The sequence below is a fragment of the Vipera berus genome (assembly GCF_964194415.1).
Source record: "Vipera berus genome assembly, chromosome: Z".
NCBI lineage: Eukaryota > Metazoa > Chordata > Lepidosauria > Squamata > Viperidae > Vipera > Vipera berus.
In genome coordinates, this window is record NC_138205.1 from 8,769,303 (window position 1) to 8,870,454 (window position 101,152).

The 101,152-nt window shown below is 43.2% G+C and overlaps 3 protein-coding genes across 5 annotated transcripts in view; all 3 read left to right on the plus strand.

The window, feature by feature from the left end:
* The window catches only part of LOC308678477 (zinc finger HIT domain-containing protein 1), a 7,206-nt gene extending 7,152 nt beyond the window's left edge, over window positions 1-54 (plus strand). For all 3 annotated transcript variants that reach the window (XR_014028667.1, XM_081345687.1, XM_081345688.1), the window contains exon 5: window positions 1-54. This exon is cut by the window's left edge and continues 122 nt beyond it. The gene's annotated coding sequence lies outside the window, so the exon portion shown is untranslated.
* Window positions 55-21,936: 21,882 nt separating this feature from the next.
* On the plus strand, window positions 21,937-33,080 carry LOC308677774 (alpha-N-acetylneuraminide alpha-2,8-sialyltransferase-like). The gene is made up of 5 exons (XM_081344470.1): window positions 21,937-22,116; window positions 23,183-23,327; window positions 24,504-24,616; window positions 26,310-26,396; window positions 32,386-33,080. The coding sequence occupies exons 1-5, from the start codon at window positions 21,962-21,964 to the stop codon at window positions 32,837-32,839; spliced, it is 954 nt and encodes a 317-aa protein (XP_081200596.1). The 5' UTR covers window positions 21,937-21,961; the 3' UTR covers window positions 32,840-33,080.
* A 10,680-nt stretch (window positions 33,081-43,760) lies between these two features.
* Window positions 43,761-78,137, plus strand: LOC308677574 (mitochondrial fission 1 protein-like). The gene is made up of 5 exons (XM_081344109.1): window positions 43,761-43,857; window positions 56,855-56,987; window positions 60,073-60,149; window positions 70,330-70,435; window positions 72,531-78,137. The coding sequence occupies exons 1-5, from the start codon at window positions 43,813-43,815 to the stop codon at window positions 72,626-72,628; spliced, it is 459 nt and encodes a 152-aa protein (XP_081200235.1). The 5' UTR covers window positions 43,761-43,812; the 3' UTR covers window positions 72,629-78,137.
* The last annotated feature ends 23,015 nt before the right edge of the window (window positions 78,138-101,152 follow it).

A 101,152-nucleotide genomic window follows, 5' to 3' on the forward strand; every position in this document is an offset into this window, starting at 1 on the left:
GTGTAAACAGGACTGTAATTTGCATTTGAGTAATAAAATGTTTTGTGTTTTGTGGTCAGTGGCATGCGTTCTTTTTAATCTTTTTTTTTTACTTGATTTAGAAGGTCATGAATTAAGATTTGGATGGCACGGTTATTTATGGTATGATAAAGTAAATGTTGATTTCAGCAATCATTTTATTAGACGTGCCATACTAAGAGTTTGGGATAAATACAAAGCAAGGTTATTTATGAAGTTGCCTCTTTGGGTATACCCCAAGAAGCTTTTTTTTAGAAAAGAAATGGCAGTGAAACCAGACTGGTGGACTTAAGGTAAAATAATATATTTTAATTTTGGTGACAACCCCCCCTAACTTTCTAAGGAAAGTTAGAATCAGAAGATCAGGTCTGTGATTGGTTTACATACTTACAAATGAAAGAAAAAATTAAACTAGATAAAAAGAGTTATGGGTTTGATTTTGTTAAAAACGAATTGGGAACTTCACTATGTGGTAGTGATGAACATATTGCTAATAACAAAACATTGAAATTGAATTTGGAAAGTAAACAATAATAATAATAAAGTTGGAAGGGACCTTGGAGGTCATCTAGTCCAACCCCCTGCTCAGGCACGAAACCCTATACCATTTCAGACAAATGGCTGGCCAGTCTCTTCTTAAAAACGTCCAGTGTTGGAGCATTCACCACTTCTGGAGGCAAGTTGTTCCACTGGTTAATTGTTCTAACCGTCAGGAAGTTTCTCCTTAGTTCCAGGTTGCTTCTCTCCTTGACCAGTTTCCACCTGTTGCTTCTTGTCCTGCTTTCAGGCGCTTTGGAGAATAGCTTGACTGCCTCTTCTTTGTAGCAGCCCCTGAGATATTGGAACACTGCTATCGTGTCACCCCTCACCACCACGCTATAAAAAAGATGTTAAGACTCTAGAAAGTGCATAGAAGAGCAACAAAGATGATTACGGGCCTGGAGACTAAAACATATGAAGAACGGTTGCAGAACTGGGCATGGCTAGTTTAGTGAAGAGAAGGACCAGGGCAGACATGATAGCAGTGTTCGATATCTGAGGGGCTGTTGCAGGGCGGGGGGGTGGTGGTGGTGTCAATCTATTTTCCAAAACACATGAAGGCCAGAGAAGGAACAATAGATGGAAACTGATCAAGGACAGATTCAACCTGGAAACCAGGAGAAATTTCCTGACAGTGAGAACAATCAAGCAATGGAACAGACTGCCTTCAGATGTTGTTGGTGCTTCATCACTGGAGGCTTTCAAGAAGAGACCGCACTGCCATCTGTCAGAAATGGTGTAGGTACTCCTGCTTGGGCAGGGGGTTGGACTAGACCTACAAAGTCCCTTCCAACTCTGTTATTCTGTTCTATCTGCACCTTGTAAATACCCATCACATATACACTAACAGAACTCTATAGCTCTTCCTAGCTTTTCCACTGTTTCCCTTTATTTCAGGGGTAGGAAACAATGACCCTTTTATGATCTGTAGACTTCAACTCCCAGAATTCCCTGAGTCAGCCATGCTGGATCAGGAATTTTGGGAGCTGAGGTCCACAAATCATCAAGTGGCCTTAGTTCCCCACCACAGCTTTATTTAGTTACAAATTTATTCAGTAAACATGTCTGTTTATCAACTTATCTCTAAAAGGTATGTATTTTTGTTTTGGTTTGGAGTTTGAGGACTTCTTCTAGAAGGTTCTTTACTAAACAGAAGAAACACTGATGACGATATTAGAAGTGTCGGATAGGTTAGACAGCCAGAGCCATACAAACAGTCCTCAACTTAATGACCACAACAGTTGTTAAGTAAGTTTTGTCCCATTTTGCGACCTGCCTTGCCGCAGTTAAGTGAATCATTGCAGTTGTTAAATTAGTAACACGGTGGTTAAGGGAATCTGGTTTCCCCCTTGACCTTGCTTGTGAGAAGATCGCAAAAGGTGTTCATGTGACCCTGGGACACTGCAGCCATCATAAATATGAACCAGTTGCCAAGCATTCGAATTTTGGATCACTTGACCACCGGGTTGCTGCAACAGCTGCAAGTGTTAAAAAATGGTCATAGGTCACTTGTTGTTCTGTACCAGCCTGCTACCGGCCTTGCAGAAAAGGCAACCCCTTTACAGACGGCAAGAGGCTGGAATACGTCTGCCAAATCTATTACAAAAACAAACAAGACACGAACCAAGATACCGGAGCTTTGAAACACTATCTGAGCGGTTGCTTTCAGCAAACCAGCCCTCCCCACACAAGTCCTTTATAAAGAGTTCAGGGCGTGGCTTCTCTCTCCCTCCTTCCGAGAAGCCCCATTGCCTTCCTCTGTTTACTCCTACTTGACTGTCTCCTGCGTCGGGCGTCCTTGAACAGGGCCAGCTGTGGGTCATCTTCATCCACGCTGTCAGGCTCACACAGCTGGGTCTCCACCAGGTGGGAGGGGCCTGGCTGGGGGCTCTGCGGAGCCTCAAAGCCATCATCAGCAAGTTCTTCAACACCCCCCTCCTCCCCCTCATCTGAGTCATCCGACCCAACTGCCGAACCCACAGGCTGACCCTGAATCACAACACTTGTTTTCAGTGGCTTGTAACTTCAAATGGTCACTAAATGAATCATTGTAAGTCGAGGACTACCTGTACACAATAGATAACATAAAACTGAGTTTTTTCCTCAAGGTTTATTACCTTTCACTTTGGAAAATGACTTCATTCTCATTCAGCTGGAAAACACAAATCAAACACATTAGTGTCATATGGTACTGAGCAATATTTATTGGGTAAAGTTAAATGATGGTTTTTTTCCTTCCAAGTTTAAATGATGTGTAATATCAGAAGGGACGCGGTGGCTCAGTGGGTTAGGACGCTGAGCTTGTCGATCAGATGGTCGGCAGTTTGGCGGGTCAAATCCTGAGTGCCGCATAACAGAGTGAGCGCCTGTTACTCGTCCCAGCTTCTGCCAACCTAGCAGTTCAAAAGCATCTAAAAATGCAAGTAGAAAAATAGGGACCACTACGGTGGGAAGGTAACAGCGTTCCGTGCGCCTTTGGCGTCTAGTCATGCCGGCCACATGACCATGGAGACATCCTCGGACAAGCGCTGGCTCTTTGGCTTTGAAAGGGAGATGAGCACCGGCCCCTAGAGTTGGAAACGAATAGCACGCGTGTGCGGGGGAACCTTTACCTTTAATATCAGAAGATGGTTTAGAGGACCTCGCTGAGTTAAGGAACGTAGCCTCAAGATTGCATATTTCCTAAAAACACTTACTTTCTGCAGAAGGAGAAAATAATGTCTCACTTTGGCATTTTTTAGGGTGCATACAGGTGGCTCGTGACTTGTGACCACAATTTCCATTCCTAATCAAGACAGTTTTTAACAGAATTTTGCTCCATTTTTTTTTACTTTTTTGCCACCATTGTTAAGCGAATCAGTGCAGCTGTTAAGTGAATCATATGGTCATTAATTGAATCTGGCTTCCCCCATTGACTTTGCTTGTCAGACGCCAGCTGGATAGCATAGAAATGACCCCGGGACAATGCAACTATCATAAATACATGACGGTTGCCAAATGCCCAAATTTTGAACACGTGACCGTGGGAATGCTGAAACGGTCATAATTGTGAACAGGCACATACTAAGCAACAAAATGCAATGGTAGTGAGGATTATCATCCCAGGAAGAAGCATGGGACAAAGAATAACCTTTAGAATTTAAAATGCATGGAATATTTTAAAACATTGCTTGCAGATTACATGAGAGCAAGAATCTGGTGACACAGTGAAGAGCTATATAAGTCTAATTGCCATTGCGATTGTGATTGTCTACTAAAGACCCATATCCTGAGCACAATGAAGGCCAAAGCCTAATTTACAGCTTTACAAGGGTTTTTCAGTGAATGTCAACAGCCTGAATTGAATATATTTTCTTCCATTTCTCGTTTTCTTTTGATTCCTCAAGAGAGGCAGGACTGGAACAACCACATCTGCATTGATAAAAATCAAGATCCTCAGTTATGTTGAAGGAAAAGTCTTCATCATGGTTCAGTCCAAGCTGGGAATAAACAACATGGCGACTGCTTTAGAAAGAAGGTTGCAGTTTATTGAAGAGGAAAGCCAGACAGAAAGATGGCTCTGGAAGAAAAAAGAGAGAGCACATGTAGGGAGTGGGTTTTTATACCCTCTGGAGCCTTTTGTTTGGAGTTGTTCCTGTGGCATGAACTTTGACATGAGTCTGAGTGTGCCCTTTGGCATCTCTGTGTTAATCGTATTATGTCCTGTCTTAGAGTTTGGGTGGGGTATGTAGATTTTAGGTGTCTTTGTCTTCCTAAGCTTCTAGCTGGGGGCCTCCAATCTTCCTGGATTATTTCTACAGAGCTGGTTTCTGCTGGGGGGGGGGAGAGACTTGGGGCTATAAATAAAACATGGGCATGCTTTTCCGCCTCTTTAATATTTTCCTCTCTGGACGGGGGCTGACTTTCCACAAATCCCCCCTTTGTGCCATAAGTGTGTGAATGACACACTTACTGACATAAGATTAAAATTGATCTGGTTAGGGAGACTTGGTAAACAAGCTTTAAACTGTAAAGCCCCCCCCCCAAAAAGTGGGGGAAGGCACTAATGGAGGCAAGGAGAAAAAAATCCCTGCAATGGCTTCCAAAAGGGGAGCTTCCAACCCATAAAGTTCTAAAAGTCAGGGTAAAAAAATTGTTAAGTGGAAAATAAATTTATAGTTTCCAATATTCTGTGCCAATTATTTTAAAATGTTGGATGTCACTTTGAGCTTCCAGTCAGATTTGCACATGCCTCCCAAAATTCTTCACAGCCATGGTTTGCCTCAGTACATAACCACTGGCTGCTCGTTTTCAAGGGTTGTTTTCCTGCCTTAGCTCTTCGTTCAGTTCTTCGAGGTTAGTGATGTCCAACTAAGGTTAGCCACTATGCAAGCCAGGCTATTACATTTTCTCAAATTGCACATATTGAGCCCTAAGACTCCCAATCTGAGTCCAACAGTGCAAGAATATTCAGGGCTTAAGTTTGGAGATCTCTTTTCTGCTACCTCCTCAGTGAGGGCATATGAATTGCAAGTCACCTGAGGGGGCCTGGTTCCCTCCCCCTTGGAATTTGCAGGAAATTGTACATGCAAAGTTTTAATGACACAGGGCAAGAATCAGGCTAGAGCTTTACTGAAGGTAGGTGAAAGAGATAGACTCAGTGTGATTATGAATGGTGTGTGGGCGTGTATGTGTGTGCAGCTACTTCCACAAAGCAGGCAATACAAGCATCCTGGACAAATCTTCCTCCCACCAGACAGGAATCCAAGGTGTTCAGGACTTGCTGTGCCAACTACTGTATTTCCAAATGCCATCTCTCCATAAATACATTCAACTGGCTTATTACAATACAAATGGGACAAGAAAGAAAACCTTACAGTGAGTTTCCACCCTCCCCCCCGCATAGTCTTCCTAATTTTCTTCTGAGGCTTCACGTGGGGACCAATGGCTCCAGGATTCATTCCTTCCTCTGCAGCTTTCACAGGCATCTGGGGAAATGGTAGGACCTGGGAAGATCTGTTCCACTCTGGTTGCATGGTGGCTTTTTATTTTTTTTATTTTTATTTTATTTTATTTTAATCCCATTTATATCCCTCCCTTCTCCGAAGACTCAGGGTGGCTTACAATCTAAGCACAAATCAATGTGCTTAGCAATAGCCTTCATTCTATGTATATGCCTGCTTATTAGGGCTTTCACACACACACCCAAGCGGCATTATTACAAAGTCAGCTTAATTGCCCCCAACAATCTGGGTCCTCATTTTACCTACCTCGGAAGGATGGAAAGCTGAGTCAACCTTGAGCCTGGTGGGACTCGAACCTGCACTAATTGCAGGCAGCTGGTGTTACTTAAGGAGGCATTAGCCCACTGCTCCACCAAGGCTCTTTTAGTGGATGGCTGGATTCAAAACCCAATTTCATGGCTCAAATGGATGGAGGCAGTGTCTGGGTCGGTGTTCTCTGCTTCCAAAGGTTGTGGGGGAGGAGTCATGTATGCAGGGCTAAAAGGCATGAGAGCAAGATCTCTTCCCCCCTTTCTGGGTGGACTCTCCCAGGAGAGGCAGACAAAGGCATGGAGAACAGAGGATAAGAAAAGGAGAGGTAGAATGGGGGAAGGGGGTAGCTTGCAGGCAGAGTTTGAAAATGCATTAATACTGCAGTGGTTAAAGAAACTGATAGGATGGGGACAACACAGGTACAGAGAGAGAAAGAAGAAAAAAACAAGCACATTTTTCTTTACTCTGTTTGTTGGCCAGAAAGACTGAGGATATTTTCCTTTTGGTGGCTTATTTTAAGCAGAAGTTTAAAATTCTTTTCTCTTTGGATTAGAGACAATTCACAGTCACATTTACCTCGCACACAAAGACTTTGACACACATATACACACAAAGACAAGGAAAAGAGAACAGAAAAGGGACACAGAAGTCTTATGTTTTGCACATCCTAGCCATTCCCACCATAAATCTCAGTTAACTCAAATTAGGGAAGGCAGAAATCTTAAACATACCACATGGTGAGAGAGAGAGAGAGAGAGAGAGAGAGAGAGAGAGAGAGAGAATGAATCACTATTTCTTATATTTTAATTTCCATTTAAGTACCTTTATTTAGCCAGGTTGTTTTCCCAGCAAAGCCCTGAGCAAAGTCCATTTTTTGTTTTTTATAGTTTCTCTACCTATCTCTTTTTCATACCTGCCTGAACGGGTAGCTGATTCCCATCCCAGGTGTTCTGTACCAGCCTACTACCGGCCCTGCAGAAAAGGCAGGGACAACCCCTTTACAAACGGCAAGAGGCTGGAATTAAGCCTGCCAAATTTATTAACATAAAACAGAGCAAAACAAGACACCAACCATGAAACAGGAGCTAGAAAACAGGAACTATACAAGCGGTTGCCTTCAGCAAACCAGCCCTCCCATGCATTCCCCTTTTATACAGTTCAGGGCGTGGCTTCTCTCTGCCTCCTTCCGAGGTGCCCCATTGCCTTCCTCTGTTTACTCCTGATTGACTGCCTCCTGCGTCGGGCGTTCTTGAACAGGGCCAGCTGTGGGTCATCTTCATCCACGCTGTCAGGCTCACACAGCTGGGTCTCCGTCATGACCAGGTGGGAGGGGCCTGGCTGAGGGCTCTCATCAGCAAGCTCTTCAACACCCCCCTCCTCCTTCTCTGAGTCGTCCGACCCAACTGCCGAACCCACAGGCTGACCCTGAATCACAACACCAGGCCTCAAGCAAGCTTTTCACTGGGGAGGCTATCTTGACCCTTGAACTAGAACACCCCATGATTCCCTTATTCATTATGCAGGGGTTCACTTCGGTTCTATCGGGTCTGGTGCACTGAAGCCTCCTAGTGAGACTTCCACCACGGTTTTGGGTCAAAAAGGGACCCATGGAGGACTCTGGATCTCTCATAAGAGTCCTGAACGCTCCTTTAGGTTCTACCACCACGGTTTCAGACCAAAAAGAAGTCTGTCGAGGACTCTTCTGCTCCCCTGCAGAAGGTACGAGATGTTCTCTTACCAGCTTTACCTTCACTTTTCACCACCAATGTTTGTGGGCTTCAAATGTCCAGAAGGACCTCTGCTTGCTTTCCAGAGGTAAGGGAAACTCCTAGCCTGGGGCTTAATTTCCTAACTTGGGGCTGTGCTTACAGGGCCTTACTAGCTGGTTGCCCAAATCCAATTCTCTCATTCACTCATTCCATTCCATTTTCACACAGCCTCTCCCTTTTCCCTAACAAAAGGTCCTGCGCTCTGGCCAAACCCCCATGCTTGCCAGGGTCTGCCACTTGAACAGATCCTTTCTGTGGTTAGGAAAGGCCAAAGGAAGAAAAATCCAACTGTGATTGGGAAAAGGGTCTTCTCACTCTCACACACAGAGACATACACACATTTCTCTCACTTCCCTGGGCTTTAAAGTTAAAATTTAGAGGTACTCACCTTCACCTTCTTTCCAAAGCAATCCTTGAGCTCAAACCCCAAACTCCCTTTACTACCCTTGCTCCATACGGGCAGGACTTGGGAAACCCATCCACAGACACCATGGGTCTGCTGCTGGCAAAATGGGGCTTTACCAGTCTCAGTCCATTGAGAGGTTAGCTTGGAGTCCCATCCTGGGTGCCAAATTGTTGAAGGAAAAGTCTTCATCATGGTTCAGTCCAAGCCGGGAATAAACAACATGGTGACTGCTTTAAAAAGAAGGTTGCAGTTTATTGAAGAGGAGAGCACAGACAGAAAGATGGCTCTGGAAGAAAAGAGAGAGCACATGTAGGGAGTGGGTTTTTATACCCTTTGGAGTCTTTTGTTTGGAGTTGTTCCTGTGGCATGAACTTTGACCCGAGTCTAAGTGTGCTCTTTGGCATCTGTGGGTTAATCCTATTATGTCCTGTCTTAGAGTTTGGGTGGGGTATGTAGATTTTAGGTATCTTTGTCTTCCTAAGCTTCTAGCTGGGGCCTCCAAACTTCCTGGATTATTTACACCTGCATTTCTACAGAGCTGGTTTCTGCTTGGGAAGAGGGAGATTTGGAGCTATAAAGAAAAAATGGGCATGCTTTTCTGCCTCTTCTCTGGAGTGGGGGGAGCGGCTGACTTTCCAGAGTTAAAATGTTACATTTCCCTGAAGCTCTTGGCTTCCAATGGGTGCCCTGTGTATTTTGGCAGGCCTTCACACATTTGCTAAACATTTTCATCTTTAAATCAGCTTTACTCCACCAGTTTGTGTTTGCCTTCCTCCATAACCTCAAAAACATTATTTATTTATTTATTTATTTATTTATTTATTTATTTATTTATTTATTGGATTTATATACCGCCCCTCTCTGAAGGGACTCGGGGCGGTGTACAGGGCAATTAAAACACTATAAATAATACATGTATAAAAATTAAAATAGAATTAAATAAAATAGCCCTAAACAAAACACAGTCTAAAATTTAAAATTTTTAAAATTTAAAATCTAAAATCCCAATCCCTCAGTCCAGGCCAGCAAGTTCGAATAGCCAAGTCTTCAGGTCGTGGAGAAACGAGCAAAGGTCGGGAGCCATCCAGAGCTCAACCGGAAGCTGATTCCAGAGGGCAGGTGTGCCCACAGAGAATGCTCTCCCCCTGGGGGCCGCCAGTCGACATTCCCTGACCGACGGTACTCTGAGGAGGCCCTCTCTGTGGGAGCGCACAGGTCGATGGGAGGTTAACGACGGCAAAAGGTGCTCCCGTAAATAACCCAGACCCATGCCATTTAGGGCTTTATAGGTCATCACCAGCACCTTGAATCTCACCTGGAAGACAACTGGAAGCAAATGCAGCTCACGGAGCAGAGGTGTTACATGGGAGTATCAGGAGGCCCCCATCACAACTCGCGCGGCCACATTCTGCACCAGCTGGAGCCTCCGAGTGGTACTCAAGGGCAGCCCCATGTAGAGAGCGTTGCAGTAGTCTATCCGAGAGGTCACGAGCGCATGAGTGACTGTGCGCAGGGCATCCCAGTCCAAATAGGGCCGCAACTGGTGCACCAGGCGAACCTGGGCAAAAGCCCCCCTGGTCACAGCTCCTATATGATCTTCAAAATTGAGCTGTGAATCAAGGAGGATGCCCAAGTTGCGAGCCCTATCTATGGGGGGTAACACCTCACCCCCTATAGATAAAGATAGGATAGAATGGACAACCCGAGATGCCGGTACGCACAGCCACTCGGTCTTGTCGGGATTTAGACGAAGCCTGTTCCTCCCCATCCAGATCCTCACTGCCTCCAGGCAACGGGACATCACGGAGAGGGCATCACTGAGTTGATCTGGGGTGGAAATAAAAAGCTGGGTATCATCAGCGTACTGATGATACCCCACCCCAAAACCATGAATGATCTCACTCAGCGGCTTCATATAGATGTTGAACAGGAGAGGCGAGAGGACCAACCCCTGAGGGACTCCGCAAACGAGAGGCCTCGAGGCCAACCTGTGTCCCCCTGCCAACACCAACTGCAAACGACCCAGAAGGTAGGAGGAGAACCACTGTAAGACAGTGCCACCCACTCCCAACCCCCTGAGGCACCGCAGTAAGATACCATGGTTGATGGTATCAAAAGCCGCTGAGAGGTCTAATAGGACTAGGACAGAGGAGCAACCCCTGTCCCGAGCCCGCCAGAGATCATTCACCAGTGCGACCAATGCCGTCTCCGTGCTGTACCCGGGCCTAAAGCCCAATTGGTAGGGGTCCAGATAATCCGCTTCCTCCAGGAACACTTAACAGTCATCATCCAGGAAAACCCAAAGGTACTTTTTTATAAAGACAACTGGTCTTTGTTCTTCCTTGAAGAAGTTTTTGGATGAGAAGCAAAACATTTTCAAAGAAAAGCCCAATAAACTCCAGGTGTCCTTTGTAAAAAGTATCTTTGGGACAGTCCTTCAAGTGTGTAAGGATATTGGGGATTTTGCCTCTGCTGGTGGGAAATTTGGAGAGATCAGATCCAAATCAGCAGATTGTGGAAAGTTTCTCCAAACAGTAACACAGTTTGTGTCAAGTGGAGCCAGAGATAAAGTGAAACCATTATGACTCTTCAAACATTGATTCTGTACTATTTCATTTCCAGAATTAAGTCGTGTTGAATGTTCATGTCTTGACTTCTTGATGATCCCTTTCCATGAGCTAATGTAAAATAAAGGACAGGAAATAAATATTTTTCTGTTAAAACTTTCTGATTTGCACAGAGGAACAAGGGATAGGAAGATCAGACCTTCCATTCTTACTGTGAATATCCTGAATCTCTATGGTCTCTATGGTAGTGCCAGATCGCCTTAGAACAGTGCAGTTTGCTAGGTGGATCACCATGGTTCTGGAGGTACAACAGAATCTTGGATTGTTCTCTGGAATGCTTCATTCTTCAATCACTGAGTTTTACATATCCCTACTGAAGACTACTCACAGCTACTTATCTCCCCATCACAAAGAGGCATTGTTTCTCCCTCTATATTCAACTGGAGATGTTTTTATCCTGACCCACAGACACCCATACTTATTTGAATCAGATAATCGTTTCATTAGTTTGGAGGCTCAGTAAGTTGTTGATCCTTGTCTACTATCTTCTCAGGCTCTGTGACTTGAGGTGCATCTGAGCACACATAGCATCATTCATTCCAATGAATGGCCATTGGGACATCCTGTTGAACTAGCCTTTGTTGCTGCAATAGAGAATTGTTATCCCTATTCCAAGGTATATCAACCTGAGTCTTTGCTTATGAGATCCATCAAGAAAAGGTGAGAACAACTTTCTACAAAATTTTGCATGCAAATGTAGGCTTAAGATGGGGATGTGGTATCAAGTGTTGTGCTACTTGTATCCAGACACAGCTTTAATTTGAGATTCAATTGTCATGTCTTGTGGGAACTATCTAATACTATCTGTGTTTATTGTCTAATATCTGGACATATTTAGATTATCTTTCTTGATGGGCAATTGGTAATTTTTGTGAGAAATTTTGGTCCTTGTGGTTATCCTTTGGAGGTACCGTAGTTATTGATAATGCTCTACATTGCTCAGAAATTGGTATGTAGCCTGTTTGAGAGAAACCCACAGAAAATGGATGAATGATGACAAGGCTTTCCACACTGAAGAGCATGGATGTGTAGATAAGGCATAGTGAATATAGTATTACTTTATGTAAAAATATATTACAAGAAAAAAAGTATTACAAGAAAAAAAAGTATTACAAGAAAAAAAAGTATTACAAGAAGCAATGGTTGGAAACGAATCAAAGAGAGAAGCAACCTGGAATTAAGGAGAAAGTTCCTGACAGTGAGGACAATTAAACAGTGTAATAGCTTGCCTCCAGAAATCCTGGGTGCTCCATCACTGGAGGTTTTTAAGAAGAGACTGGACTGTCTGAGATGGTATAGGTTCTCCTGCTTGAGCAGTGGGCTGGACTAGAAGACCTCCAAGGTCCCTTCCAGCTTTATTCTATTCTAAAGCAAGGAAGGAAGGAAGTAGGAGGAAAGGGCTAGGAAAGGAAGTAAATAGGAAAGGAAAGAGGGAGGAGGGAAGGAAATAGGAAAGGGAGGAAGGAGGGAGGGAAGTAAATAGGAAAGGAAAGAAGGAAGGAAGGAAGAGAACGAGGGAGGGAGGGAGAGAAGGAAGGAAGGAAGGAGAGGAAAGAAGGAAGGAAGGAAATGCAAGAGAAGAAAACATAAAAGAAAAAGAATCAATGTTATGAAATACAACTCCTCTCTTCTTCAAGAGATATAAACAACCGCTCCTCACAACCACTGTTCATTTGCTAAGTTATGTAAAACCTTAAATGTCAGATGCCACTTGGAATCAAGCTGGAGGGCAGGCCTGGTTTCCATGACGAACTGAAACTAGCTGGAGAAGTAACAGTTTTTACTACTGACATTTACTATGCAACTTACTTTTCCCTTGCTTAAGTACAGCTTTTCTCCTGCATCGACCTAAATGAGGACATCTTTCTACTGTTTAGCACAGGGGCCAGCCAGCTTTGCAGGCAAAGACTAGGTGAGCAAGATACGGGAGTCTTCATCACTGGTATCAAATATTGTAATAATAATGACAACATTGTGGTTGTGCTGCTGAAGGAAAAAATCTTCATCGCGGTCCAGCCCAAGCTGGGAATAAAACAAAATGGAGACTGCTTTAGGAAGAAGGTTGTACTTTATTGAAGGGGAGAGCCAGACACAAAGATGGCTCTGGAAAAAACTGACCACATGTAGTAGGGAATGGTGGGTTTTTATACCTTCTTGAGCTTTTGTTTGGAGTTGTTCCTGTGGCGTGAACTTTGACCTTTCTGGTATTCTGATGGTGGTGGGTTAATCCTATTATGTCCCAAAGGTCATATCCTGCTTCCCTGTGGCTGTGGCTGATAAGTGTTGGAATTTTTTTGGTGGGAGGGATTCTTGATTCTAGAGATCTTTGTCTTTCTAATCCCAGTTTCCTGGCTCCAATCTTTCTGACAAGATTATCACATCTGCATTTCTGCAGACCTGGTTTCTGTTTGGGGCAGAGAAACTTGTGTGTGGGTGGGTGGGTGGGTGGGTGGGTGTAGGGGGGTGTTTCTGCCTTTAAGATCCTTTGGGGAAATATAATATTCTGGCTTTTCATATTCCCTAAAATATTTCTCTCTTCCGGGGGAGGCTGACAATAATAATAATAATAATAATAATAATAATAATAATAATAATAATAATAATAATAATAATAATATAATAATAATAATAATAATAATAATAATAATAATAATAATAATAATAATAATAATAATAATAATAATAATATAATAATAAGTTGGAAAGGACCTTGGAGGTCATCTAGTCCAACCCCCTGCTCAGGCAGGAAACCCTATACCATTTCAGACAAATGGCTGTCCAGTCTCTTCTTAAAAACGTCCAGTGTTGGAGCATTCACCACTTCTGGAGGCAGGTTGTTCCACTGATTAATTGTTCTAACTGTCAGGAAATTTCTCCTTAGTTCTAGGTTGCTTCTCTCCTTGACGAGTTTCCATCCGTTGCTTCTTGTCCTGCTCTCAGGTGCTCTGGAGAACAGCCTGGCTCCCTCTTCTTTGTGGCAGCCCCTGAGATATTGGAACACTGCTATCATGTCATCCCTAGTCCTTCTCTTCGTTAAACTACACATACCCAATACTTCCCACAGTAATAATGACAATATTGTGGTTGTGTAGTTTTCTGCCCTGCTCTTTAAAATCCCAGGCCTGGAAAAAATCAAAAGCTTCTACTGAAATTTGAAATAGAAGAACAAGCGAAAAAAGTGTATGATTAAATGTGCTAAGATCTTTGGTTGCAACATACAAGATTTATTTATTTATTTATTTATTTTATTTTATTTGTATACCGCCCTTCTCCCGAAGGACTCAGGTCGGTGAACAGGGCAATAAATACCAAAATACAAAAATTAAAAACAGATTAAACCATACTGCCCAAATACAATAAATAAATTACTTAAAAACAATAATTAAAACCCAAACCCATCAGACCAGGCTGGCTTGTTCAAACAAATAGGTTTTTAGATCACGTCGGAAGGAGCGAAGGTCGGGAGCCATCCGGAGCTCAACCGGTAAACGGTTCCAAAGGTCAGGCGCACCCACAGAGAACGCCCTCCCCCTGGGGGCCACCAGTCGGCATTCTCTGACCGGTGGTACCCTGAGGAGGCCCTCTCTGTGGGAACGCACTGGGCGGAGGGAAGTTGATGGCGGCCGTAGGTGCTCCCTAAGGTACTCCGGACCCATGCCATGTAGGGCTTTGTAGGTCATTACCAGCACCTTGAATCTCACCCGGAAGGCAACTGGAAGCCAATGCAGCTCACGTAGCAGAGGTGTAACATGGGAGTATCGGGAGACCCCCAACACAACTCGCGCGGCTGCATTCTGCACCAGTTGGAGCCTCCGAGTGGTCCTCAAGGGCAGCCCCATGTAGAGAGCGTTGCAGTAGTCTAACCAAGAGGTCACGAGCGCATGAGTGACTGTACACAAGGCATCCTGGTCTAGATAGGGCCGCAACTGGCGCACCAGGCGAACCTGGGCGAAGGCCCCCCTAGTCACAGTTACTATATGATCTTCTAAAGAAAGCTTTGAATCTAGGAGGACTCCCAAGTTGCGAGCCCTATCTATGGGGGGTAATAACTCACCCCCCATAGTAAGAGATGGAATGATCTGAGTTTCCCGAGATGCCGGCACGCACAGCCACTCAGTCTTGTCAGGGTTGAGCTGAAGCCTGTTTCTCCCCATCCAGACCCGGACCGCCTCCAGGCAGTAGGACATCACGTCGAGGGCATCACTGGGGTGGTTTGGAGTCGAAATGAAAAGCTGGGTATCATCAGCATACTGATGATAACCAACTCCAAAACCACGAATGATCTCACCCAGAGGCTTCATATAGATGTTGAACAGGAGAGGCGAGAGGACCGACCCCTGAGGAACTCTGCAAACGAGAGGCCTTGAGGTCGAGCTCTGTCCCCCTGCCAACACCGACTGAGAACGTCCCAGGAGGTAGGAGGAGAACCACTGAAGGACCGTGCCTCCCACTCCCAATCCCCTGAGACGCCGCAGCAGGATACCATGGTCGATGGTATCAAAAGCCGCTGAGAGGTCTAATAGGACTAGGACAGAGGAACAACCCCTGTCCCGGGCCCTCCAGAGATCATTCACCAGAGCGACCAATGCCGTCTCCGTGCTGTGCCCGGGCCTGAAACCCGATTGGTACGGGTCCAGATAGTCAGCTTCCTCCAGGACCAAAGGGAGCTGATGCGCCACCACGCTCTCAACAACCTTCGCAAGAAAGCGAAGGTTGGAGACCGGACGAAAGTTGTTTAATACAGCTGGGTCCAAGGCAGGCTTCTTGAGGAGAGGTCTCACCACTGCCTCCTTCAAGGTGGCAGGGAAACTACCCTCACTCAAAGAAACAGATATCACCGCCTGGAGCCAGCCTCGTGTCCCCTCCCGAGCCGCATAAACCAGCCAGGAAGGGCACGGGTCCAATAAACACGTGGTGGAGCTCAGCTTCCCCATAATCCTGTCCACTTCCTCCGGAGTCACAGGATCAAACTCCTCCCAGATAACATCGACAAGACCACCCATGTCCTGATCGTCAGACTCTGCCCAGTCGGAGTCCAAACCGGTCCGAATCCGAGCAATTTTGTCCGACAAATGTTGGTTAAACTCCTCGGCACGACCCTGCAAGGGTTCCTCCCTCACCTCCTGATTAAGGAGGGAGCGGGTCACCCTAAACAGGGTGGCCGGGCGGTTATCTGCAGACGCGATGAGGGTAGAAAAGTAATTAGACCTTGCCATCCTCATCGCCGCGAGATAAGACCTTGTAAAGGATCTTAGTCGCGATCGGTCGGATTCAGACCGGCTGGATCTCCAACAGCTCTCTAGGCCCCGTCTCCGACGCTTCATCTCCCGGAGCTCCACGGAAAACCATGGAGCCCACGGATCTGCACCGGGTCAGGGGCTGCAAGGGTACAACTCGGTCAAGTGCCTCCGTGGCTGCCTTTTCCCAGGCTTCCGCTAAGGCATCTGCCGAGCTGTGAGCAAAGGAGGCAGGTGGGGACCCCAGCGCTGCCTGGAACCTCTCAGGGTCCATTAAACGCCTGGGGCGGAACCATCTCGTTGGTTCAACAGCCCCGAGATGGGGAGTGGCAAAACGGAAGACCAGCCGCAGGAGATGATGATCAGTCCATGACAGGGGCATAACAATTGGAGAACCCCCACCAAGATCATTTAACCACTGTCCAGATAGAAAAACCAAATCGAGCGTGTGGCCCCCCACATGAGTTGGGCCCTGAATTACTTGCGTCAGGTCCATGGCCATCATGGAAGCCATGAACTCCCGAGCTAACTCATATGATCCTCCCAGGGATGGTAGATTGAAGTCACCCAAAACCATAAATTTGGGTAACTCAATCACCAGCCTCGAGAGGATATCGAGAAGCTCAGGCAGGGCTGCTGCTGCGCGACTAGGCGAAAGGTACACCAGCAGCAAGCCCAACTGTGCCCTAGGGCCACATCTCAGGAGGAGGGACTCACACCCGGCTATTTGGACAACGGTGGCCTCCTGCGGACAAAGGGTCTCCCTCATAACTACCGCCACTCCCCCGCCCCTACCCTGAGCCCGAGGCCGGTGAAGCACCCGGAAACCTGGTGGGCAAAGATCAACCAGAGGGACACCACCCTCTGGGGCCAACCAGGTCTCTGTAATGCAAGCCAGGTCCGCATGCTCACCCCCAACCAGATCCCGGATGAGAGGAGCCTTATTGACTATGGACCTGGCATTCAAGTACACCAGCTGGAGCTCAGGTGGCTGCTCATCCTCGCTCCTGGAGCCTCGGGACGAAACCAGAGGGTCAGAGCGCCTCACCGCTTGGAGATAGCGGAGACGCACTCCCAGATGTCGATACGGCCCTCTGTTAATACACCTGCTGCCATTCCCTAACGTCATGGGAATAGGTAATCCCACGACCCACTCCGGAGCCCCGGAGGCAACCAACGCCCATTTTCCTGTGCGATAACTTTGAGCAGCTTACAGTATTATATTATTGTACTTGCAAGGTAAGATTATGAGGTGAATAAAAATAGAAAGGCCCTGAAACACCCAGAAATCAGGAATGGTGGTTGAAGTTGACAAAATTTGCAGAGAGGGCAAAAATTGACTTATTTGATTAAGGAAAAGACAGCGATTGTATATTTATTACTGAGTGGAAACCCTTTATAGACTTTTTGCTAAAAAACAGGGGGGGGGGAATGAACTCATCATTGACGGGTTTGATGTTTAGAAAAAGTAGAATATGGCTTGAATATGGTTAAAAGAACAGATAACTTGGATATAAAGGGGCCTTACAATAAGGGATAAGAGATATAAGTAATATAGTATTTTTTGTAATATATAAAATGTAAAAAATATTGGAATGATGTACAGTATGTGAATGAAAAGTTTGAAATTCAAAAGTAAATTAAGTTGGAGATGAAAGGAATAAAAGTATTATTCAGAAATTTCTAATGCGTCTAAAGGTTGAAGCAGAAGCCAACGGAAGATCAGAAATAATATTTTATCTAAGTATTGACAAGTACAAATACAAAAAGCAAATAAAGATGGTGAAAAAGGAGTTTCCTGGAACATGGGAGGGACAGGGGGTTTAGGCTGGAAAGTTTATCGGATGATTAGGGAAGGGGTGTTGAGTGCGATAGGGGAGGTGGAATCTGCGTGGGGGATATAAAAATGTGTTAATCGGCTCTGTAAGGTGTGGCTGAACTCTTCTGTGTGTTTCAGTCCACCAAGCCTTTGCAAACTCTTCTTTTGAAATAAAAACTTTGTTCCTGGGATTCCTGGTGAGTTGGTTTTGTTTTGGATCTTGAGCCACGTTCCAAACAAAGGGAATTAGGATTAAGGAATGACTGAAATATAGAGGGGAAATTAAGCTTAAATAAGAACTTCGAAAATAGGATATATGGTGATTTAACAAATTAACTTTTACGAGTATAAGTGAAATATAAACTGATCAGAAAAGATGTTATAGGTAGATGTCATAAGATAGATAAGCAGTATAGTATTTTTATAGCACTTGAAATATGAAAACATTGGGATGGCGCATCTAAATGGAAAATCTGTATATTTAGATGATAAATATTGAGAAAGTTATGACTGATAAGAACTGTTTGAATATTAAAGAGAAATTAAGCTTAAATAAGAATTATGAAAATAGGATATATGATGAAGTAATAAGATGATTTTTATGAAAAACACATTGATAAGCAAAAAATGTCATATATGGACATTATTATTTGTACAAAGATGAAAAAACGTTTATATCTAACCTTTTGTGCATTGAAAATATTAACATTATATTTGTTTAAGGTTGAAGAAGGAGAATACTATTGGGAGAAGGGAAGTTCAAAGAAATATATTATTAACTAATATACTAATTATGGAAGTACAAAGATTAATTATTATTGCCTGTTAATTAACTACCATTGGTTTTTTTTTCAAAATTTATGAACCAAGACAACACGCTGTACACTAGTCACTAAGGTTTGTTATTGTAAAAAATCAATAAAACATTTCTAAAAAAAGAAAAAGAAAAAGTAGAATATGGAAAGAAGTAAGCCATGTTGTAAACTTGCAGAGAGAAGATAAAATATACAGTAAATACACTTATAAAGGCTGTAAAGAAGATGAGAAGTTGCTTTTTTCTTCCTTCCTTCCTTCCTTCCTTCCTTCCTTCCTTCCTTCCTTCCTTCCTTCCTTCCTTCCTTCCTTCCTTCTTTCTTTCTTTCTTTCTTTCTTTCTTTCTTTCTTTCTTTCTTTCTTTCTTTCTTTCTTTCTTTCTCTCTCTCTCTCTCTCTCTCTCTCTCTCTCTCTCTCTCTCTCTCTCTCTCTCTCTCTCTCTCTTTTTCTTTCTTTTTTCCTTATTTACTTATCATTTTTGTTTTGCTTTACTTTTTACTAATTTATTTGCAGTCACGCAATTCTTTTTACTTTGCGAAAAATAATTAAAAAATAAAATAGGGGCTGGGAGCAGGAGACAAGGACAGGAAAATGGTCAATAACAACCACCCACCCCCATTGAATTGTTGCTGGGAGGAAGGATGTTTAAGAGACAAGAATAGGGGTCTCATATATCTGAATATTATACATATTATTACATACGTTTTTAATTCATTTTTAGGTCTTACTCTTCAGTACCATTGTAACTTTGAAAAGCCACTAAATGAACGATTGTAAGTCCACCAGTACTCTTTTGTGACAGGAATAAATAGAGATAGCAGAGATGATACTCTCTCAATAGTTCTTGTTTTTGATTAATTAATATTTTCTGTGTAATTTTTGTTTCTTCAAAGAGCCTAATTTTCTGAGAGTGACTGCAGAGAAGGAAAAAGACATTGGAAGACCGAAAACTGGACATCAATTCCTTGTATCATGTTCTCCAGCATAAGTCTGAGAAAGCAGAAATTAGCGGTTGGCATTCTCTTACTCATTAGCGTCACTATTCTGCTATGGGAGAAATTCAAACAGTGAGTACTGTATATGAGTTTGTATTTCTTCAACCAAACTGGATAGGAAGCCACAAATTTTAGACATTTTCAGTATAATACAATACAGGTAGTCCTCGACTTAACAACAGTTCATTTAGTGACTGAAAAAAGTGACATGGCAGTTTTTCACACATACAACCATTGCAGGAACCCCATGGTCACATGATCAAAATTCCGACACTTGGCAACTGACTCATACGTATTTGTGACATGTCCTGGGGTCATGTGATCCCCCCGTTTTTATTGAAAAGTTTTACAAAATTTAATAATAAAAGCCCCCCCTCCCCCTCAACCCTCCCCCCTTCCCTCCCCCCCCAGACTTTCCAAAGCAGAATACAGGATGTTATACATAACAATCTTATGCAAACATATGCTAAATATCTATTAAAACGTTAACAAACCTTCCACTCTTTAACTCCCTTATAAGAAAACTAAAATAGTTATAATAACACATCTATAATTGTTAAGAATTATTCATAAGCTATTTGAAACTTTTTAGTCCCATATTTGTTTTGAATATAATCAATCCATCTTCTCCATTCCAAAATATATTTTTCTTGTGATTGTTCTTTCAAATATGCTGAAATTTTTGCCATTTCAGCCACATCCATTACTCTAAGTATCCATTGTTCTATTGTAGGTAAATCTTCTTTCTTCCAGTATTGCGCCACCAAAAGTCTGGCTGCCGTTATTAAACGTAACATTAATTTGGTTTCTATAGCGGTACAATCCGAAATAATCCCCAATAAAAATAACTGCGGAGTAAATCTTATCTTTTTCTTTAAAACTTTCTGAAGAATCCACCATATTTTTATCCAAGAGGCTTTAACATTTTTACATGTCCACCATATATATGTGATCCCCTTTTGTGACCTTCTGACAAACAAAGTCGAGGCGGAAGCCAGATTCACTTAACAACCGTGTTACTAACTTAACAATTGCAGTGATTCACCTAACAACTGTGGCAAAGTAGGTCGTTAAATGGAGCAAAACCCGCTTAGCAACGGAAATTTTGGGCTCAGTTGTGGTCGTAAGTTGAGTACTGCTTGTATTAATATAAGGGCTAAAAGTTGTGTGATTTCAGGAGTGGCATATATCAGATTCCTCACCCAAGAATAGTTTGAAGGGTTTGCTTGTCCTGTGGGACAAATTCTTCCCCATCTGAGGAACAGTCCTTGGTTAAATCATAAAGGCATCTATTTGCAGAGGCATCCTTATTTAGGGATTAAATCCCCTCTTAAAGCTTCAGGTGGTTTTAAACAATCTGAAAGAAAGTGGTGAGGGGGTGGATTCTTCAGTTCAATTCTGTTCAGCTAACCCTTCTTTCCTCTATCCTTTCTAGAAAACAGGTCCAGTTAGAAAAAAAAATAACATGCCAGAAAGTAAATCAAGTTTTAAAAACAATGGCTTTCTTAGCAAGGTGAGTTTGGTAGGTAAGAGTTTTTCAGCTCAAATGAGTGATTGCCTAAAGTTATTTGTTTGCATGCTTTGTCATTTATTTATTGGACTGATATAGCCACCTATCTCAAACTTGGAATTCTGGGAGTTGAAGTTCACCCAAATTTGAAACAACGCTATTTAAGAGTCTTAATTAAGTTGGAGTAGTCTCCCATTCAAATTAGGTTTCATGCATAGAAATTATTTCAGTTATTTCAAAATTATTTATTGGAGTACAGTTGGTGATATGTCAAAACTTTTAACTTGTTTGCATGAGTTCTCGGCAACCTTATATATTTGTTCGACCCTTACTGAACAAATATATAAATGAAATATAGGTTTAGTTGCTTTATCCGATTCTGGCCCAGTTACAGATAAATACCATCATGTTTCTTCATTATTATTAGGAGTAGTATTACCTAAACCTCTATTTTTTTATTAAACAGATACAATATTAGTTTAATTTCATTTTCCCCCCTATATATTACATAAATTCCATGAGCAGTGGTAGTTTAGGATGCCTTAAAGTCATGGCTGTCTTACCACTTATTCTTCATAGAAATTATTTAAAAAATAAAATAAGGAAAATTTTGGGGAAAAGTTAAGGAATATATACACACTTACACAAACAGAGACATAGATAGATAGATAGATAGATAGATAGATAGATAGATAGATAGATAGATAGATAGATAGATAGATAGATATGTATTAGACAGAGAGATTAGATATAGATAAGATTAGATTAGGTATAGGTCTATAGGTAAAGGTATAGATTAGAGATAGAGATAAGATATAGATAAATACACACCTATATACATATATATTTAATTAATAAATATACCTTCACAAGAGTTACAGTATATCAAGTTTTTATGAATCTGTGTTGGAGCTTAATTTCACTCTGCCTGTTTTGGGAAGGGAGGTACCATTAGAAAGTTCCTGGGTGAAAATGTTTTCTTCTCTCCATTTTGATGATAGTGCTGGAGGTCAGGAGCCATTATTTAAGAATGGAAAATTCTCCATAGACGAGGTGCTAAGGTGGCAGCTGATGCTTATTCAGGAGTGTCCTTGGAAACCCAATGCTACAGCGGTTATGCAGCATAGGTAATAATGCTACTGGTTTACCCAAATCACAGTTTGAAAAGGTATCATGATGCTGGTTGAGGGACCATCCAAGGTTCTGCAAACCTTGTCAGCCTATGGGAACTCTTCATCTCTCCAGCTGCTGGGGCGGGAATATAAAATCATCTTTCTGACTCCAGTCGCTGCAACAACATGCGGCTGATGTTCTAACTCTTGAAATAACAGAGTTGGAAGGGACTGGTCATCTTCTAGTCCAACCCCAGCTCAAACAGGAGACCCTATGCCAGACATGTCAAACACAAGGCCTGGGGGCCGGATTCGGCCCGCGAAGTGGTTTCATGCGGCCCGCAAAGCCATCCTGGAAACAGTGAGGGAACGGCCCCCACTGCCTTGGCCCTGGCCCAGAGACCCTCCTTCTGCCAGAGACCCTCAGATCTGTCCCACTCCTGCCCAGGCCCCCATAGGCACCCTTGATGCGAACGATGTAGAGCTGGCCACGCCCACCCAGTAGGCCATACGCACTCTAGCCGTGCCCACCCAGTAGGCCACGCCCACCCAGGCCACACCCACCCGGCCCCCTGAGGGCAACCGCAGTGCTGATGCGGCCCTCAATGAAATTGAGTTTGACACCCCTGCCCTATGCCATTTCTGACAAGTGATGAAGCACCCACAACTTCTGAAGGCAAGCAGTTCCATTGGTTGATTGTTCTCATTGTCAGAAAATGTCTCCTTATTTCTAGGTTGAATCTCTCCTTAACCAGTTTCCATCCATTGTTCCTTGTCTGGCCTTGGGGTGCTTTGGAAAATAGGTTGACCCCCGTTCTCTGTGACAGCCCCTCAAATATTGGAACATTGCTGTCATGTCACCCCTGGTCCTTCTCTTCACTAGACTAGCCATTGTAACCATTCTTCATATGTTTTATAGCCCTCTCCAAGCGGTTTACAGAGTCACATTATTGCCCCCAAGAATCTGGATCCTCATTTGACCGATCTCGGAAGGATGGAATTTAGGATTGCATTGGCTTTTTTAGCTGCTGCTGCACAAGGATCCCTTTCCACGTTAATGCCCACCGCTGCCTTCTTTTAGAGCAGAGCTAAGACACTGCTGCAATGCCTCTCATCTGCTGGTGGTAACCAAGGAAAACACACCGCTGGGATCCACCATCCATTTCGATGGTGTGAAAGAGAAAAATATAACTGCGGATTCCAAGCTGATAAATGTGCTGTTGGAGGTAAGAGGAGATCCATTCTTTGGGTTTTGGTGGGAGAGGAACCCAGGGGGGCAGGATGTGTTAACAGAATACGGGTAGTCCTTGACTCAACAACAGTTCATTTAGCGACCGTTACAGTGGCACTGAAAAAAGGGATTTATGACTGTTTTTCACACTTACGACCGTTGCGATATCCCCCTGGTTGTGTGATCAAAATTCAGACACTTGGCAGCTGACATGACGGTGGCAGTGTCCTGGGATCATGTGATCCCCTTTTGTGATCTTCTGACAATCAGGAAGCCAGATTTATTTAACAACCGCATTACTAACTTAACAACTGCTGTGACTCACTTAACAACTGCGGCACGAAAGGTCATAAAGTGGGACAAAACTGAACAACTTTCTTGGTTAGCAATGGAAAATTTGGGCTCAATTATGATTGTCCATCAAGGACTACCTGTATATCCAGTGCAGTATTTCATTATTTGCCTAAAATGGGTCAGATCCCAAGTCAAGTCACCTCTGAACAAATGTAATGAAATAAAGTTGATAAGGATGTGCAGAGTACCTCTTGAGCTAACAAGAGCTTGCACAGGAGAAGGGGATACTGAGAGTAGTCAGGTTTACGCAGCAACCACACAGATACACTGAGGTGTGTTAAAAACTTTACTTGTGGAATATTACAATAGCACAGTCCAAGATAAAACAGTCCAGGTCATACACGAGTAAAGAGATGATAGCAAATAACAATAGTCCAAGGAGTATCCAATTCAGAGTCTTCTTACCAGTCTGTAAGTCAAAAACACAGTTCTTCAGGTTTAGCAAACAGTAGTAAACCCACAAACCACAATAATCAGCAAGTAACAGCAAATGTTACAGAGAGAATAACAGAGAGAAAGAAGCTATGTCTCTAGCTCCCTCTTATGGTCGTTGGAAAAACAGCGTTGGCCAATCATCACACATTTAAAGTGATACAATACAGTTTCTATTACAACACCACAATCATAGTTTATATATATATATTGCCAACCCAACCAGTTAGGCCATAGTCATCTACCTAACAAAATGCTTTAAGTGAATCCTTGCTAAAGGTCCCTGAATTACCTTTGAGTCACCCTGAAGGATAAATTGTTTGCATTCAGGAGTTTATATGTCCATTTTTAATTCTTTTTTCCCCTTCTTTCCTGCCCCAACTAGAGATTTCCATTGGCAGGTGTCCACTATAGCAAATGTGCCCTCATTGGAAATGGTGGTATCCTGCAAGGTAGCAAGTGTGGACAAGAAATTGACCAGGCTGATTTTATCATAAGGTAGCTGTTTCTTTCTTTCAGAGCTCAGTTTAAAGGGTTGGGATCATAAAGAACTCTGAAAACCTTTACCTCCTTGGTTTATCAGAGTAACTACTTTCTCGTTTCCCCATCTTTCTTCTTCTTCCTTTCCTCCTGTTTCCCCTTCTCTTTCTCTCTTCCTAGCCCCTCTTCCACTTCCTTCCTCTTCCTCTTCTTTCATTTTTTTTCTTCTTCCCCTTCTCCTTTTCCTTCCCTGCCCCCTCTCTCTTCCTCTTCCCTCTTTTCCTCTTTCCCTTTCTCCTTTTTTCTTCTTTCTCCTCCTCCTCCCCTCCCCCTCTTCTTTCCCCTTCTCCTTCTTTTTCTTCCTCTCCCTCCCTCCCTCCTACCCCTGTCCCTTTCTCTCCTCCTCCCCTTCCTCACATCTTCCTTTCTTTTTCTTCTTCCCCATCCCCTTTTACTTGCCCATCCCCTTTCTTTCCCTCTTTCCCTCTTTTCCTTCTCCTTCCCTTTCTCCTTTTCCTCCTTTCCTTGCCTCCCCTTCTGAAAAGGATGTGCAGAGCTACTCTTAAAAAAACACAAGAGTTTTCACAGAAAAACAAGGTTGTGAGAGTAATGAATTGTGTACAGCAACCACACAGATACACTGAGTTGTGTAAAGAGTTTACTTGTAGGATAAAATAATAGCACAGTCCAAGAAACAGTCCAGGTCATACACAGATACTTAAAGTATAGCCGAGAGTAACAGTCTAAGGATTATCGACTACAGAGTCGTCCTACCAGGCAGTAAGTCAAAACACATTAATCACAGTTCTTCAGGTTCTGCATACAGTAGCAAAGCAAACCACAAACCACGACAAACAGTAATCAATAGCAGAGAGACATGAATTGTAACAGAGAGAGAGAAGCCGTGTCTCTAGCTCCCTCTTATGGCCATTAGGGACATTGCTGACCAATCAGCAGAAAGTATAGCGCAGTGCATTCACTATTAAAGGTATACATTACAGCTTTAACTGCAACCATACAGTCTTGGTTTATATATTGCCAACGTATTCCTAACACCCTCTTCCTTTTCTTTCTCTCCCTCTCCTTCCTCATTTATTCCTTTTTTCTTCCCCATGCCCTTTGATTTGCCCATCCCTTTTCTTTTCCTCTTTCCTTTTTTCCTCTTTTCCTTCCCCTTCCCCTTCTTTCTTTCCCCCTCTACCTTCCTCTCCTCCTACCCCTCCCCTTCTCCTTCTCCTCCTCTTTTCCCTTCTCCTTCCCCTTCTCCTCCTCCTCCTCCTCCCTTTCCCTGTTGGACACAGGGGCTTTAATTTCTAGTATTTTTGCAATTAAAACCATTGCTTATTTGGGAATCCTATAAGCATAACTCCCCTTAAGTATGACAAAAACAGGGCCTTAAGTAGTGAGGCACATCCAAAGAAAATGGCAAGGAAGAAGCCGTTTCTTCAAGAGATGACAGAAAACTCTTTCGCCATCTGGTTCTGGACTGAAGATGTTTGAAACAGGATCAAGAGTTAGCACAAAGAATTTAGGATGGTGAGACTGGCAACAACAATGCCTGTTTGAAGTTCCTACAAAAATTTCCGTCTCTTCCCCCATTAAGAACAGAACAGAACCTACCCATTTCCCTTCCTTTGCAGTTTTAAATAACAGTAATGCATCGGTTTGAGATTATTCTCTGTGTCTGTTTTCTATTCGCTCCCCCGCCCAGGTTTAATCTGCCTCCCTTGAGTAGAACTGATGATGTGGGAACGAAAACACACCTAGTGACCATCAACCCCAGTATTCTTAGTAATAGGTAAGGCGATTGCGTAAGTACAAACAGTAAACCACTACAATCTGTGAACGAAAAATGTCTTTGTGTAACCACTCTGGTTTCTTCTTGGGTTTCTCGGTTTTCTTTTTCAGTGGTATTGTGCTGGACTGGGCTTTTATGATCACATTTTTTCAGAATTTCCAACATTTCTTCAGTTGTTTTTCCCTTTAGGATTTTCATGCATGGAATTTTTCTTACGGTCTCTTTGAGTTTGTTAAAAACAGCTCTTTTAAAGTTTAAGACACTGGCTGGCTGATGTTCTATTGGTTGTCTTTGCATTATATTGAATTCCAATATGGTGTGGCCACTCTCTCCCAAAGTTCTAACAAACTCTATCACTTCTTCTGTATTAGTAAGAATTAGGTCCAGTATAGCTTCCTCTCTAGTTCCCTCCTCTACCTTTTGGATGACAAAGTTGTTGACTAGGTTGGCTAGGAATCTCTTTGATCTCCTACTTGCTGTAGAGTTTATCTCTCAGTTGATATCAGGGTAGTTAAAATCTCACATTACAATTGTGATATATTTCCTATGTACGTTGGTTAGTTGTTTAGCAAAAAATTCATTTATTTCTTTGCTTGGTTGGGTGGCCTGTAGTATTTGTCTACAGCAATGTCATTCGTTTTTCCTTTTATATTGACCCACATGGATTCTAGGAAGTTTTCATCCTGGGTTTTGTGGATGCGGTGGCTCAGTGGGTTAGGCCGCTGAGCTTGTCGATCAGAAGGTTGGCAGTTTGGCGGGTCGAATCCCGAGTGCCGCGTAACAGAGTGAGTACCTGTTACTCGTCCCAGCTTCTGCCAACCTAGCAGTTCGAAAGCATGTAAAAATGTAAGTAGAAAAATAGGGACCACTCCGGTGGGAAGGTAACAGCGTTCCGTACGCCTTTGGCGTTTAGTCATGCCGGCCACATGACCACGGAGATGTCCTCGGACAAGCGTTGGCTCTTCGGCTTTGAAACGGAGATGAGCACCGGCCCCTAGAGTCGGAAACGACTAGCACGCTTGTGTGGGGGAACCTTTACCTTTACCTTATAGAGATGTAGTGATCTTTTATATATAATGCAATTCCACCTCCTTTTTTTGTTAGGTCTGTTTCTTTTGAATAGTTTGTATCCTTCCATCAGTACATCCCAGTCATGAGTTTCATCCCACCATTGTATATCGTATTTACCTTCATATACTAGTACTTCAAGTTCACCTGTTTGTTCCCTAAACTTTGAGCATTCATGTATAGGCATTTGAGTCCTTTATAGGTCTTGGGTACTTTTCCATCACTCTCTACTTCATTGTTTTTCCTTGGTTTCTTCTTTCTCTTTACTCCCTACTTCCTTATATGATTGGTTATCTAATGATTGGAATTAGGTTCTAAATATCTTGAAGACCCTCCCCCCTTCAATTTTAGTTTAAAGCTCTTCGGATAAGATGAACCAGTCATTTTCCGAATATCTTGTTTCCAGTTCTTGTGAGGTTCACTCCATCCCTTGCCAGTAGCCCTTTGTTAAGGAATTGTTGTGCAGAGGTCTCCTTGTGCTACCAAAGAGTTGCACAGACAAGGAAGGGTACTGAGAGCAGTAAGAGTCACACAGTAACCACAAGAGTACACTGAGTTGTGAAAGCAAAAAGTATTTTACTTTGAGGTGGTGTAAGAACAAAAATGCACGGTCAAAAATAAACAGTCCAGGTCATACACAATAGTAACAGTCCAAGAAGTAATCCAAAATACAAAGTCGTCTTACCGGTCCAGAGGTCAATACACAGTTCAGGTTTACAACAGTAGTAAACCAACAGTACAGCAAAACAGAGCAAAAACAGTAATAGTAGAGAGCAGTGAATTCAGAGAGAGAAGCTACGTTCCTAGCTTCCTCTTATGGCCATAAGAACACTTACACACCCATTGGCCAATTAACATCTTAAAGACATAACATCATGGTTAATATATTTTCAACCCAACATTGTAGACTATCACCATATGCCTAACATTCTCCCCTTTGGGTAGAATAATATATAACCCTTTACAATCTTATGCACATTCTTTCACAATTAGCATTGTGTTTCACAGCACTTTGTACCTTCGTAAAATGGTCTGCAATATCATCTGTGAATAATAGAAGCAAAGATAACACTCCATTGTGTTCTCTTCTAAACAAACAAGGATCAGCATTACTGGCTACAAAACCTATTGCACTCAACTTATTGCCTATACATTTATTCCACTCATAGCCTGATTGTTTCAATCCATAGAGGCTTTTCCTTAATTTCCAACAATCATGGTCTCTATCATTGGTCACTCCTGGTGGTATTCTTAAATAAATAGTATGTTGCAATGGAGCATGTAAATTTGCAGTTTCCACATCTACATGGTTAACCATATATTGGTTTTTAGCCGCCCACACTAAAGCTGCTCTTAAAGTAGTTGCCCTCAGACTGGGTGCAAACACCTCGTCATAATCTTCTTGCTCACCAGGTGGCAGTTTAGCTTTCTCATAGACCTTAAGATCCTGTAAAGACTTCAACTCCCTGTTCATTGCAGCTTTCCATGATGCCTGTTCTTTTTCAGGATACATCCTGATCTCATCATAGTTAGAAGGTTCTAAATTAACTTGACATATTACACTGGCTTGATAGCGATCAGGTGGACATCTGATTCACGTTGAACGCCAAGGAATTACAGGGCTTTGAATTTCTGACTCCTCTCCTTCCTCTGATTCATCTTTTATCTCCCCTATCGCATCTTCATCTTTTGCAGATGCAGAAGATGTTTTATCATTACTAACTATGTCATCAGAGAGGTCCTCAAATACAAGACGATCAGTATTAACAGTTTCTTGTTCTAACCTATCCCAACCAACGTGCTCAAGGAATTTGGCACTTGCACTATTATATACATTGGTTGTGCCTTGTTCCCAGAAATGATAGGATCTATGATTAGATTCATAACCTACGAAGTATAATTGCCTAGCCCTATGTTGGCCTTTACTCCTGAGTTGTGCAGGAATGTGGACTCATGCTGGGGTGCCAAACGTGTGCAGGTAATCAAGGTTTGGTTTTCTACCATGCCATATTGTGTATGGTATTTTACCGGTTGAAGTATTAACCACTATATTCAGAATATGGTTTGCACATTTTGCTGCTTCCCCCCACAGTCTATCTGTTAAGCCAGAATCTTTTAAAATAGTTCTGATCATGGCTTGTAACGTTTGCCCACGTCTCTCAACAAATGCATTATGTTGACGCCTATAAGGGGCTGAACGTTTATGCTCAATTCCAGCTGATTCTAGCATATCAACAAAGCGTTTGTTTGTAAATTCAGTGCCATTATCAGTTATTATGCACTGAACCATTCTCTTTGTTTTCCTCTCGACAAACTTCAGCCAGTTTGACTTAAGCAGATAACAAAATCCATAATGAGAGTAATGGTCAAGGATACTTAAAATATAACATGATCCTCCTAAACTAGGCTTCATGGGTCCAATTAAATCTGCAAACTCAACTTCCAAAGGTACAGTTGTTTTGAAACCGTTTAGCCTGTTTGCAGGAGTTGCCTTACTCTTTTCCTGATTACAGGCATTGCAATTCAGGTACTTACTACATGGCTTCAGTTTAATTCCTTGTACTAACTCAACTGTTTTACGTAGTGAGTTAAAGTTTACATGCCCTAACCGCCTATGCAGTAAATGTATACATTCGTCATGTGGCTTCTTTTTCTCACATATTGAGTTAGCTTTAACTGTACTAAGTTGGTTACTTGTGAGAACAAATAAACCATTTTTCAAATTAGCAGTTACACAGGTTCCATTCCTCTCAATAGTGCATTGCTCCCCTCTGAATGTTACCACAAACCCAACTTTAACCAATTCCCTTACAGATAACAGGTTGAATCTTAGTTTAGGTATAAATAACATAGGTAACTGTTCATCAATGCATGGAAAATAGGAATTACCTTCACCAGAGGCCTTCATCCTCCAACCCTTGGCTAGTGAAACATGTTGGTTGCTGTTTTTCATATTAATAAACCTCTCTTTCACTTTAGTAATGCATTGTGAAGCCCCACTATCAACAACCCATAATTCATTATTTCTGGATGTTGGTTCACCAGAAACAGCCAAACCAATGCTCTTCTTAGCCTTCCCACTGCTATTTACATTCTGTTTTTTACCCTTTCTACAGAATTTGGCTATATGCCCTCTAGCCCGACAAGAAAAACATTTCTTGACATTGTAAGCAGTGGTGAATTGCTGCTCCTCTTGTGGTTGTGTCTCTCTTAGCTGGTCTCTGTCACACCTCCTTCTGGACTCTTCAAGCAGTCTCCCAGTAATGTTAGTCAATGTCAGTTCCTCTCTGGTCAGGACTTCCAAAGAAGAAACATACCCATCATAACTCTCATCCAAAGATGACAGAATAATATAGACCTGATGCAACTCTGAAAAAAATCAGCTCCTTTTCATGAAGCTCTTGAAAAGTTGCCTTCATGTAGTTTAAATGGGTCAGCGTATCTCCATTCTTCTGCAGACGAGCCCTAAACAGCTTACGTGTAAGGTGTATATGTGAACCCACACTGTCTCGAACATAAAGTCTTCGTAAAATGTCCCAACACCTAGCAGCAGACTCCTCACCACGAATATGGACAAGCTGCTGGTCATTCAGTGTTAGCCCAATAATGCAAAGAGCTTTCTCATTGCTTCGTTTTAAGTTGTCTATCTTCTTTGCATCCTCTTCGTCATCTGGATCCCAAGCAGTAGTATCAGGTGGGTTATTTACTACAGTCCATAGTCCTTCCTTGCGCAGAAGCAAGCAGCATTTTGTGGACCAGGAAACATAGTTTGTACCATCCAACCGGGTTATCCAGGAGATGCCAGTTGACTGTTCCTGTGCCATTTTACACCAGATAGCTAACACAAACTCAGCTATGTTACTGTGTGTACTTATTCTCAGTACAGGCCTGGGCCCATAACCAGTGTTAAGGAATTGTTGTGCAGAGGTCTCCTTGTGCTACCAAAGAGTTGCACAGACAAGGAAGGGTACTGAGAGCAGTAAGAGTCACACAGTAACCACAAGAGTACACGGAGTTGTGAAAGCAAAAAGTATTTTACTTTGAGGTGGTGTAAGAACAAAAATGCACGGTCAAAAATAAACAGTCCAGGTCATACACAATAGTAACAGTCCAAGGAGTAATCCAAAATACAAAGTCTTCTTACCGGTCCAGAGGTCAATACACAGTTCAGGTTTACAACAGTAGTAAACCAACAGTACAGCAAAACAGAGCAAAAACAGTAATAGTAAATTCAGAGAGAGAGAAGCTACGTTCCTAGCTTCCTCTTATGGCCATGAGAACACTTACACACCCATTGGCCAATTAACATCTTAAAGACATAACATCATGGTTAATATATTTTCAACCCAACATTGTAGGCTATCACCATATGCCTAAAACCCTTCATGTAGTTAATGCAGACTTTGATCGAGGAAACTGAAGTTCTTTTGACAACACCAATTTTTAAGCCAGTGGTTCATTTCTAAAATCCTTTGCTCCCTCATTGGATGTTGGTGTTTTGTTGGAATTCTAGATGAAAACACTACTTGTGCTCCCACTTCTTTAACTTTCTTCCCTACCTGTTTGTAATCTTTTGCTATTGTTTTCATATTTACTCTTGTGCCATTGGTCCCCACGTGTAGGAGAAGAAAAGGGTAATAATCCATGGGGTTGATTATTTGAATCAGGTTCTCAGTGACATCTTTGATTTTTGCTCCGGGGACACAACACACTTGCCTAGTTTGACTAAAATCAGACCTTTGCTAACTTCTTCCCTGTAGAGTCCCTCCCTCCAAGTGATCATTTCGCTCCCAGCTCCCCTTCATAGTGTTTTGCTAAAAAAAAAATCAACATGGACTCCTACATCTGCAAATCTATTTTGGTTCACGTGTTTCGGATTGTTGAGTGTGTGGTTTTCCTCTCTCCTGTTTTTCTTTTGAAGATTCAAAGACTTGCTGGGTCCTACACTGGGTTTTAAAGATGCTCTTCAGGCCTACCCAAATGCCCTTTTCCTCATTCCTGCATTATCGTTTGACGATCATGTTGAACTTGGCTACCGCGCTTTACACATCATAAAGGATATTGGCCATGGTTTCTTCCTCAACCCACATTACCTGCGTGCCCTCGATACGTATTGGAAGCAGAAAGGGATCACAGAATTACGTCTGTCCACTGGCTTCATGTTCACCAGCTTTGCTCTGGAATTCTGTGACCACATCACTCTCTATGGCTTCTGGCCCTTTTTATATGACCTAACTGGGAAGGCAATCAATCATCACTACTTTGACAATGTGTTGCCACATCCTTTCATTCACAGCATGTCCGAAGAGTTCTCCCGTTATATCGATATGTATGCCCAGGGTGTCTTGCGCATACAGCTTGGCAAATGCCAGTGAAATTTGGATAGGCAAGACAGTCCCTAACCCAGGCATAAGCAAGAACCCTCGGTGTGTGGTGCCCATGAATGTGTCAGCGTGGAATCTATGCCGGTGAGGAAAACAACCCTCCAGTAGGATCCTTCCAAAAACAGGACTTTGCACACAGCATTCTCTTTTGGCATAACAACAGCTCTTTGTATCTCTATCCATCTAATGGGCAGAAACAGCAACCTTCACACAACCTGGACATTTAAGGGATAAAATAAGAGAACATGCAATTGCTGTGTTTGTAAAAATAAAAAAGAAGCTGTTTTGTAAGTAACTGGCCAAAGTGGAGTCTTTTTCTGAAGTTCTTAGTTGGGAAACCAAGAGCGTTTACAGAAAAAAATGTCAGTTATAGGAACGTGGGTGGTTGTTGATTGTTAAAACTCGATAATTTGTTGGAGTATCCTTGAGTCCCCAGCGTGGCTGCTCTCAAAGAGTATCCGGAAGCTGGTCCAAAAGGCAGCAGTCCATTTTGAATACCGTACACAGTGGGGAAAAAAGAGTCTTGAGCTTTAACCAGATTGATACTATATGATATAAAGCTATTACAGAGTCTAGTTGTTCTGCTTTGTATACTGCAAACTCTCCTCTCAGAAGGTAACAAAGAAAACCGGTCATGGAGAGGATGTGTAGCATCCCAGACAATACTGCAGGCCAGTTACTAGAGTTCAAGTTTGGGTTAGATAAGTTAGATAAGGATCAATAGCACTCAAAGGGGCTGGAGATAGTTCAGTTGTGTGAGGATTCTAGGTTGATTCCCCTTTTAACTCCAGCTCCAGGTTCTGCCAGTCCTACAGTCAACTGGCTTTCACAAAGTTCTTCCATCCATCCATCCATCCATCCATCCATCCATCCATCCATCCATTTATCATACAACATTTATCCATCTGCCCATCTATCATCCATCCATCCGTACTTTGTGGCACTTCTATTGGATTAATCTTAAGCAGTTTACACAGTAATAACAAAACACACTGCAAGTTATAAAACACCAGTTTGTCATAAATAATTAAACCATGAGTCAGCTGTAAATTCATAAAACAACGATCAATAATGCCTTACGGATCTGTAGAGAATAAGGAAGATGACTTTGACGGGCCAGATCTGATACCACATCTTATGTCCCAAACAAGCAGAAAGCATGTGTAAGACACTTCCCTAATTCGCATGGGTAGAAGAAGGGGGAGCAGCATGGAACAATCAAACTTGCAAGATTCTGCTACATGGATCTCTTGGGGTATATCAGATTAGGTTAGAAGGTTATAGCTTTAGTCTGGCGAGATCTTGTCTATTAGGCGTAAGCAAATAAAGAATTGGACTCAATTGGAATTCACTGTGTCGTCTCTGGTCTATTGCCATAGGAACTCAGCAGGGAGAATTAAGATAGCATCCTTCTGTCCAGGTAACGACTGTGCTTATTATTTACTGGTATCACATTTCATATTTAAATTGTCTCAGGTATTTGGTGTAGACCAGTGTTTCCCAAGTTACAAATATTGGGAATTTCAACTCCCAGAATTCTCAGTAATGGCATGTTAAAGCTAGGGAATTCTGGGTATTGAAGGCCACAAATCAGGTAGTTGGGAAAACTGGCCTGGAACCAAAATGGGTTGTTTGGTTTACATGATTATGGGCAAAGCAATCAGGACATGGCTTCTAAGTTGCAGCTGCCCCATTTTGGTGGTCTCAGATGTTCCCACACAGAACTATATTGCAACACACACACACACACACACACACACACACACATATATATATGGGACGCGGTGGCTCAGTGGGTTAGGCCGCTGAGCTTGTCGATCAGAAGATTGGCAGTTTGGCGGGTCGAATCCCGAGTGCCGCGTAACAGAGTGAGCGCCTGTTACTCGTCCCAGCTTCTGCCAACCTAGCAGTTCGAAAGGACGTAAAAATGCAAGTAGAAAAATAGAGACCACGACGGTGGGAAGGTAACAGCGTTCCGTGCGCCTTTGGCGTCTAGTCATGCCGGCCACATGACCACGGAGACGTCCTCGGACAAGCGCTGGCTCTTCGGCTTTGAAACGGAGATGAGCACCAGCCCCTAGAGTTGGAAACAACTAGCACGCATGTGCGGGGGAACCTTTACCTATATATATATATATATATATATATATATATATATATATATATATATATATATATATATATATATATATATATATATATATATATATATATATATATATATATATATATATATAGGTCTAGAGTCTCGGGTTTCTTCCCGCGTTCCTTTCATCTTCAGAAAGTTGTGGCGACCACGCATTGCTCCTGAAAGGAATACTCCGGCCTGATGATGACGGATGGGATTTCGTCGAAACGTCGCCACAACTTTCTGAAGATGAAAGGAACGCGGGAAGAAACCCGAGACTCTAGACCTACACATACAGACACCCGCGAGAATCTACGAAAACATATATATATATATATATATATATATATATATATATATATATATATATATATATATATATGTGTGTGTGTGTGTGTGTGTGTGTGTGTGTGTGTGTGTGTTAAGTATTGTCAAGTCTTTTGAATACACCTTGCTAATTAAATCTTTCCTGTTTTGGCCTAACCCAAGGCTATCCACAGGATATAGTCACAACTTATGACAGCTCATTATTTGTGTAAATAACTATTACTAGCAATTATTATTATTAGTAGTAATTATTAGCAATTTGAATAATTTACATATATATGTATGTACATATGTATATATGTGAAGGTGGTCCTTGACTTATGACCACAATTGAGCCCAAAATTTCTTTGCTAAGTGAGCTTTGTCCCACTTTATGGCCTTTATTGCCACAGTTGTTAAATGAATCACTGTAGGTGTTAAATTGGTGACACAGTTGTTAAGTGAATCTGGTTTCCTCCATTGACATTGCTTTTCAGAAGGTCGCAAAAGGAGATCACATGAGCCCAGGCCACAACAACTGTGAAAATATGAGCCGGTTGCCAAGCACCCAAATTTTGATCACATGACCAAGGGGATGTTGCAATGGTCATAAGTCACTTTTTTCCAGTGCCCTTGTAACGTCAAACAGTCACTAAATGAACTGTTGGAAGTTGAGGACTACCTGTCTTTGGTTCAAAGCAGAGAAAATGCTCTTAAACCAGATTTCAGCTAGAACATATTTTGTGTCTCTCACCACATGGCTGCCATGATAGGTATTGACATGCCACAAAATGGCTTTTTATCAGGAGACGATTTTTCTTCAATTCTTCTCTGCCATTGCCTTCCAGCATGGGCTCTTCACCATCCCATTTTTTCCCCCCTGAGTAGATCAATACTTCCAAACAAAGTTGACGCTATCCATTATTTTTAACTTTTCGAAAAAGTTTCTCCAATCTCAATGGGCAAAGGGGCACCCTGGGAAATCAAGATGATGCTAGACTACACTCTTCTTTGCAACGAACTAATTTCACCTTTGCCAGCTTTCCCTGAGGTCCTGGGGGCTAATTGGTATTATCAAGCCAATTACACAATTCACACCCATATTTTTGAGCCTGACTGGAGTGCAGAAGTTAAATCTCAAGATGGCAAAGTTACTTTGGAATTACAACACCACCCTAGTGTATTTGCTTTGGCGACTCCATGATGCCTGTTCTGTTAATAATATGCTTCTGCAAAGAAACAGACTCTAGCAAACTCTCCAGGGCTTGGCTAGCTCTAAAGTTTATCCAACTTAGAGCAAAAAGAAACTTGAAGTGGTTTTTTTCACTCACTTTTACAGAGAGGCAGGCCACACTTGCCATTTCTATGTATCTTTCTACTAGTAGTTTCTTCCCATTCTGCCCTCCCCATTAAAAAGGGGAAAAAAATAGCCGTGGCATTTTTATATCCAAATTGGGGCTTTGCAAATAGATACGTAGCAGCAGCTTGCTCTATTTTTCTTTTTTGAAAGGCAAAATAATAAGCACACAAATCCACAATTTCAACCACACAGCACACAATTTCAACCACAATTAACCTCTTCAGGGTTAATTCTATTAAGCCACCCCAGAGTCGCCTTGCAGCAAGTTGGGTGGCAAACAAATTTAATAAATAAGAAAATAAATACATTCACAGGGGTAATTTGAGGGCAAAATTGCTCATTGCCCACTTGAACGCCACAGCAAATAAACACTTCTTTCCAGAGTTGTTATTCAGAAGTGGAGGTTTTAGAAAAATAATTGTTTTGCAATTGTGGAAAAAGTACTAGAAGCCCCCCGAAACCCTGCCTTTTTCTCCTTGCCCCCCACTACAGGAAGACATTGTTTTCCAAACCAAGCCATGTTAGTACTTGCTTCAGATCTATGATTGTCACGTTCTCCTATCTTTGCTCAGTTCAATCACACAAAGAACTGGGGTTCCACACTGATGGGGAGAAAGCTTACATTTTGTAATGGAACTTGAATGTGAGAGTTGTTTTTTTTTTGTACTGAACTGTAAACAATATTTGTCAGACTTAGGTTGTGTGGACTTCAACTCCGAATATATGAGATAGGATCGCCACCTATCTGAAATGGTACAGGGTCTCCTGATTGAGCAGGGGGTTGGACTAGAAGACCTCCAAGGTCTCTTCCAACTCTATTCTGATTGATGTATGCTGGCTGGGGAATTCTGGAGTTGACGTCCACACTTCTTAAAGTTGCTCGGGTGAGAAACGCTGCTCTGTGGTCTCAGTGGGAAATCAAGAACGCTTCCGAATGGTTGCTTAAAGGAATCAAGAGGCTAAAATACAGGACCATATATTGGAGGTAGTTACCCTTTTGACAGCTCTATGTAACGATACATCATTTTAATGTATGCTGATTAATGTACATTTAAAGTGACAATAAAGTTATTATTCTATCCTAATTCCTTGTCTAATCACACTTGGTCAATAATTCTATTCTATTCTATTCTATTCTATTCTATTCTATTCTATTCTATTCTATTCTATTCTATTCTATTCTATTCTATTCTATTCTATTCTAATCTATTCTACTGTAAAGGTAAAGGTAAAGGTAAACGTTCCCCCGCACATGTGTGCTAGTCGTTTCCAACTCTAGGGGCCGGTGCTCATCTCCGTTTCAAAGCCGAAGAGCCAGCGCTTGTCCGAGGAGAGTCTCCGTGGTCATGTGGCCAGCATGACTAGACGCCAAAGGCACACGGAACGTTGTTACCTTCCCACCGTAGCGGTCCCTATTTTTCTACTTGCATTTTTATGTGCTTTCAAACTGCTAGGTTGGCAGAAGCTGGGATGAGTAACGGACGCTCACTCTGCTACGAGGCACTCGGGATTCAACCTGCCAAACTGCCGACCTTCTGATCGACAAGCTCAGCGTCCTATTCTATTCTATTCTATTCTATTCTATTCTATTCTATTCTATTCTATTCTATTCTATTCTATTCTATTCTATTCTATTCTATTCTATTCTATTCTACAGGACCATCTGGTCACTTTTTTCTGTATTGTTCTCCCACCACTCTGTGTGTGTATGTGTGTTTCAATGCTCAATTACTTTAATTCCATCAAATAGCCTTTTTCACCCTTCTTCAAGCTATGAATCCCTTTCGCGTACCCCAGCCAAAGTCTTTGAAGCTTTCCTTTTCAAGCCTATGAGTTCAGATGCCCAAGATATTTCTTTTTTTTGCACCTTAAAAAAGTAAAACAATTCTCTTTTGCCAAAGCATTAAATCCCCTTTCCCCAAATTCCGCTTTTTGTGATCTCACTGGGAGGAGCAAGTAGCCCCACTTTGGACAGCACCTTCCCACAGTACAGGCAGTCCTTGACTTATGACCACGACTGAGCCCTAAACTTCTGCTGCTAAGTGAGACAGTTGTTAAGTGAATTTTGCCCCATTTTATGACATGGGCTTTCTTGCCACAGTTGTTAAGTGAATCACTGCAGTTCTTAAGTTAACCATTCAACATGGTTGTTCAAGTGAATGTGGTTTCCCCATTGACTTTGCTCTTTAGAAGATCACAAAAGTTGATCACATGACCCCAGGACGGTGGAGCCATCGTAAACATGGGTCAGTTGCCAAGCGTCTAGATTTTGATCATGTGACCATGGAGACGCCGCAACGGTCGTAAAAAAATGGTCATCAATCACTTTTTTCAGTGCTGTTGTAACTTTGAACTGATGTAAGTCGAGGACTAATGGGGAGGGGAGGAATGGACTGGTTGGTCGGATCATTTGGGAGGAATTCTGGCCTATGTATATGTCTCTCCCTAATTCTCCTTGCCTTTCACTCTGTTTTTTGCTACTTAAATATTTTCACGTTTACCTCTACTGACAGAGCAAGCCGGTACTATAACGCATGGGTGTCAAACTCGCCGCATCAAGTGACGTGTCGCGACCTATCACAACTTTTTTTGCATTGCTGGAGCTACGGTGGGTGTGTCCTCTGCGTGATGCAACCAGCCCACGGGCCAGCAGTCGACACTCCTGCTACACAGTACAAAATTAAAAAGTAGCACTGATGATGTTGCCTAGTTTGGTAATGAAACGTCTGCAAGAAAAGCACCAAGCTCACAGAGCAGCAAGAACCCCAAGGATTCAACCCTGAGCTACAAATACTCTCTTTTAGTCTTTAATAAACAAATATCAAGATACAAAGATATTTTTGGCTAGCTGTACGTATTGCTGCGTCTGCTTTTTTCCAATTAGGTTTAGTGATCGTTTGAAACTACAGTGCACTGAAAAAAGTGACTTAGGACTATTTTTCACCCTTACGGCTGTTGCAGCATCCCCATGGTCATGTGATCAAAATTCAGAGCCTTGGCAACTGGCATGTATTTAGGACCGTTGCGCTGTCCCAGGACCATGTGATCGTCGTTTGCAACCTTCCCAGCCAGCTTCTGACAAACAAAATCAATGGGGGAAGCCACACTCACTTAACAACCGAAAGATTCACTTAACAACTGCAATGATTCACTTAACAACTGTGGCAAGAAAGGTCGTAAAATGGAGCGAAACCCACTTAACAACTGTCTTGCTTAGCTACAGAAAATTTTGGGGTCAGTTGTGATTGTAAGTCCAGGACTACCTGTATAGGAAGTGACTGGAAGAACAATGGTGTAAATTAGACTGAAAATGACCTCACAACTAGAATTAAAACATTTCCCAGTATTTTGTCTCTCCCTTTTCTTAAGAATGGCTGGGGTGATGGTCACTACATTATTACACTGCTAATCCAAATTAAAATATATCTGAAAGGTGGCTGGCTACCTAGCCTCTGTTTGACCCCAAAACAATGAAGGGGAAATCACAAATTCCCTAGATAATTTGTTTATAGTTAGTTCCACCACCAAATTACTCATTGTTAGGAAGTTTTTCATGATGTTCATCCAGAATCATGCTTCTCTGAAACTGTCCCAGTTAAGTTTCTAAATCTTTTTTTTCAAAAAAAAAGAACAAGATGCAAGGGTCATATTATTCCAAGAGGGAGGGAATCACACGAAGTTAAATCAGACCAAGCAGAATTATTCCTACCTGAGGTTTGGAAACCAAATTCCACTTTTTAGAAGTCAAGACATATGGTTGACTCATATTCCACTTGTGATCCATAATGATCCCAAAATCCTTTTCACACGTTACATTTATTTATTTTATTTATTTTATTTTAATTCCATTTATATCCCGCCCTTCTCCGAAGACTCAGGGCGGCTTACAAGCTTTGATTCCTGTTTCCCATATACAGACAGTCCTCGTCTTATGACTACAACTGAGCCCCAAATTTTTGTTGCTAAGCGAGACGGTAAGTAAATTTTGCCCCATTTATGACCTTTTTTGCCACAATTGTTAAGTGAGTCACTTAAGTTGCTAAGTGAATTGTGTGGTTGTTAAGTGAATCTGGATTCCCACATTGCCTTTGCTTGTTAGAAGTCGGCTGAGAAGGTATAAATGCTGATCACATTATGCTGGGACAGTGCAACTGTCATAAATACATGCCAGTTGTCAAGAATCAAATTTTGATCATGTGACCGTGGAGATGTTGCAACAGTCTTAAGTGTGAAAACTTGTCATAAGTCAATTTTTCCAGTGCTGTCATAACTTAAAATGGTCACTAAACAAATGGTTGCAAATTGAGGACTGCCTGTAATAATAATAATTTAGTTGTAATCCAATAACCAGGTTGACAGATTGAACTATAGTTTTGTTTCACTGTGATTTATTGACTAAATAACAAATGGCTGTATTTGCATGCCATGTTAAGTCATAAACCACACTAAGCCATAAACCTTGCTAGTTATACAGGCTGAGAAATCTACAAGACAACACTATTAGGGATTGTCACAAAATAATGATGTCACAAAATAATGATGAAGTTGGGATATTTTTCAGAATAAAGGCCCAAACTAGAGAAAAAGAATAATAGGGATGCGAAACTAGGGTACCTTTCCTAGTTTACAGGAATCCAGATGCTCACTAGATGGCAACAATTAGTTTATATCTTCTCTTTGACGACATCTAGAGGTGATTTCATAGGCCAGATATGGTTGCCCTAGCCTAGCTAAAGCTAGACTAAGTTGAGAGGTTTTGGTCTTTAGCTTAGCTAGCTATTTACTCACATCTCAAATGCTGTCCTAGAAAGGAAGCGAAGCTGGAGAAGATAAATGCAGAAGACAAGCTAACTTCATTGGTCACAGACTATTTTTTTGAACTCAGTTTATAGAGTTCTATGGGATTTCTGCTGTTCTGTTCAGCTGTAGAAGGAACAGGAAAAAGCAAGTGCCATCCTTAGTAAGTAAAGCAAGATAAACTTCAGGGGCTGAATGGCCACTTTTAAATTTCTGTTGCTAAGCAAGGCAGTTAAATGAGCTTTGCCCCATTTTACGACCTTTCTTGCCACAGTTGTGAAGCAAATAACAGCAGTTGTTAAGTAACACGGTTTTTAAGCGAATCTGGTTTCCCTATTGACTTATTTATTTTATTTTATTTATTTTAATTCCATTTATATCCCGCTCTTCTCCGAAGACTCAGGGCGGCTTACAAGCTTAGCAGTAGCCTTCATTCTATGTATATGCCTGCTTATTAGGGCTTTCACACACACCCCCCAAGCGGCATTATTACAAAGTCAGCTTAATTGCCCCCAACAATCTGGGTCCTCATTTTACCTACCTCGGAAGGATGGAAGGCTGAGTCAACCTTGAGCCTGGTGGGACGCGAACCTGCAATAATTGCAGGCAGCTGGTGTTACTTAAGGAGGCATTAGCCCACTGCTCCACCAAGGCTCTTCTGACTTCTTTTGCGACCTTCTGACTTCTTGTCAGAAGGTCGCAAAAAGTGATCACATGACCCTGGAACACTGTAACCGTCATAAACATGAGTCAATTGCCAAGCATCTGAATTTTGATCACATGACCGTGAGATGCTGCAATGGTCTTATGAAAAATGGCTATCAACAACTTTTTCCTGTCCCATTGTAACTTTGAATGGTCACTATTTATTTATTTATTTGATTTATATACCGCCCTACTCCTAGAGGACTCAGGGCGGTGTACAGGGCAATAAAATAAGAATACATTAGATAAATAATTTTAAAACCCAAATCCATCAGGCCAGGCCGGCTTGTTCGAATAGATAAGTTTTTAGATCACGCCGGAAGGAGCGAAGGTCGGGGGGCCATCCGGAGTTCAGCTGGTAAGCGGTTCCAAAGGATTGGAGCACCCACCGAGAATGCTCTCCCCCTGGGGGTCACCAGCCGACATTCTCTGACCGGTGGCACCCTGAGGAGGCCCTCTCTGTAGGAACGTATAGGACGGAGGGACGATGACGCCGGCAGTAGGTGCTCCCGTAGGTAATCCGGACCCATGCCATGTAGGGCTTTGTATGTCATTACCAGCACCTTGAATTTCACTTGGAAGGTAACTGGAAGCCAGTGCAGCTCACGGAGCAGAGGTGTAATATGGGAGTATCGGGAGACCCCCAAAAGAACTCGTGCAGCTGCACTCTGTACCAGCTGAAGCTTCTGAGTGGTTCTCAAGGGCAGCCCTATGTAAAGAGCAAACTATTGTAAGTCAAGGACCACCTGTATTCTCTATTGCTGCAGGCTATTGCACTAGACCAGGGGTGTCAAACTGTCGGCCTGCAGGCCGGTTGCTTCATGCTGAGGCTGCGCCCACCCCAGCTCCGGCAATGCAACAAAAGTCATGCTACATCGCGACACGTGATGCGTCAAGTTTGACATCCGTACGCTAGACTGACAACTCTACAAATAATCCCCACGTCACACAGTAGGGCAATGTTTCTCAACCTCAGCAACTTTTAAGAAATGTGGAATTCCCTAGCCAGCATGCTTGGTAAACCATGGCTTATGGCTTAGTACAGTGTTTCTCAACCTTGGCCACTTGAAGAGGCGTAGACTACAACTCCCAGAATTCCCCAGCCAGTAATGCTGGGTGGGGAATTCTGGGAATTGAAGTCCAGGCCTTTTTAAGGTTGAGAACCATTAGTTTAGTTTAGTTAGTACATTACACAATCTCAAGCTATTATGGTTTATTCCCTAATTTGTGGCTTTGGGGGAATCCTGTCTCTACCTGTCCCATCCCATAATATGTGCTTCCATCTAGCCAGGCTGCCTTTCGCTCCTCTTTTGCCCACTCCCCAAACTGCGGGCGTAGACCCCCTTATTCCTTTCCTGAAGTTACGAATAGAAACTTTCCGAGCCGCAAGGGCTGATGGGAACTGAAGTCCTAAAGTAGGGAGACTGCCGAGCCATTCGCGGTCCGCTCTTGGCGTTGCCATAGCAGCAGAAAGCCATCTCTCTCCCGACTTCCGGTTTTTCCAACGGAAGGAGCCGCACGGACTTAGGCACGAGTGGCTGAAAATCCTGGAGGCCTGAATAGATGGCGCGAAGCAGTTACCATAGAGATGATGGTTCGAGAGTCTCTACGTAAAAGCAATGTAGGGTTTCCGCTTCCGTCTAGCGGCCGCTTCCGTGTTTGGGCGTGATGGAGTCGGTGCTGAGCGAGGTGGTGGCGTTGGAGGATCTAAAAGTGAGTAACACCTGCCTGTTTTTTGAACCAGCGTGGCTGAGGGAAGCCTCCAAGTTCAGGAGCAGTCTACCTTTAGTTGCTAAGACGGAAAACAAGGGAGTGAAAGGTTGAGTGTCCCCCTCCAGCCACTCCCTTCCGCGGGAAATTCTGGGCTTCGGATTCAGTAGGGCTATTTACATGGGATATCATACATGGACTAGCAATATATGGAGTAACATTTCTCCTACATGAGTAAAACACCATAAAATATAAATGTTAAAAGGATATATTTTCAAAAGTAATAATTGGGCTCGACTAGATGTCCTCATGGGCCTCTTAATTAAGTATGTCTCTGCTTAATCCTTATAAGGCTTTCAGATGTGCTTAATCATTATATTCCTTTCTATAGAACTTTTTTCCCTTCTTCTCCAGGCTTCTTTTCATTTATTTATTTATTTATTTATTTATTATATTTTTATACCGCCCTTCTCCCGAAGGACTCAGGGCGGTGTACAGGGTAATAAATACAGAAACAGGATACAAAAGTTAAAAACGATTAAATAAATGCCCAAGGTTAAAACAATAATTAAAACGTATTAAAACCCCAACCCTAACCCATCAGACCAGGTCAGATTGCTCGAATAAATACGTTTTTAGATCGCGCCGGAAGGAGCGAAGGTCGGGGGCCATCCGGAGCTCAACCGGCAAGTGGTTCCATAGGTCTGGCACGCCCACAGAGAACGCCTTCCCTTTCCCCTGTTCTTCAATTTACAGGTAGTCCTCGGCTTACAACAGTTCATTTAATGACCATTCATATTTACAGTGGCACGACAAAAAGTGACATGACCCAAATTTCACACAATAATAACCATTGCAGCATCCCCGTGGTTACATGATACAAATTCAGATGTTTGGCAACTGACTCATATTTATTATGGTTGCAGTGTCCTGAGGCCATGTGACCGCCCTTTGTGACCTTCTGGCAAGCAAAGTCAATGGACAAGCTAGACTTGCTAAACAACTGTGTTAGTAATTTAATAGCAGTGATTCACTTTACTACCCTGGCAAGAAAAGTCATAAAATGAAGCAAAATTCGCTTAACAACTGTCTCCCTTAGCAACTGAAATTTGGGGCTCAGTTGTGATTGTAAGTCGAGGACTACCTGTATTTTGCACTTTTATCATTTCTGTTTGCTTTGCAAAAAAACGGGATATACGGTATTCTGAGTTGCTGCACCTGTGCGATAAGTGAAGAGAAATCCAATGTGAATTGAGAGGAATAGAATAGAATAAAAACTTCATTGTCGCTTTAATTGTACACTAATCAGCATACATTAAAATGAAATTTCATTGCATTCAGCTCTCAAAAAAATACCATTATACATATAGTCACATACACAAACATATGACACAGAGAAACATCCCAGTCTAGTTTGAATATATACATGGTGAAAAAAAAGAATCTTGTGAATTTACGAGATGGATGGCATAAGGAACAAAGCTGTTACAGAATCTAGTCGTTCTGCTAGAAACCTCCTCCTAGAGGGGACAATAGAAACAGACCATGAAGTGTGTCCGATTTGTTAACAATGCTTTGAACTCTAAGCGCTTAGCGCTTATTTGCACTTTCCTGAATAACAGGAAGCGAGCAGGCCCAAAATCCTTTACAGCTTGCAGGAAGGGCAGGACAGACCTGCAAAGGCTTTCCTAGTGTTAAGCAATTTATTTATTTTACTTATTTATTGCATTTTTATCCCACCTTTATTTCTTTATAAGCAACTCAAGGCGGCAAACGTACAAAATACGAGCAACTTCTTCAGCAGAGGTCAGCCCCTAGCATTCCCTCAATCAGACCTGCTTTTTCCCCCCTGTAGCCTGGAGCTACAAAAGAATTATAAAAAAGAAAAACGCATATTAAATGTGAATGGAGACGGTCAAGGGACTTTTCTGACAACTGATACACATACATTATTGGAACTAAGCACATTGCTCTGATGGTTGAGATTACACCATAATATGTATGCTCTAGGGACGTGGTGGCTCAGTGGGTTAGGACGCTGAGCTTGTCGATCAGAAGGTCGGCAGTTTGGCGGGTCAAATCCCGAGAGACACGTAACAGAGTGAGCGCCTGTTACTCGTCCCAGCTTCTGCCAACCTAGCAGCTCGAAAGCACGTAAAAATGCAAGTAGAAAAATAGGGAGCACTACGGTGGGAAGCTAACAGCGTTCTGTGCGCCTGTGGTGTCTAGTCATGCCGGCCACATGACCACGGAGACGTCCTCGGACAAGCGCTGGCTCTTCGGCTTTGAAACGGAGATGAGCACCGGCCCCTAGAGTTGGAAACGACTAGCACGCATGTGCGGGGGAACCTTTACCTTTACCTAGTGCAGTCAAAAGCTGTGTCATTTAATAGTGCTCAAAAGACAGTGGAAATTCACCGAAATTCCTTCCTGTGAGGTTTGGGGTGTTCCTTATCAACTAAATCAAAGTTATTGATAAGAGAAGTATAGATCAATTGGTTTGGTTTGGGGTTTTTTGCCACTTTATTCTTTAACTGAATAGAAAGAAATTAACCCTGATTACAGGCTAAACTGGGAGTTTCATTTGCTTAGCTAACGTTCTTCAACTGCTTAGTTTTTCAGAGCCTGGTTTTAAATTACTCTATTCATCCATGTTTATAGTCTAATATTAGCTTTATACTTGCTCATAGCTGCTGCTACAGAGTAGGTCAATAGTGCATAGTGGAAAAAGCTTTACCTGCTGAATTTGATCAGAATGACAGTGAGAATTTGGATTTTTTAAAAGAGAATTTTAATTTTTTTAAGCAGAACAGCAAGATACTGACACTCCAAAAGAATCCTGAATGCTAAATGTTAAAAGCCTGAATGTTACAATTTGTTATAAAAAAAAAGTGGGAGGCGAGACAGTTCCATTAGGGGGCAGCCAATTATTTGGATGACCTCTACTGTATTTACAATATAAGCATAACTGTAGCTCAGTATATACAGCAGTATATACAGCAGTATATACAGTATATACAGCAGTATATACAGCTTTAGCTTATTTTTCAGGAGAGTTTCTTCCGGTTAATTACCTCACTACAGTCTAAGAAATGGGACAGATGTTTGCAGTCATTGCATCTGTGAACTCAGGTGTATACGTCTTGGTGCCTTCCAAGTGTTTTGTATTTTATTTACTCATGAGATTTACATCCCAGCTTTCCTCCATGATCTCAAGATGGTTTACATAGTCTTTGTTCCTCTAAATTTTCCCAACAACAGCCCTGCGATCTAGGTTGGGCTGGGAGAAAGTAACAGACTCAGAGTCACCCACTAAGTTGTCATGACAGAGTTTTCCTGAGTTTGAACCTGAGTCGCGAGTGCCAGTCCAAAATCTTACCTACTGCCTCTATAGTTGAGGTCTTACAGCTCCAGCTATTTGGCAAATTGAGAGCCATTTTTGTCTAGTGATTAAGATACCAGGCTAGAAACCAGGAGACTGTGAGTTCTAGTCCCACCTTTGGCGCGAATGCTGGCTGGGCGATTTGGGGCCAATCACCAGGCGACTGTGAGTTCTAGTCCTGCCTTAGGCATGAAATCCAGCTGGGTGATTTTGGGCCAATCACACTCTCTCAGCCCAAAACACCTCACAGAGTAGTTGCTGTGAGAAAAATAGGAGGAACAAGTAGTATTATATATGTTTGCCACCTTGCGTTAAAGTAAAATAGTAAAGGTGGGATAAAAAAAAACCCTTATAAATTATTGTGGCACCTGTCCAGAACACCTGCAGGTTATTTCTCCTAAATTTGTTTTGGTACTGTGTATTACACTTATATTACATATTTATGGTAAATTTGCTCAGTAGTACAATATTAACTAACTCAACAGTAGGCTGCTACTGGGGGATTTAACTTGGTTTTCCGGCAGATCTGGGCCAGGAAGTTGAAAAACAATCTTGAGAAAAAGCCATGGAAAATCAAGAAAACCACAGAGACGCGCACATCAAGTCCATGAACTAGGAAATGAACTCATTTTAAAAGAGAATGCCGTTTTTTATGAGAAGGGCTGGATGTGCCGTTGCTTTTGGATCTCCAAGTACAATATTGTATAGTCCCAGAGATAGCTGCCTGCCAATTTTTTTTTTATATATATAGGACGTCCCACGGGCTTCTTTCTGTCCAAGAGGCAATGTACTGTTAAGGTTTATTTTGGCTTCACTTAGCGTTTTCCGACCTTGAAGTGATGGTGTTGCAATGATAATAGTGTTTAGACAGGTTCCCATTTCCATAAAAACACACACACACACACACACACACAACCAAACAGCATGAAAGGGATGCTTTAGGGCAAAGGACATTTTGAGTGGGTATTTTTAGCAAACACGGGTTTTCAAGCAGGCTGGGGAGACGTCACACCTGATCTTTGGCCATCCCAGCGATCTCTCCACTGGAGATCACCATGTTCTCCTCAACCCGGTCAAAGCTCTGCCTGAGGGCTTTTAAAACTCACTTCTGAGACCTTTTATCGAAAGGAATGTAGCTGACCATTTCTTCCCACGGTTGAGGTCAAAAAGATCTTACGTGCAGAGGGGGTGAAAAATCCCTTCCATTCTTCTTTATGGGGGCAGCTGTCATCTGCTTGGGCTTGCAGTTGTGGCCCTGACCACCTCAGACAAAAGAAACAAAAAAAATCATTGTTTTGTGCCTGACAACACAGTCACGCACACTGTGGTCCCTGTGTTCCTTTGTCTCTGCAGTTCTCCCATAATGCTTCATAAGAGATCCTGTTGGATCTCTTTCCCCCCACCCCTTGTCAGTATTGAGTCTTTGATGGCCAGAATCAGTGCAGTGAAATAGCAGCACCCTCAAGGGAATTGTTGTGTTACCTGATTTTTCAAACCTGGATATGTGCTGTTCTGCATTAATTGAAAATATTTGCAGCTCAGCCTTCATTTTAGAAAGATAATAAATTTCCAGCCCTGTTCTACCGCAAGAAATAGTTTCTTTTATCTTCAAGGTGATCCTCGACATACAATCATTCGTTTAGCGACCATTTGATGTTGCCACAGAGCTGAAAAAAAGTGATCTAGGACCATTTTTCACAGTTAAAACCATTGCAGCATCTCCCATCATCGTGTGATCAAAATCCTGATACTTGGCAACTGGCATGTTTTTAGGACAGTCGCAGTGTTCCTAGGGTCACGTGATCCCCTTTTGCGACCTCCTGACAAGGAAAGTCAATAGGGAAACCAGATGCACTTAACAACTGTGTTACTAACTTTAACAAGCGCACCGGCTCACCTAACGACGGTTGCAAGAAAGGTCGTAAAATGAGGCAAAACTCATTTAACAGCTGTCCTGCTTAGCAACGGAAATTTGGGCCACCTCTGCTTAAGATGGAGTGGAGAAAGAGGGGAAGTTTGCAAAACACGGATTTCTCCCCCCAGTTAGAGAAGTATGTCCATGGAGACTCTCAGTCATCCAGGTCCTGGTTGTCCCAAAGGTGCTTTTTTCAAGAGGCAACTGGACTTTCTTGTTTTTCTTTGAAGACCTTTCGCTTCTCACCCAAGAAGCTTCTTCGACTCTGACCAAATGGTGGGGAATGGAAGGATTTATACTCCTTGCAGACAGCTGGTCATTTGCATTCTTTTAGAGAGTCATTGAGGCCACTTGGAGGTTTATCTGTGTCCTCAGGGTCACCTGAGCGGTGCAAATGGGCGTGAAGCCTCCTTGGCTCTGTGACCTTTTCTGCCCTGTGTCCCTTCACAGGTGCAGGCTGTTGGGGATGAGTCTGTGCGCCTGGCTCCAACACCCATTTGCACTACTCAGGTGACCCTGACGACACAGATAAACCCCCGAGTGCCTCAACGACTCTAAAAGAATGCAAATGACCAGCTGTCTGCAGAGGAATGTAAATCCTTCCATTCCCCATCATCCAGTCAGAGCTGAAGAAGCTTCTTGGATGAGAAGCGAAACATCTCCAAAGAAAAACAGGAAAGTCTAGTTGCCTCTTGAAGAAGCACATTTGGGACCAGTTACAGAAGTTATGCGGTGGCTCAGTGGGTTAGGATGCTGAGCTTGTCTAGCAGAAGTGGACAGTTTGGCGGGTCGAATCCCGAGTGCCGCGTCGTAACAGAGTGAGCGCCTGTTACTCGTCCCAGCTTCTGCCAACCTAGCAGATTGAAAGCACATAAAAATGCAAGTAGAAAAATAGGGACCACTATGGTGGGAAGGTAACAGCGTTCCGTGCGCCTTTGGCGTCTAGTCATGCCGGCCCCATGACCACGGAGACGTCCTCGGACAAACGCTGGCTCTTCGGCTTTGAAACGGAGATGAGCACCGGCCCCTAGAGTCGGAAACGACTAGCACGCATGTGCGGGGGAACCTTTACCTTACAGAAGGTGACCAACGTGATTGGGAGAGGATGTTGCATTTAGCCTTTATTTTTCATGCTGGTACCTTGTGTCCAAAGTTGATGTGTTTTCTTCTCCTCATGAAACTCAAAAGACTTTGGCCACCTAATGAGAAGGAAGGACTCACTGGAGAAGAGCCTAATGCTGGGAAAGATTGAGGGCAATAGAAGAAGGGGACGACAGAGAATGAGGTGGATGGATGGAGTCACTGAAGCAGTAGGTGTGAGCTTAAATGGACTCCGGAAGATGGTAGAGGACAGGAAGGCCTGGAGGAACGTTGTCCATAGGGTCGCGAGGGGTCGGACATGACTTTGCAACTAACAACAACTTCTCATAGTTAATTTGCAGGAGGACCCCATTTTGAACCTTATGTCAAAGGAAAAAAAACAGAGTTTAAAGCCATGCTATCAGCTTTGCAGCTTCAGCCTTCTCTGTGTACAGGTTGTCCTCGACTTACAACAGTTCATTTAGTGACTTTTCAAAGTTACAAGGGCACTGAAAAAAGTGACTTACGACTGTGTTTTTCACTTATGACCCTTGCGTCTCTCCCCATAGTCACATGATCAAAATCCAGACGCTTGGCAACTGACTCATATATACGACGGTTGCAGTGTCTCCGGGGGGGTCACGTGATCGATCCCCTTTTGCGGCCTTCTGAGAAGCAAAGTCAATGGGGAAGCCTGAATCGTTTTAACAACCCTGCTACTAACCGAACCACTGCAGTGATTCACTTAACAACTCGGGCAAGAAAAGTCATAAAGTGGGGCAAAGTTCACTTAAATGCCTCACTTAACAACAGACATTCTGGGCTCACTTGTGATCGTAAGTCGAAGACTACCTGTATTACTTTGGAGCTCTTGGGCTCTGAGCCAGCCTTGAGAATTGCACAGGGTGCTAAATTGCAAATCATTGAGAATTGGACAGCATGGTCAAACATGGAGGTGAGAAATTGTGATTAGCTGGAAGAATCTCCAAAGCTATTTGCTGGCTGTGAAGAATTGCCCTCCCTCACAGAGAGAGGGGACCACTTTCATTCATTCATTCATTCATTCATTCATTCATTCATTCATTCATTCATTCATTCATTGCCTTGGTGGAGCAGTGGGCTAATGCCTCCTTAAGTAACACCAGCTGCCTGCAATTAGTGCAGGTTCGCATCCCACCAGGCTCAAGGTTGACTCAGCCTTCCGTCCTTCCGAGGTAGGTAAAATGAGGACCCAGATTGTTGGGGGCAATTAAGCTGACTTTGTAATAATGCCGCTTGGGGTGTGTGTGTGAAAGCCCTAATAAGCAGGCATATACATAGAATGAAGGCTACTGCTAAGCTTGTAAGCCGCCCTGAGTCTTCGGAGAAGGGCGGGATATAAATGGAATTAAAATAAAATAAAAAAAAATTCATTCCAAAAAAATATTTTCATTCTGAATGGAAAATTGAAAAATGAGGAAATTGCAGCTTTTTTCTTCCCCAGTAGAGGGCGCAAAGACCCTGAGATTATCCTGCATGGGCTCCATGCTTTTAAAGGGGGGTGGGGTGGGGGTTGGGCAGCTGTCATGCTATGTTTTTCACCTGGTCCAGAAAGACAACAAGAAGGTTTTTATTGGTAGAAAAAAAAAGAATCTCTGTTCATATTTTCTATTCCTTTGGGGGCGGAGGGGCGGGTTTGTCCCCTCTGCCCTGCACTTTTTATCTTTCACCAAATCTTTTTGTTACAACTGCACTGGAAAAAAGTAACTTATGACCATTTCTCACACTTATGAACCGTTGCAGTATCCTCGTGGTCACATGAACAAAATTCAGGCACCTGGCAACTGATTCATACTTATGATAATTGCAGTATCTCGGAGTCAGGCGATCGCCGTTTGTGACCTTCCCAGTTGTCTTTTGGCAAGCAAAAAAAAAAAAATCAATGGGAGAAATCAGAATTCCTTAATCACCCCATGTCTATGGAGATACCCAGTCATCCAGACCGTGGTTCTCCCAAAGATATTTTTTTTTCCAAAGGCAGCGGGACTTTCTTTTTCCTAACAAAGGAAAAAAAAACGTTGCCTTTTGAGAAAAGCATCTTAACAACTGCATGATTCACTTAGCAACTACGGCGTTTTGCTTAACGACCCCGTGGCAAGAAAGGTCGTACAATAGGGCGCAACGCAACAGCTGCCTTGCTTAGCAGTGGGAAGGTTGGGCTTAGCTGGGGACATAACTCAAGGACTACCTGTATAGGCAGAAATTCAGTGGGCCACATTTTAGCACAGCTTGGGTCTCTCGCCGGGAAGGCCTGTCCAGTTGAACCCGCTGTTCAAAAGAGAATCCTTTGTTCTGAGTTGTCCCAAACATGCTTTTTTTAGGAGCCAACTGGACTTTCTTTTTTTAATTTTTTATTTATTTATTTACTAAATTATTATTATTTATTAAATTATTAAATTATTATTATTTATTAAATTATTATTTAAAACATTGGACACGGTACAAACGGACTGACATACCTTCTTGTCTACAATATTCATATATGTATATGTACACATAAAATACACTTAAGATACAAATCAATTATATATAATACAGTACTTAGAACAATCAGCCAATCTATAAATTCTAATAGAGACCTTCCTTTTGTTCCCGCCAAAGATAAAATTTATTCCAAATTTTGTAGTAACCTGATTGGTCTTTATTTTTGATTTCCAAAGTTAATTTATCCATTTCTGAGCATTCCCAAATTTCCCTTATTACCTCGTTTTCTACTGGGATTTCACTCCTTTTCCAATTCTGGGCAAATGACATTCTTGCTGCTGTAATAATGTGAATCATCAGATACAACTCGTCTTTAGGGTATTTCTCTTTTGTTATGCCCAATAAGAAAAATTCTGGACTGAACTCAACTTCTTGTCTTAATATTTCTTTTAGCCATGCCCAAATCATTTGCCAAAATCTTTGTGACTTGCTACAGGACCACCACATATGAAAATATGTACCTAATTCTTCGGAGCATTTCCAACATTTGGGAGATACTGCAACTGGACTTTCTTGTTTTTCTTTGAAGACGTTTCGCTTCTCATCCAAGAAGTTTTTTCAGCACTGACTAGATCAGTGATGGCGAACCTTTGAGAGACTGTGCGCCCAAACTGCATCCCAAAACCCACTTATGTATCATCGGGTGCCGGGTGGGCGTGGCCCATTGGGTGGGCGTGGCTGCGGTGGTAATGGCAGAGTGGGTGGGACTAAAAAGTTCAATCAATCAATCCCAACTTTGCGAGATCTTTTTTTTTTTACCACAAGAAGTTGAAATTGATTGATTGGACCTTTTTTTTTCCTTGCACACGGCGGCGGAGGCCTAAAGCGAAAAGGTTTTATAAAACCCAGCTGAAGGCCTAGGACTGGGGCGACGGCGTGCGTGCCCACAGAAAGGGCTCTGCGTGCCGCCTGTGGCACGCGTGCCATAGGTTTGCCACATGGGACTAGATGGTGGGGAGTGGAAGGGTTTGGAAGGATTTAGCACCACTCAGTCAGCTTCTGCCAACCTAGCAGTTCGAAAGCACATAAAAATGCAAGTAGAAAAATAGGGACCACTACGGTGGGAAGGTAACAGCGTTCCGTGCACCTTTGGCGTCTAGTCATGCCGGCCACATGACCACGGAGACATCCTCGGACAAGCGCTGGCTCTTCGGCTTTGAAACGGAGATGAGCACCGGCCCCTGGAGTCGGAAACGACTAACATGCATGTGCGGGGGAACCTTTACCTTTACCTTACCACCACTCAGTCAGAGCTGTAAAAACTACTTAGATGAGAAGCGAAACTGTAAAAACTACTTGGATGAGAAGCAAAACGTCTTCAAAGGAAAATCAAAGAAGTCCAGTTGCCTCCTGAAAAAGCACCTTTGGGACAACGAGGACCTGGATGGCTGAGAATCTCCATAGAGTTGTTCTGAGTGGAGAACCCCACATTGTAAACATACAATAGTGCCAGCTGGCATATCTTGGGGAAACTTGCCGTTGGATGACAGTGCCAAAGAATTTATCTCTGTTCATCTTGCTTGATCTTCATGATAAACGAGGATTAATGCAGGCAGTCTTCACCTTCACCAACAGTTCATTTAGTGAAATGTTTTAAGCTGCAACGGCACTGAAAAAAAACAACTTATGCCTATTTGTCACACTTACGATTGTTTTCAGCATCCCCACGGTCACATGGTTTACCTTCGGACGCTTGACAACCTGACTCACATTTATGACGGTTGAGGTGTCCCGTGGGTCGTGTGATCCCGTTTTGCGACCTTCTGACAAGCAAAGTCAGCCAGATTCACTTCACAACCGTGTTACTAATTTCAGAACTGCAGTCATTCACTTAACAGATGGGGCAAGAAAAGTCGTAAGATGGGGCAAAACTCACTTAACAAATTTCTCACTTAGCAACATAAATTCTGGGCTCAATTGTGGTCGTAGGTTGAGGATTATCTGTGTCTAGGGATGAGTGACGGGCTAGCAGACATTCTTGCAAACGCCATAGTTTACATGAGAAGCGATGCTATCCCCCCAAAATAAGATTTGCTGTACCAGATAGTCCTCGACTTACGATCACAATTGAGCCAAAAACTTCTGTTGCTGAATGAGACATTTGTTAAGTGAGTTTCGCCCCGTTTCACGATCTTGCCTGCCACAGTTGTTAAGTGAATCACTGGAGCTAGTCACACGGTTGTTAAGTGAAGCTGGCTTCCCCATTGACTTTGCTGGTCAGGAGGCCACAAAATGTGATCACGTGACCCTGGAACACTGCAGCCGTCATAAATAGGAGTCACTTAGCAAGGGTCTGAATTTTGATCATGTGACCATGTGGGGATCCTGCAACTGTCTTGTGAGAAGCAGTCATAAATCACTTTTGTCATTCCCGTTGCAGCTTTAAATTGGTCACTAGACCAGGGCTTTTCAACTAGTGGTACGGGTACCACCTGTGGTACATTGGCACCTGGCAGGTGGTATGCAACCAGCCTAGAAAAGTGGTAGCGGGGGAGGGGAATGAGCTGAACCGGTGGCAGCACCGCGCAAGCCTGAGCGAGAGACGGCTGGAGCTGCAGGGCTGTCAGGGCTCAGCGGAAGTGCCAGGATCAGCGCCAGGCTCCAGCTGGAGCTTGGTGCTAATCCTGCCGCTTCTGAGCCCAGGAGAAGCGCCGATCAGCTGGAATGTTGCAGCATCTCCAGGGTCTTGTGATTTACATTCAGATGCTTGGCAACTGATTCCTATTTATGACGGTCACAGTGTCCCAGGGTCATGTGAAGTGACCAAAACCTGCTGCAACCACCCAGCAGATGGGGAGGGTGAATAAAAACCAAACACCCCCCACCCCACCCCACCCCTACTGCCAATCCTCAACAGAAATGCTCAGAACAATGAAAACCTCGGACAGGAGGAAGAGCACCGCCGGGCAGGGCAGGCAGGTGTCTTGCTCGGCTGTAGCTTGGGGGGCACTTTTTTAGTGCCATTGTAACTTCGAACAGTCACTAAGTGAACTGTTGTAAGTGGAGGACTACCTGTACTTCATCACTTTTTTCCTTTGGGGTGGGGTCATCAAGTTTTTGACACCTTGCTAGGCAACTGGTGTTACTCGGATGTGGCCATATCCCAAAAGTGGTACAATAGGTGAAAAAGGTCGAAAAGCCCTGCACTAGATGAATGCTTGTAAATTGAGCCTTACCTCTATACCAGGGGTAGGCAACCTTGGCTCTTTTATGACTCACGGACTTCAATTCCCAGAATTCCTCAGCCAGCATAGCATAGCTGGCTCAGGAATTCTGGGAGTTGAAGCCCATGAGTCATAAAAGAGCCAAGGTTGCCTTCCCCTGCTCTATACCATAGATAAAATAAGACTGATTTTTTTTTCCCCAGTTCGTTTATCACCCACCCTTTTGGTAAATGATTTAATTCTCACCCAGCTGGAAAACGCAAATTAAACAGAGATTAATTGCTAGTCTTATTTCTAGTAGTACAGCCTTTCCTAGCATGGTAGTTTCTTTTGGGCTGGCCAACACTGAAGATTTATTTATTTTTTATTTTATTTTAATTCCATTTATATCCCGCCCTTCTCCGAAGACTCAGGGCGGCTTACAAGCTTAGCAGTAGCCTTCATTCTATGTATATGCCTGCTTATTAGGGCTTTCACACACACCCCAAGCGGCATTATTACAAAGTCAGCTTAATTGCCCCCAACAATCTGGGTCCTCATTTTACCTACCTCGGAAGGATGGAAGGCTGAGTCAACCTTGAGCCTGGTGGGATGCGAACCTGCACTAATTGCAGGCAGCTGGTGTTACTTAAGGAGGCATTAGCCCACTGCTCCACCAAGGCTGATGGGTTCACTTAGCAAGTCACAGCTCGAAGGGATCGTGGTGCAGAAGGCGCTCGTTCAAGGCAAGGAGAGAGATCTTGCTAGAAACTCGCTGTAATGAGGACAGTAGACCAATTGTATAAAGAATGTAAGGAAACCTACGTGTGTGTGTGTGTGTGTGTGTGTGTGTAATAGATGATTTGGGGGGCAACGATGGGCACTGGCAATTGGGAGTTTTGAGGGTGGGCTTCCTTGCCACCCGTCCATCTAGCCTTTCTCTTTTCTGTTCTCCAGAGATTCGAGAAGAAGTTCAATTCTGAGCAAAGCGCAGGCAGCATCTCCAAAGGAACACAGTTCGAGTATGCTTGGTGCCTGGTCCGCAGCAAATACAATGAGGACATCAAAAAGGGCATTGTACTTTTGGAAGGTAAGCCTTAGGCCAGCTGCAACGTGGCACCCTTGATCTCCCGTACGGAACCCTTTTCTTAAGCATAAATCCCCGTATTTCCTTTCATAATGTGAATGTTGTCTTTCACCTGTTAGGCCTTAGAGACACGGCAGAGGATTGAAAGGGAATAGGGCAATTATGGGGGAAAAATGTACAGTACAGACATTCTATAGGGACGCGGTGGCTCAGTGGGTTAGGACGCTGAGCTTGTCGATCAGAAGGTTGGCAGTTTGGCGGGTCGAATCCCGAGTGCCGCGTAACAGAGTGAGCGCCTGTTACTCGTCCCAGCTTCTGCCAACCTAGCAGTTCGAAAGCACCTAAAAATGCAAGTAGAAAAATAGGGACCACTCCGGTGGGAAGGTAACAGCGTTCCGTGCGCCTTTGGCGTATAGTCATGCCGGCCACATGACCACGGAGACGTCCTCGGACAAGCGCTGGCTCTTTGGCTTTGAAACGGAGATGAGCACCGGCCCCTAGAGTCGGAAACGACTAGCACGCATGTGCGAGGGAACCTTTACCTTTACCTTTACAGACATTCTTACTAATCTTTCAAACATGACACACTACATTGCAGTGGTAGGAAGCTTTAAGAGCTTTTTCCACTCTCCAGCCGAACTGACCATGTTAATTTGGGGAGTTATACAAGTGGTCCTTGACTTACAGCAGTTCCTTTAAGCCTTGGCATGTTCCTAGTCCTCAATGATCTCCTCTCTGTCTGGTGGGACTGGCCTCTGAACCTATTTGCTGTATGTATAGTGATTATCCTTATACAAGTAGTCCTTGGCCTACGACAGTTCATTTAGAGACCGTTTGAAGTTACAACGGCACTGGAAAAAGTGACTTATGACCATTTTGCACACTTATGACCACTTATGCAGCATCCCCCTGATCACGTGATTTACATCCGGATGCTTGACAAACCGACTCACATTTATGACAGTTGCCGTGTCCCAGAATCTTGTGATCCTTTTTTGCGAACTTCTGACAAGCAAACTCAGTGGGGAATCCAGATTCACTCAACAACCATGATTTAAGAAGTGCAGTGATTCACTTAGCAAATGGGGTGAAAAAAGTCGTTAAATGGGGCAAAACTCACTTAACCACTGCAGTGATTCATTTAACAACTTGGGCAAGAAGGGTCACAAAAGTGGGGCAAAATTCACTTAAACGCCTCACTTAGCAACATAAATTTTGGGCTCAGTTGTGGTCGTAAGTTGAGGACTACTTGTACACTCCTCCACCAAACTGCCTCTTGCCTCTTTTAGAAACCGGGGCCAAAAATTATTGTAGAAAAAGATTCTACTCTGGTAGAAACATCCAATTTGTGAAGAATATATTCGAAAAATAATAATAATAAAAAATTCGGGGGGAAAAAAGAAACATCCAATTTGTGAAGAATATAGTTTCTTAACCTGATACGTTTCAAGCAAGGTCCTATTTCAGAAGAAATATCAATGTTTGGCTCGGCAGGGGGCATTTTTTTCCCTTTTTCGAGGATGACTGACATTTGGCTTTTAATTTTATGAGCCTTGCCGTAGTTACTTTTGAACAGTGTGGACTTTAAAATAAGTGGTTGACCTTAAAAAGTCTCTACTTGGATATATAGGAAACACAAATAAGACTCGTAAGAGTCAGCGTTCTCTGTTGCTATTAAACCAACCTTTTTTATTTTTGCTAGGGTTTTTTTGGAATTTGGGGAAAGGCATTTTAAAAAGTGAGTTGTGCTTCTTTAAATGTATTCTTCCGCATTTTGAAGGAAAACACCCTTTTTCATTTGTTTTGCCAAAGGATTGTCCTAACTAACCTCAGTAGCTAGAGTCAGGTGGACTAAAGCAGCGGTTCTCCAATCTTTCCGGCTTTGCGGACCGGCGGAGGGGGGGGAGAGAAAGAGGGGATGGATCCGCACGAGCAGCGGACCCGGGCACCCGCCGCTTGCAGAAATGGAGCTTCGCGCACGTGCTTGTTCTGTACCAGCCTGCTACCGGCCCTGCAGAAAAGGCAACCCATTTACAAACGGCAAGAGGCTGGAATTACGTCTGCCAAATTTATTACTACAAAAACAAACAAGACACGAACCAAGATACAGGAGCTTTGAAACACTATCCGAGTGGTTGCTTTCAGCAAACCAGCCCTCCCCACACATTCCCCTTATAAAGAGTTCAGGGCGTGGCTTCTCTCTGCCTCCTTCCGAGAAGCCCCATTGCCTTCCTCTGTTTACTCCTACTTGACTGCCTCCTGCGTCGGGCGTCCTTGAACAGGGCCAGCTGTGGGTCATCTTCATCCACACTGTCAGGCTCACACAGCTGGGTCTCCATGGTGACCAAGTGGGAGGGGCCTGGCTGAGGGCTCTCATCAGCAAGATCTTCAACCCCCTCAGCAAGGTCTTCAACACCCCCCTCCTCCTCTGAGTCGTCCGACCCAACTGCCGAACCCACAGGCTGACCCTGAATCACAACAGTGCTCGCCTGCTGCTCGGTCAAGTGGAACTGCATGTGTGCGTACTTGCCCACCGATTCCGTGGCCCAAATGCGCCACAGCACTTTGTAACTCAGCAAGCCATCCAAGGCTGAAAATCCAAATGCCTAAAAATACAATAGCTCCCTTTAAAAATACCCTTGAACCTGGAGGCTCAATTTGTGGGCCAGTGTGTATATCTCAATTCCTCAAGGATTCAGCTGTGCTGTTGGAAAAACAGGGGAGGCAAACATTCCTCTTTCTTCATATTATGTTTGAATTTCATCGCATACAGATAATTCTTGACTTGCAACGTTTAGTGACCGTTCAAAGTTGCAATAGCACTGAAGAAAAGTCACTTACGAACCTTTTTTTTTTTTAACACGACCTTTGCAGCCTTCCCTTGGTTACATGATCAAAATGTGGATCCTTGGCAATTTGCTGCCACTGCCAAGGTCGTAAGTGTGAAAATTGGTTGTAAGTCACTTTTTTCCCCAGTGACCTTGTAACTTCGGACGGTCACTAAGTGAAGTGTTGTAAGTCGAAAACTACCTGTATTAGAAACCCATGTACGTCCATTTTCTTCCCTTTTATTTATTTATTTTTCCAGAACTGGTGCTGAAGGGAAACAAAGAAGAACAACGGGATTACGTATTCTACCTTGCGGTAGCCAATTACCGGCTTAAGGTAAGCTTGTAGGTAGCCCCTCCTTTTCACTTTTTTTGGATTTGCCAGAGGTCCACTTCCAGATATGGCTGTGCTGAATTTCGAACAGCTGACCATATACTGAAATCACAGCAGTTTGGGATTGGAAGCCAAAAGAAGTTACACTCTGTTAAAAAAGAGGGGATCCAAATGTTGAGCTCTTCAAGGGGACATGAGAAAGATGGAAATGACGGAAGAAATGACGGAAGAAGCTTCTTGGATGAGAAGCGAAACATGTTTAAAGAAAAAAAAAACACCCCTAGTTGCCTTTTTGGGGGAAAAAAAAGCTTTGGGATCGCAATAGCATTTGGACTTATATACCGCTTCATAGTAAGGGACGCGGTGGCTCAGGGGGTTAGGACGCTGAGCTTGTTGATCAGAAGGTCGGCAGTTTGGCGGGTCGAATCCCGAGAGACACGTAACAGAGTGAGCGCCTGTTACTCATCCCAGCTTCTGCCAACCTAGCAGTTCGAAAGCAGGTAAAAATGCAAGTAGAAAAATAGGGACCACTCCGGTGGGAAGGTAACAGCGTTCTGTGCGCCTTTGGCGTCTAGTCATGCCAGCCACATGACCACGGAGACATCCTCAGACAAGCGCTGGCTCTTCGGGTTTGAAACGGAGATGAGTCGGAAACGACTAGCACGCATGTGCGGGGGAACCTTTACCTTTACCTAGTGCAGTCAAAGTTATTGATAAGAGAAGTATAGATCAATTGGTTTGGTTTGGGTTTTTTTGCCACTTTATTCTTTAACTGAATAGAAAGAAATTGAACACTGATTAAAGGCTAAACTGGGAGTTTCATTTGCTTAGCTAACGTTCTTCAACTGCTTAGTTTTTCAGAGCCTAGTTTTAAATTACTCTATTCATCCATGTTTATAGTCTAATATTAGCTTTATACTTGCTCATATCTGCTGCTACAGAGGTCGTCAATAGTGCATAGTGGAAAAAGCTTTACCTGCTGAATTTGATCAGAATGACAGTGAGAATTTGGATTTTTTAAAAAAAGAATTTTAATTTTTTTTAAGCAGAACAGCAAGATACTGACACTCCAAAAGAATCCTGAATGCTAAATGTTAAAAGCCTGAATGTTACAATTTGTTAAAAAAAAAAAAAGTGGGAGGCGAGACAGATCCATTAGGGGGCACCCAATTATTTGGATGACCTCTACTGCAGTGTTTTTCAACCTTTTTTGGGCAAAGGCACACTTGTTTCATGAAAAAAATCACGAGGCACTCCACCGTTTTCCACACCGTTGGACCTCCCCACGGTCGCTACACGAATGGTCGTAAGTCGAGGATGGCCTGTGTTCTCAAGGGGTTGGACTAGATGACCTCCAAGGTCCCTTCCAACTACTTCTTCTTCTTCTTCTTCTTCTTCTTCTTCTTCTTATTCTTATTATTATTATTATTATTATTATTATTATTATTATTATTAGCCTCTTTATTTTATTTTATTTTATTTTGGGGCTTTTGTTTGTTTGTTTTTGCTGTGAAGGAAAAGGAAAGCTTGCATTTCTTTTTAATTTTTCTTTCTGTATTTTCTTTTTTCCCTTCTTTTCTTTCTTCCTTCCTTCCCTCTCTTCCCTCCCTCTCTTTTCTTTCTTTATCTTCCTTCCTTCCTTTCTCTCTCCCACTTTCTTTCCCTCCCTCTCTCAATTTCTTGCTTTCTACTTGTTGTGGAAATTGGAAGCTACTTGCATTTCTTTTTAATTTTTCTTTCTGCATTTTTCTCCTTCATTTATTTTTCTTTCTTTCTTTCTTTCTTTCTTTCTTTCTTTCTTTCTTTCTTTCTTTCTTTCTTTCTTTCTTTCTTTCTTTCTTTCTCTTTCTTTCTTTCTTTCTTTCTTTCTTTCTTTCTTTTCTCTTTCTTTCTTTTTCTCTCTTTCTTTTCTCTTTCTTTCTTTCTATCTTCCTTCCTTTCTTTCCTGCCTTTCTCTCTCCCACTTTCTTTCCCTCCCTCTCTCAATTTCTTGCTTTCTACTTGTTGTGGAAACTGGAAGCTACTTGCATTTCTTTTTAATTTTTCTTCCTGCTTTTTTTCCTTCCTTCCTTCCTCCCTTCCTCTCTCTCTCTCTTTCTTTTCTATTCTCCTTTTTTTTCTTTCTCCCTCCCTTTTCCCCTTTCCCCTTCCCCCTTTCTCCTTTTTTCCCTTCCTTTTTTCTTTCTTTCTCACCTTTACCATCAAAAGCACTTCACTCCAGAGGGGGGGGGAAACCCCAAAGGTTTTTAATTGCTTTGGTCCAAAGGACATTTTATTATGCAACGTATCAAAAGGACAGGTTAAAAAAAAATCAGCCATGTAATTTTTCAGACGCAAGCGAAGCCTCCAAGAGCGAAGCGGTCAGATCCCTCTATTTCGGGCTGGGGCGAGGGGTCGCGGCGAGCAAAGAAAGCGGAGCCAGGCAGCCGACCAGGCGGGAGTCTCGCATCCTCAGCCGCGCGGGGAGTAAGGAGTAAGCGGTGCGTGCTGGGGAAGAAGAGTTTTTTTGAACGTTGCAGGCAACCAACCACGCGACAGCTCAGGCGAGCCGGGCTGGCCGCCCGTCCGTCCTCTTCCGATAAGCGAGCCGGTCGCCTCTCCCCAGCTTCTCTCTCTTCAGGAAGAGACCCTCCGAAGCCAGAGAAGGGGGCGGAGCTACGCTGCCGTGGAGCCCTGGTGCCTAGAGAGGTCGAGCCCACTTCTTTTCCCGGGTTTTTGCTTCCAGCGAAGTAGGGCTGTCAGCTTAGCCAAGGCTCCCCGCCAGAGAGTCTTGCAGCGCCACTCCGCCCGTGGCTGTTCCTCCTCCTCCTCCTCCTCCTCCTCCTCTCACCGCTGTCTCCTAGGTCAGTGTTTTTTCAATTCTTCCCACGGCACACCAGGCAACATCTCGCGGCACACTAGTGTGCCGCGGAACAGTGGTTGAAAAACACTGCTCTACTGTATTTACAATATAAGCATAACTGTAGCTCAGTGTATACAGCAGACAAATGTTCAGCTTTAGCTTATTTTTCAGGAGAGTTTCTTCCGGTTAATTACCTCACTACAGTCTAAGAAATGGGACAGATGTTTGCAGTCATTGCATCTGTGAACTCAGGTGTATACGTCTTGGTGCCTTCCAAGTGTTTTGTATTTTATTTACTCATGAGATTTACATCCCAGCTTTCCTCCATGATCTCAAGATGGTTTACATAGTCTTTGTTCCTCTAAATTTTCCCAACAACAGCCCTGCGATCTAGGTTGGGCTGGGAGAAAATAACAGACTCAGAGTCACCCACTAAGTTGTCATGACAGAGTTTTCCTGAGTTTGAACCTGAGTCGCGAGTGCCAGTCCAAAATCTTACCTACTGCCTCTATAGTTGAGGTCTTACAGCTCCAGCTATTTGGCAAATTGAGAGCCATTTTTGTCTAGTGATTAAGATACCAGGCTAGAAACCAGGAGACTGTGAGTTCTAGTCCCACCTTTGGCGCGAATGCTGGCTGGGTGATTTGGGGCCAATCACCAGGCGACTGTGAGTTCTAGTCCTGCCTTAAGCATGAAATCCAGCTGGGTGATTTTGGGCCAATCACACTCTCTCAGTCCAAAACACCTCACAGAGTAGTTGCTGTGAGAAAAATAGGAGGAACAAGTAGTATTATATATGTTTGCCACCTTGTGTTAAAAGTAAAATAATAAAGGTTTGAAACGGAGATGAGCACCGGCCCCTAGAGTTGGAAACGACTAGCACGCATGTGCGGGGGAACCTTTACCTTTACCGCTTCATAGCGCTTTACAAGCCCCCTCTAAGCGGTTTATAGAGTCGGTTATTGCCTCCCACAATCTGGGTCCTCATTTTACCGACCTCTGAAGGATGGAAGGCTGAGTCAAACCTTGAACCGGTCAGGATTGAACTCCTGGCAGTGGGCAAAGTTAGCCTGCAGTGCTGCATTCCAACCAATTCAGAGGGAGGGAGGGAAGGAAAGGAAAAAGGAAGGAAGGAAGGGCCGTGGCAACAGCACTTAGACTTATATACCACTTCATAGTGCTTTACAACCATCTCTAAGCAGTTTTCAGAGTCAGCCTGTTGCCCCCAACAATCTGGGTCCTCATTTTACTGACCTTGGAAGCCTACAATGCTGCATTCTAACCATTGTGCCACCATGGCTCAATGATGCTTGGCTGACCACATTGTTACCTCTCTTTTCAAATCATCTTCTATGATTTTTGTCTCCCTCAAACTGTCTATACCAGGGGTCTTCAAACTAGGCCCTTTTATGACTTGTGGACTTCACCTCCCAGAATTCCTCAGCCAGCCTGCCTGGCTGAGGAATTCTGGGAGTTGAAGTCCACAAGTCATAAAAGGGCCAAGTTTGAAGACCCTTGGTCTATACTGACTGAAGGGGTGATTAAATTGGGTGGCTGGCATATTATTTACTCTTCTTCACTTCCCATCTCTTTTATCCCAGTTAGGTAGGATAAAAGGTAATCCAGGCCAGGAAACAGATTCTGTAAAATTTATTTTTTATTGAGATAAGCTCATTGTCTCCAGTCAACAAACGGAGATGGGTACCGTGCCTTAGAGTCGGACATGACTGACAAGGAAAGCCAGATGGCTTTTCCACTTCCCTCTTTCTTATACAGGTAGTCCTCAACGTACGACCACAATTGAGCCCCAAATTTACGTTGCTAAGTGAGAAATTTGGTCGCAAAAGGTGATCGCGTGACCCCAGGACGTTACAACCACCATAAGTGTGAGTCAGTTGTCAAAACATCCGAATATGAATCACGTGACCGTGGCGATGCTGAAGTGGTCATTAGGTGTGAAAAAGGCTCAAAACCTGGATCCTTGGGAAGTGGTTCATATTTATAGCGGTTGCCGTGTCCCACTGCTAAGGTTGTAAGTGTGAAAAATGGCCGTGAGTCGCTTTTTTTCCAGTGCCGTCGTTAACTTTGATCAGTCACTAAATGAACTGTGGAGAACTACCCCGTACCGAAGAGAGTTAAAATGGAGCCAGTTTAAGTGTCTTTTCTAACATTTCACATTCAAAAGATTTTTAAGAGAAAGATAAAGTTTTCTCCGCAATTGTTTTTATTGGGTATTGTGGTAGATTGTGATGTTAAAGAAACTAACTTGATGTTGAACATGATAACAGCAGCACGGTTACTGGTGGGACAATATTGGAAGAAGGATAGTTTGCCCACTATAGAAGAATGGGTGTTTAAAGTTTCGAATCTTGCAGAAATGTCTAAGATTTCTGCTTACTTGAAAGATCATTCACAGGAAAGATATATTTCAGTTTGGAGGAGATGGATAGATTATATTCAGAACAAATATGGGACTAAAAAGTTCCATTTAGCTTATGAGTAGATCTTAGTGGGATATTGTTATTGGTACGTTGTATGTAGTTATGTTAAAGGGGAGTTAAAGCACATTATGAATTTGGTTAATTGTATATTATGCATAATTTTTATTTAGAATATGATTATTGTAACTATAATCCTGTATTTAGCTCTGGGAAGTGGGGGGGGGAAGTGGGTGGGTTTGGGGTGGGGGGGATTTGGGGATATATTGTAAAATTTTGTTTTTGTAAAACTCTTTAATTAAAAAAAAAGTGTCTTTTCTAACATTCTCTTCCTGTCCTAGGATTACATTGTGATTACATTCACATGACGCTGAAAAGCCACCAGGTGCTTTCTCCAAGAGTTATTTCTGTCATTGTGAACAACCCCAAACGGACTGGTTGTTCCAGGCCAGGATTGACTGTCTTTGAGCATTTAGGCAAATGCCTTCAGGGAACAGCCAATATAGATTTTGAGTTAAGTAATTGGCCTGGGAACTGTTTGCCCTTAGAAAGGTTTTGAGGAGGCAGAAAAGAAAACATTGCATTAATCTTTCCTCTACACTGAGTTTTCTTTTGTTTTTGTTTTTTCAACCTTACCTCAAAACAGACCTCTTATTAACTAGGGATGTTTTAAAAACTGTTCCACTACCTGCCAGCACTTTTCTTCCTTCCTTCGTGTTTGAAAATAAATTTCACCATCTCCTGGTCTTGCGGAGCTAAACAGCACCTGTTGTTTTGTCTGATCTTCTCCGAAGGTGGAGGGTGGGATTGTGAAAGAGGAACTCAAGAGAGATGGGACTATCTCCCCAACCTTGGCTGTGTGTGGAGTTGACTCTCCCCGTGGCTCCCGTTAACTTGGCCTTTGCTTTATCTCTGACAACTAATCCCGGCTTCATAAACTTCATGGAAAGCAGGGTGTTGTCCATCCTTATCTGTCTTGGCTGATCCTCTTATCTGGGCTTTTTATGGACTACCACAGTGCCATGATCATAACTCTTCGATCCTTGGGCGTTGTTGTTGGAGGCAACGGTGCAGATAAGAAGCAAGTTGGGTCTGAGGGAGGGATCTGTGCAAAGCACAGCTGGGTGAACAGTGCATTCCTCATGGTGTTTACTCAAGAGGAAATCCCACTTGAGCCAGCTATAGGATATCCAGCCTTAAGAGCAGGAATGGAAGGGGATGGTGGATGGAAGGAAGTCCAGGCCCGTTTTCAAGCTTCTGTGTGGCGCAACAGACAAGCTACTGAGATTGGAGGGTGAGGTGAATTGAACTGAACCCCACTCCAGCTCAAAAACATGGTGGGATGGTCTGGAAGTTGTTGTCTGTGGAGAGTCTCAGTCATCCAGGTCACGGTTGTCCCAAAGGTCCTTTTTCACGAGGCAAATGGACTTTCTTGTTTTTCTTTGAACCTGCCCCACTTTACATCGGGCAGGACTGTGTGGAGAGAGTTTCCTCCTTTAACTTTCTGGGAGTCTACCTCTGCGAAGATCTGACCTGGAAAGTTAACGCAACCCAGGTGGCTAGAAAGGCCCAACAGAGGTTTCACTTTCTCAGGGTCTTGCGAAAGAACAGGGTAGAACAATGGCTAATGACCCTCTTTTATCGGTCTACTATAGAGAGCGTCCTCTCATACGGTATTGTGGTTTGGTATGCTGGTCTGACAGCCGCGGATAGGAAAGTATTACAGAGGGTGGTGAGTACAGCACAAGACATTGTGGGCTGTCCCCTGACACCACTGGATGACATCGCCAGGGCTCGTTGCCTTGGAAGAGTGAGGAAGATTCTCAGGGATGACTCACACCCTGGACGGTATCTCTTTACTCTCCTACCATCGGGTAGGAGACATAGGAGTATAGCCAGCCTCACCAACAGGCTGAAAAACAGCTTTTATCCGTGGGTTGTTAGGCTTTTGAACGGGAAATAATTTTTATAAAGTTTATGCAGAATTGACTTGCGAGGCTGGTGTGTGGTGCGATCAGTTCACATGGTGTAATAAGATGGAGGGTTTGTTGTCACTGTGAGTTTGGGGGGGGGTGCGGGAGCACGAAGGAAGGCTCAGCTAATCTCCATGTATACATGGTTGTACTTTGACAATAAAGGTTCATTCGTTCATTTCGCTTCTCATCCAAGAAGCTTCTTCAGCTCTGACTGGATGGTGGTCCTTCCATTCCCCACCATCCAGTCACAGCTGAAGAAGCTTCCTGGGTGAGAAGTGAAATGTCTTCAAAGAAAAAGCACCTTTGGGACGTCTGAAAGATGTTGTCTCACTGTTGAACCCCCCCCCCCTCCAGTGAGTAAGCGATGGTCCTCTCAAAAACATCTGGAATGCCAGACATCAACATATTCATTGACTACAGCAGAAAGGAAGAATGGAAAAGCATGATCTCTTCCTCATATATTGGGGGTTATTGCTCCCAATGTTCCCCAGCTGCTAACATCTGGAGAACCTCAGGTTCCTTGAGGTCTTTCTAGGCCCAAGTTCTGGATAGTCCTCCGTTTTGTTCTAGAAGTGGCAAATTGGATACTCCTCCATTTTGTTCTGGATAGTCCTCCATTTTGTTCTAGCAGTGGCAAATTGGACCAATGTCGTCTTGTTTGTTTCCACTAGAAGTAGTCCTCTACTTACAACCATTCATTTAGCAATGTTTAAAGTCACAGTGGCACTGAAAACAAGTGACTTACCATCGTTTTTCACACTTAACGACCGTTGCAGCATGCCCCTGGTCATGTAACTAAAATTCAGATGCTTGGCAACTGACTTGTACCTATGACGGATGCAATGTCCCGGCATCCTGCTACCCCCTTTTGGGACCTTCTGGCAAGCAAAGTTGATGGGGGAAGCCAGATTCACTGAACAACCGTGTTACCACTAATTTAAGAACTTCACTTAACAACTGTGGCCAGAAAGGCCGTAAAATGGCCTGTTTTGCATAGCGACGGAACCCCTGGGGTCAGTTGTGCTTGCAAGCTGAGGACTACCTGTATTTGATTTTTAGGTAGCCCGTCCCTGAACGTGGAGAATTATGTTGTGTTTAATAACCGCCTTTGGGTTCTCTGTCTGTAACATTGGACAGCTTCCTTGGAATGGGCCTCTAGCCATTATTTTTATTTTATTTTATTTTAATTCCATTTATATCCCGCCCTTCTCCGAAGACTCAGGGCGGCTTACAAGCTTAGCAGTAGCCTTCATTCTATGTATATGCCTGCTTATTAGGGCTTTCACACACACCCCAAGCGGCATTATTACAAAGTCAGCTTAATTTCCCCCAACAATCTGGGTCCTCATTTTACCTACCTCGGAAGGATGGAAGGCTGAGTCAACCTTGAGCCTGGTGGGACTCGAACCTGCACTAATTGCAGGCAGCTGGTGTTACTTAAGGAGGCATTACATAGGTGAAGTTGATTTTTGTCCTTTTAATCTTCATACCTGTCTGCTTATGGGACCACCTCTGCCCTATTGTCTCTACCTGTAATGGTAGGTGAGAATGGCCTTGAGCGACAGGTAGAGAAAGGCTGCCTAGGAAACAGTCAGATAAGAGAGGGCATTGCCCACAGCCGCATAATGGGTGGAGAAAGGCTCAGAAGGGATCCACCCTGGTTTCCCGGGGCTATTAAGGAAACGGCAGGAGAATTACACTTTCCAGACTTGCAAATTGCTATTAACGTTTAATGGCACAGGTGGCCCTCGGGTTACGGCCACGATTGAGCCCCAAACATCTGCTGCTAAGTGAGACATTTGTTAAAGTGAGTTTTGCCCCATTTTTACACATTTCTCCTTATTTCTAGGGTGGTTCCCTCCATTTTACGACCTTCGTTGCCACAGTTTTTAAGTTGGTTCCAGGGTCGTTAACTGAAATCTGGCTTCCCCCATTGACTCTGCATGTCAGAAGTCACAAAAGGTGATCAAATGATTCCCCCCCTCTGTGAGCCTGCAGACGTCATAAATATGAGTTGGTTGCCAAGCATCTGAATTCTGATCACGTGATCGGGAGGATGCCACAACGGTCATAAGTACGGCCAAATGGTCATAAGTTGCTTTTTTTTCAGTGCCGTTGTAACTTTGAACGGTCATTAAATGAACTGTTGTAAGTCGAGGACAACCAAGTATCTAGAATTTTAAGAGAAGAAGAGAAAAAGCTCCTATAAGACCATGGAGAAATCTGAGCATCTGGGTTTAAAGAGAAAAAAAATACAGTTGTTTCACAAAGAAAAAGATAATGGAGTTTATGATTTTTGATCATGTCCCAAATGCAGATACACATACGTGAATCTTGAGAAAATGTACATCAATCCTAACAAAGTGAAATTATTATTATTATTATTATTATTATTATTATTATTATTATTATTATTATTATTATTATTATTATTATTATTATTACTATTATTACTATTACTAATCATTATTAATCATCATCATCATCATCATTATTATTATTATTATTAACACCACCCTCAGCCTGTTTGCTAAACCCCAAGGTATGATTAACCCCGGTTATGATTGCTGTGGGACGTGGTGGCTCAGTGGGTTAGGACGCTGAGCTTGTTGATCAGAAGGTTGGCAGTTTGGCGGGTCGAATCCCGAGTGCCGCGTAACAGAGTGAGCGCCTTCTGCCAACCTAGCAGTTCGAAAGCACGTAGAAAAATAGGGACCGCTGCGGTGGGAAGGTAACAGCGTTCCGTGTGCCTTTGGCATGTAGTCATGCCGGCCACATGACCATGGAGACGTCCTCGGACAAGCGCTGGCTCTTCGGCTTTGAAACGGAGATGAGCACCGGCCCCTAGAGTTGGAAACGACTAGCACACATGTGCGGGGGAACCTTTACCTTTTATGATTGCTGCTCTTTTTTTGTCTCCACGACAGGAATATGAAAAGGCTCTGAAGTACATCCGGGGCCTGTTGAAGACTGAGCCGAGCAACACACAAGCCTTGGAGATGGAAAAACTGATCAAGAAAGCCATGCAGAAAGGTTAGGGGGGCAGAGGTGGGGTAGAGGCAGCCAGGCCTTTCTTTTTTTTTTAGCTCGGTTCAATTGCACTGGATCCCAGCCCAAAGGACAACGGCTAATGTAACCCTACCCAACCTGGGCTTATCCTTGTCAACCTCTTGGGTTACCTTGCTTTGTAAAGAATTGAGCAACACACAGTTTCGGAGTTGGGAGACCAAAGCATGGACTAACCTAGCACTAGTCATGAATTGAAACTGTCCAGGCACACGAAACCTTGGCTTTTAACAAGTGCGACAAACCTGGATGATTAAGGAGTGTTATTTCTATCGAGAGAACTATAAAAATGGGAGGTGGTCCTCTCTCAGCAAACTGGTTTTATTTATATAGTATTAGAATGGAATGGAATGGAGTAGAGTAGAGTGTGGAATGGAATAAAATGGAATAGAATAGAATAGAATAGAATAGAATAGAATAGAATAGAATAGAATAGAATAGAATAGAATAGAATAGACCTTGGAGGTCATCTAGTCCAACCCCCTGCTCAGGCAGGAAACTCTATGTACCATTTCACACAAATCATTCTCCAGTCTCTTCTTAAAAACCTCCAGTGTTGGAGCATTCACAACTTCTGGAGGCAGATTGTTCCACTGGTTAATTGTTCTCACTGTCAGGAATTTTCACCTTAGTTCTAGGTTGCTTCTCTTCTTGATTAGTTTCCATCCTTTGCTTCTTGTCCTGCCTTCAGGCGCTTTGGAGAATAGCTTGACTCCCTCTTCTTTGTGGCAGCCCCTGAGATAGTGGAACCCTGCTATCATGTTACCCCTCGTCATTATACTAGACGTATCCAATTCCAGCAACTGTTCTTTATATGTTTTAGCTTCCAGTCCCACCGATCATTTTTGTTGCTCATTCATACATAAATACGGGTTGTCCCTGATTTACAACTCTTCGTTTAGTGACCGTTCGAAATTACAGCAGCACTGAAATAAGTAGCACACGACTGTTTTCCACCCTTATGACTGTTGCAGGGTCATGTGATCAGAATTCAGACACTTGGCAACCGGCATGCATTTATGATGGTTGCATTGTTCCAGGGTCATGTGATCATCATCTTTTGCGACCCTCTGATAAGCCGAGTGGGAAAGCCAGATTCACTTACAACAGCGCTACTAAATTAACTGCAGTGATTCACTTAACTCAGGGGTCAGCAACCTGAAACAGTGAAAGAGCCACTCGGAACCGGTTCCCTCACAAAAGGAAAAACTGGGAGCCACAAAAAATGTGTGCGCATGCGCGTACATGCGCACATGTGCAGAACAGGGTTTGACTGAAGAGTGGAGCCAAGGCAAGATATGCACCTACCCTGCATATTTGAATTGATTGGTTGAAATTTTTAGTCTCACTTTTTTGGGGGGGGAGTACACATAGCAGAGGACTGGGGGCCGCAGGAGACGGCTGAAAGAGCCGCATGCGGCTCCAGAGCCGCGGGTTGCAGACCTGTGACTTAACTGAAGCAAGAAAGGTCATAAAATGGGAAGAAGCAGCCTAGAGCTATGGAGAAATTTCCTGAAAATGAGAACCACCTGCCTTCGGAAGTTGTGGATGCTCCAACACTGGAGGTTTTAAAGAAGAGATCGGACAACCATTTGTCTGAAATGGTATGGGGTTTCCTGCCTGAGCAGGGGGTTGGACTAGAAGACCTCCAAGGTCCCTTCCAACTCTGTTATTCTCTTTAACAAATGTCTGACACAGCAACAGGAATTTGGGCTTAGTTATGGTCGTAAGTTGACTAGCTGTACACACATGCATGCGTACATACATTCCACAGCAGTTAATGTTTGAAGATTGTGCAGCGGTTGCTGTGATCCCGGAAGGACCCTGCTAGGGTTGATGACCAAGGGATCTTGGTTGACCCCGGGAAGGCAGCCATTGTAGCTATTACTCCTTTGAAGAGGTGGGGGTGGGTAGGTGGTAGGTGAGTTGGTTGCCATGGCAATGAGTTTGTCCAGCCCTCCCCCCCCCTTTCCTTCTTCGGAAGCAGCAGTCCAAAGTCCCTTCAACGTGTGTCGGTTTTTAACTGACCCTCAAAGGTGATGCCCCGTTGTTCTCTCCACAGATGGCTTGGTTGGCATGGCGATCGTTGGTGGCATGGCGTTGGGAGCAGCCAGTCTGGCGGGCCTGATCGGCTTGGCCATTGCGAAATCCAAATCCTAAGACGGATAGAGTAGGCCTCCCTTCTCTTCCTCTGCTGGAGCAGCCTGACCTGGCAGCTGGAAGACTGACCCTTAAAGAGAAGCAGGAGAGGATGATTCAAAAAACTTTTTTTTCCCCTTCAAATGTCACTAACCTGACTGTAATTCCTGGATTTGGGTCCTTTTTTTTCCCTCCTGCTGACCAGCTGCCATGTTTGTGAGGGCAGAAGGGCGATGTCCATGCAGAATTTGCTCAGAGGACGATATAATCCAATTTTCCTCTTGTGTTAATCCAATTTGAGGTCTTTTCTTCTGTCTCTCTCCTCCGCTGGTACAAGAAGATGTACTAAGTCCTTCACTCTCTGCCTTTCGCTTATCCCCAAAAGTTTGGAAGTCTCTTCCGCTGAAGTACAGGGGCAAAACCCGAACCCACTTGGTGTCCCTTCTGGAGAAACCAGGACGTCGTTCTGCTTTTCAGATGAAGCTTTGGCCAACTGTTGGAAACGAAACAGCCTTCTGAAAATAACAAGAAAAGAAAAGCAAGTTTTCCCAGGCAGAATATTTCCTTCACTTGCAAACTGATTTTTCCCCTCTCTGCTTCTGGACTTGTTCTTTACCTGTATCACAGTGTGTGTAGTCCGGATGAATCCGTTGTCAACACTAGATTTTTTTTTTAATTTCTCTTAATGCTTAGCCGGGTAGGCTCCTGTGTTCTTTCAGTTTCTTAAAAAACGAAAACAAAACATTTTTGTGAAGGTAAAGAGGCTGGGTAGCATCCGCAAGAGGCCCGCCTGTTTTGGCCTCTGATGGTGGCCCTCTAAATGTGTAGATTTCGTAGCGCGTGAGCAGCCCCACTCCAAGCCACTCCATCTCTTGCTGAGCTACAATAGCCAAAATTCTTCACTCATAACCATGTCGTCTAGACCTGCTCAGATCTGGGGCTCACAAGTTAGCTAGTTTGAGTAAGTCATCGGTCTATAGCTGAGATGGGGAAGCATGGCCCTTTCGTGGTTTGTGGACGTCAACTCCCAGAATTCCTGAGCCAGCCATGTTGGCTCAGGAATTCTGAGAGTTGAAGTCCACAAGTCATACAAGGGCCGTGGTCCTCCACCCCTGGTTTATATGATTGGCACAGATATTGTTGCACTATCATGGGTATTGGAACGGTTCACATCATTGGAAAACATTGTTCCATTTTTTTCCCCCTTCTGAATGAGGCATTTGTATTGTTCTCTAGCCTGTGGGTGGCATGAAGGAAGAATAAAATTAATTAGAAGAATGATGTCATTGGTTTCCTTAACTCTTGGTTTCTGCCTTTCAGGAAAAATGAAGGAAGGGCAAGCCACAAATCACGTCATTGTGAGAATACTGCAAGTTGCGTACCGCGCTTGCATCAGATGTCAGGGTGCAAATGCATAAACCGTGTTTGCACAGTGACTTCACCCCGAGCCTGGTATCATATTGGCATCCTTTCAGCTTGCCACACAAGCTACCGATGGACTATGATCGCTTGCCAAACTACCTGGCTTTTCTGTGTGTGTTTTTTTTTGTCAAGTATCCTGAGCTTTCTGGAGCTCACAGATAATATTTCTGTAATCCTGAGCATTTGCCAAGGCCTGCCTGGATAATAACCACCTTTTGGCTCACCTTGTACTCTGATGCACTGGCAGCACAAAATGGCTTAATTGCTTCGAAGGAACCTAATGCCAAGTGCAGCGCACAACCTAAAGCTGATCTTTGAGAAGGTCCAGATGGCCTGTTTCGCAAGCTGTTGGCTGGAGGTGGGGGCGGGGGCCAACTCGCGCCTGTGAAATAGACCTGCTCACCTTCTAGAACATTCCAGAAATTTTCCAAGGTAGCTTTTGGACTAAGCATTGGGCGATTCCTGTTCCTTGACCAGAAGTCTATAGAATGACTCTAGCAAGGAAAAGTCATTTTGGTGCTTTCTGGTAGTTTGATCTATTTGGCACTTACTTTTTTTTCTTCTAGATTTTCAACCTTAGTTCCTAAAGTGCCACAGTTTGGCTCTCTGGTGGCTAGCAGCCAAGGTGGCACACTGGCGGAGGAATTCTGGGAGTTCACGTCCACAAGTCATGAAAAGGCCAAGTTGGAAGACCCCTGTTCTAAATCAAAAGGGTCTGAAATAGCTGTAGCTCACATGAAATTCAACATTCTCCCTTTAAAATGATGACTTCCATATGGAACTCAGTCTGGTACAATGGCTAGCGCAGGGGTAGGCAACCTTGGCTCTTTTACGACTCGTGGACTTCAACTCCCAGAATTCCTGAGCCAGCACGGCTCAGCTTGGAAACCTCTCCCTTTCCCCTCAGCATGGCTGGCTCAGGAATTCTGGGAGTTGAAGTCCACGAGTCATAAAAGAGCCAAGGTTGCCTACCCCTGTTTTAGAGAGTCGTTGAGGCCACTTGGAGGTTTATCTGTGTCCTCAGGGGTCATCTGAGTGGTGCAAATGTTTCTTCAGAAGGCTGAAGACTTGACTCTTCCCCCCAGGCACCAGAGCTAGGATGTTAATGGCGCTCTAGAACGGGTGGATGACAGATCTTGGGAACAAGATTTTTATCCGGGCCTCACCTAGTTTTTTTTTCTTTGAAATGATTGTATTTTTAGCCACCACCCCACTCACTCGTCCATGGGCCAGATACTGTAGGAGGTCATAGGAAAAAAAAAAGAAAGGAAAGAAAGAAAAAGAAAGATGGAAGGAGAGGAAGGAAAGAAGGAAAGGAAAGGAAAAGGAGAAAAAGAGGAAGGAGCAAGTTTTGGGAAAATAACTTAATTCTATATGGCAAAACATGCATTGCGTCTTCACTAAGCCTGCAAAATTTGTACTGTTTGCAGAGGACTGTAATCCTATATATTTATTTACCCAGGATAGTTTACCTAAAAGGAGCTTTCCAGTCTAGATGTCTACTTAGAAATAAGCCCCATTATTTAAAGACAGCTTTTGTTGAGCCCAAATGGGTTGGTTTGCTTTGGGTTTTAATGCCCTGTGTCAATCCAACTGTGGCAGTTTAGAAACATTCTTGGTGTGAAAAGTGGCCTTTGTGACTGACTCAAGAAACCACAACGGAGCGCAGCATTGGAATCTAGTCCATGGCTATGCCCAAGTCAAACAAACAAAAAACAGGGTTTGAGATGTTACATAGTTGCTAAGTTGTGGTTTAAGGTATTTTGAGGACTCAGCCGGTCACGGCGCACAGCTTGGTGAGTGAGTCTAGTCACCATGTTTTACGTGGGTTAGTGCAAGTTAATATAAAAGTGTGGCGCTTAGTTTTGGACATGTCAAGGAAATGTTGGAGCTGGGAAAAATGACTTTTTAGTGCCTCTGGAATCCGGGAAGCTATTCACCTCCGTTTTGTTTCCATTTCATGAGATTTTTAACCCTTTTCAGTGGCTGTGGAGTCCTGTACCTTTCTATAAAGCTTGCTATTTTTCTTGAAGTAGGGACGCGGTGGCTCAGTGGGTTAGGACGCTGAGCTTGTCGATCAGAAGGTCGGCAGTTTGGCGGGTTGAATCCCGAGTGCCGCGTAGCAGAGTGAGCGCCTGTTACTCGTCCCAGCTTCTGCCAACCTAGCAGTTCGAAAGCACGTAAAAAATGCAAGTAGAAAAATAGGGACCACTACAGTGGGAAGGTAACAGCATTCCGTGCGCCTTTGGTGTCCAGTCATGCTGGCCACCTGACCATGGAGATGTCCTCGGACAAGCACTGGCTCTTTGGCTTTGAAACGGAGACGAGCACCGGCCCCTAGAGTCGGAAACGACTAGCACACATGTGCGGGGGGAACCTTTACCTTTTACCTATTTTTCTTGATGCCTTATCCACCTTCCCTTGTTCTTTTTTCTTTCTCCACCCACCTTTTTAAAGTTTTCCTTGAAATGTAGGTGGCAGGGGAGAAATTTCTCAGTTCGCCCAGGTTGACTTTCGTTGTTGGATCATTCACATGTTAGGCATCCAGATGTGAGTCACTTCCTTTCAACTTCCCCCCCCCCAATGATTTCTTGTTTCATTCAGTCATAGGTTTGGGCCAATTCTGTATTTTATTTTATTTGTGGGGTGGGGGGGCTGGGTCAAAGCACTATTTACTTTCAAAAGGAAACGGCAGTTGAGTAGGTAAAAAATTTATTATTTATTTTATTTATTATTTAAATTTATATACCGCCCTATTCCCGTAGGACTCAGGGCGGTTTACAGGGAAAATTAAAATACATAATGTACAAATTAAAATCAGTTAAAACTATGATTAAATTACAGTCCCTGAAGTTAAACTAAAACCCAATTAAATTAAATTAGTTAAAACCCCTCAGTCTGTGACATCTTTAGAAATGAAAGTGATAATTTGAAGGAAGTAAAAAAAAAGGATTTATCTACCCCCACCTCCAGTTTACTGGCATTCTGCTTTCTCAGTTGTGTAAGCTACAGAATTTTAATATTTCACATTCAGCTGAGACAAGACTTGGCTAGGCCTCCGTGAAATTCATGGGAGTTAAATTACTCCTGTTGGTGATGTGAACATTCTTCAGGATATATCTCTTATTAGCAATATTTTAGAAGGGTAGGTAGCAGGTATGTGGCTATGATATTCAAGTTATGCATGGTATTCATCCCTCAAATTAAAGAAACTCCAAAGAGGCTGTGTGTTGTCACTATATTTGACTGATATATATTCTTTATTTTGACTGCTTGGGGCTCCCAATTTGAGAAGAGTGGTAATTTCCAGAAATAGTTGTTGTATATATTGTTTGATGCACTGTGATTCAGACATTAATTCCCCTCCCCTGTAATTGATACTCCTCAACTCATCTCTTTAGGTTTTTTAACTGGTGTTTCTTGCTTATTCTAAAGTTTTTTTCTTGTTGCATCTGGAATTGTGACTTCTGATCTTCACTTGCTCTTTCCAGCTAGTTATCCTGTTTGACACTAAACACACATTTCTGTTCACTTGGTTTATTTTTATATTCAGACTGGCTTGGAGATATTGGAATAAAATAACCTTTGCTCATTAATGGCAACTCTAATATGTAAAGTCTTGTCTTTCCATAAATCTGCCTTTCTTTGGGGGGGGGGGTGTCAAAAACCAGCAACTTTTTGGATTCTCCCTTGTTCAGAAAAAAAAAAGAATTGCTACAAAAAGAAAAAAAATCCATCGAAATAGGAAATATCTGAGTCTTTCCTTCTAGAAGTTTTCAAGCTGTACCTTCAGTTTATTATATATATATTTATTTAAAATATGTCATATCTTTGATCAAGTTGTTAAACCAAAGAGAATAACTTTATTTGGGTTTATTAAGGGGTCTTCCTTCTGAGGCTCAGAGAGCCAGGAATTGCTATGAAGAATTATACTCAGTAACACCATCCTAATGTTAAATGCATGGACTCAATTTTACATGATGTTGTAACTAACCATGGTTTGTTCAATAAACAGTTGGCATAAACAGTGTTTTAGTTATAGTGGCTGGGATCAGTTCTAAGCGGAGATGGATGAATCCACCTGTTTGTAAACTCGATTTATCAACCATTTATGGCTTGATGTGTTGTCTGAATTGAGCTACAGAAGCTTATCCTACAAACTGGGGTTCAGCAAACAGGCTGAGGGTGGTGCTAATTTAATAATAAGAATTTTTTTTAACTTCGTATGTTAGATTGAGGTGTATTTTCTCAAGATTCACGTGTGTGAATCTGCATTTGGAACATGATCAAAAACCATAAACTCCATTGTCTTCTGCTTTCTGAAACAACTGTATTTTTTTTCTCTTTAAACCCAGATGCTCAGATTTCTCTCTTGTTCTTAAAATTCTAGTCCTCGACTTAAAGCAGTTCATTTACTGACCGTTCGAATTTACAACATCCCTGGAAAAAGAGACTTAACGATCGTTTTTCACGCTTGGGACCATTGCAGCTTCCCCAGAGTGATGCGATCACAATTTGGATGCTTGGCAACTGACACATATTTATGACAGTCACAGTGTCCCAGAGTCATGTGACCTTTTGACAAGCAAAGTCAATGGGGGAATGCAGATTCACTTGGCAACCGCTGGGCAACAATTGCAGTGATTCTCTTAACAACTCTGGCAAGAAAGGTCGTAAAATGGGGCAAAATTTGCTTAGCCACAGTCTCACTTAGCAACAGAAATTTTGGGCTCCATTGTGGTCGTACGTCAAGGACTAGGTGTAGACACCCAAAATTCAGCATTGCTGCCCAGTCTCTTTATGCCGAGGAGCACTAAGCTAGGGAACTTTTTCCCGACTGGACAGCCACTTGTCTGGATGGTTTAGAGTTTCCTGCTTGAGCAGGGGGGGGGGTGGACTAGAAGACCTCCAAGGTCCCTTCCCACTCTGTTGTTCTGTGAACCTGATGTCAAATGAAGGACCTAAAGGAGAACTACATGTAGTCTTTGACTTTATGACCACAGTTGAGCCCAAAATGTCTGTTGTTAAAGTGAGATGTTTATTAAGTTGAGTTTTACCCCCATTTTATGACCTTACCTGCCACAGTTGTTGTGAATCACTGCAGTTGATAAGTTAGTAACCCGGTTGTTAAGTGAATCTGGCTTCCTCCATTGACTTTGCTTGTTAGAAGGTGGCAAAACGGACCCAGCAATGGTCATAAGTATGAAATACGAAACAGAAAAACGAAACAAAATAAAAACACATGTCCAGCACTAACAACTACCAAAAAAAAAGTGATTCAAATACCAAGTAAATTTAACATGTAACATAGACACTGGAAAAAAAATTGTTGTTGTTGTTAGCTATGAAGTCGTGTCCGACCCATCGCGACCCCATGGACAACGTTCCTCCAGGCCTTCCTGTCCTCTACCATCTTCTGGAGTCCATTTAAGCTCACGCCTACTGCTTCAGTGACTCCATCCAGCAACCTCATTCTCTGTCGTTCCCTTTCTTCTATTGCCCTCAACCTTTCCCAGCATTAGGCTCTTCTCCAGTGAGTCCTTCCTTCTCATTAGGTGGCCAAAGTATTTATTTATTTATTTTTATTTTTATTCCATTTATATCCCGCCCTTCTCCGAAGACTCAGGGCGGCTTACAAGCTTAGCAGTAGCCTTCATTCTATTTGAGTTTCAACTTCAGGATCTGGCCTTCTAAAGAGCAGTCAGGGTTGACCTCCTCTAGGACTGACCGGTTTGATCGCCTTGCAGTCCAAGGGACTCGCAGGAGTCTTCTCCAGCATCACAGTTCAAAGGCCTCCATTCTTTGGCGCTCAGCCTTTCTTATGGTCCAGCTTTCACTGCCATACATTCCAACTGGGAAGACCATAGCCTTGACTATACGCTAAACCCTATGGACAGTACCAAAAGGAAAAAATATATATATAAGCACCTAAATTTTGATCACATGACCCAAGGATGCTGCAACACTCAGAAGTGTGAAAAATGGTCGTAAGTCACTTTTTCAGTGACTTCATTGTAACTGAACAGTCACTAAATGAATGGCTGTAAGTCGACTATCTGGAGAAAGGAAGTTATTTACAGGTTTGGTCTCCCTCTTGAGTCAGATGACTTATCAAAAGCTTATCTAAAGCTCTCCGCTTTCATCCCCAATAAAAATCAAGGAGGACAGGACAAATTGTTCCTGTTTCTCATACGTCTCTTTTAATTGTGTCCTATTTTATTTTACGGGTCAAATTGAAGCTTCTCTAAGGTGGTTGTCCTGAGTCTTCTGCTTTGAATCTCACCACGTTTTGCTCCTTCTGGCTTATGGATGACGAGGCTTTTTGAGAGAATCAGTTTGGCTGTTAAAAAGAATAAGAATGAGAATGAGAATGAGAATGAATAGAATAGAATAGAAGAATAGAATAGAATAGAATAGAATAGAATAGAATAGAATAGAATAGAATAGAATAGAATAGAATAGAATAGAATAGAATAGTTGGAAGGGACCTTGGAGGTCTTCTAGTCCAACCCCCTGCTCAGGCAGGAAACCCTATACCATTTCAGACAAATGGCTGTCCAATCTCTTCTTAAAAACTTCCAGTGTTGGAGCATTCACAACTTCTGGAGGCAGGTTGTTCCACTGGTTAATTGTTCTAACTGGAAATTTCTTCTTGGTTATAGGTTGCTTCTCTCCTTGACTAGTTTCCATCCGTTGCTTCTTGTTGACTGCGAGTTCCTTGGGACCAAATCACCTATATATTCTCTTCACCGGATTTTTAAAAAAAATACCATTCTGATCACAAGATTACAGGAAGGGCCTAACCGAGTGAAAAGAAGGACGGGGGGAGATAGGATAGCAGTGTTCCAATATTTGAGGGGCTGCCACAAGGATGGGGGGGGGGTCAACCTGTTTTCCAAAGCACCCGAAGGCAGGACAAGAAACAATGGAAACTAATCAAGGAGAGAAGCAATCTAGAACTAAGGAGAAACTTCCTAACAGTGAGAGCAATTAACCAGTGTGTTGTGATTCAGGGTCAGCCTGTGGGTTCGGCAGTTGGGTCGGACGAGGAGGAGGAGGAGGAGGAAGGGGGGTGTTGAAGAGCTTGCTGAGGGGGTTGGACAGCTTGATGAGAGCCCTCAGCCAGGCCCCTCTCACCTGGTCACAACGCAGACCCAGCTGTGTGAGCCTGACAGCGTGGATGAAGATGACCCACAGCTGGCCCTGTTCAAGGACGCCCGACGCAGGAGGCAGTCAGTCAGGAGTAAACAGAGGAAGGCAATGGGGCTCCTCAGAAGGAGGCAGAGAGAAGCCACGCCTTGAACTGTATTTAAGGGGGAATGCGTGGGAGGGCTGGTTTGCTGAAGGCAACCGCTTGAAAAGCTCCTGTTTCTTGGTTTGTGTTTTGTTCTATTTGTTTTTGTAGCAATAAATTTGGCAGGCGTAATTCTAGCCTCTTGCCTTCTTGTAAAAGGGGTTGTTCCTGCCTTTTCTGCAGGGCCGGTAGCAGGCTGGTACAGAACACAGTGGGACTCCTGCCCTCCAGAAATTGTGGGTGTCCCATCACTGGAGGTTTTTAAGAAGAGACTGGACAACCATTTGTCTGAAATGGTACATAGAGTTTCCTGCCTGAGCAGGGGGTTGGACTAGATGGACCTCCAAGGTTCCTTTCAACTCTGTTATTGTATGTTCTAAGTATCCCTATTTACTATGCTACAATAACCACCACTGTCTTTGCCATTTGTAAATGTATTAAAAAAGAAGTTTGTCCCCATTCGGCTTTGTAAAATGGATTTGGGAGCCTGGCAAAACGTTGTCATGTAACTGACGGTTTTGCTCACCCAACTGGCCAACCCAGTTATGATTTACAAACTAGTCTGATGTGCTGGTTCAGCTGCTGGGAAACGTGTATACTCCAATGATCATTTTCCTTCTCTGTCTGAGCTGGACCAACACACTAAACCACACAGGGATTTCCTCCTTGGTGGGTTAGCATTTTAATAATAATTTCACCATTGTGGCTTGTACTCTTTGGGTTATAATTTAGCCTTTGTGTGGGAAACCAACCAATTTTAGGTCTCCCCCCCCCACACACACACGCACAACAACTAAGGCAGACTCCTGCCTGCCATGTTACACAATCTGTGACTTTTGTCCTCTTGTTATGGGTTCATGGTGTTCTTTGCCCGAGATGTCGTGCACCTCATATGGCTTTGCTATAAAATAACAGCAGAGTTATTTAAAACTGTGTTTTGCTTTTAAAGAGGCAAAGCAACCTAATGCAGTGTTTTTCAACCTAAGACGTGTAGACTTCAACTCCCAGAGTTTGCCCAGCCAGCAACTCCCAAATTCTGGGAGCTGAAGTCCACACATCTGCAAGTTGCTGAGGTTTAGAAACTCTGGCCTAATGGATTTATTGAAAAATCAGAGGAGCCTAATCCCTACCGAAACAGAACAATTTTCCAAGTTTAATTCAGAATAACAGTCGGAAAAGACCTTGGAGGTCTTCTAGTCCAACCCACTGCTCAGGCAGGAAACCCTGTACCATTTCACACAAATGGTTGTCCAATCTCTTCTTAAAAACCTCCAGTGTTGAAGGATTCACAACTTCTGGAGGCAGGTTGTTCCACTGATTAATTGTTCTCACTGTCAGGAAGTTTCTCCTTAGTTCTAGGTTGCTTCTCTCCTTGATGAGTTTCCATCCGTTGCTTCTTGTCCTGCCTTCAGGTGCTTTGGAGAATAGGCTGACCCACCTTCTCGTTTGGGGCAGCCCCTCAGATATTTGAAGACTGCTATCATGTCACCCTTAGACCCTTCTTTTCACTAGACTAGACTTTATGCAAGCTTCCTAACCACATGTTCTCCAGAGGTGCTGCAGCAGAGCACCAACGCCCAACAGCCTGCAACCATCCAATCAATTTAGCGTTAGCACACTTAAACAAAGCCGCTGGAGAACCCATCACTTGGGAAACATTCCTCGTTTCTGAAGAAAAAAAACCAGTTTAAATATTGCCTGCAAGACCTTGCGATCATGCATGAAAATTGTATTGGGTCTGCATTTCTGTTCTGCTCAGGTGCTTTGGAGAATAGTTTGACTCCTTCTTTGTGGCAGCCCCTGAGATATTGGAACACTGCTGTCAGGTCACTCCTAGTCCTTCTTTTCATTAAATTAGACCTACCCAATTCCAGCAACTGCTCTTTATATGTTTTAGCCTCCAATCCCCTAATCATCTTTGTTTTAGGGGGCTGGAGGTTAAAACATATAAAGAACGCTTGCTGCAATTCAGGCATAGAGACCATTTGGTTGATAGCCATAGTGGCTAGTGATGGTATGATAGATATAAGGTAAGATAGATACATCTCACACACATATATATCTGTGTCTGTCTGTGTGTCTGTGTGTCTGTGTGTTTATCTGTAGAAGTAGTGCTTGATTTAAACCATTTGTTTGAGGTTACGATATTGAAAAAAGTGACTGACAACTGATCTTCATACTTAGGACCATAGCAGCACCCCCATGGTCACATGATCAAAATTTTGGCAGTTGGTGTTCTGTACCAGCCTGCTACCGGCCCTGCAGCAAAAGCAGGGACAACCCCTTTACAAACGGCAAGAGGCTGGAATAAAGCCTGCCAAATTTATTAACATAAAACAGAGCAAGACAAGACACCAACCAAGAAACTGGAGCTATGAAACAGGAACTATCCAAGCGGTTGCCTTCAGCAAACCAGCCCTCCCACACATTCCCCTTAAATACAGTTCAGGGCGTGGCCTCTCTCTGCCTCCTTCCGAGGTGCCCCATTGCCTTCCTCTGTTTACTCCTGATTGACTGCCTCCTGCGTCGGGCATCCTTGAACAGGGCCAGCTGTGGGTCATCTTCATCCACGCTGTCAGGCTCACACAGCTGGGTCTCCGTCGTGACCAGGTGGGAGGGGCCCGGCTGAGGGCTCTGCGGAGCCTCAAGGCCATCATCAGCAAGCTCTTCAACACCCCCCTCCTCCTCCTCTGAGTCGTCCGACCCAACTGCCGAACCCACAGGCTGACCCTGAATCACAACACTTGGCAACCAGCATGTATTTATGATGGTTGTAGCAACTTGGGGTTATTTGTGATCTTCCCAGCTGGCTTTTGGCAAGTATAATGGGGGAAGACTGCATGATTTATTTACCAACCAAAGCATAAAAGGTTATACAATAGGACACAATTCAAGTAATCCTACGGCTTAGGAACATAAATGGACCATGAGTTGAGAACAACCTGTTGCAGTAGTCCTTGGCTTACAAGCACAAATTTGAGCACAAAATCTCTGTTGCTAAAAGACATTTGTTAAGTGAGTTTTACCCCATTTGACGACATTTCTTGACACCATTGTTAAGTGTATCACTACAGTTGTTAAGTTAGCCTCGGCTGTGAAGTGAATCTGGCTTCCCCATTAAACTTTGCTTGTCAGAAGGGAATCGCACGATCCTGGGACAGTGCAACCATCATAAATGTGAGCCAGTTGCCAAGTGTCTGAATTTTGATCACATGGGGATGCTGCAAAGAGTTGTAAGTGAAAAGTGGTCATGTCACATTTTTCAGTGCTGTTGTAACTTAAACAGTTACTAAATGAACTGTTGTCAGTTGAGGACTACCTGCATATGTGTATGTACACACAAACACAGACACAGCCATATAATAGGGATCATGAAAACATCAGCTGAAACACATGGAGTCTATGGAGATTCTCAGTCATCCAGGTCATAGTTGTCCCAAAGAAGCTTCTTTCACGAGGCTACTGGATTTTCTTGTTTTTCTTTGAAGACGTTTTTCGCTTCTCATCCAAGAAGCTTATTTGGCTCTGAAGAAGAGCTGAAGAAGCTTCTTGGATGAAAAGCAAAATGTCTTCAAAGAAAAAAAAACACGTCCAGTCACCTTGTGAAAAAGCACTTTTGGGGAAAGGGTGAAATAGTCACCGGTGAAGTTTGCTTGGACGTTTATCTTATCCAAACAGGTATTTATTTGGCTGCTACTGGGAAAATCAGGAGGAGCTGTCCTCACTTTCTCTGGAAAAATTGCAAGCGAAGAGATAGGGAGTCGAAAAATATGCTGTCTTGCTCTTCAGCAGATCCTGTTTACTGGGAACTCGGGCCTCAGCGCCCTGATCAGCTGAGGATCCGTATCAGATACATTCCCCTGACTGCTGCCTCGGTGGAATTTCCAAGTTCTGTGCTATCTCTAAACTTTTTTTTTTAATTAAGAAATTGCCAAGGTTTCTTTCTTTCTTTCTTTCTTTCTTTCTTTCTTTCTTTCTTTCTTTCTTTCTTTCTTTCTTTCTTTCTTTCTTTCTTTCTTTCTTTCTTTCTTTCTTTCTTTCTTTCTTTCTTTCTTTCTTTCTTTCTTTCTTTCTTTCTTTCTTTCTTTCTTTCTTTCTTTCTTTCTTTCTTTTTTCTGTAAGCCTGCACATTCCTCTGAGGCTTTCCTGGCTATCTCCCCCCACCCCCTCCACACACACTTCTTTAGATTTATACATTATTTGGGCTGCTGTGCATTATTAAATTGGTCCCTGATTTTGTGGCATGGTGGCTGCTTTAGAAAACGTATTACCGGCAGTTCTTCACTTACAATCCTTCATTTAGTGACCGCTGGAAGTTACAAAAGCATTGGAAAAAGTAACTTATGACCGTTTTTCACACTTAACGACCGTTGCAGCATCCCCTGTTGTCACAGGATTGAAATCCAGACGCATGGCAGCCGAGTCGAATTTGTGATGGCTGTAGTGTCCCAGGGTTATGTGATTCCCCTTTTCTGACCATTTGACAAACAAAGTCAATGGGGAAGCCAGATTCACTTCACAACTGTGTCAAGAAAGAAATAAAACAAAGCAAAAGTCACTTAACAATGGTCTTGCTTAGCAAAAAAAAAAGTTGGGCTCAGTTGCATTCGTAAGTCGAGGACTACCTGTAACACTAATTTATTTTTACCCAAGGACTAGCTAGATCATGGGTGTCTAACTCACCACGTCGCGTGACATGTCGCGACATAGCATGACTTTTTTTGCATTGCCGGAGCTGGGGTGGGCACGACATATGATGCAAACCGGCCCACGGGCCGGCAGTTTTGACACCCCTGAGCTAGATGATTAGACTTTGGATAAATTAACAAAGTTCAGATATGAATTATCTAGTCAGCTTAATCTGGTCGTTTAGGATTTGACTGAATTGACTTATTCTAAGTGATTACTGCTTAACTGTGACTGGTGGTCAGCACAACATGGCAAGCCAAAATAAACTATAATGTGGAATGGGGTGTTGGAGGAAGCAAAGCTTAATTTAAAGGAGGATCGAATCAGAGATTCATAGGCTTGGAAAGAGTCCTTGGAGGTCTTCTAGTCCAACCCCATGCCAAGACAGAAGACCTTATACCATTGTGGACAAATGAATGTTCCATCTTTTCTTGAAAACCTCCAGTGCCCACAAGTCTGGAAGGCAAGCTGTTTCATTGATTAATTGTTAATACTTATGTTTATTTATTTATTAATTTATTTTTATTTTTATTCCATTTATATCCCGCCCTTCTCCGAAGACTCAGGGCGGCTTACAAACTTAGCAGTAGCCTTCATTCTATGTATATGCCTGCTTATTAGGGCTTTTTCACACACACCCCAAGCGGCATTGTTAACCTAATACTTTATAAATATGATGTTACAATACCTATAACGGACTAGTCCAACGTATTGTAATGTTTCTGTTTGTCTGCTGCCGTGAATTGGATTCGAATAATACATTACACCAGAATGCAAAGGACTTGGCTTGAGTTCATGTGAACTTAAGCACATTTGTCAGCTCTGAAGTATGATTCCGTGTGGTCTGTACCCTCAGCCACTGCATTTTATTCAACAAACCATAGCCTGAAGTCACTTGTGAACCCATCCAATATGACTAGAATGAATTTTTCCCATCTGTCACTTAGATGGGAGTTTGGTTTTACTCAAGCATTCAAGAAAGAGCACACAGATTGATGGTTCATATATCATCTTGAGTCACAATGGAGTTTGGTTTTAGCTTGAGCTATAGAAACCTGGCCCTCCTAGTTTGCAAACCACAGTTTAAGCTTTATATACAGTATATTCAATAAACTGGAGATCTGCATTACTGGCAACTTTTAAGACTTGTAGACGTCAACTCCCAGAATTCTCCAGCCAGCATGACTGGCTGGAGAATTCTGGGAGTTGAAGTCTACAAGTCTTCTAAGAATAGAGCTGGAAGGGACCATGGAGGTCTTCTAGTCCAGCCCCTTGCTCAAGCAAGAGAACCTATACCATTTCAGACAAGTGACTGTCTGGCCTCTTCTTAAAAACCTCCAGTGATGGAGCGCCCACGATTTCTGGAGGCAAGCTGTTCCATTGGTTAATTGTCCTCACTGTTAGGAAGTTTCTCCTTAATTCCAGGTTGCTTCTTTCTTTGAATAAACCATGGCTGGACATATCATCATCATCATCATCATCATCATCATCATCATCATCATCATCATCATCATCATCATCATACGTTGGAAGGGACCTTGGAGGTCATCTAGTCCAACCCCCTGCTCAGGCAGGAAACCCTATACCATTTCAGACAAATGGCTGGCCAGTCTCTTCTTAAAAACTTCCAGTGTTGGAGCATTCACCACTTCTGGAGGCAGGTTGTTCCACTGGTTAATTGTTCTAAATCTCCTTGACTAGTTTCCATCCATTGCTTCTTGTCCTGCCTTCTGGCGCTTTGGAGAATAGCTTGCCTCCCTCTTCTCTGTGGCAGCCCCTGAGATATTGGAACACTGCTATCATGTCACCCCTCACCCTTCTCTTCATTAAACTACACATACCCAATTCCAGCAACCGTTCCCTCTATGTTTTAGCCTCCAGTCCCCCAATCATCTTTGTTGCTCTTCTCTGCACTCTTTCTAGAGTCTCGACATCTTTTTTACATCGTGGTGACCAAAACTGGATGCAGTATTCCAGGTGTGGCCTTACCAAGGCATTGTAAAGTGGTATTAGTACTTCACGTGATCTTGATTCTATCCCTCTGTTAATTGCAGCCTAGCACTGTGTTGGCTTTTTTGGCAGCTGCAGCACACTGCTGGCTCATATTTAAGTGATTGTCCACTAGGACTCCGAGATCTCTCTCACAGTTACTACTATATCGTGGATGAGCATGTTCATTAAACCCAGTTATAGAAGGTTTTAGATGGTTTTCTAGCCTCCGGCCTGACCAGCTCAACTGCATCCTAGCAACCATGACGTGACTTTGGACTATGCCTTTGGTCTGTCCCTGCAGGCTCCGACTCGGGGCACCTGTTCAGGAATGTGCTGCATCTCTTTGCCCACGGTCTGATTGATGGATGCAACGCCAGCGAAGGCCTTGTCCTGACTGACGTGGGAGTTGAGAGGCGCCAGGAGGTCCCATTTCCAAGCTGTGTGGGAGGAACCGAGGCCAGCCAGGATTTTGACGCTCTTATCAAGTCCTGCTGGTTAAGCGTTTCCAGCTGCCAAAAATCTTCTTTGCCCTGTTCTTTTCCATCCTTGGACTTGCGTTTAAAAGAGCAGAAGCTGAAGAGTTAAAAAGTAGCCCAGTTACGGTTAGACCACCTCAACTCATCTGCCAGTTATAATCTTCATTTTGTTTGCTTTTTTTTTTTAAAAAAAAAAGCCTGCCCAAGGGGTTGTTTTTTTAAAAAAAAATTAGAAGTAAATTAAAAAAAAACAGGACAGTTGGTAGGGACAAAGAACACCAATTCCCAAGTACGGGGTGACTTGTGAACACAATTGAAGTTGAATTTTTGTTGTGAGGTGAGTTTTGGCCCATTTTTAAACTTTTCTTGGCACCTTTGTTAATGAATCACTAGAATTGTTAAGATAGTAACACAGTTGTCAAGATCCAGACACTCGGAAACCGACTCTTATTTATGATGATTGCAATGTTGGATGGTCATGTGATCACCTTTTGCGAACTTCTGATAAGTAAAGTCCTTGGGGAAGCTAGAATTACTTAACAACCTTGTTTCCAACAACAGCTGGAGTAAGTCTCTTAACCACTGTGGCAAGAAAGGTGGTAAAATGAGGCATAGATTCAGAGAACAACGGTCTCGTTTAGCAACAGAAACTTTCAGCTCAGTTGTGGTCGTAAGTCAAGGACCAATAGGCTGACCTGAATTCTGCTCAATATTAATTTCATCGCTTTGTAAAAAGCAGAAAATGACATATTCTGAATAGAATAGAATAGAATAGAATAGAATAGAATAGAATAGAATAGAATAGAATAGAATAGAATAGAATAGAATAGAGTAGAGTAGAGTAGAGTAGAGTAGAGTAGAGTAGAGTAGAGTAGAGTAGAGTAGAGTAGAGTAGAATAGAATAGAATAGAATAGAATAGAATAGAATAACAGAGTTTGAAGGGACTTTGGAGGTCTTCTAGTCCAACCCACTGCTCAGGCAGGAAACCCTATACCATTTCAGACAAATGGTTGTCCAATCTCTTCTTAAAAACCTCCAGTGTTGGAGCATTCGCAATTTCTGGAGGCAGGTTGTTCCACTGGTTAATTGTTCTCACTGTCAGGAAGTTTCTCCTTAGTTCTAGGTTGCTTCTCTCCTTGATTAGTTTCCATCCATTGCTTCTTGTCCTGCCTTCAGGTTCGCACCACTTTGGCAGAACCGTTAGCCAATTTTTTGTTGCCCAGGCCCAGAATGGATTTCCTGAATTGGCATCCTGGCAGGCAGATGATCTGCAGTGCAATTCTATAGACATAGCACCTATAGCCATGGCAGAGCAGTGGTTAGAATGCAGTATTGCAGGCTAATTCTGCCAACTGCCAGCAGTTTGGTTTTTTTCCTTTCTTGACTAATCAACCTGAGAGGGCTTTTTTTCTTTAAACATGGTTGCAAGAACTGTAGGAGATGACCAGGCCTGAGGGAGGGGTCAAAGGTGTCATAAGTTACAAGTCCCTGCGTGCCTACAAGAAATCTAAGTCCAGCCCTTCTTGAATTAATAATAATAAATAAACCTTTATTGTCAAAGTACAACATGTGTACATTGAGATTAGCTGAGCCTCCCCCCCCCCCGTGCTTAAGAATTAAGAATTCCTTTCTTAACACCCGTGGTTTCCCTTGACCGTTAGTAGCTCAGATTTTTGTAGAGCGCTTAAACTTGCAATAAATTTTTATACACATTTGAACTCTCTGAATCTCCTGATTTCTCCGGTGCTGTACGGTATCGATCTTGCAAATGTATAGATAGTTCTTTCTTTCGAGCGTTCAACAAACTGAAGGTTTTATTCACACAACCTGTTTAGCCTGTTTACTGAATTACACTGATCCTGTGAGTTGGAGTCATACATACCTGTGTAAAAACTACCCACGCAAGCTGAACGCATTGCGCAATCACAGCAGTTTGGGCTTTAACTTACCAGGTTAGATTTGTCATGTGAAGTCACACAACATTTTTAAAGAGGTGGCTTCCAAAATGTGTCATTTAACACCTATTTTTCTCCAGTGAGATGAAATGATGAGTTAGAAAGGCCTATTTAGTATTTTATTTGTGAAAGCTACTGAATTCATTGCACAGAATATGGAGAGACTTGTGATATTGGTTGAAATTGTCAAATGTTTTTATACATTGCAGAGAACAATGAGTTTTATGATATGACTGGCTGGCTGTGCCACAACTGGAAGAGAATACTGTACATATTGCACAAAGCCATAAATTGTGATCTTACAAATCACAGTCTCTGCAAACAAAGAAGTCAGATTACAGTTTAATGGATCGTGAGATTCAATTAAAGTTGACCAAGTACTGTAATCTGATTTGAAAATTTATGCGCTTCATTAACTCAAAATTTAGTTTGCTTGGAGTTGGCCTAACATGTTGCATTGGGATGTATAAACCATGATAGGTGGCTTTAGCGTGTTGTGGTTTACTCCATTAATCATTAAGAGCACACCATGGCATAGCCTGAATTGAGAACTTGGTAGAACCTGCAACATTGGTTAGTGTCCTCATGACACACAACCACAGTTGTTAAATCCAACTTTACCAGGAACAGTTCCAAACTTAAACTGCCTGTTTTGGCTCTTGCTAGGACCTCCATAACATATTTGAAATCTTAACTTTGCTCAGAAAAATGCCCTAATGTTAATGCAACTACTTGTTAATGCAACAAGTAGTCCTGAACTTATGACAGCTTGCTTAGCGACCAGTCAGAATTCTGACAGACTTCTTCAGGGGTGTTTACGACCCAGTTCAAAAGTTACGACAGCCACCCCTCCCTGTGTGGCTACTACCATATGTCGGGCGCTCAGCATTCAGCTTGCATTTACAGCTGTTTGCTGCATCCTGTGTTCATGTCATTACATTTTACAACATTTTTCTGAAAACCAACTTTTACTTTACATAGCAAGCAATTGACTCACCACTGGCTGTTTGCTTAATGACCACAAAAATGGTTGTAAAATCAGGTTGTTCAAATGGGTGAGCCATTTTACGACTGTGATGACTTACTGGTTTAATGGGCAGGCTCCACAATGGTCGTGGAGACTGCCTGCATGCCTCTGGACCTGTGGTTGGAGTTTTCCCAGAATGGTTTGTTTGATCTTCTAGGACTGTGGACCTTCTGCTGAATTCACACTGGGTTTAGCCAGAATTCTTCCCAGCTTTTGTGACGATTAAATGGAAACCAGAGCTGATGTCTTATGGAGACTGTTCTGAATTGTGCAACTGCCCAATCTGGTGGTTGGGTTGGAACCTAGGATGAAAAGAGATTCCCAACTTTGCTATTTGGCTGGCAGAGGTCAGCAGATCAATCCTGATGATGGAAGTGGTGTCAGATCCTACAGCCAAGTTCCCCTCACGTTCAGCCTCGTAGAGACATTGGTGAAATTCAGAAGAGAATCACTGATCTGGGGGGGGGGGGAAATGCAGGAATGGGGTGAATTTCAAGGTTGTGCAACCAGCCAGGAAAAAGAGACCTGTCGATGACCTTTTTTCTGAAGAACTGACACAAAAGAAGAAAAGGTCAACTCTCATAAACCAGCAGAACAAAGCAAGGCTTGAAAACAGGAAAGGAGAGGTCCCATGAATCCCTTACACACAAGGGAACAAGGTGGATAACGGGATATGCAAAAGAGACCCCAGAGAATCTGCAGAGAAACAAAAGAAAAAAATTGTTCAGCTGATGGGGGGGGGGAGAAACACCAGACGTCTATTTTGCCGATAGCTCCATGACAAAGAAGGAAACAACCCACCATTAAGGGTAACCTGTCCCTGCGGATAGAGGCTTTTTTGTATGGTGTTTATCCGAGACTAGTAATTAATAAACCGCCAAGTGAAAAATGTCTCCATCAGTTGCCCAGAGGAACAAAAGAGCAAAGAAAACACAATTGTACCAAGCTGGCTGGCGTTCTTTGTTTGGTGGGCCAATCCCACACCTCCGGACCTCTGTTCCTTGATGGGGAGGTTGCCTTGGTGTCACATCTTTGTCATGACACCAGAAGAAGCCAGGTATCCCTTCCCCCCCCCCCACCCGACACACATTTTCTTCAAAGACTGAAGCATCTGATGAAGTGAGTTGTAGTCCTCCCCAAACTTTTGCTTTAAAATAAAACGTGTTGGAAAAGTTGCTCCCATATTCCTGATTTTTCGCCTTTGTGTGTGTGTGTGTGTGTGTGTGTGTGTGTGTGTGTGTGTGTAGGGGGAAGGTAGTGTATCTCAACCTTGACAACTGTCTAACCCATAATCTTATGTAACCAAACCACCAAAACAACTACATTACAACTTGCTTGGTTAGCTGGGTGACTCCTGAAACTGTATTACAAGTAAAGACTTAATTTTAATATTCATACCAGCTTCCTCCAGCCCCAAAATCTGGAACTTTTGTAGTCTAACTTCAAAGGTGCAAAACTCACCATGGCTAGAAATGATCAATGTGGCTCTTTTAAAATCCATCCATCCTTCCTTCCTTCCTTCCTTCCTTCCTTCCTTCCTTCCTTCCTTCCTTCCTTCCTTCCTTCCTTCCTTCCTTCCTTCCTTCCTTCCCCTCCTCTTCTCTTCTCTTCTCTTCCCCTCCCCTCCCCTCCCCTCCTCTCCTCTCCTCTCCTCTTCATGACAAAAAGAGATATGCCTTATTCTAGGCAAAGGCTAGAAGGGACACGGTGGCTCAGTGGGTTAGGACACTGAGCTTGTCGATCAGCAGTTTGGCGGGTCGAATCCCGAGTGCCGCGTAGCAGAGTGAGCGCCTGTTACTTGTCCCAGCTTCTGCCAACCTAGCAGTTCGAAAGCACGTAAAAATGCAAGTAGAAAAATAGGGACCACTCCGGTCGGAAGGTAACAGCGTTCTGTGCGCCTTTGGCGTCTAGTCATGCCGGCCACATGACCACGGAGACGTCCTCGGACAAGCGCTGGCTCTTCGGCTTTGAAACGGAGATGAGCACCGGCCCCTAGAGTTGGAAACGACTAGCACGCATGTGCGGGGAACCTTTACCTTTACCTAGGCAAAGGCTGAAGGTACAGAACAACATTTTCATTGTGATCTGTGGCCAATCTAACTGGATACATAAAATTGATTGTGGATAAGGTACCATTTTTATGCCTTAAAACCTTCAAGTATGTGCTTTCTCTACAAATGCAGCCCCTGATAGGCCAAGCAAAGCCCTCTTTGGCTCTTAATCCCAGAGAAGAAACACATACCTGTTTTAGTGTTAAAGTATCTTTGAGCGAGCTAATTTATAGTTCCTGGCTAGACGTTTATTTGCCCTCTACTCCCCCCAAGAGCAAAGTGAATTTGTCCTGTCAGCTTGTTCCTGGACCGGTAGCCAAAACTACAGTCATAAATTTGAAAAAGATGAAGAAAAAAAATGGCACACCAAGGAAAGTTGGCTATAGGAAGTATTATTATTATTATTATCATCATTATTATTATTATTATTATTATTATTATTATTATTATTATTATTATTATTATTATTATTATTATTTAATTGTAAAGCAAGAAGGATTTTTTCATTCTCGTTTGCCCCTTGTGGATCTGGTATCCAGACCGAAGTCCATCCTCTGCCATAGAAATGCGCTGGGTGATGTTGAGACAGTCACTCACTCTTGGACTGCTTCACAGGGTTGTTGTGGGGAACGTGGAGGCAATTCTACGCCTTCTGTCTTGAGTCCCGGAAGAAGGAAGGCAAGCAGACCTTTCAAAGAAATTGAAGCCATAACAGAATAAAAGGGTTGGGAGGGACCTTGGAGGTCTTCTAGTCTACCCCCCTGCTCAAGCAGAAAAACCCTGTACCATTTCATACAAATAGTTGCCCAATCTTTTCTTCAAAAATTCCCGTGCTGGAGCACCCACAATGTCTAGAGGCAAGTCGTTCCACTGATTAATTGTTCTAACAGTTAGGAAATTTCTCTTGATTCTATCTTTCTGTTAATGCAGCCTAGGACTGCATTCATTGTGTTAATAAGTTAATAATGTGTAAGCCATAACACGTAAGCTTACAATAAAGAGCCGAGTTTAAGAAGGATTTGCTGTCTATTCTTGTTATGGAGCTAGAAGCAGATTAGTCTTTTGCACTGTTTCTCTTTTGAAACCATAAGAAGCTGAATGGGAATTCTGAGGAAGTTGTAATCCTAAAACGTCTGTCAGGACCCACCCCAACCACGTCTTAGGAAGACAAAACTCTTGGAGCCAAATCTAGTCCAAAAGGAATCTTTACTGTGACATGCTTGGTTGTAGGAATACAAGACAGGACTTAATATTGTTCTACAAACCAAAACCTTATAAAGAGTTCCCGGTTCAACCCCACCTTAACCCCAATTGGTCAGCCCCCCCATCATTTATCTCGTATCATCCCTCTCGTGGGAAAAAGGAACTTAGGACCTTTTATGTTTATTGCTCTCTTCCTTGACACAAGCCAGATGCTACCTACCCTAACCCTCCCTTTTGTTCCCCCAGTTCAAAAGGCTTCTCTTTTCCTTTGAAATGCCTAATACAGGCTCAATACACATTCGTTCCCTCCTCCTCGGGAGATGGCAGAATCCAGGAACAATGTTTTAAACATACATTTATGATTATGATATAAATGGATTCTGACAACGTCTGAAAGGTGTCCTCTCGGGATAGAGAGAATGATACGGAGAATAAAGAGTTGCATGGAAGGAACACAGATCTCAGCACTGAATTTAACCAGTGGAATGGCTTGCCTTCAAAAGTTGTGGGTGCTTCATTACTGGAGATTTTAAAGATGAGATTGGATAGCCAGTTGTCCAGAATGGTATAGGGCAGTGATGGCGAATCTTTTAGTGCCCAAACTGCAAACCAAAACCCACTTATGTATTGTTGGTTGCTGGGTGGCGTGGCCTCTTGGGTGGCTGTGGCCCACTGGGTGGGCGTGGCTGCGGTGGTAATGGCCGACTGGGTGGGACTAAAAAGTTCAATCAATCAATTCTAACTTTCTTTTTGTTCCCCGCGAGAAGTTGAAATTGATTGATTGATTGAACCTTTGTTTTTTGCACATGGCGATGGAGGCCTAAAGCGAAAAGGTTTTATAAAACCCAGCTGAAGGCCTAGGACAGGGTGACGGCGCACGTGCCCACAGAGAGGGCTCTGCGTGCCACAGGTTCGCCACCATGGGTATAGGGTCTTCCGCTTGAGCAGGGGGTTGGACTAGAAGACCTTCAAGGTCCCTTCCAACTGTTAGATTTGAAATGAGTCCTGAGTAATGTATGATGGAGCTGAATTCTGAGTAAGCCATCATAGGAGTTGTTGTCGATGGAGATTCTCAGTCATCCAGGTCATGGTTGTCCCAAAGGTGCTTTTTCAAGAGGCAATTAAACTTTCTTTGTTTTTCCTTAAAGATGCTTTGCTTCTCATCCAAGAAGCTTCGTCAATTCTGAAGATTATAGAACTGAAGAAGCCCCTTGGGTGAGAAGCGAAACTTCTTCCAGGAAAGTCAAAGAAAGTCCAGTTGCCTCTCAAAGAAGCACCTTTGGGACATCATAGGAGTGTGCATGGTTGCTGCACGGCTTCTTGCCAACCTAGTGTAAAAGGTGAGTAGCTTTCTCACCAATTTCAGTGGAAGTGTCACACACACCTAGCTGTAATTCCATGCAGTTTTTCAACTGATTACAATGGAGGCCTTTCTTCTGGACTAATCATGAAGTGGATTATGCGTCTGTTATTCCTGTTTACATCACAATTTAATTGCTCAAACGAGGCCAATCCAATTGGCAGATGTATTTGTCTACCCAAACGTTCACCATGTTATCTCCTTCTCCCTCAAGCTTAAGGAGGGCCGAGGATGACAAAAACAAAAAATAATAAAGAAAAACACGCCAACTACAGTAGTCTGCCAAGTTGGAGCTATAAAAAACTGATAAGCGATAAAGTGGCAGATAACAGGGAATGAAATTACTATAGAAGATATAGTTATGGTGACAGCGTCAACCACACAACGAAAACACCGTTCTTTAAAAGCCTTCTTTTATTAGCCTCGCTTGCATAGGATTGGTTTCTATGGAAAGACGTCCTAATTTGATAAGATTGTCCTAACTGCTTCCTTTACGAGCTTGCTTTGTGTATTTCCCTCTGTTAGGAGTCTTGTACAGACAGTCCTCAACTTACGACCAAAATTTGAGCCCAACATTTCTGTTGCTAAGTGAGACATTTGTTGAGTGGGTTTTGCCCTGTTTTACGACCTTTCCTGCCACAGTGGAATCACAACAGTTACAACAGTTTGTTTAGTGGCCATTTGAAGTTAACAACAGCACTTGAAAAAGCGACTTCTGACCATTTTTCACACTTACGACCATTGCACCATCTTCACAATCATGTGATCCAAATTCGGATGCTTGGCAACTGACTCATACTTATGACACCTGTTGTGTCCCAGGGTCATGTGATCACCGTTTGTCACCTTCTGACAAGCAAAGTGCATGGGGAAGCCAGATTCACTTAACCATGTTACTAACTTTAACAACTGCAGTGATTCACTTAACAACTGTGACAAGCAAAGTCGTAAAATGGGGCAAAATTCACTTAATAAACATCTCGCTTAGCAACAGAAAATTTTGGGCTCAGTTGTGGTCATAAGCTGAGGTTTAACTGTAACGGTGATGTTTAGGGGTAATATTTGTTTGTCTCACACACTCGGAGGCCCACAACTGGAGGTTTTGCCTCGTGGGACTAAAATCAAAAGCCCTTTGAACCTCTACAACAGGAGTGTCAAACTCAATTTCATTGAGGGCCGCATCAGCATTGTGGTTGCCCTCAAGGGACCGGGTGGGTATAGCCAGGGTGGGCGTGGCCTACTGGGTGGGCGTGGCTAGAGTGCGTATGGCCTACTGGGTGGGCGTGGCCAGCTCTACATCGTTCGCATCAAGGGTGCCTATGGGGTCCTGGGCAGGAGTGGGACAGATCTGAGGGTCTCTGGCAGAAGGAGGGTCTCTGGGCCAGGGCCAAGGCAGTGCGGGCCGTTCCCTCACTGTTTCCAGGATGGCTTTGCGGGCCACATGAAACCACTTCGCGGGCTGGATCCGGCCCCCGGGCCTTGTGTTTGACATGTCTGTTCTACAATGATGCACATTCACACGTGTGGGTTGAGATGCATGCTCCCAAATGCTCATGTGGGCTTCATGTTCCTTGACCATGGCCTAGCTCTGTTCTTGAGTCTACCTTGTCATTGAGATGAATTGTTACAGGAACCTGTGTTTGGCTGATTCTTGATCAATGCAAGTAATTATTAACTCAAAAAGCCTTGAACGAGGTAGATCCCGATTTTCTCACCTGCTGAGTCCTCCCCGAGTCTCATGATACCTCCTGAAAAAGCAAGATAAAAGTCCATTTCCTCCAATGGATGGATGGACTTTGCTTTATTGTAACAATGGCGCAGCAAAAAGTCAAAATGCCCCAGGAGCTGCTGATAGAGTTCTACAGAGGAATCATTGAGTCTGTCATTTGCACTTCTATAATTGTCTGGTTTGGCACTGCAACCAAACAAGACAGACACAGACTTCAACGGAGAGTTAGGACTGCAGAAAAAAACAATTGCTACCAGCCTGCCTTCCATTGAGGACCTGTGTACTGCACGGGCCAGGAAGATGGCTGAGAAAATATCTACAGATCCCTGACATCCTATAATTAATAATAATAATAATAATAATAATAATAATAATAATAATAATAATAACAACAACAACAACAACAACAACAACAACAGCAACAACAGCAACAGTAGTAGTAATAGTAATAGTAGTAGTAGTAATAATTAGTTGGAAGGGGCATTGGAGGTCTTCTAGTTCAACCCCCTGCTCCGGCAGGAAACCCTATACCAGTGTTGAAGCATTCACAACTTCTGGAGGCAGGTTGTTCCACTGATTAATTGTTCTAACAGTTCTAATTGTCTCTAATTAATTGTTCTAATCATCAGAAAAATTCTCCTTAGTTCTAGGTTGCTTCTCTCCTTGACTAGTTTCCATCCATTGCTTCTTGTTCTGCCCTCAGGTGCTTTGGAGAATAGCTTGACTCCCTCTTCTTTGGGGCAACCCTTGAGATATTGGAACACTGCCATCATGTCACCCCTCGTCCTTCTCTTCCTTAAACTAGACGTATCCAATTCCAGCAACCGTTCTTTATATATTTTAGCCTCCAGTCCCCTAACTGTCTTTGTTGCTCTTCTCTGTACCCTTTCTAGAGTCTCAACATCTTTTTTTACATCCTGGTGACCAAACTTGGATGCAGTATTCCAAGTGTGGCCTTACCAAGGCATTATAAAGTGGTATTGATCTTGATTCTATCCCTCTGTTACATCCTGGACATAAACTATTTCAATTCGTCTCCTCAGGATCCCTTTATAGGGCTTTGAATGCTAAAACAACTAAACAGAGAGACAGTTTTTTTTCCTTGTGCCATTGTTCTTCTGAACATTTAATTTCCACAGTTCTGTCTTATATCTATTACCCATGTAATATGGCTATATTAGTTTTATCCTTCTCGTCTATTCCACTATCTTCTCTATTGGTATCATTATTATGATTATTATTACTTTGTTATGATGATGATGATGATGATGATGATGATGATGATTTTGTTGTTTTGCATGTACACTGAGCACTTCTGCACCTGAGACAAATTCCTTGTGTGTCTAAGCACACTTGGCCAATGAAGTATTTTATTCAAAGTATTTTATTTAGTCTGATTCCAGTCTTCTGGCTCTCTTCACGTTATGAAGATAACACAGTGCCACCATTTACTCCAAATCAGTAAGACATTCTTGAGTCATCTGGGATAACTTGCCACGTTGCCCAAACCTGAAACAAATGGTCATTTGAGGTTTCTGCATTTTGTACTCAAAGTTTGCTGTTGGTGCTGATTTTAAGAAACTTTAGAATGGAAGGTTGGAGAGATGACCCACGAAGCCACAAATTTTGGCTTGCAGGGCTCTCACTGGCAACATATGACAACATATGACAATGAAAGTTTGGCCTAGTGGTTAAGACTCAAGCTAGAAACCAGGAGACTGTGAGTTCTAGTTCTGCTTTAGACATGAAAGTCAGCAGGGTGCTTTCTCGGCCCAACTCTTCTCACAAGGTGGTTGTTGTTGTGGGGAAAATAGGAGGAGGAAAAACCATGAGGTATGCTTGCTGCTTTGAAATATTTATAAAAATAATAAAGTCAAGATTTAAAAAATATATAAAAATAAATACATAAAATAAAGCATATTTGTTCTGGTTTTTAGCCTAGCAAACGTAGCTTGTGGCTTTCCATGGTGGTACCAACAGAGGAGAATATTTGTAGCTGAGGGTTGAAATTTCATTTCATTTCATTTCATTTATTATATTTGTATACCGCCCTTCTCCCGAAGGACTCCGGGCGGTGAACAGGGCACATAAGAAATACAGAATACAAAAATTAAAAAAGAATTAAATAAGAGCCCGAGCTAAAAACAGTAGAATAATATAAAAATCCCCAATAAAAATCCCAGCACATCCCCCATCAGGCCAGGCCGGCTTGCTCAAATAGGTAGGTCTTCAGACCGCGTCGGAAGGAGCGAAGGTCAGGTGCCATCCGGAGCTCAACCGGCAGCTGATTCCATAAAGCCGGGGCGCCCACAGAGAAGGCCCTCCCCCTGGGGGCCACCAGCCGACATTCTCTGACCGGTGGCACCCTGAGGAGGCCCTCTCTGTGGAAACGCACAGGGCGGAGGGAAGTTGACGCCGGCAGCGTGGAGTCCTTGGCGCTCTCTGAGTTTGGTTGTTTTCTTGCAGATGTTTCATTACCCAAACTAGGTAACATCATCAGTGCAGTCATTAGCATTGATGATGTTACTCAGTTTGGGTAATGAAACATCTGCAAGAAAACAACCAAACTCAGAGAGCACCAAAGACCCCCTTATTTCCACGGTGGTGTTCTCTGCACTGTTTCAAAACTGAAATGAATTCTGGCTGTGCCTCAATTGATAGTAGAAAACAGGGCTGGCCAGGAACAATCTGCTAGGTCAGCCATGTTTAGCTTTCTGGCTACCGACTCATAACTGTAGAAGCAGCAGCCAAGGTCACAGAGTTCGCATTGTCCTGTGGCCACGTGTTTCCTTCACTTGCTAACAACCCCTCAGTACCGATAACAGACTACATTGGCATTAGAGAATCTGAAACAGCCACCAAAGGAGAGGAATTCTGCTACCCACCCAGACCTGCTGTGACATCACAGCACATCAGCCAATCAGAAAAAGCCTCATCTCCAGAAAATTAAACCATTATTCATCATCTCTACGGAAGTGAGGCCTTCATTAGCTGTTATGTAACTGAAGTACCATAACTTAATAGAACAGATATTAACGTGACTAAAAACAGAAATTAAAAACCCTCTCCAATCCTGTACAAAACCCAAAAAAAATACAGTCTTGAAATCTGGCACTCCTTCACGACGGATGAAGCATCCTGTTTCACACCTTCTGAGTTACTCGGAAACCTGACTCTTTCTTTACCTTGAAGTCTATTTCTGTGCCAGAAGCTTAGTCTGACAGGGATTTCAGCGGGTAATCTTAGAACCTCTCAAGGTAGTATTTCTGGTCTCAACACATAGCAATGTTTTCTCAATCTGCACAGCTCTAAGATGGGTGGACTGAACAATTCCCAGAATTCCCCA

Coding starts and splice junctions, on each gene's coding strand:
- LOC308677774 (XM_081344470.1), top strand. CDS start 21,962: ATGTTTTCTTCTCTCCATTTTGATGATAGTGCTGGAGGTCAGGAGCCA. Junction 22,117..23,182: donor ACAGCGGTTATGCAGCATAG/GTAATAATGCTA, acceptor GCCTTCTTTTAG/AGCAGAGCTAAGACACTGCT. Junction 26,397..32,385: donor CCCAGTATTCTTAGTAATAG/GTAAGGCGATTG, acceptor TTTCTTTTGAAG/ATTCAAAGACTTGCTGGGTC.
- LOC308677574 (XM_081344109.1), top strand. CDS start 43,813: ATGGAGTCGGTGCTGAGCGAGGTGGTGGCGTTGGAGGATCTAAAA. Junction 56,988..60,072: donor GGGCATTGTACTTTTGGAAG/GTAAGCCTTAGG, acceptor TTATTTTTCCAG/AACTGGTGCTGAAGGGAAAC. Junction 60,150..70,329: donor TAGCCAATTACCGGCTTAAG/GTAAGCTTGTAG, acceptor TCTCCACGACAG/GAATATGAAAAGGCTCTGAA.